Source organism: Solanum lycopersicum, chromosome 6, assembly GCF_036512215.1.
Source record: "Solanum lycopersicum chromosome 6, SLM_r2.1".
Taxonomy (NCBI): domain Eukaryota; kingdom Viridiplantae; phylum Streptophyta; class Magnoliopsida; order Solanales; family Solanaceae; genus Solanum; species Solanum lycopersicum.
Genome location: NC_090805.1, coordinates 428,526 through 539,389, shown reverse-complemented (window position 1 = coordinate 539,389; position 110,864 = coordinate 428,526). Strand labels below are relative to the sequence as shown.

The window sequence follows — 110,864 nt, the reverse complement described above, 5'->3', positions numbered from 1 at the left end:
ACTCTTTATAAATTTCCCTAAAGATTTTAGCGATAGTAAATTTAATGATACTTAAGTAATGTCGATAAAAATTTACATTTTTTTATTAAAGTATATAGTTATGACTGCAAAAAAATTACTTTTGTTATAAGGATGGCGGCAATGACGACTTATTGTAGTGATTGGGTGTCAGTGATGGTGATTGTGATTGAGAATGGATTGGATGGTGGTTGTAGGCACGTTTCTGGCACCAAAACGGACAATTTTTGAACCCTAAACATCAAACCTCAAAAGAGACACTCTCTAAATTACATACCTAAATAGACAATTTGTTCGGTTATGTGCAAATTTTAACTATCATCTTTTAAAAATCTCCACTCCGTTAACATATTGATCCAAATATTATTAAACAAATTTTAAAGATAATTCATTTGAGGGCGAACTGCAATTTTCTTTATTAACTTTCCACTTAAATCTATATCTCTTTCAATAATAAAAAATTTTAATACACAAAATACTGAATTTTTTCACTTAATTACAAGTAGTAATCATTCAAATATAGACACAGTGATTGAAACATTAATAAAAACATAGTTAACATTTACATCTTAATAATTAATATTAGATCTAAAAAAAATCAAATGAACTTATTCACTGAAATTTATATGATTAGAATTTAACTATATGGATTAAATTAGTCATGAAAATTAACTTTATTTTCATTGTGCCCTTCCATTACAAAAAATTAGCATATTGATTTTGATCTCTCTCCATATATGTGTAATAACTATAAATTTATTCACTTTCAATAAATATTTGTGATTTTTAATATTAATCAACTTTTAATTTCCTCTTTATTGATAAAAATTTATTGTTGATCTTCTTCATAAATATGAACACAAGAAAAATAGTCAAAAATCTCATTTAAGCAAAACACATGGAGAAATGTCACATTTTTATGGATGCCACCCATTCATCATTTTTTTTAAAATAAATAATTTCATCCGTTTCAATTGATGTGATATAAATAATTTAAATTATAATTTTAAATATATTAAAAATATATATATGATTATAACTTATTTTATTATCAATAAAATAAATCATTACTTAAATATAGAAACTATATCATTCTTTCAAAATTGATTTTAAAAAATGAATTATATATAAATTAGGAGAGAGAAAAAAGGACCTTTCACTATTAATTAACAATAACATCAAAAAAATATGTATCACTTCTATTAAATCCACCGACTAGTGGATATGAATTACCCAAATTGTTATTAATGGAAAAACAAAATTAAAAAGAATGCTTAGCAATTTAGCAAAGAGTTTTAAGTCAAAAGGAAGCAATAATCAAATTTCCAATTTTCTTGGATTATAATCATATTTGGGAACCAACAAATTATTCACACCCAACCAACATTTTCTCATTTTCACACGTGCATATAATTTTTTTGGGGATATAAATAATTTTTAAAAAAGATTATTTTGATGTTCAATAAGATACTTTTAAAATATTTGTATAATAAATACTATAAAAATAAAGACGGGATGGGGTGTTGGGATAGAGAGAAAATAATCAATGTAAAATATTTTTTTTTTAAAAAAATATACTTTGTGTGCGAAATAATTAAACTAGTAATATCAGTCAAATAGTAATTACAAATAATTCTATCATAAATATGATTCTCTTCGTTACAATTTTTTCTAAAAATAATGTCATGCATTAAAATACAAAGTTAGAAAATACTAGTATTATTATTTTGCTTTTTTAATTTCAAATTTAAGCCGATCCTAAAAATTAAATGACATTCATACAAATTAAACGCAAATTAAATATGAGCCACAAAGTGTAACTAAGTACAACAAGAATGTTGATAAAAAAATTCATTATTAAATTGATACACAGTGTTTAGATTGTTAACTTTAAAATTTACATATTATATTATCGATTGACAATAACATAAATATAAATAAAGTAGTAGAAAATATTGTTTAATTCTGGAAACATCATATAAAAGTTGGTAAAAGAAAATAATTAATACCTCAATAACTATTGCTAGGGTATAGAACAATGACATTTCTTGGAATAATATCAAATCAATGGATGTGTAATTTATTTTATTAAAAAAATTAACTATATAAATTAAAATAAAGAAAATATTTTAAAAAATGACATATTTAGTTTGCTTAATGAGTTGAATTATCACAAAAAATTAATAAATCATCAATCTAATTTTTGGTCTAGATGATTTCTCTTTCATGATTACTAATCTTCTCATTTAAGAAATAAAAATCTTCCTTAATATATGAATTCACATTATATTTCATTTTTAAAAATCAATTTTTCTCAATAAATGTCTTTTTCATTCCATCTAATTGTTCAATCAGATGGAAACAAAATTTATCCATGAATAAAATAATAAGACCATTCTAATAAATAAATATTTTTTTCGGTCCATATATACGTAAGCATTAGGATAAAATAATAGATTTTTTTTTTAAAAAAAAGAAGAAGTTTGATTAAGATTTAAGTAATAATAACAAAAAAATTTAAAAATTATTAAGTATTCCTCCGTTTCATTTTATGTGGCAGTGATATTATTTTCTTTTTTGTCATTCTAAAAAAGAATGTCACATTTCTTTATATGATATGTATTTAAAGTTACAATTTATTTTTTATCCTTATTGGTTTCACTTAATTTTAAAAATAGTAATACCTAATATATTTATGAGAAAAGAGAAAAATAAATTTATTTTTTTAAGACAATTTAATAAATATTTTAAATTTTTTATTATTTCTTAAATTTAGTACATGATTAAATGTTACTATATAAAATAAAACATATCAAAAAATAAAATAAAATCGCAATTAATTTGGTATAACAAAAGTACGTACGGACAAATCGAGGCGGTAATAGTCAAAGGGTTTGCATTTATTTGTCACCTTTTGAACGAGATTGACGCTCACTATATTCAATTTAATAATTATTAATTTTTTATTTCAATTTGCGTAATATAATTAAAATTTTAAAAGTTAAATTAAGTTTGACATTTCAATTCTTTTATATAATTGTTCATAAATAATCATTTAGATGTGTATGGCATAAATTTATTTTTATTTAATAAATTTAAAAATCATATTAAATAATAAATTACATTAAATAAATTATTATGAGCTCGCCTCAGAAGATTAACCTTTATTATTACGTGTAAAAAATTCAAATTTGATAACTTTTTTATAAAAATGTATATGCTCCCCTTTAATAAAGTATGTTTTGCATGGAATGACGTAGTATTTACGTCTATTAATTATCACCAAACATTTAAATTTGAATACGAGTATGATTAATGTTTATTTTCTTCTAATTTAAAATTAAAAATATTTTCCATTATACCAACATAATTTAGTTTAAAAATTTATTATAGCATAAATTTAGTACAAATATTATTTTCTTAAATACATTCATGGTTTTTTTTTAAAAAAAATTAAATGAAAAGTTATATATACACGTGTGCTTCGAGAAAGTAGTACTATTTCTTTTTATTGGACCAAAAAAAGAAAGTAATAATATTATTGGTACCTATCAAGTTTGAAATTAATTTAATAAAACTTTAGGTTAGAAAAATATGTGACATGATATATATGTCTCTATCTTCCATCAACTTTCACAATTTTGTCTTTTTTGAAGAAAAAAACATTAGGGAAATTTCTTGTAAATTTACAAAAGGAATTCACGTGCATTTTGCATTTTTGATTCAAATTAATTGTCAATCTTTTAACTTTTTAATAAATGGTTATATTAATTATTTTAAAATTAAATTAAAAGATTATTTTAACAAGATAATCAAAATTTATAAAGATAAAGACATAATTAAAATATTTTAAGTTACATATTAAACTATGTGAGTGTTTCTGAAGTTATATTTTTGTATTATTTATACTTCTAAATTATACAAGGATTCTATTATGTCCGAAAACTGTGTGGGGATTATATGAAGTTTCTAGAGAGGCAATAGAATCTCGTATAATGCAAGTGTACAAATAATAGGGAAAAGTTTAAATTCGAAAGGGTAATAGAATTCTCAAATAATTTGTGTAATTGATATTTTTGTCATAATCTGAGATTCATTTATTTGAAGTACAAAGCATTCAGATTGATATTCTTATTCGTAAAACACTATAAATTATTATTTTTTACACGATTAAATCAATGAAAAAATATGTCACGTCATATATAAAAAAAAACATAACAAAAATAATTTAAAACGAAACTAATAATAAATTTAACCAAAGAACCTCAAAGTTTTCAAAGAAATTATGCCTTAGAATGTTCCAAAATCAGACCAAAACCAAATTGCTTGTCAACTTTGACAAACCTAAAGTTCCCCTCATGGTCCATTCACGGCTTTGCCTAATTCAATTCTAAGAATTAGAAAATTAAATATTTTAATTAATTAATAAAATTTTATAAAGAGGTTTTTGTTGAGAAAAGACTCAATCATCAAGTTTAATTCAATCTCAATCACAAACAATAATTGTTTTCCTATTGGTTTTAAGTAATTCCTTATTATATATTAATGCAAAGTATATTGCCTAAAAAGTAGCTTGAATATGTCACATAGTATAAAAGGGTAAATGTGTGGCATAATCGAAGAACGTTCTATATGACTTCCGTTTATTTATTTTGTTATATTTATTTCATTATTTATCAATTATTATTGATGTATTTATACGTTAAAAGTCAAATCTAACTAGTTAAACTAAGTTTTATATCCTTAACCTCATATAATATAACCATATTGCAAAAAGGATTATTTTTTTTAAAAAAAAAACATTATGATATATGAGAATCAACCATTATTATTTAATTTTGATCCATATTATTTTGTACTATCCATTGGCATAAATGGACACGAAAGAGTAGCAAGTTGAGTAAAATCATTTAAAGTATCCACCAACTTGCACCACAATAACTTTCCCTTTTTTTCTTTTTTTTTTTCTTTTAAAGTATTCGTGAGTTCAAGTCAGAAATAATTCAAATATTTAGGTAAAATATATCAATAACTCCTTGAATTATCAGTATATTTTACTTAAACACTTGTAATTCTAAAATGTTTCAACTTTAATTGAGCAATGTGATCTTAGACACTCTCGAATTTTGAATTTTCTTTTGCACCTATATATTCTCAAAAACTTGTTAAGGATATAACTTAATCACATAAAAATATTGTACATAGATGAAATGAATTCAATCATGAGTGAAAGGAGAAGCTAAGAGAGACCAATTTATGTGTTGTGATTGGAAAAATTGATGAGAATACAAGATAGATAAATTATATATACGACTCTGCTTTTATATTTGTAACTAATTAACTTGCCTAACTAACAATTGGATCGTGACAAAAAAAAATCAATCATATGGTATGACACGATATAAAATAAAATAATAAAAATAATCAATTTTTATATTTTATGTACCATAAAGTAAGATTAAGAAAAAAAATGTCAAAAAATTATGATGTCACTAATAATTAAGAAGAAAGAAATATAAGAATTAATAGATGGATGTTGGGAGGATCAATAAGAAGAAAGAAATATAAGAATTAATTGATTTTGCATAATTAATAAAGAGAGATTCTTAATTTCTCATTATTTCTTTTTACTATTTTCTTCATTCTCTTCTATTTATTCACAAAAAAATTTGTACTCTTTTTAAGAAATAAAAACTTGATTTTATATTTTAACTATGATATTCATAATAAATAATAATAATAATCATTTTATTTTTTGAGACGCAAAGTCACGGATATGATACACTATTTTGACAAGACAAAAGCAATTAATTTCTACTTGCAGTAGGGTGGAACTAGTATTTAAAATATGAATTTTTCCTAACTCACTAATTTAAGTTTAAATTTTAATATTTATCTAATATATATAAATATTAATTTAAAATATAAATTCATCAATCGTAGAAGATTTTGTCAAGTGGCCTATTGAATCATGTATTATGTGGGTGACATTATCATTATTTATTTATTATGATTGTGTATCCAAACCTACGAATTTTTGTGATATTTTCTCTTTATTAACTTTTGGAGACGTGTCCTTCATGATTCTAAAGATCCTAAACCCCACACAATCTTATATATTCTCATACAATCTATTTCATTATTTGATACCTAGTAGATAAATAATGCGTAAGTTATATAATATCTGATAGCTAGATAAGAAATAAGTTATTAAGCAATAAATTAATACGATATTTAATTTACAGTTTAAAAATTCGAATAACTATTATACATGTATAAGTTATGAGAAATCTATGCATGAAAAAGCTATTACATGCACATCTCTCCCAATAACTATTACCTACATAATAAAATGCATAAATTTTTGGTACCTAATCTCAACATTATTTATACATACATAATTCTAATTTGTTACCAAATTAATTTAAATACATATATAAGTATTAAATGATCTAGTATATAATAGATTGTTAATGGACATTTTGCTAACTTAACAATTATATATAAATCGAAAATGTCAAATTTTAAATGGAGATACATTTATTATAAGAATATTTGTCACTGGATGTATCATGGTATGCAACTATATATACATGATGTATAAATTATTGTCAAGGCAAAATAATATAATAGCACGTTCTTATGACAAAGATCTTGTCCATATAAAAGACATAATAGTCAAAACATGCAGAATACGTGAAAGGCTACCTAGATGCCACCCACGAAGAAAAATGGTATTTGAACGATCGAGACTTATGGTTAAAATAAAAAAATATTTATCATTTCATGCACAGTTTTTGCCGGTGAAGAAAAATGGTATTCATTGTTGAGTATTTATCTCAAAAGTGAATGTGTAAAGTATAATTTTTTTCATATATCACTTACATCTTGTTCGCGTTTTTGTCATCTTTAAGAAACTAAAGAGCCAAAAAAATATTACTCCACGAGAGATAATATTTGTAATTTAACCATCGTTCATACTTTGGGATCATCCAACCCGTTATTGTTAATAATACGTCTCGTATATTTGACTTTATTCCTGACAGAAATTCAAAAATATACCCAAGTAAATTTAATTAACTCTTTAAATTTATATAAACAATATAATTATATATTAGTCATTCGAAGAGTAAATTTGAACCGCTCTCCTTCAAGAACGTGTCTTATTATATCTTCTTTTGTGATTAGTAATAATAATAACAGCAACAATAATAATAAATAATAATACTATAATATAATATGGCATTATAATTATTTAATTTGTCTAAATATTCACTATATACTTTTAAAGACTGAAAAAGTCGTCATGATTCATGATTCATGAAGTCAAAGGGTGGTTAGATTGTATATATATAGCAATGTGCATATATTCCCATTTTATTTGGGTTTTGCTTTATTAATTAAAAAAAGAAGAAGAATATAATAAACTTGAAGTTTAAAACAAAACCTAGTGTGGGTTTGATATAGGAAAATGTTTTTCAATTTTATAATATTTAATTAAGTAATAAAAAAATTGAAAAATATATTTAACAAATAACTAAAATGACTTATCTAATAAGTGAAAACATTGGTTATCTCTTCTCACACCCCATTATATGAATATAGTTTCCTCCCACCTTCAATAAACGGATTTAAATTTTCGTCATCTGTTAATATTGTGATTTCTCGTCGATTTTTTTTCAAACGAATAAGTTAACTTTTGGTCTCTTTCACTAAGAACTAGTACGAGATTAATTAAACATGTAATATTAAAATTGTCTTAGAGTTAATGGTAAAGCTATCTTTTACTTGTCAAAAATATTTTTAGTGGTATTTAATTAAAGTCAATAGTTTAATTACCAATGACATTATATTTTAGCACCCTTTGTAAATGTTGTTAAAATTAGCCTATAAAAACATTGAATCGAATAATTGACTAATGATATTAAAGGCTTTAACACTCTTTATTTATGTGCATATTAATTATCGTTAAAAGTTATGTTTGTGATAGTGTTCGTGTGATCTATAAATCACAAGTTCCAGTCGAAAAGTAGCTATTAATATTTACATTAGGCTAGATTATCTACATTACATTCGCCAATGCATCCTTCTCCAAATTCTATGTGAAAATAATTTTTTTACATCAATCTGTCTTTTTAAGCATGTATTATCAAAGACATAAGACACTAATATATCCTTAACTTGGTCTCAACTTACATCTATATCCTCTAATTTTGGGTGTACGCAAGTAGATATTTAAATTTGTATAAAATAGGATAAAATAATAAACACATTCATTCTACAGGCACTGTAAAAAACAATCTTCAACAGCAATTAATTAATATGCACAGTCATAATGAGTGCTAAAACTTTTTACCAACATTAGTTAATTTTCATTATATCCAATGTCGTTATAGGCTTTAGGAACACTTATAAAGAGTGTCAATTACTGCTAAAAATACATATTTAAAGACAATTAAGCTATTGTCATTAATTAATTACCGCTAAAAATACTTTTGGTGTAGCAAGGTGTCCTAAATGACGTTTTTGTGTTTTACATGATGTCGAATGCGTATTATGCCATGTAGAATGTGTATATTTACTTATTTAATTTTACAATAATTTAAGTGTCTGTTTATGCATTTCAAATTGAAGAATATAAATATTAAATATAAATTAAATCCGAATAAAATAACATATTTATATATTATATCATTATTAAAATAATCCATACTTGTCTTTTACTCAAGTAAACCTATTAGCTGTCTATTTTTCCGTTCATATGCATGACACATCATTGGCTTTTTTAGACCTGAATTTCATACCAAAACACATTGTTAATCACATTTAAGAATTGAAAAATAAATTATATATACGAATTGCAAAGGATTGGATGGAAAATTGTATATAATAACAAATTAATAAATTAAATTAATTGCTATAATTATTTTTTGATTTAATTATGCCTCGTAGCAAACTATTTGTCAGCCACCTCTCTCCCTCAAACTCTCGCTCGCCAATCTCCTCTCTCGCTCCATCTCCCGCTCGCTTTCTCTCACTTTTATACAAACACAAGTGTATAAAATTTGTTTATATTTGTATAAAGTAGAGAAAATTGTATAAATACATGTATTTTTGTTCTTCTCTCTCCCCTCTCCCAGATCTCGCTTGCCACCCTCGCCTCTCTCGTTTATACAAACAGAAGCGAAATGTATAAATTGCGTTTCTGTTTGCATAAGCTGAGATAAATTTGTATATACACATGCAAATACATGTATTTTCGTCCTATACACTTATAGTTTTGAAATAAAAATAGTCTCCTTCCCAATTTCTTTTGTCCTTCTCTCTTTCTCATTTTATATAAATTCAAATTGTATATAATTTCTCTCTTTCTCGTTTATACAGTTCGATTCAATTGTATATTCCCTGCCAAGTCTCTTTTGTCTTTCTCTCTTTCTCATTTTATACAAATTCAAATTGTATATAATCGTTCTATACACTTATAATTATACAATTCGTTTTATACAATTCTCTGTTCAAGTCTCTTTCTCTTTCTTATTTTATACACTTCGTTTTATACAATTCGCTTCAATTGTATATGTATAGCGAATTATACATTTATATGTTTATTATGAAATACAATTATGTAAATTTTGTTATAGTATATAAATATAAATTATATATTTATTATATGTGAAAGTTGCCCAAAAAGAATACATTTGCCAATTAAGATGCTTGTGGCAAGTTGGTGAATACTTTTTACATGATTTTACTCAACTTTTGCCTGTCCTTTATGCGTATGAACATAACAAAATAAAAAATTGCACCAAATCACAAATTGAGAAAAAGCGTACTATATTAAATTAGTTTAGTTTTATTTTAAAAAATTAGATTTGAGATCAAATCAATCCAACATATTATATATATAAAGTCGGTACAACAATATTTTTTTGAGCATAATTCCGTGAGACAATGATTATTATCAAATTCACCAATCTTTTATTCCTTTTTTTTCTTCAAAATTTTAGCTAACACAGCTGATTCAAGCTATTTTTTTTATTAAAAGTCACTCGATTTTTTTATATATCAATTTGACTTTTGTAAACTTTAAAAAATAATAATTCATAACACCGTAACATATAAGTCAATAATGGACCCAAAATAAAACATTTAAGTCAATAGGAGATAATATTCTCTATCCACTACTAGTAATAACAGATCACGAGGACCATTATTGTCCATCTACAAGTATTACTCCTTCCCTAAAAATGACGCGTTATGTTATTTTAGTCTGTTTCAAAAAGAATATCATTTTATTATAATTAAAAAAATTACAAATATTTAAGAATATTAGTTTAAACCAAAAGTAATGGAGGAAGGAAGAGGGAAAGGGTGACGGACATCAAATGGATTAGAGTTTTCGAAAAACTAGAAGAGGTTCAATTCCTCTTGTTTCAATAACCTTCCTTTTTCTTAAAAAAAAATTGTGTCATATCAAACAATACCATATAAAATAAAATCGGTGAAATAGTCTTATTTTAAAGGAGAAAAAAGAGAAAGAAACACTAGGATAATAACTTCTTACATCAATGTGTTTTCTCAAGTTGACTTGTTAGTTGGACTAAATAATAACATTAGGCCCAATTCAAATAATTGAGACCTTATGTACTCCTAATATTATTTTTTGGGAATTAAAAATAGAAAATATATGCAACATTTTTATATATCAAATTTATGACACAAGCTTAAATCCAAGAGAAAAAATAATAATCATTTTTTTGTGTTTTACAAACCATAAATTTGTTTAGTGAAGTTTTTTCCCTTTAAACTAAAAAAAAGTTGTCAAAAGTTTAATGCCACTTATAAGGTAACCAATATAGATGGATGTTGGGGAGACCAAGAAATAAATTCTAAAGTTCTAATCATGCAAAAATATTAGTGGACAATTTAATGTTTTTTTTTAGGAATGAAAAAGCACCCTAGTATATATAAATATAAGAGTGATGAGTTGGGAACCTTTAAAGCTCACACAAGCAAAAATTGTGTTTCATGTATCGAAAAATCTTTGATATTAAAGTCATTATTTTACGTCCAGTTAGCACTAAAAAGTATTATTACTTGTATTTTTCAAGTATTTTAACTGAAATGTTTACATTATATATTTTCTATTTCTTATACTAATTCATAGTCTGATTCGATCGATCCAATTATAATATTATAATAAGAGATTATTTTTTGCAAAAAAAATAAATTACATTTACACTCTTTAGGAAGAAATAGAAAGAGATTTTGTTTTTCTCCATATTCGATAATTCCAACTATAAATATTTTTAAATATTAAAAATTGTTGAAAATGGAGTAGTGTATATGTCAACTAGAAAAAATAGGAGGATATGCTTTTGGCTTTATATGCCTTTAAGACTTTCCCAAGTCATCTCATGAGTCATGTGTTCTGCCAAGTTGACTTGTTTGATGAAAATCCTCTTATAAAACCAAAAAAAGAAATGAATCCACATCTCGAAATGTGATATATTATCTAATATCAATTTTTAAATAAGTTTATTTGAGTGTGGAAATCATGATTTTGGAAATTATCTTGTTTGAAAATTAGTTAGTGAGACTTAATAATTTTAATAGGTCTCATTTGAAAATAAAAATAAAAATAGCACAACACCTATGGATTATGGTTCTCCCAAAATTGACATGAGTACAATATAGATGTATGTAATAAATATTGGATCATCTTCTTATTTATTTATTCATATTTTAAACTCTTTTAATAAAAATTTTGAAACTATAATAACTCGAAAGACCTTTGTAAATCGTCCTAATAAGTCACGTCAAGTGGAGTGACATTATTATTTTGTAACTTTTGGAGACATGTACTTCATGATTCAAAGGATCATCAATTCCGGACAATCTCATAATCTCATATCTAGTGGCAGGTTCTTAATAATATATTAAGATATGGATTAAAATTAAGATATTTAAATTTATCTGCATATGTATATGTAAATTTAAAGATTAAGAGATTTCTATTATGATTAAGATATTTAAATCTGAAGATGTATATCTGAATGTTTATACATTATGACTAAGACATTTGAATTTGAATATTAAAATTTTATATATAAAAAAATAAGTAAATTTAAATATTATTTTATCGAAGCATATATAAAGAATCAAAAGTATTTTAATAAAGTAAAAGAATTAAAAGATATATATATATATATATATATATATATATATATATAAATATTATTTTTATTTTATTATTATTATTATTTTAAAAAGAAAAAAGTCGTCATGAAGCAATGAAGTCAAAGGGTGGCTAGATTGTACGGCCATGTGCAAATATTTTTTTTTTCAAATTTTTAATATTTTTATTGAAGTCTAATTAAACAGTAAGAAATTATTTTAAAAAATAACATATCAATAAAATTTATTTTATGTTTAAAATAATTTGATACATCTGATTAAAATTTCATTGTAGTCCATGTTATTTAGTACAACTATTGCTAAATAATTTAATTAGTTTTGCCAGCTTTATAAGTAGACCAGTAGTCATACTTTATGAATTAAAAAAAAGGAATATAATAGACTTGACGATAATAATTTTGACTATTGAATTTCAACTATGCAGCTCATAGTTTGACTAATCTTTTGTTTGGATATGATTAAAATGGTACCATCTAATAACAGTTATCTACTGTATTATTTTGAGAATTTTAATAATAGTTATTTATTTTATAAAATCATTAAATAATTTTATACATAATTTCTAATATACATTTATCATTTAATTATTATATTTTTTAAAAACATTGTAATTTATTATACGTATTTTTTTATATTCAAGAAATAATATAATAAAATTATCAAGTCAATAATAAATAATTATTATTAAACAAACGAAAGTAATAATTCTACCTAACTAGTAGGTCTGCCATTACTAGATGAGCGAAATAGATAATAGCTAATAAATAAGATAGAAGACTTCAATAAAACAAAATGACTTTCACTTTTTTAAATTAAATTAAGAAAGTCAACTTTGAATTAAAAAAAAAGAAGTAAAAGAATAAATTCATCACTATATATATTCGATGTAATTCTATATAAAGTGAGATGAAAAGAAAAGAAAATGTACAAAAAAATTTATTCTTATATTTGTGGGCTAAATAAATTTGTTTCTAATAAATTCTAGCTTGAAAAAGGTGAAATCAAATAAAGAAATGTGTCAACTAAATGTAAACAAAATCCGATATGGAATGATTTTATTTAGATTAAAAACCTTATATGAATAATATATATTTTCTTAGTTTCAATAGTGCTACTATTTTTTTTTAGTCTATACAAAAGAGAATGACATTTTGTTATATTTAGAAATAGTTTAGTTTTGAATTTTTAATCTACTCTTAGTACATAATTGATAGCCAAATAAACTTTTCATGCATTTTTTTTTAAAAAAAATCTCTTTTTTATATTTTTCAATCCCTGTATTTAACGAAACATCAATAAGAGTACAACACATGATGAGAGTTAAAGTGCACTAAATGAGTCAAATCATGCAATGGACTAAACTTCTAATGTCGAAGTAGAGAAAAGGTAGAGGGGCAGACCCACCATCCATCGACTTTCAAGTCTTGTCTTCGGGGACTTTACGGTTATAAAGGAAAAAGAAGACATGTTAGGTTACAACTCATGATTGTGATTTGTGACGATGATTTCTCCACTTTCCAGTAAGCTGAAATAAAATAGTTGGATGAATAGACAAAGATTGAACATCAAGCAAATTAATGTAGGCATGCTGCAAACATCACCTTCTTTATTTTAAATAAAACCCTTGTGCCTAACATGTATTATTGAAGTTGATTTACAATAAACATACAAAAGAGTCAGAGAAAAGATGGTTCCTTGTAGCAACACTTATTCCGACTTAGCGGTTGTTTTCACAGTTGCGGACTTGATGATATCAATAAATTCAGGCTGTGATGTAATAGCGATTTAAAGGTCAGATACTAAACAAGTCTATACCAAAATCAATGACACATAAATACTGAAACAAACCTTCAGTGAAGCACCACCAACCAAAAAACCATCTACATCAGGTTGTGCTGCCAACTCTTTGCAGTTAGCTCCATTTACAGAACCTGCAAATTGTTTTAGTAAAGCTTCAGGACATAATATGCAAATCAACATGTGTTTCACAACTTTACCTATTATTTTAACTGAACTAGAAAATCATAGATTTCTGATTATTCAGGAGCTAAACAGCGACGATTCACATCCAAATGTGATAAAGTTCCCCAAAACAGACACAACCAGTTGCTTGCCCCATCGTAATTCAACTTTGACTAAATCCAGTTAAAAAAGGTTGAGCACAAATACAACTACCTCCATTCTGACACTTTCTGGCACAAATGGCACTTTCCGGCGTAAATACAGAACTGTTATTACAAGAAATCGTACTTCACTTCTAAAATTAACAGGACAAAAAACAAAGATAATGTGGTCCTACTTCACATTCTGCATTTATATTGAGGCAACAGGTATGATTCTACATACCACCATAGATGATTCTAGTTGAAGCAGCAACTTCTGCACCAACATTCACATGAAGCCATTTCCTTAATTCAAAATGAACCTGGCAGAGAGATAAAAATTTATGTGGTTAAACATGTTCCGTAGAATTACAAACCAATTAACTTAAGAACCCATCAAAGTTTCTAACATAGAATGCTAAACCTATGGAAAAAGACGGAAGCAAGCGACACGTCATGTGCTGTGCATCTTGTCACATAGGTGACCAAGTTTTATTGAATACACATATTGAGAAATAAGGCCCCTAGACATGAACTTCAAGATGGCCTCTAGTTGGCAGGACTAGGGCAGGCAGAGGCTTGACACGCGGTAACTATGAGATATCCAGCAAAATACCGTGTATGCAGCTTCCAATATAGTCCAAGGAGCATGACATGAGGAACAATAAAAGTCCGATGTAAAGAAGTATTTTCTGTCTTTGGAAGTTGAAGATGTGAAGATATATTTGCTGATTATACTGTAATTGTGGAGAAATTCCACTAAACACGTCGTCTTTACTTTAACCACAATTACAAATACATTAAAATATGCATCATCAGTAAATGAATAGCTAAGAAGCTAAGAGATATTCAACGTACTTGTTGAGCTTGAGCTGGAGTAGCAACCTTTCCTGTTCCAATGGCCCATACTGGTTCATAAGCCAAAACAATATTGGACCAGTGTGTGACTTGTTCTGCAGAAAAGATGGTCAACATCATCATTCATTTTTTTTCATTCTTTTTGTATATTTCTATAAATGATGATGCAACAGTACATTGGTGTACTTGCACCATGTTTACATTAAAAGACTCTAAGAAGCTGGAGCTATTCCAGTCTTTGAGAGGGAGTCTAATACATCTAGAATTTCAACAGTTTCTACCTAGTCAGACTGTCTACATCAAAGCAGAAGATCAAAATACAGTTCTTCTTGATCTGTTAGATAGAATTGCTCCTATTTTCAAAACTCCTAGAATTCCTCGCTTTCCATATTGTCCAACCATATACAAGCTAATCAAACTTTCCAGACACTTTCAAAGGCTTTCATTTGACTTGTTGTGCCTATATCTATTTCCAGCTTAGAGGTAGTTGAGAAGTTTCTGGTTTCTAGCTTTGGGACAATCTGATAAGATAACAGCAGACTTTGCACTGGAGCACAGCTTTACGATATTGCCACAGAAGCAGCATGCAGTGAGTGGTCTATAGGTTGAGTAGAACACTACAACAATGCTCCAATCACAAACTCATTACATAAGTTATTTCTAATGATACAACAATAATGTTCACACATAGATACTCCAAGTATTATGCATCTGAAGTTCAAATCATACTTATATATGAGTCTCATTCACACAGTAAAGTGGTATGGGCAAGACTCAGATCAGGGTGGCTATGTCATCCAGTTCCCAACAACCAATATTTCTTGGATATTACATAGGTAAAAGCTTTTTAGTTGACATTTCAGAGGGACTATTCAAAGACATACCTGCAATTGCTTTTGTTTGCGCTGCAACTACAACCATTGTAGATCCTGATTCTCGCTGCTCAAGAGTCTCCCCAACACAAGCAATCACTTTTAGGCCTTGTGAAAGTGCATATGCAACTTTACCAGCCACGAACTGCAGCAAACAGGAAAAAAGGCTATAATATGAGCAAGAACATAGGAAGCTAGTGCATATCCATCAATTACGAAGATGCAAAGAAAATATCACATGTTTCCATATCATAACTTACGTCATTTGATTCATTCAATAAAAGCCTTCTCTCAGAGTGACCAAGGATGACCCAGGGAATGCCCAAATTGACCAGCATCTCAGCACTATAGGCGCAGAGAATAGAATTAGTAAAGTGCTATATTAATTGAAATAACAACCATCAACTAAGTAAATAAAAATAACTTAAAAGTTGACCAGATCGAGTATACTCAATAATAAAGCATTCCGTAAATCAACCACGAAAGATATACTAGTAAAAAAACAAGAACCAAAATCTTCTGATATGTGTGTGCCTGTGTGCCCTATTTTTTGAGAAAATAGTTCTAGTATATGTTTTACAAAAAACATAACAATCAACAGATGTTACTTTTTTGTACAAAGAAAGAAACCTAAAAACAGACCAAAATAGATGACTAAAAGGGTATATTACAAACAGAAAGATCAAGTTACACCGCCGTCTCAAGCTGTATACCCAACAATTGGTTACAGAGACATCTTCTCAGCATGCTTGCTTAAATTTCAAGATGCAGCTTTATCAGATATAGCAAAAGAAATCAAAAGGCAAATATGAGCATACCTAACCTCCCCAGTAAATGCACCTCCTTTCCTTACCCAGCAGTTTTGTGCAGCAATGGAGAAATCACGACGCAATAAGGTTTTGACCAAGGGAAGAAATACAAATGGAGGACTAATGACAACCTCTGTTAGAAAAGTAATCCAAATAAAGCAATAGTGTAAGACTTGGAAAAACCTAAAAAGGAAAAAGAAAAACTAGTGGATAAACTTCCGACTACGACAACCAATAAAAGGTATAAAAAAAATCACTATTCATACTGCAGATAGGTACAAATCACTTCATTGAAAATGATAAGACATTAATTTTAAAAGCCAAATCAAATGCAAACATAGAGAATGACAAAACTTGAAATACAAGAAGAAGTCCCAACATAAAGAAAGGTAAATTGTAGATTGGTCCAAAGTTAATCATATGGGTAACTTGATCTGAACATTCTATGCGTGCAGAAATGAGTTGGGAGAGAACTTCAATATCATTTTAGAATTACAACTTCATAAGCAATAAAACTATCTCCATAACTGAACTCTTCTTTTTCCTTCTCAAATTTTTTGAAGCTTAGGATCATATACATACCAACAACATCCTCAGATGGAACTTCCGCCTTACTCAATGTGGTCACAATTTTTTTCACTTCCTCCACGGTTCCATTCTGCACAAGTATTTCAATTTAAACAGCAAGATTCACAAATAAAGATCTAAGGAAGAGGTCATATCCTCAATTGCTAAGTAACAACTTAAATTAAATAATCATAGATTATAAATGTAAATCAGCACACCAAACTCTACGGAAAAAGACATGGGCATCACACATATAAAAGTCCAAGAACTCTAATCCATCTCAAACGTACTCAGCTAAGCATGCATTAGTTCTACATGGTACATAATAGTCTAGATAACAATTTAGAATTTCATAACTAACACTTACACTATATCAAGTGATCTACTAAATTTGATGCCTACAATTTGATGTGATTAGATAGACATGAAACACAAACACCAACTTCAAGTGTTATATCGAGTCACTGGAATCCAACCAATTAAAACATACTTGAAATAGTGTTGTATGCATATCCTACTTCATCATTTCAACTTTTTTCTATTAAGTTAGACGATTGCTTCACCAATTTGGGCACCAACGTAACCATTACATTCTTCAGACATTAATTCCTTACTTTTCTTCCTTTGAGGCAAATACATAATTTTTTAAAAATATATTGGTTGTCAAAAATTTATTCAATTAGTCCTAAAAATAATTTAAAGAGTAACACTGCACTACATTTTTTTAGTAAGGGTCTTTGTACACTTTTTGTAGCAGACCTAATCCTGATACTATCTCGATTATTGCCTGTAACATTAAAAAATACTGATAGCCTTTTTTTAGGGAGACTAAAGTTATACACTTTATTGTCACAATTTTAGAATTATTGATTGTCTGAATGACTGTGCATGTGTCAAAGCTACTTATAGAGATATATGTTTCGACATATATGAAGATTAACAAACACATCTCCAGTGGACTATAACTAAGTGTTGTAAAGATAACCATGTTTAATTCAGCTTTGTTACTTGTGATTTTATTTTTATTTTTGTTATTATTCCATAGATTTACCTTTTACCAAGCAGTACTATTACATATTGCAACGAATATTACCATTTTACTAAATAGATTTTTTTCCTTTTTAAGAATATGGTGAACCCTAACCACTCCTTATCAAGTAGCCTAATAGTGAATTTTCCTTTTGTGCTCGCCAATCAGCTCCAATGCCTATCATAATGTTTGGAGGTGGAGAGCCCTTTCCTCTAGGATATCCTTCCTTGTCAATTCAATGGATTTAACAAGAAGTAATTGTAGATAAATACTACAAAATAACCTATATCTCAGAACTCAACATATCCTGGAGATGCAAATAGTGGAATGAGGATGTTGAGATGGATGTGTGGATATCCTAGGAGAGATAGGATCAGAAACAAATCTATCTACGCCAAAGTGAGAATGTGCCTCCGTGGTGGAGAAGATGAGGAAGGTGAGGCTGATGGTTCAAGCATGTGAGGAGAAGATAATTGCATGTCCCATTGAGAAGATGTGAGAGACTGGTTATAGTGGATATAAAGGAGATGCATAGGTAAGCCGAAAAAAGTCCCAGAGAGACACTCCTGTAGCTTACTAAGGACATGACAGAATTATGAGGGTCGAGGAGTAGGATAAAAAGTTAGTAGGTAATCCAACATATTTTCCTTTAAAGTTTTATTAGTATTACTCTCTTGCTATCCTATCGTTTAATTTTAAAATTCCCTGTTGTTTTCTCTTGCTTTAGTAATCGCATTATTTGTTGTTGTTGTTTTGTTCCACGTTGTTTCACTTTACATACTTGTTGGCACCTAACACTACAAGATTAAACCCCTTGCAAGTTAAATTTTTGGTTCAACAAACAACTTCAGCACATAGAAGTTCTGAAAGCGGCCTTCAACGATCTAAAGTGCAGTGAATTAAGTCCTCATTTGAAACTTCTATTACAACTTTAAGCATATAAGAGATCCGAAAGCTATCTTCAAAGATCAAAATCCACTAATTTTAGACAAAATTTATCATATACTAAACAAAATTTATTGATCTCAAACTTTGTCAAATAAGTTACCTATAATTTTGATACAAAATATATAAAATCATTTCACTAATGTTTTATCAGCATTCAACCTAAAACATTATCCAGACTACATACATTAGAAATCTTCTCAATAGCTCCAACATCTGCAGTTCTCCTATATAACAATTATGATACTATTTCATCTTATAAGTAAGAACACTACTTTCAAGTATCCACCTATATTATCAACTGCAATAACAATAATTTAAATCAACACTAGAAGCAAATGAACACAAAACACGTAATTTTCAATTCTAGGTTTAAATCAGTATAAATACCGCCACTAGGGTTTAACCAGCTGTGATATAGGTCTAAAATTCCGGTGTGGCCGAGTGATTAATGAAGCTAGAATGAACGAAGATGATAAGATATTGGAATTGAAATCTCAACGTAGTCAATAAGCATGATTCACAGTTGTTGATTAATAGAAGCTAAAAGGAAGCAAAAAAAGACATACGCATTTCCAGTTGCCGCCGACGAAGAACTTTCTGGCCATTGTTTTCTTTGAGTTGGGCTGAGAAGAATGTGGAAAGGTGTGTTGTTGCTGTAAGAATGCACTAGAACAATTGCGCTTCAAGAGTTGTGTAAAAATAGCTAAAGACCAGAGAAAATTAAATAAAATGTGTCAAATAAGTTTTGGTTAGATTTGTAGTGATAGATTAACCAAGAGTCCGTTAAATTTATTTGAGATTAATTTGATATTTTTTTATCTTTGATAAAATTAAAAAAGAATAATTCATTTTTTTACTTTTATAATTCTATTCAAACTATTTTTAAAAAAAATACTCAAAATAGGATTTTCCCTTGTGCTTCCCCAATGTTTTCCTTATCTTATTTTCTTTCTCATCTTCAACTGTTTCTGAACTAAATATTGTGTTCGACTTAAAATCGATAAGTCATTTTTTAAAGACAATTTTTGAACAATATTAAATTTATTTCTTGAGTTAATGAAGAAAAAATCATTCTATAAATGTGAAAAATGAATAATGGAGTATGATACCTATTATTTATTATTTTTGAAAGAAAGTGAACCAATCCAAAAAGCTCTAATTTTGAGAAAATGTATACATGTTAACATTCAGTGAAAAATTCTTTTTTTTTTGCTGCTCTTTGTTGTTTTTTTTGTGACCATTTTGTTCATATGATTTTGGAAATATAGTTTTATTTAGTTGTCCAACATATATTTGAAGTGTAGGAGGTTAAAAAAAATTATTTCTCAATTACTATCTATAATAAGTGAGAAAAAAAACAATGATTACTAGTCCATAATCACACTCAAACCCAAAAAGCAATGTGAACAAGAAGGAGAAGGAGAATGAGAAGGACCTAGAGAAAGAGAAGAGAAGGAGAAGAAGCAGAAAGTGAAAAGAAAACGAAAGAGAAAGAGAAAAAAGTCAAAGTCGTCAATTGTGATGTGAAGCAACAATATTCACCATTGATTAAATTGATAGTTATAAATACCATTGTGAATTACCTTTTTGTTGATAAGTTGTATAAAACAATTGGTTAATATTCGTTTTTGCTGACAATATTAATAATTTTCTTTTTATTGTTGGAACAAATGTCAATTATGATGGAAAAGAAGAAATGTGGTGTTTGTGGCAACATATATAACCTATGTTGTAAAAAACATCACATAATTATTTGCATGTGCCCCAACAGAAAGGATATGTGTGGCAACATATATCACCAAAAGAAGATATGTGGTAACATATGTCACGAAAATGAGATATGTGGCAACATTATATTGTCCTACGTGACAATATCTTGTAGGGCCAACATGTGTTGACAATTTTTTTCAAACTAGTGCCACGTAGGCCTAAAAGGAGTAGAAAATTATTTATAAAATAAGTTCAGGGGTAATAGGACCTTAATATAGTATAAGTGTGTCTCTGAGATTTCAGGTATAAGTTGAGGGGGTACTTATGCATTTTCTTAACTAATTAACTAGTATATGTTTGCTTATACATGTAATTTTTCCTAATTATTTCTACAATCGTAAAATTTACCAATTCATATAATTTTTTCTATCATAAAAAATAATATAGTTTAAATTATAGCTACGGTCTGTAAATATGTAAAATATAGTCATGAAAGCATAATTAAACTTATCATAATGGCTATTTGTGATTATTTGTAATTTAGCCTCTTTGAATTCGCTTGCTTCAATGTATGCATAATTTTTGTTGTTTTAGTATATCATTAAGTTCTGAATGAGAGTACTCTTCTATAGAAAAATTAACAAGGAACCTAATTATAGGCTCATTATTTTTGTATCAATGAGTGGCTTACTATCTATTTAATAGTTGATTGTTATGTTGCACTGTTGATAATCTGTGTATGGAGCTGTAAAATTAAATGGTCTAAATGTTCATGCTTCCTGCATAAATTTATGAACTTTTTGTCTGTCACACTGCTAGTAATTTTGGTGAATATGAAAATTATTTCCTTTTGATATTTAAGTCACATATAATATTTATAACTTAAGAAATGTTGATGATAGTGATACCAAAATAAGTATTTGTGATGTCTTTCGGAAATAATTTATTTATCTATGAGGTAGTGATAAGGTTAATTCTGCACTAAAATTGATAGTTTTTGAGCGCTAGATACCATAATAAATGTATCAAAACGAACAATTAACTCATTTATGGTTGAATTACAACTATTTGGAGAAAATGTGGAGTGAATAACCTAAGTTATTGTTGAAGAAAGAGATATATATAGCATTACACGAGGAAGAAAGAAGAAAGAGATATAGATTCAAGTGAGCGGGGGTCAATAAAAAAAATCATAGTTCGCCCATTTGTGGTGTACTATTTTAAGATTTGTGTAATATTGGTTTGAATGAATTTGGAGTTAACAGATACTACGACGTTAAAAGATAGTAGTTGTAGTTCGTCCATATATGAACGAACTGTCTGTCTTGGTGTGTATTTTTAGAGAGAGTTCCTTTTGGTGTTTAGGGTTTAGAAAGTGTTCGTTATAGCGTTGGATTCTGGTAAAAATTTTCAAATCGAGATTAACTTCTCCCCAATGCAGACAAAAAATTACACCATCAATTCATTTTAGAAATATGTATTTCTTTTAATTTAATTGTTATAATTTTATATTTAAAAATTAATCATTTTTCAACTTTTCTTTTTTCTTTTTTATTTTTTAAAACAAGTTTTACACATCTAAAATTTAGTTTTTTTAAAGAACTTTTAAATATTTTTGATATTATCGACATTGAGTATCATTTAAATAAATTGGAGTGCATATGATAATATATGAATGAGATTACAGTTTATTTTCAATTAATTTTTGTATTGTTGATTAAATGAACTAACAAGAGAAAATATAATATAAAGCAACAAAAGACTTAATAAGCTATGAATAATTATTTTATGAGATTAATTAATCTAGATTTTAAAAAGAAGAAAAAAATAGTAAAAAGTTACTCGAAGATTGTCTCAAATTGCTTTGATGATGTTGATGAAGAACTATGTGAAATAATTAAGATAAAAAAGCGTGAAATAATCGACAACCAAATAAAAAATCAAAACAAACTTCTATAATTAATTTAGAGTTTAAGTTAGAATATAATATTTTTTCTTATTTTTATTTAAATATTAATAATATTTTATCATATTAAAAGAAATAAATATTTAGAATATTAAATGAACTTTTTGAAAGTTGTCAAGGGAAGAGACAGGTAGCTTCTCGTGAGTTCTTCTACACGCCAAAGATGACCAAGTCAACGTCAATGCAAAGATTGCTTAACAAGTTATTCGAAAAATTTTAGTAGTTGAGTTGATTGATTTTAAAAAATATCGAAATTAGTAATAGAAAATTTTGTAGTTAAATAATAACTTTTTTTGTTAGTTTTATTTAGTGATGAATTAGCGATAATTTTTTGTTGGTCACGAAGAAAAATAACAATGAATTAGAAACGAAGTTTGTAGCAAATTTAAGTTTTATAATAGTGAAGAAAAATATTTTTGAAAATTTTTTCTTCAATACATAAGAAAAAAAATATTATTTTAAAAGTATTTATATATAATCTAGATAAATATTATGTAAGATAAAGAGTGTAAAGATAGGGGTGCGGGACGACGAAAATAAAAAAAATCATTTTCTTAATTTTTCAAAAACTTATTTTTCATAAATATATGGATACATAAAATTCAATATACTAGCTAGTAACTACCAAATGTTGCATTGGCCATATATGATATGATGATTATTCTTTTTATTGATAATCAAACACTATATTATCTTATACTATCTGTTATGGTAAAATTATTCATCCACTATATATTATCAACCAAATGACCCCAAAATAATATTGTTAAGGTATGTCAAATATTTTTTATTTGAACAATCTTTCGTAACATAGTTAAGAATATTATTATTATAATTATTATTTTTAATTAATAGAGGGAGTTGCATGTCCATAATAACATATGAAAGTGACTATCATCTGATACGATATCGTGAATGTAGTTGTTCATTCTTCAATTAAAAAATTTAATTTTGAGTATTATGAATTTTTTAATAGAGAATATTAATTTAATATCAAATATATTTCAATATTAATATAAATTAATCGAATTTTAATATAAATATCAAACATAAATTTTTAAAAAAAAGATATTGAGTGAAAGCCACCGGTTTGGGGAGCTGGAGTTAGGCATTACGCGTATTGTTGTTTGTTTATTCTTTCAAAAATAATATTTTTGTTATGAAACTATATAAAATTAGAAGAAGAAAAAAGTAGGGAGAAGAGAAAAGACTTCGTATTCCTCTTGAAGTATATTCATGATTCATAGATCTTTCACCAATCTTGTTTACAATGAAGGAAAACCCTTTATTTATAGGGAAAACCTTACTTGGTCCCCAAGTAGGATTCCTAACCATATCCTACAAGGACTCCACATAATTAGACATTCACTATAACACAAATATGTTTATAACACTCCCCCTTGAATGTCGGTAGATTATGTGCCTCGTTAAAACCTTACTAGATAAAATCCAGTGGGAAAAAAAATCTAGTGAAGGAAAAAGAGTACACATATCTAATAATACGCATTATGGATGCCTCATTAAAAACCTTACAAGGAAAACCCAGTGGGACAAAACCTTATGAGGAAAAAAGAGTACATCGCGTATTAACTCCCCCTAATGACAACATCAATTCAGAGACTAGAATCTTGGTTTTCTCAGCTTGTGCATCATCTTCTTGAAAGTTGTAGTTGATAGAGACTTGGTGAATAAATCAACAAAAATGTTATTTGAACATACCTCTTGCATGTTGATATCACCATTCTTGGGAGCTTATGAGTGTAGAAAAACCTTGACGAAATATGTTTTCTTCTATCTACTTTTATGAATCTTTCTTTCAAGATCAAAGATTTCTGCAAGTTCCTTACTTTAACTTCTTTAAGCAAATAATCTATTGCCTTTTGAAAACTCTTCAAGAGTTTCAATTCTAGTTATCAACTTGCACAACAATATTTGTATATGCTTCATGCATTTTGAATCGATTTAATCTTTATGAAGATGATAAACAAGTTTTCCAAAAACTTGTATATGCTTTAGATTTTGGACCCATTGGATATTTAATTTTGTCAAGTAACAACATTCAATATTAGATGTATGACATCTTCTAGTGCCTAGATTGCAAGTCAAATAAGCTTTACGCTTACCAAGATGCACCATTCCACTTTTTACTTGATAATTATTTCTACACAAGTATGCTTTAATATATGTAGAATTCATATCCTCATAATCTTTTACAATATTGCGCGCTATTGTATCAAAGATGTCGTCAACGATATACCATTTTGTATCGATTCACGATACGACAAAACTTATTGAGATCTCATCACTTCATTATTTTTAGGTAGCTACCCCTCTCATGAGGTTTCATAAAGTGTTATGTCGTAGGCTCTCCAAGAGCACATTGTCTCCTTATTATGATCATTTTGATTCTTTGATCTTCCCCCTTTTTCAAGGATTATTTTATTTAGAATTGATTAGTCTATCATGCTTCATGCATGTCATAGACTTTATCCTTAAGGGACATTCAATAGGAGTATTTACAACTTTTGTGTTGCTTCTAATCTCCCCCTTATGTTAGACAACCTAACATATATCTCAATCTTTTGGAGAATCTATCTTTATGCATCATAGTATATTCATTAATCATATATTGCACATCAAAATTATCAGATGAAAACTATTGGTCCCTGACCATAAACCAATTAACAGAAAAATTGATCATAACTTATTGGTTTGATTCATACAATTATGTTTGTATGTAATATCATATTTCAGATCAACATATGAAACTTTATTTTCATAAGCAATGATTCACTATGTGAGATATTTAATGTCACATCATCTTATATATTTATCAATATTATCAAGATGAATTATCTTGATTTCATATTCTGAAAGTTGTGCTTTTAGCTCAATTATCTTGGACAAACAATTTTGTGAATGTCAAACTGCAAGTTGACAACAAACACACATGTGATTATTTTATTGATGCATCTTTTTATCATATCACATGATAGGTGAACAGGCCCATATTCACCTTTTATACTTTTCAGAATTTAGGGATTTAGTCCCAACTTTAGTTGATCCAATCAACTTTATCACGATAGCAAACAACGTAAAGAATTCTTGAAGAATCTTCTAGTTTTTCAATGTATGTCCATTACTCAGTATGCACATCTTTGGATGACCAAATTATTCATGTCAACTAATAAAATTATTAGTACTCGTAAACTCCAAGTTTACTACGTCATGTGCCTTTTGCTTTAGTAAATTTCTGATTTACTATTATATGAGTAAATTTCAATTTTATTAATCCAAGAGTAATTTTCAGATTTCTTTCTTCTCAATTACTTCACCCTTTAGGTGAGTCATGATCTCATCATTGAATGAACTAATCTGAAAAAAATTGTGCATGTAACATATTATTTGTGCCAACATTTTTGCAAACATCAAGTTGCGAGATAATAATAGACACATATGAGACCATATGGAAGAAACATTTATTAGGACCATCATATGTCTAAACAATCCACTAGGTGGATGACTAGGTCCACAAATATTTGTATACGTTCATAGAACGCAGAGAATTCAATCTCAACTTTCGTTTATGATGGTCTCACAATTAGCTTGCTTTGCTAACAATCATTACAAGAAAATTCACGTCTAGCATGGTGTCTAATCACCTCATTCACTCTAAAGAATGAATCTGTATTTTTACCATTTATCATAGGCTCTCATTCTTCATGAATGGAACACACTCATCTAAGTACATCAAATTTTGATAACTTAGTATCTCATTCCATATTCATGTGCATCATTTAATCAATTGTCTTCTTTTAGACATTTATGCACTGCTACATTCACTTTGGGGAATGGATCTGCTTCAACGAAATATATTTCATGACTAATTTTATCAAAACTCATTATTTCCCTTAGTCATCATAATATCATCAATATGGTGCATTGAGACTCAAACTCAACGTCTTATACCATAAATCAATGAGAGACTTGAATCCAACATCTTTCATCACAAAGTATCAAGACTTCTGATGTCTTATCCTCTTGGTGCGATTGGACGTAAATCCATTGGTTTATCTATATAAAGACATCTTAGGTCACAAATCGATGAGACTTGAATCTAACATCTTTATCTTGATGTCTTATCCCTTTTGATGTGATTAAACATAAATCCATCATCTTATAAAAATATTATATCATTGCAATAAATCAAAAAGGCTACAATTTAATTATAACTACTGTTACCCATATAAAAGTATTATACCAATAGCATGATAGATATTTGAAACATATAAATTTTGCACTTTGCAACCATATCTATATATTGTTTTCTTTGTATAATTTTCCTTTTAACAAATACTTGGATGATTGTGTCTTCTAACCACACTACTCAAGACCATATTTCATATTTGAAAGTAATCAATTTTTTTTTGTTATTTCTAAAGATTTAAAGGTGAGCCAGTAAACAGAACATAGCATCAATGCAAAAGACAATATTTGGAACATGTTACCTGGACTAAAGGAACGTAGCATCGTGTGAATTTCATCTCAAATAAAAAAAATTGATGGTAGAGTTTCGTGCTGATAACGTGTTATGAAACTATATGAAATTAGAAGAAAAAGAAAGTAGGGAGAAGAGAAAAGACTTCGTATTCCTCTTGAAGTATATTCATGATTCATAGATCTTTCACCAATCTTGTTTACAATGAAGGAAAACCCTTTATTTATAGGGAAAATCTTACTTGGTCCCCAAGTAGGATTCCTAACCATATCCTACAAGGACTCCACATAATTAGACATTTACTATAACACAAATATGTTTATAACAATTTTAATTTTCTCTTTCTTTGTTTCATTCTTTACAAACATTTTTCTTTTTTAAAGTCTTCAAATATGTTGCAAATTGAACTAAACTTCATTAACAGAACTTTATAATATATCAAGTTGTTTGATATAATGAATTCAACAAGTTAATTGAACTCGTGTATATATACAATTACTAAAAAATATTATTAATCTTTCTATAGGAGGCTCCATATATATATATATATATATATAGATATATAACTCTCGTAATCTTTTAATCTGAATAACTAAAATGAAATATATATTATTTATATAAGAAACACATAAGATGAAACGATAAGGTATAAAATACTACTCCCATTGTCACATATTGATTTGTCTAATTATTCATATCTATATTAATTATTATATTTTATCTTTTACGTGTTTTTTAAAAAATTGTATAAAAATACTCTACTTTTAAGTACTAGTTTTTTTTTTTAATAAAAAAAAAAACTCTTTCATATACTCGTTTTTGTTTACTTTTAAAATAAACAATTATATATAAAGAGAAAAATGGGGAAAAAGGTAATAATTCTAACAAATAATCAACTTAATGTGGGTGATTATTGGTGGGCTACTAGTCTAGCTCAATTATTGATGTGTTTATTATTAAGTAATTTTTTAAAAATTTTGTTAATGATTTTAAACAATAATGCAATCACTATTAAAATATTTCTATATCCTTCAAAAGAATGATTGTGAAGGTAATGCATCTAATTTTCGGTTACATGCATTTGTTAATTTAAAAACTAAGGATAAATGATCATTTTATAGTCAATCTTGAGGGCGATATTATTTGATTAGAATATAAATTATTTTATAATTAATTATATAAATATAAATTATTTTGAATTATATTTTTTGATAATTTGATTTGTTATATTAAAAAATGATAATTTTTATGAAAAAATAGTTGCTTATAAAATATTTTCAACCTTATTTAGTATTGAAAAAGACTCGAGGAAAATATTTTATTATTTTCATTATTTATTATGCAAAAACTAATTCTAATATTACTATTTCACTCTCAAATAAATTTTTTTTATTCCAATATTATTATTTCATTCTTTGAGACTCTCACACATATCCTATCCTTGTATGAATTTCTAATATTAATATAATTTATACCAAAATTTAATGATAAATAAATAATAAAACAATATTAAATATTATTCCAAAACTATCTATTATTACCCATCATATCAAAAAACAACCCCCAAAAGTACATATAAAAAACTTGTTAAAATAATATTCCTTCGTTTTTTTTAAAAAATAGTTTAGTTCTTGGAATGGAGTATAGAAAAATAATTTTTTTTTAATCTTGTCAAATCTATCAAAATGCTTTATAATTTTGTAATCTTAAACATGTCATGTGGAAAGTTAAAGTTAATGTATTGTCTAAAAGAAAAAGTTATTCTTTTTTTAAGTAAACTAAAAAGAAAATATGATTATTTTTTTAAATAAACTAAAAAAAATAACATTATTCTTTTTCAAATGGAGAGAATATTATTTTAACTATTCAATATGAGAAAAAGAAAAATATGAATAACAATTTCAATTTCTAAAGAATAAGAAATAAACAATTTTTTTTCGATACTAGTAAGTATTAATTTTAATATAATCGTCTGATAATTAAACAAATAATAAGTTTTTTAACGCAAAACTACCTTATCATTATCCATATTACCAAACAATAAAGTATCTCTAAAGAGTTACTAAAATAATTTTTTTTTTTTTGACTATTCAACATGAAGAAAAATAAAACCGCCACTTCAATTTCAATTAATAATAATAATTAAAAAAAATACCAACAATCTTTTTGGAAGGACCATAATATTTGAAACTTGTTGGTTACTCAATGGATATAAGATTATCGAATCGCAATATAACAGTGCGATTGTTTTACTTTTTATATAAGGTGTCAGATTTAAATTTTAGGTATGAAATTTTTATAATCTAAAATTTAAATTTTAGATATAATTTTTTTTTAAAAATATCACTCTTTAAAGAACGGTACAAATTATAATTTGAATTTAATTAACACTTTAATGTGAATTTCAAACGGAAAAATTTAATATATATTTTGTATGTTCAATGCTTTATATATAATAGTAATATTCGCTGTACTTATTTTAATATTATTATTTTTTTCTTTCTCTTTAAGAAGAGTCGAGATCATAATAAAGAGTTGAACGGAAAAAAGAGAAGATAAAGAACGAGTCCTTCTATATTCTCGCTCGCCTTTATTGACGCCTTCCCTCTTTTTTTTTTTCGAAAAAAATCTAATTGGCCGGAGATGAGGAGCAACGAACGTCGTTTTCCGGTGGTCGTCAATGGTGGTGGCGGAGGAGGAAATTGGCTGAATAGAGGCGACGGTGTTGGAAGCGGCGGCTGTTATAGTCATGAGAGCGAACCTGACTTGGCTGCTATGGTCAGTGACTTTCTGGAAAGTAGTAGCGCCGGTGCTGAGTCAAGGTGTAGCAGTGATAATGATTCCGGTTACTCCGATCTCGCTCTTCTTGCTGATACGATTTCGGTGAGTATTCTGTACGTGTTGTTATTATCGTCCTTTTGATTTATTTGTTTTTGATGAAATTGTTGAGTTGGAATAGTTTAATTTGGAGCAATTAATGTTTGAATTGGAGTAATTCTTATTTCTGTGAATAGATATGTTTATGTTCGTTAGTCTAGGTACATAAAGGAAGCTTGAATAGAACAGGTAACGGTTTTTCTGCAGAGTGATTATTGTTGGAAATGGAATTATCCGCGTCTCTGTGTATAGAAATGTTTATCGTCGTCGGAATTTTAGTTTTGTAGGTTGTACAGAGGTGTTAGGTGTGAAATTTGTTCTAGTGTTTTGGTACTCTTGGTGTATATGTAGCGAGCTTGAGTAGAGTAGATACAGGTTCTATCCAGGAACAATTGAAGCTTGAAATGTTGTAATCCTTGTTTATTTTTTGTTCATATTTGTGCTCATTGGATTCTTAGTTTTGGATGCCATATGGAATTGTTCAAGTATTTTTGTGTAGGTATATGCAAAGCTAAATTGTATAATAGTAGAGGTGTACACAAGTTGGCCGAGACACTTACAATATCAACAAATTAAGAAATAATAGTATAGCACAAATGACGGTTTCTCCGGAGGATTAAAATTCGAGATGGAATAATTAGAGTGAGTTCATTCACCTGTGCATTACACGAGTCACTGTTGAATCCATCAAACATTTTGACATTGATATTGATGTATTTGAAAGACAGGAAGTAGGAGGTGTAAGTGCTTGATCGGAATTCTCAATCGATGCATAATATAAATTTTGGAAGCAACAGCTTTTCAGAGCTTGTGGTTAGTTTGTTGGACTAGAAATAGGAGATAATGAGGAGAAAGTCAATGGATTGAGTCATTGAGAATCAGTTTCCGTGGAGTAGAGAAAAGCCAAACAAGCTCAGGAGCTTATTAGGTTCAAAAACTTGCACCAACAATAAGTACGTAAACAGACAGGGAAATAATGCAGTTACGCAAGAGACGTGAAAGAAAAATACTGATATTGTGCTTCACAGCGGAGGTTAATTTTGATAATAGTGTATCACAGAAGGGTAGTCAATGTAGAAGCATGATTGCAGTGTGCTTGCTCAATTCACCTGCATTAACTTCAACTCAGTTTTGGTGATTGTTCTAATTAGACAATGTTTTTGGTTTGAAATTGCAGTCTGTAGGTAGATACACAATTTAATTTATTCTATGTTAGTATAATCTTCTGGAAATGCAAAAATGGGCAACCCACTGCCACAAGCAAACTTACTATCCTGTACCAAATTCAGGGGTGAGCAATAATACTCCCCTTTCTTTTGGACACATAAACTTGCCCTGCTGACGCCTTTCTGGGTATACAGGGCATGACTGTCAGCAGCAGGTTCCTGGGAGATTGTTTTCCTTTTCCAGTAACTAGGGAAACACAATGACTGGGAATGAATAAACTGTTGTAATAGATATCTAAAGCAACTGATTGCAGTAGGTCCTGGTAATATCTTTTCCCTCCTCTCTGCTTACCGGTGAAGCAGACTTCTTTCTTTATTACCATGTGGTGTGTTTTAAGTAGCTCCCTCGGTGATCAAACTTGTCTAGGTACACGATAAGCTTGAACAGCACAGATTAAGATTTAATCTGGAGGAATTAATGTTTGAGTTGGAGCAATCCTCATTTCAGTGAATAGACATGTTTACGCTTGTTGGTCTAGGTGCATCTCGACAAGTTCAAACATAACAGATAATAAATTTTTGTAGAGCGATTAATGTTTGAAATGGGGTTATCCTTGTCTCTAATACACATGTATATCGTCATGGAATTTTGGTTTCGCATATGGTACAGAGGTCAGTGTTGTCAAAGGTGCGCTTTTTAAGCGCCCTTGACCCTGAAGCGAGGCTTAGAACATGTTGAGCGCTTCACCTCACTTTATGTTCGCTTTAGTGTCGTCATCAAGGTTCTAAGGCAAACGTTTCCTTACCAATGAGCCTCTTATGAAGAAGTGAAACTAAATAATTGATAGTTCACTTTTATCATAACGTTTTTTCAATTTCTTTGGTCATATATTTGTCATTCATGTTTATAATTATTAGTCTTGGACTAAATATATATATTTGTATTCTGTTCTCCCTTTGAGCCTTTTTTTTATTAAAGCCCACACTGCATTTGTGCTTAAAGCCCCCAGACGTTAGAGCTCTTTTGTGCTTTTCGTCTGTGAAACTTGTTCTAGTGTTTCAGTGTAGGTGTATACTAGCGAGCTTGAATAGACACATAAGGATTTTATCCAGGAACGATTAGAGCTTGAACTGGAGTAATCCTTGTTTTTACATATGCATGTTAGTGGTCATTGAATTTTAGTTTTGCATGGGGTTAACAATGAAATTATTCAAGTATTATTTTTAAGTATACAAAGTGGGGTCATGTAATAGTGAACACGTATATAAAATAGCATGGACAAATTGAAAATTGTGATAGTATAACCCTTGCGATGTGCTCTCCTGAGGATTAAAATTGGATTAATTAGAGTATATTTAATAACCTGTGCATATTTAGCGTCAGTCTGATGTATCTATGGAACTTGTCCGAAGGTGAGAACAATGTCTTAGATAAATAGAGAATAGGAGTCAGGAGTGCTTTGAGCCTTTACAGGCTAGGAAAGAATGATTTGTATCATCATCTTTGAATTACTGTTCCTCCTTGTGAAATAGAAGATAAGTCAAATGAAACGAATTTCTAAATGACAGAGTTACGGGCATAAGACAACTGAAATTCTAGCTTCCACATGCTGGTCTGTTGCTCATAACTAACTCCTTTAGTGTATCTTCATTTGTCAACAAGAGGAAAAAATCTTAATGATGGAACTTTATGGCAAATTGCATTATTTTGCAGCTGTACAAGAACTCAGTGGATCGGTATGAAAGTGATCTAACAATGGTGGTCCATTCCCTTATTCTTTCAATGACCGAATCTTTTCATAATGGCAAGCCCGAAACATGCAATGCAAGCTGCATCAGATCTTATCTAGTGAAGCTCCTCCAGTCTTGCGGTTTTAATGCAGATATGTGTGCAATCAAGTGGCAAGGTTGTGGAAAAATTCCTGGAGGTATGCTTTTTTCTAAATTCATTTCTTGCCTGTGTACTATATTAAGAGGTCTAACTATGAAACATTATTTAGCTCAAGTATGAAAGCCTTCAACTGAACAAATGTTATAGTCTGAACCACTGAGAATGTATCCCGTTGTAGCCTCTGAATGGCGTGGTGGCATTGTGCACCATGTGTATTAATAGTAGTTTCAACTAGATAATGTGTTCATGTCGTTGTATCTTGTGATTAAAATATTTAAATTTGCACTGTCAAGCATCCTTGTGAGCTAGAATTCTGGTTGACATTGTGCTACATTTCCTATCTGTCATGTAGGTGAACACGAGTACATTGAGGTGATCTCCCATGGAAATGATGGATGCTCCGAAAGGTATATCATTGATCTTGACTTTCGGAGCCACTTTGAAATTGCAAGAGCAGTCAAATCCTACAATGTGGTCTTGAGTTGTCTTCCACCAGTTTATGTTGGCACAGTAACAAAACTTAAGCTGTATCTTCAGGCTATGGTAGAAGCAGCTAAATGTTCACTCAAACAGAATTCCATGCCTCTTCCTCCATGGCGATCCCTTGCCTATTTAGAAGCCAAGTGGGAATCCAGTCACAAAGTAGCCAATGTTCAGGTTCAGAGTAGCGTCAGCTCCTCTAATTCCTCTCATCGGCATTGTACTGAGCTGTTGTGGAGGATAAAATCCTGCATTGGATCTGAAATTAAAGCCAAAGGATTCGTGGTACTTAAGAACTGTAGAAAGAGGCAGGGACTAAAGATCGAATCAAGTCATTCTTCCCCAGTGACTCCATGATCTTGCATTGGAAAAACACAATTTTGTTCGACATCAACTTTTTGAGGGTTTTTGTTTCTCTCTTCATTTCCACTTCCATTTTCGACATTCAACAAATTACAGAAAGCTTCAAGATGAGGTAAAATTACTGCGGATTTAGTTTGTTCTTTTTGTATCATAATAACACTGACTGAGGAGGATCTTATTCGTGTGCTACCGCGATCAAGATTTTGCAGTCTAATTGCGTTGCATCTGTTTTTGTTTTAGCATCTTGCTACCATAATATAGATCATATCAAATTTTGCAAAGGGTTTCCCAATTTTTGTACCTTCTTGGTCTAAAGATCAGATTCTATTCGATTTATATTTTATTTCTTGATTCAATTTTGACACTTGGATAATTGAATATTTCACGGAATTTGTGGGGGAAAAAAAAGAAGATTTTTAGTAGGTACTTAGATGTGTAAGTGATGTATTTTTTTTATATTTTTGGTCTGTTTATTGGTCTTGTGCAACCTTTTGATGTGTTACTTCTTGCTATTCATTATGAATGTTTGATATTTAGTGTAGCTTAATGTATTGTGATTTATGGAATTTGATTAGATCTTTTTTAGTGCTTCTTATTAATTTCTTTTTCATAATGCCTCTCAAATCTATCCGATAGAGATCGTTGGAAAAGAAAAGGATTAAAACCATATATTTTAGCTTTTCGTAAAGTCATAAAAAGTATATATTGAACATATTATATATCTCATTGATACATGAATATAGATTGATTATACGTATGGTTCAAAACTTAATAATGGATATGTTATGCGCCGTTAGTGTCAATTGTCAACTATTATGATAGTAACATGTGATCCTTGATGATGGATGTGTTTACGATATTTAATGCAAACACATGGCAAATAATTATATGCTACATTGTTAAGTGCATTTCTTCCGTTAAAATGTGTCCCAATTAGAAGAGTTTAAGTTGTATGAGACAATTTTATTGCTGGTATAAGTTCGAATAATATTTATGTAATTTTATATATATAGTGTAAAAATTAGTATAAACATCTCAAGAATATTATAGTCCACTTTATATGAAGTTGATACATTGCTATTTTGCAAACGTATAATGTTGAAGAATATCAGAGGTATAAATAGCTTTTTAAATTTTTTTGGGTGTATATTTATATTTTAGAGTCGATTAAAATTGACATTTGATATTTGAAATAATGGTGTATTAGGTATATATATATATATATATATATATATATATATATATATATAACCCATAGTCTTAACATTTTATGTATGCACATCCGTTTATTAATAATATAAATATATATTAAGTAAATAATTTTTAAAATAAATAGTTTCTTAATTTAAAAAATGAACTCATCTATTCATTTACATATTCATAGTTCATATCATACCCAATGAAAAATATTGAATCCAATTTTATCGTGTTAAGAAACTTGGTAATAGCTAATTGCATACTACTTCAATTTTTTTTTAAAAAAAAAATTTACAAAAATTTCTTAAATTTGACGGAATTTGAATACATCCAAAATATTCATGTATCCCACATTTCGATTTCAAATATATTATTTAACTTCTTGATATATTGCATTTTGATTTCGAATATATCATTATACATCACATAAAATGGCGTATTCGAAAATAAAAAAGAACATAAATTTTTATAACTTTTCAAATAAATTGTATGTTTCAAGTAATTTTTCCTAAGTCATACAATAGATTTACATAACAACAAAATAAAAGGGAGACAATTTTTTTTAAAAAATTTAATTAATAAAAATCATTATAATTATGCATACTATTTTTATTTAGACAAATTATTGGTATTTGTATTCATCGAAATTCGAAAAAAGGGGAAAGAAACAGAAAACTGATAAAAAAGAAAAATCGGAGTGAGTGTAGAAAATAAGAAGAAGCAAAAAAAAAATAAAAATGGCTCGTAGTCGATTTTCAGGATCATTGATTTCTCCTAAAGTGGATCTACGCATTGATTTGGGAAACCCTTTTCTAAATCACACTGTTGATGCTTTCTTGAAGATCGGCACTGTAAATTTTCATTTTCATTTTTTTGTTTTCGATCTCGTGAAGATGGGTTTGCTTTATTTTTTTCCTAATTTTAGGTTGCTGCTACCAAAACTGTTGCTGAAGAAACTTATGGGATAGTGACTAGAGGTTTGCTTCTAATTCCATTTCTTGAATATCCAATTTCAAATTAATCATTCATCTTTAATTAGTACTTCATCCGTCCCTAATTACCTGTCCACCTTTTGGATTGCAACACTTATTTATCACTTGCTTAAGATTTTCAAAAAGTTTTATCCAAATAAAAGTAAAGTAGACGAATAACTAGGAACAGAGGAAAGTGGACCAGTAATTAGGAATAAGGGAAAGTGGACGAGGAAACTAGTAAGATTGTCGTGTCATTTCGTGCACAACATGTATTTGAAAATTGAAAATAAAAAATCAACTCTTAGATATTGTTTTTTACTTTTTAATATTAAAAAAAAGTAGATATCATTAAAACATTATTCTATTAGTACAATATTTTATCCCTCGTACTATTACAATATGTCACTTTATATCTAGTCATATATTTGAAAATGTACTTGAAAAATATTTTCCCTTCTCGACGATAACATATTTTAGTCACCTTTGATGTAATAGGTTGTTGTGGTCTAGTAATTTTTGATGTTTTTAATTGGCTTTAGACATCTCGAATAAGCTAGTGCTCACGTGTTCAAATGTTAAATAAAAAAATAGAAACTTTGCACTCGAGTTTAAATAAATTTTTTTTTTATGGAGGTGCCTTTATTATATTAACGAAAATTACTACACCATAATGGTTTGCCACTCCTTAATTGATTTAAGTAAATTTCTTTACGCTATTTGTATATAATTAACCTTTTTGTAATATATGCAACGGAAATGACCGGTTTCAATTTATTAAAGCCCTAAATAACACTAAGAAATTAAATATCCCTTCAATATATATATATATATATATAAGTGGTTTATTTGCGAAACTATATATATAATATTAAAAAATAGCCACTAGACTGTAAAGTGTTGTAGCTTCTTGTGGAAAATCAAAGTTAATTTTCCAGAGGTACAAAAATATCTTGGATATTCAGTAGAACTTCTAGAATTTTATAGAGTAATTATATTTGATAATTTACTTAAGAAAAATTTAGATGTTGTAAATAATTAAATATTTATAGTAAAATATAGAAATATCTAGATTCTTGTTACATAGTTAGAAGATAAGGATATTTAGATATTTTTTTGTAGATGTAATCTAGAATAATTTCTAGCAGCATCCCTATAAAAGTATAAATAGGTGTGAACTTAGTCATTTGTAAGCAACCAAGAACAACTCAAATCAAATAGTCTTTTTCTATAATCAAGTTCTTTTATACAAAATATTATTTCTCCCTTCTAACTTGTTGTTCTTTAGTTGCGTCTTCCGATCTTAATTAACGGTCTTGAGCTAGCAAAAAATCTCCCTAATTATACTTTTCTTTTGCTATTCTCTGCGCTTCTATCAAAGATAAGTTTAGGACAAGTTGGGTTCTAACTAATTATACCTATTGCTTTTCCATTAGAATTATTTATTCTAGATTTTGATTTCATCAATATTAAAAGGAACAAATCACAAATTACGTAAAAAAAATAGTAACAAAAAATTTAAGATAAAGTAAGTTCTCCGAATCATATATATTTTTAAAACAACAATTATATAGACGCATACAATACCTGAACGTACTAATTCTAAATTCTGAATTTACATAACATCAAGATACATAATACTTTTAAAAAAGGAACAAATGTTAGAATGAAGGAGATAAACTTATATATATTGCACATCAATAAGGTTTATGTTATAGCTCAGATAATAAGCCTCCTTCAAACAAACATCAAATTAAATAACCAAAACACAAAAGCCATGAGAGTATAGTGTATAGTAGCATCCCACACTATTAATTACATGACTATAGTCTTATTCAAATTATTATACAACACAATATTACATAACACACTTGATAATAAATACATAAAAACACAATTTATTTATTTTCATGTCCATATAGTGGAAGCACTTCAACAGTTGCAAGGGTCACACTTGCAGCTTGAGCCACACTTGCACCCATTCCCCCCTTCTGTAGCTTTCTCAATTGATCCTTCAACCATTCCCTTGCTGCAAAATATTTATTCATATAAAACCATTAATTTTACCACCGATAAATCTCTTGGATAACACTGATCAACTCCAAAAGATAGCTCATGAGGAGGTTACATTATCCAACGCATATAAGGAGAGACCAAGTAACCATTAATCCACGAATGTGAACTCAATACTCATCACATCTAGGACTGAACATCTGAAGCATGGATAATATAAGACGGGGGTTCAACATTAGATGAAATAATGAATTGGATTAGATCTGACCCTAATATCATATAAAGAAGAAATAAATCTTGAACTTAATAACTCGACCATAAAAGTCAGGTCATAAGTATAAAAATTTTCAAGACCATATATAAGAAAGATCCATTAACCCTTAACCCATCGATGTGAGACTCAACGAAGGTAAAAGGGACATTATAATTGATAGTGAAAAATTCTTTCACAATCGATTGATATTATATCTAATTGAAACTCTTGGTAAATGTCTGTAAAGTCTATATCTACCTTGATTCTAATGATGATTAAATAATGTTGGTAAGGACTTTAATACTCTTTGTTATTATGCATAATATTTATCTGCTAAAAGTTATTCTTTATTATAGCGTAAACTCATCAATTACTTTATAAGTCATGTTAATATTTTGTAGACCTTATATAAATGCATAAAACTAAAAACTCATAACAAAAATAAAGTATTACTTACTTGTTCATAGGTGCAACTCCCTCGATGATGGTAAGGGTAGTTGACTTCTCCAAATCAGGGTACATGTTGCACCTACAACACATTTGACATCGTATAATTATCGTATAAGTCATATTTATTATTTTCGATTTTGAACTATAGAAGTGTATATTATTATATATATATACTCGATACTTTTTTATATGTACCATCAAATTTATTTCTATATCAAACCCTAAAAGAAAATATTTAAATCTGAAGTCGAAAAGAGTATTTAAGAGTTGATCACGATATTCTTTTAATAAAATATGAATTTTAATCGTTCAGTTGATTGGCTTACCCTCCGCCCTTGCCGCAACTGCAGCTAGAACCACAATTACAGCTTCCTCCACAGCCAGACATTATAATATTTGAACTTGAAAGACTTAATAATAATGAAAGTACTTCAGAAAATTAATTAAGCAACTAATTGATGTTTTGTGAAATCAACAAAAAAAGTTTGGGCATTTTATAGGAAAAGGGAAGAGGGAATAAGTCATTGTCTTCTTGACACGTGGACCAATAATATGGTTTAGAAAATAACGTGTTATCAAAGTATACTATTGTTTTATTTTGTTGAGATAAGAAGGCATTATACTTGCTTCTATAAAGATTGACTAAGCATATTATTAATAGAATAATATTAAAAACATTTTAAGAGATAATTATGTGACGGTGCAATTGAATATGATGTTTAAGATTTTAGTAACATAAATTCTTGCAACTTAAAAAGTCTTATTAGTAATTAAATAATATCAAAACATTTTGAGGTATCCCAAAGTTGAAAAAAAATCATATAGATTTTTAAAATGTGACACTAATTTATTAAAAAAAAAGTAATGTGACTTTCAAGATGATGACAAAATCAATCCACCGATATATTCAGATAACTATAAGATCTAGGGGTAGAGTAAATATTCGCTGATTCGGTCAAATTTAATAATTTTAAATTTTTAGTAAAAAAATTCTTTGAATATATACAAATTATTCATTTGAAAACTCAGAAATAATTCTAAATCAATCTATTTCAAATTTTAATTTTACCTTTAAATTAAAATTCTCAAATAGCCATTTTGACTAATGATCAAAAATCATTTCCATCATAATTTATCTGTATCTTAAAAGAGAATCAATTAGGAGTTCTTCAAAAGTCAATGATGAAAATAAGAGAAAGAGATTAAATTTGCTAAACTATTTTTCTTATGTTACAAAATATGTAGTTATGTGTGGAAACATTCTATGATGACATGTTTGGGTTGGCTATCAATCTTCATTATATTAATGTCAAAAGTATAATTAATTGGTGTCATAACTTTATTTATCAAAAGTGATCTTACCTATATGAATTTTAATCGAAATTATTGTAATTAAATTTCTTTTCAAAAACTATTTCTTTCCAAAAACTAATTAAATTTCTAATATAAAAAAAGTATACAAGATTGCAATATTAGGCAATAGCGGGCTTTTTATTATCTAGTAGCAATTTAGACTGTCATAAAAAAATAAATTTCAAGTGTGATATATTTTTGTAAAATTATTACTTGAAAATGTGAATTTTTCTGCACTTGTGAAATTAAAGAATTCTTTTACATGTGAACTTTTTCTCCACTTTTTAAAATCAATTAGATTCTTTCAGCATAAGATAAAAATGAAAATTCATGTAATTTATTATTGTTAGCAACTTAATGTGAATAATTTCATAAGCAAAATCTGCTAAAGAATCACGTTAACTCCGATGATTTTTGTTTTTTCTTTGTGTGTTAAAAAATGGCTCAAAATATTTAAATTTGTGCAGAACAAAAATTTAGATGAGTTTCTAGACATTGGATGAAAATTTATAAGTTTAGGAGTTAAAGAATTGGCCTTCGGTTAACAATTAATAAAGATGACTTTTAAACGATATTTTGATGGTTCCAACTAGTTAAGAATATCATTTCCAATAATTTGTAAATGTAAAACATGTACAAGTTGACTAATCATCCCACTGTTTATAATAATTTTTTGTAATTAATTTTGAATATGTTCCATAAGAAATCCTTTTAGAAAAAAAGAGAGAGAGACTGAATTCCAAAAGTAAATGTTTAACATTCAATAATCATTTATTTAGAGATAATAAATTAGAGATAACTAAATTTTGAGCATTGATGATATCTTTTGCTTTTCATCCCCTCTTCTCATTTTAAGTTGGGTAGGGTCTGTTTGGAAAGCCATCTACCAATTGAAAATTAGTGTTATTATTAGGATATAAATTATCAGTTTAGTATTGCACAGTTTAGTAATTATATTGACATGTTTGATCGTCATAGTGTAATTTCATTATAATTATAACTGTCGGTTGTCATATTTGGATGTCACGTTGTAATTACATATACTACATTTGAATATATAATTGCAATCATAAGATTTTATTAAATTCTAAAAATAAAAATTAACTATTTAATATGTATACTACACAAATAAATTTTATAAATAATATAAAATTAAATATTTAAGATGTATGTTTTTTTTAAAAATATATTATTTAATAAACACATGTTCTTAACTAATATTATGAAAAAGTTATTGATTTATATTTTTTTCAAATTAATAAATTTCAATTGACTTGATCATAAAAACTAAAAGTATGAAATTTCTATGAACGTCGTGAAATGCATGTTTAATAAAAAAAATTAATATACAAATAATATGTCATAAATTATTAAATATTCGACAAAAAAGATCATCTATCAAGTCTAATTAAAAAATGACTTGCAATGTGAATTCAATATTACTAAAACAAATGAAACTGAAAATATAACACAAGTTATAAATTCAAAACAAAAAAATTAACATAATACTCTTATAGCAAATTTCAACATAACATACATAAATAATAATTAAAAAAAACTTAAGTCTATAACCTTATTTAACAATAATTTATATCTTAATTTAAAAATTAAAATACTAATAAAATTATATTAATGAGAAAATAAGCATGACATAAATAAACAGATAATATGAAAAAATTGCATAGAATCACGTGAAGTAAGATTGAGACTTGAGAACGAAAAAAAAATGAAATATAGTAGTATAAAATATAAAATAAATTTCTAGAATCTTTTAGAATAATTAAAAATAAAAATATAACTTAAAAAATAGAAGTGAAAAAAATTAAAAAATATAGAAATCAAAAATAAATAAATAAAAAGTAATTAGTTGGTAATTACACCATGTAATGACTAGTAATTCACAATCTATACTTGTAAATTGAAAAGTGTAATTACCCTTTCGATTACACTAATTATCTGTTGACCAAGTAATTATACTGTCCAATCAAACAAGAACAAACAATGTAATTATATCAATTACACACAAGCATCAAGATTGAATAATTGTTTAAAATAATTTACCGAATCTCAAAACTATCTGAACATATAAATTTTAAATAACACATTTCAAGAAATCGATGTTGGCAACAACTATTATTTTGACCAAAGAGAATATTGATTTATAAGTTCATTAAAAAGATATTGACACCCATTTAATATCATAATATGGATAATAATGTGAATATATTTCTCTTTTGAGACACTAGAGTTATTTTTTCAACATTATTACATACTATTTTTCTACCAATGTTGAATTAGATAGAACATCTGCAGCAGCCACAATAATACTACCAAAATTCACCATCCTCTCATTGTTTTTTGTAAGAGTAGAGGCATAAACATAACCTATGATTCTTTGAAACTCATTTTCACAATAAAAGTTAGCTTTTTGGGCAAAATTTCCAGCAACATACACACTATTATATCGTAAGCCATCCTTTCGAAAATTCTCCTTTGCACCTCTTAGGGCATTAATGGCATTACGGTAATAATCCGAACAATAGTTATATATCGTTTTCAAGTTATTATCGTTTGTCTCATAGTAAAACATGGCAATCTTATTGGCTATCGCATACGCGTTTCTCAATGCTAAGTTGATGGCCTCTTGTGTCAACTCATAAGGACTTCTATGAGGATTTGGGCCAAAGACTCGCAAGCAAAATTTTGGACTCTTTGATTTGATGCACACATCAGATAAGTAGTTACTTCTGATTGGTGTTATTAAGGAAGCAACAATTAGACATAAGACGAATGTTGAGTCAAATGGAGAGAAAGAAGAAGAAAATGTGAACATTGTCTTGTTTTTTGCTAATTTTCCCTTTTTTGATTGTTAAATTTGAAGTTATTTTATAGGAGTGAGTATATAATATGATTGTGTGTAGTAATGTATGATTTAATTATCATTAATTTGATTAAATTTCTATATATGTTTAATTTTTATGCACTTTCCATGTTACTTCCCAAGATTTTATGGTGTATTTATTTCACTAATCTATGGAGATTGAATAATTTCCTTCTACCAAATAAGTTATATGTAATCAAATTGAGGAAAAATGAGGTAAAACGTTAATTAAATAATAGTTTTGCAATCCTAAAACATTGTATATTTTAATGAAAAATATCAGAGAAGATAAGAAGGAATTCAACATAGTTTAATTTTTCTTTTGCCTTTAATGAACATAAATTTTTTCTTTTGAATCCCTTCTTATCTCCTATGATATTTTTTTAAATATAAATATACTTCTTATTTTTATTTATAATGAAAAAATATATACAATTTGACCAATATAGCCTTCTTTTAGTAATATACTTGTATTGGATCAATCTAAAGAATTCAAAATCGAAAAAAATAAACACACAAATTAATCGAAGGAAATTCAATATCTACATATAAATATAAAATGTAATTTTAATTATACATAAATAATATAAAAAAAATGATTCAAATAAACCTCGAACCATAAACTGGCTATATCCCTGGATCGCATCGATTGATTAATAAAGAATAGAAAATTACTATAGATAATCGAAGGAAATTAAAAGAACAACATTAAAACATTTAAATTAGGGGAAAAACTAGTGTAACAAATCATCTTCCTTTTATTTGAATTCTTTTTCATAAAAAATTACTTTTATTATGTATTATTATTTCTTTGTCAATCAATCTCCTCCAACAGACAATAATGGGTTCTAACCTGACTACAATTATTCAGTTTATCGTTCTAGTTGTATAGAATCTTGTCACGATCCAAAAATGGACGTGATGACACTCGTCTTATCCCACCAAGACAAGTCAGCCTAAAACTCAACCATTATATTAAGTGCGGAAATAAAATATAAGTAACTTAATAAAAACCCCAAAACCTGATAGTCACGTGTACAAGCCTCTAAAATATTACAATTAATTAAAATGAAAACTCAAGTCTCAAATGAACTTGTTTCTAGAATAGAACAAGATCATAATTAAGGAGAAGAAAGTCTTCTGAGATGAAAACAGCTACCTCACAAATCTCCAAGAAGCCTCGGAAAAGAAGAGAATGACAAGTACAACAAAAATCCAGGCTCATAACCTACAAAAATTTGTAGTAGCAAGGGGTGAGTACCAAACCATACGGTACTCAGCAAGTAAACCTCTAAACACAAGCTAAGAGGATGAAATACGGGTACTCCTACCACCCCCAACCGAACCTCCACAACTACAACCTGTAGTAAATTCAACCCAACCTAACAGCTCACAGTTTACATAGCACGTAGCTCAACAACAACACTTAGACAAATTACATACCCTCAACAATAACACTTTAACAAATTACATATCCTCAACAACAATACTTCAACAAATTATATATCCGCAATAACAAGCTCAATATTGATCAATCACAAGTTCCGCAGAAAGGCAATCAGAAGACCAACAAAACACGATATCAAGTTCACTAATGATAAGTATGTGCAATGCAATGGAATGCAATGTCAAGTATAATGATGCATGTCTGACCTAGTGATACACACCCGCTGTCTCTCAGTCCGGGACCCATGGGGGACATATCTGTCCATGCATCTGTCGCGGCGCACGACACGACCCTCGATAACAGTAACCATCGCGGCGCGCGATACGTCCCTCGAAATATAGTATCCATCGCGGCGCGCGATACGTCCCTCGAAATATAGTATCCATCGCGGCGAGCGATACGTCCCTCGAAATGGTACATCCTCTTTAAGTTATCATTCTTTCTCAATGCACATAACACTTTCACAACTATGTCTCAGAATAATGCAATGACATGTTCACACAAATAATGAGGAGATGACCATTTTCATAACATTGCACAGTTCACAACCACACAAGCATGAAATCACATCAACAATGGTTCAACAAGCCATCAAACTTTTCTCAACACATCACACATAAATAATTAATCACATCGCCTTTTGTTATCCCTTTTATTTCATCATTAGAATTAATCAATGTGGACAAGTCAACCCATCACCAATCCCGTTACTCCCAAACATATATCACAAGGACATACACGCATTCCATACACTTAACAAGAGTTTAGAAATCCACTTGCCTCAATTTATCGAACAATCACTTCGGGACTTTAGCCTTCCTCCTTTGTTGTACTTTCAAATCAATACAATCTATTCAAATCAATAACCACAATAAGAGTTCAACTTTGACCCAACAATTTATCCAAATTTATAATAAAGTTTCTACTTCTTGATTCTAACTAATAAGTCAAATCTCATATTTCTTAAATTTCAAGTCAAGAGTTAAGTCATAATTTCTCCAAACACTACAACCCTAATAGTTTCCATATAATATAATTGTCCAATTATTATCCCAAAATGGCTATTGACGGCATATCAATATTCCATTGGAAATCTTGACATACTTTCAAAGGGAACACCATCAATAATTTCTAAAAAAAGCCAACTACATATCTATAACTAGTTATGACACTATCACTTTGACAAATTTCATAATAATTATAAGAAAGATTTAAAGAAAATTAAACCCCAACAAATTTTCAGAATCTATATGTCACACATTAAATTCCTATATATTTAGTACCCACCCATTACCATTAACTTTCAAAACAAACTCACAAATCCTTTTTTCTTTACAAACCTACAGTAACCCACTTCAATTTCCTATCTAACTCTTAATGAATTAAAAGTATTAATCAACATAAAACTTATCTTTTATACATGTATTGTTTCATCCACCAACAATAATAATTCATTTAATACCCTCTAGTCCATAAATATATATAAATAACATGTGCATACATGTACACGAAATCAAAAAAACTAGTTTCACATATTAGTGTAAATTATACACGTTTTAACTTAAAAATCTACTCCTAATTACATTAAAAACTTAATAGAAAGGATGAAAATAATTACCTTGACGCCTTGAGATGAAAATATTGATTTTTCTCCTCCTTTTCCCTTTTCTTTTCTCCCTTTCTTTTCTTTTCTTCTCTGCCTTTTCTTTCTTTTTCAAATCGTTTTTTTTTTTCCTCAAATAAGCCGTCACAGGCTTTTGACAATTTAGGGCACTTTGCCCCCCTTTTTTTATTTTTTTTATTTTATTCATTTATTTAATTAATTCCTTTTCTATTTTTTTTCCCATTATTATTAGCAACAAAATAATCTTTTATTAAATCTAAAAATCATGTCACTCATTCTTATAAGTCATATAAATTAAATATAAAATCTACTAAAAAGGTTAATATAAAAATAATAGTTGAAATTTCTAAAACGACTAAGAGGGTCGTTACATTATCCACTACTAAAAATCATGTTCGTCCTTGAACATAAAATAGGAGAAGGAAGAATTATTAACGTTATAAAAATCTAATGTATGATCTTCCAGAGTCGTTGTTCATCTCTCCATGAAAGCTTATCTTTAACACCATTCTATCAAGACCAACTACCAAGAACTGAACTATAGAGAATTTGACAGATCAACATATCAGAAGTGATTGTCAAGCTACATACTAACCCATGAACCGAATCTAAACTGAAACCCCTTGGACCATACCACAATAATCATGACAAATCCTTTCTCACATAGCAAAGATAACGTTCTATTGATACTAGCTACAACCAGAAGTGAACCTGAACCAATCATCACATACTCATAGTGCACAAACCAACACACATCTTATAACGATTCCCTTTTCACAACACAATCTTTTTACAAGTTTAAGTTATAAAAATCTGATCTTTAGACTTCGGGTATCCATCAAGGGAGAATCAAAACATACATAATCCAAATAAGAACAAGATAAAGTAAGCACCCAACAAGTGGTACACTCTAGGATGCAAAACCATTAACAACACTGTCAGATAACTGTAACTCTTCATGTAAGCTCTTCTATAAAAAAAATTTCATACGCAATGGCGTGCATGTAGAACCAATAGTATACTTCTACTTTCTCAAACAATACCAAATATGCCATGACTGAAATGATCAAGTCTGCCCAAGGATGTCATCCTACTAGGAGAAAAATCTAACGATCGGTACACCCGATCCACCACTAAGAATTCACCCATAGAAGCAAAAACACACACGAACGTAGAATCAGAATCATACTCTAAACCATGTCCAGAATGAAGTAGTTGGTCACATAAAAATATATAGAAGCAAGGTTGAATAAAACAAGATGTTCCTCCATAGGAACCTTATAAGTTAAATCCCACTTATCTGACTCCATCTCTTGATTTTTAACCACCCACAATCAACCAGTCTGATCTTTGTTGAGAAAAGTTTGATGGCTCGTTGAATCATTGTTGATGTGATTTCATGCTTTTGTGGTTGTGAACTGTGCACTGTTATGAAAATGGTCATCTCCTCATTATTTGTGTGAACATGTCATTGCATTATTCTGAGACATAGTTGTGAAAGTGTTATGTGCATTGAGAAAGAATGATAACTTAAAGAGGATGTACCATTTCGAGGGACGTATCGCTCGCCGCGATGGATACTATATTTCGAGGGACGTATCGCTCGCCGCGATGGATACTATATTTCGAGGGACGTATCGCGCGCCGTGATGGTTACTGTTATCGAGGGTCGTGTCGTGCGCCGCTACAGATGCATGGACAGATATGTCCCCCATGGGTCCCGGACTGAGAGACAGCGGGTGTGTATCACTAGGTCAGACATGCATCATTATACTTGACATTGCATTCCATTGCATTACACATACTTATCATTAGTGAACTTAATATCGTGTTTTGCTGGTCTTCTGATTGCCTTTCTGCGGAACTTGTGATTGATCAATATTGAGCTTGTTATTGCGGATATATAATTTGTTGAAGTATTATTGTTGAGGATATGTAATTTGTTAAAGTGTTATTGTTGAGGATATGTAATTTGTCTAAGTGTTGTTGTTGAGCTACGTGCTATGTAAACTGTGAGCTGTTAGGTTGGGTTGAATTTACTACAGGTTGTAGTTGTGGAGGTTCGGTTGGGGGTGGTAGGAGTACCCTTATTTCATCCTCTTAGCTTGTGTTTAGAGGTTTACTTGTTGAGTACCGTGTGGTTTGGTACTCACCCCTTGCTACTACAAATTTTTGTAGGTTATGAGCCTGAATTTTTGTTGTACTTGTCATTCTCTTCTTTTCCGAGGCTTCTTGGAGATTTGTGAGATAGTTATTTTCATCTCAGCAGACTTTCTTCTCCTTAATTATGATCTTGTTCTATTCTAGAAACAAGCTCATTTGAGACTTGAGTTTTCATTTTAATCAATTGTAATATTTTAGAGGCTTGTACACGTGACTACCAGGTTTTGGGGTTTTTATTAAGTTACTTATATTTTATTTCCGCACTTAATGTAATGGTTGAGTTTTAGGCTGACTTGTCTTGGTGGGATAAGACGAGTGTCATCACGTCCATTTTTGGGTCGTGACAAAATGGTATCAGAGCCCCAGGTTCATAGGTCTCACGTGTGTACAAGTCGAGTCTAAATAGAGTCTCGATGATCGGTACGGAGACGTTTGTACCTATCTTCGAGAGGCTGTAGTGACTTTTAGGAAATATCTTCACTTCTTAGATCTCTATTGTGTGTACTTGGTCCCATTTTGATTCTTATCGCTTCACTCCATTCGCTCTCATTTATGTGATGACTCGTGCATAGTTTCTTTTGTGAATCATTGGCATGTCGTGTATTAGTTTGATGTTAAATCTGGTATTAAGGTGGAACTGATATACTTATGAAACGAATGCGTGATCATATTTGAAAGAGTTGAGTAAGGTTAGTTATCATTGAAAAATAATAATAATAAATATAGTACTTATCTGGTATAAGCAAAATATGGAGTGGTTCGACAATTAGAAGTTAAATGTTTAAAGAATTGACTAGATAATAAATAGTGTAATACAATTGATATAGTTTTCATACCATTAATGGGTTGCTTAGCAAATGAAGTTGCACCAATTCAGGTCAGAATCCCTTCTGTGGTTTCACAGATTGAGTGTATACCAAAGAAGGTCATGATACGACTATTGCAATGGTACTGATGGGTACTTGGTTAGAATTATGGAGTGTGTTACTTTTGATATTGACCTTTCTTATGAAAGAATACATATGGCTTGAGTTAGATACAAAACTAATCTGGTAATATTTTACAGTTATTTGATGGATAAAGTGTGTGACCTATTTGGAAATGATCTTCTCAATATATATGATATGTTCTAGTGGTGGATGTAATAAATTTTCACGATGTATTACTAGTGGTACATGAAAACGGACATGTTGATTGTTAAGTGCAAATATTAACTACTTAAGGAGTTATCTATGGTATACATGCTCATATGATAAGATTTGGTGTTGAACTCATATTTGAGAACCCAACTAGCTTGTTGGTATGGGTGGATGTGTTAAACATTATTTATAAGGAAGCTTTTAGTAGTGGATCTTTGGTATGATATTGATATGTTGAGATTGTGAAATGTATTTTATGAATTTTTAAATGAATGGTGATTTTGTCGTAATGTACAAGAAATTGGATCAATATCGAATGACAAACATATGGGTAAAGAAAGTCCTAAAGAGTATACTTATGTGAAGACAATTAAGAGTTTTAGTAAGGAAGTGCGGATAAAAGTGGGTTAGTTCTTTGGATTGGATTGGTATAACTGGGTTTAAGGATTCATGTTGATGAAACAGTTCGACTCGAGTGTAGTGATAAGTTCTTTTATAGTTTCGAATTTGGTAACGGGTACCATTGGATTTTTAAGGAAGGGTATGACAAGGTCGATGGATAGGCGATCAATAATAAGCTAAGATGTCCAAATATGTAAATATTTTCTATGTATGAGCTAATTTCAATAGATAAAAGGATTGGGTTACATAATTGAATTCAAAATTCAAGTTTTTCATTGTGAGTTTAGATTTGTGGTAGTGTATTTTATCAAGGTATGAATTGGTAAGGGGTAAGAAATGATTGATCACATTGAGTATGAAGCATTTGAAGGACTTAAAAATAATTTGAGTAGTAAATTTGGTTACTTTTGATTGTTATTACCTAAATGGGATTTCATGTAATGTTTTTATTTCAAGGATAAGATAAAATTACCATAGGTTGTTGGTCAAAGGATAAGATTGGTAAGCAAGTCAGCGTAGAGAAAAAGAGTTTGGTGTATTGAATAGTTCAAGGTATTTAAAATTTGTGCCATAAGAAGAATTTAAGCGAAACGAAAGAATAAGATTTTTCATATAGAATCTTGGTTTGAAGTTGAACGACGTATGAATTATCATATATAATATCTAATATAACTATGGATGTGAATTTGTTTGGTATAGACTTACTAGGAATTTATCAGCAATTTTTATGAAGATTGAGTGTTGATTTGGGTAAAACCCGTGAGATGTGTAAGAGTATGTGTTATTATGTGGAGCTAAACGGTTCAGATTTTGTTAAGTGACCTATGGATACGTAACAATATGGACCTATAGTTAAACAGGGTTATTAAGGATTTTGAGGGGATTGAGATTACTATTTTTATGAGACAACATAGATTGTCATGCTATGTTACATAGACATTTGACGGTGATTAGAGGTTAGAGCTTATAGTATACAGAATTATTGGAGTGACCACGGATTTCGTTGAGTTTTGGCATGAGGTACATGATGGTATAAATAGTAGTGGGAATGTATGTAAAATTATGTGCGAAGTTGACATTGGATGTGATTCAATTAGCTTACTTCGATGGAAAAGTATTTTGAAAATAGTGCTATCAATATTAGGTGTGACTCATATATGTCATGTAATGCTTAAATGGAAAAAGAGAGAGAGAGAGCCAGATTTTGAAATTTGTAGAGGCTACAATGTATTTTATATGGAGATTTTGATACTAGGGACAGTTTCAGAGTAAGGTGAATGGTTGGTGTAGTTATGATTTTTGTTTGTTTTTAGAGTGTTGGCTTCAATGGAGTACTTGAAAAAGTATGTGAAATTTGATTAATCAAGCATTTATTATTTTGTGATGGGAGATCAGACTGGTTGATTGTGGGTGGTTAAAAATCAAGAGATGGAGTCAGATAAGTGGGATTTAACTTATAAGGTTCCTATGGAGGAACATCTTGTTTTATTCAACCTTGCTTCTATATATTTTTATGTGACCAACTACTTCATTCTGGACATGGTTTAGAGTATGATTCTGATTCTACGTTCGTGTGTGTTTTTGCTTCTATGGGTGAATTCTTAGTGGTGGATCGGGTGTACCGATCGTTAGATTTTTCTCCTAGTAGGATGACATCCTTGGGCAGACTTGATCATTTCAGTCATGGCATATTTGGTATTGTTTGAGAAAGTAGAAGTATACTATTGGTTCTACATGCACGCCATTGCGTATGAAATTTTTTTTATAGAAGAGCTTACATGAAGAGTTACAGTTATCTGACAGTGTTGTTAATGGTTTTGCATCCTAGAGTGTACCACTTGTTGGGTGCTTACTTTATCTTGTTCTTATTTGGATTATGTATGTTTTGATTCTCCCTTGATGGATACCCGAAGTCTAAAGATCAGATTTTTATAACTTAAACTTGTAAAAAGATTGTGTTGTGAAAAGGGAATCGTTATAAGATGTGTGTTGGTTTGTGCACTATGAGTATGTGATGATTGGTTCAGGTTCACTTCTGGTTGTAGCTAGTATCAATAGAACGTTATCTTTGCTATGTGAGAAAGGATTTGTCATGATTATTGTGGTATGGTCCAAGGGGTTTCAGTTTAGATTCGGTTCATGGGTTAGTATGTAGCTTGACAATCACTTCTGATATGTTGATCTGTCAAATTCTCTATAGTTCAGTTCTTGGTAGTTGGTCTTGATAGAATGGTGTTAAAGATAAGCTTTCATGGAGAGATGAACAACGACTCTGGAAGATCATACATTAGATTTTTATAACGTTAATAATTCTTCCTTCTCCTATTTTATGTTCAAGGACGAACATGATTTTTAGTAGTGGATAATGTAACGACCCTCTTAGTCGTTTTAGAAATTTCAACTATTATTTTTATATTAACCTTTTTAGTAGATTTTATATTTAATTTATATGACTTATAAGAATGAGTGACATGATTTTTAGATTTAATAAAAGATTATTTTGTTGCTAATAATAATGGGAAAAAAAATAGAAAAGGAATTAATTAAATAAATGAATAAAATAAAAAAAATAAAAAAAGGGGGGCAAAGTGCCCTAAATTGTCAAAAGCCTGTGACGGCTTATTTGAGGAAAAAAAAAACGATTTGAAAAAGAAAGAAAAGGCAGAGAAGAAAAGAAAAGAAAGGGAGAAAAGAAAAGGGAAAAGGAGGAGAAAAATCAATATTTTCATCTCAAGGCGTCAAGGTAATTATTTTCATCCTTTCTATTAAGTTTTTAATGTAATTAGGAGTAGATTTTTAAGTTAAAACGTGTATAATTTACACTAATATGTGAAACTAGTTTTTTTGATTTCGTGTACATGTATGCACATGTTATTTATATATATTTATGGACTAGAGGGTATTAAATGAATTATTATTGTTGGTGGATGAAACAATACATGTATAAAAGATAAGTTTTATGTTGATTAATACTTTTAATTCATTAAGAGTTAGATAGGAAATTGAAGTGGGTTACTGTAGGTTTGTAAAGAAAAAAGGATTTGTGAGTTTGTTTTGAAAGTTAATGGTAATGGGTGGGTACTAAATATATAGGAATTTAATGTGTGACATATAGATTCTGAAAATTTGTTGGGGTTTAATTTTCTTTAAATCTTTCTTATAATTATTATGAAATTTGTCAAAGTGATAGTGTCATAACTAGTTATAGATATGTAGTTGGCTTTTTTTAGAAATTATTGATGGTGTTCCCTTTGAAAGTATGTCAAAATTTCAAATGGAATATTGATATGCCGTCAATATTTCGAGGGACGTATCGTGCGCCGCGATGGTTACTGTTATCGAGGGTCGTGTCGTGCGCCGCGACAGATGCATGGACAGATATGTCCCCCATGGGTCCCGGACTGAGAGACAGCGGGTGTGTATCACTAGGTCAGACATGCATCATTATACTTGACATTGCATTCCATTGCATTGCACATACTTATCATTAGTGAACTTGATATTGTGTTTTGCTGGTCTTCTGATTGCCTTTCTGCGGAACTTGTGATTGATCAATATTGAGCTTGTTATTGCGGATATATAATTTGTTGAAGTATTGTTGTTGAGGATATGTAATTTGTTAAAGTGTTATTGTTGAGGATATGTAATTTGTCTAAGTGTTGTTGTTGAGCTACGTGCTATGTAAACTGTGAGCTGTTAGGTTGGGTTGAATTTACTGCAGGTTGTAGTTGTGGAGGTTCGGTTGGGGGTGGTAGGAGTACCTGTATTTCATCCTCTTAGCTTGTGTTTAGAGGTTTACTTGATGAGTACCGTGTGGTTTGGTACTCACCCCTTGCTACTACAAATTTTTGTAGGTTATGAGCCTGGTACTTGTCATTCTCTTCTTTTCCGAGGCTTCTTGGAGATTTGTGAGGTAGTTGTTTTCATCTCAGCAGACTTTCTTCTCCTTAATTATGATCTTGTTCTATTCTAGAAACAAGTTCATTTGAGACTTGAGTTTTCATTTTAATCAATTGTAATATTTTAGAGGCTTGTACACGTGACTACCAGATTTTGGGGTTTTTATTAAGTTACTTATATTTTATTTCCGCACTTCATGTAATGGTTGAGTTTTAGGCTGACTTGTCTTGGTGGGATAAGACGAGTGTCATCACGTCCATTTTTGGGTCGTGACAAATCTAAGATGTCGAATTAGTTAGAATATCTGCCGCAGACATAATAATACTACCAAAAATCCACAAAGTCTTGTTGTCATTGGTAAGAGTTGAAACATAAACATGATTGGGAATTTGTCGAAACTTATTCTCACAATACAAACCAACTTCTTTTACAAAATTTCCAATATGGCTCAAAGTATCATATTTACCATTCTTTAACAAGTACTCCTCCACACCTCTTAAAAGCTCAATAGAAGATTCATAATAATCCAAACAATAATCATATATCTCTTTCAAATTTTCGTCGTTTGTCTGATCTAGAAAGGTGTGAATCTTTTTTGTTGTCTTGGTGGCGTTTGTAAATGTTAAATTGACTGCCTCAAGTGTCAACGCGTAAGGTCTTCTATGAGGATTTGTGCTATTAAGGAAACAAAAATTAGATATAAGATTAGTATCGAGCCAAAGGAAAAAGAAGAATGTGTTGCCATTGTCTTGTTTTCCCCTTTTGATTCCTTTATTTGTAGTAATAAAATTTTATAATAATGTAATTTCAAGATGATTGAGTGCAATATAATATTAATGTATGAGAGAATATTGTTCACTATTTTTATTAATTTCTTGCCTTCTTTAATTTCTTTCTTTCTTTATTATTATTCTATGTTTTTTTTTACTAGTCAGATTTTGACTTGACTATTTATTAAGAAAATAATTTAGATAGTGAATTTACCATTTTATCTTATATTAATTAAAGTATTTCGGATATATTTCTTCACAATATCTTTTAAAGATATTAATTTAATATTAATAATCGAGAATATAATAGAAAAAAAATTATCCTTTCTTGATTTATCTAAAATAACAAATAAATATAAAAAGGTGTTGGAGAAAAATAATGTTAATATTTTTTAAAAAAAGTGTTCATATAATATTATTTATATTCATACTATTAAATGAGTTTTAATTATTTTCTTATCCTCTAAATTGTGATTAAAGTTGGTTAAATAGATAGTTGTTTGGAATGTCTGACCAAAATTAATTGTCTTCAATTACCCAAAATAAATTGTCTTCAATGTATTTGATGTCATTAAATAATCCTTATACTTTAGATTGTTGCTCCTGAGACGTTATATTAGTAATGTGTTCTTGTGTAGAGTGGATGGAAAAAACAATGAGGAAATCCTATTTCCGTTCGACCTTAATTATTTATTTATTTTTAAATTAACATATCTATTAAAAAAGTAATTGTTAACCTAGTAAATTTATTTTATCACTATCAATTATGAGATAAACGAATTGAAACCTTAAAATTTTCAAGAAGTTCTATAATTTTCAAAGTAAATAATTGGGAGGATAATAGGTAAAATATATTTTGTCTTTTCTTAATTTGTCAAAATGTACGAGTAATTAGGGACAACTAAAAAAGAAAATATCGACAAGTAATTAGAGACATGATTATTTAATTTTTTTTTACATTATGACTCTAATTTTATACTAGAAGAGTTTGTTGAATCTTGAGAGATATACTTATATCGGGTGAAATATCCTTAAGGGCTGTGTCTGACACGCTTCAAGCCAAACTTTGGTGATTTTTTAATACAAGTTTTCGTAAAAAAAAGAATTGACTTACAAACACAAGTTTCATAGACACAAACGAGTTACCGATTGATTTATTCAAATCGCCGGTATTTATACAAATCAGATGCTCCATACCAAACATAATTTGTCTTTGGAGCGCAAATAACAAAATTATATATTAGAGCGTTAATATAACTTTTATCTTTGCTATTTATAAAACTTACTCTAAATACAGTATATTTTATTTATTTTTTTGTAATATTTTAAAGCTATAACTATTTTTCATAAATAAGCTCCTAATTGTGACTAATTTGATAATTTGTCCTAAATAATTAGCCGGGAACATTCTCTCCGTTTTTGTGATTCACACATATATTTTTTTGGCAAATAGTATATCCTTTTAAAAATATTATTAAATATAAAGAAATATAATTTCACGATTCAAATGGGCGTGATTATATTCGTCTATTATCATCAAGACAAATCAGTCTTAACCTAACGAAATGAAAAAAAAAGTGAAAAGATAAAACACAACAAGATAAAAGCGGAAAATTTCTTAATTCTATTAACACCCGAAAAATTTAATCGTCATGTGTGCACGTCACTAATACATTAAGTGCAAAATTGAAATAATTACAAATTTCAATTTTTCTATCAAAAAAAGCAAAACATAAGGAAAAGAAAAAAATATGTTGAGATGACGAACAACTATCTCTCACTAGTCCTTTGATATGCCTTGTTAAGTAGGAGAACAAGAAGGACGATCACACATAACCAAGTTCGGTACCTTTATAAGTGTAGAAGCAAGGGGTGAGTATCGATAATACGGTACCCAACAAGCAACCTACTAAACAAAGCAATTAGCTAGAATGGAGTACTCCTTTCATTTCAATCGAAACTTCTCAAACTACAACTTGCACAAATATCAGTTCAATCTAAAAATTCTACAATGCGTAACTCCATAAGGCTCAATAATCACAATTCAATAATCGAACGAATTAAGTAATCAATGTCTTTTTTGTATCCATTATGTTAAAAATAATTGTCCAACAATACTTGTTTAATTTAAAAAAACAAAAGAGACAATTTACCTTTTGTGTCTTTTTTATTTTTACTATTAAATATTATTTATTATCAAATACATTTTTTTAATATTGAATTTAATAAAATAAAAAAAATAGCAATATGAACTCTATTATTTATAATTTCTTTAGTGTGTCATATCAATAACAGACCATTATTATTTGGAAAAGCGAATATTGATAGAACAAAGTCAAAGACAATGAAAAGAGATAAATGGTTCTCAGACTTTATATTTGTAAAATTTATTTAACACTATGTAATACATATTTATTTAACTACAATTAATCAAAGAAAAGAGCTAGAAATGGAAGATCTTAAGAAATTTTGAATTGATCAAATTGATTGTCAAATTTAATAAGTGATCGATTTATTATTAGATCTGAATCTCTTGCTAATATATATTTTAGAAAAATATTTACTTACTAATTTAAATTTATTTTTCAAAACTAATTTATTTTGCCATATTAGATGTTCTTTTATTGATAAATTTGACTGAGTGATTTTATATGACAGAATTTTTAATGATAAATTGACTTACTAATTTTGTATGATAAAAAGTTTTTAGTGATAAATGTTTTTAATAATAAATTTGACTAAGCGATTTATATGATAAAAAGTCTTAAATTATATGTAAATTTAATTTATTTTGCCGCATCAGATATTTTTAATGATAAATTTGACTGAGTACTTTTATATGATAAATAGTCTTTAATGATAAATTTGACCAAGTAATTTTGTATAATGAAAAAGCTTTTAATGATAAATTTGACTGGACAATTTTGTAGGATAAAAAGTCTAAAATTATATGATTTTTTTATTAATATAAAATAAATTTTAATGACTTTATTATATAAGTTTTTATAGTTATATGACCTTTTAACATATTTACTCTTCATTTTACTCGTAGAATTCTCATAAGAAAATAACATGTTCTTTCTAATCCTCATTAATCTTCCACCATTATGAGATGTTCTAATTTTTTTTCCATTTAATTTAGATTGGAACATATTCTAAAATTAAGACAAGAGAAACAAACTTTGACTTATTTTTTAAAAAAATTAATTTATTCAGATTGGAACATATTCTAATTTTTTTTTCATTTAATTTATTTGACAAAGAGTTTTTAATGATAATTTGACTCACTAATTTTGTATGATAAAAAGTTTTTAATGATAAATTGACTAGGAGAGTATGTATGGTAAAAAGTATTTAATAATAAATTTGACTTAGCAACTTTATATGATAAAAAGTCTTAAATTATCTGTGAAATTAAATTTAATGACTTTTTACCCAAAATTTCATAATCAAATAATCTTTTAACATATTAACTCTTCGTTCGTGTAAGCCATGAGCAAATTAAATAACATTTTCTTTCTAATCTTCCATTATTATGAGATGTTTTATTTTTTTTTAAATTTAATTTAGATTGGAATATACTTTAAAATTAGGACAAGAAAATACATCTTCTGATCTTTTCTATAGTTTTGATTAAAATATTTCCCAATATATTACAAAATCCTCATAAGAAAATATCTCTAGATATTAATTTTGAAGTCATACCTTTTCTCCTACATTATTTTCATTCTTTTTTTCCTAATTAAGTTTGCTTACAGATAAATTCAGTACTATATTTATAAGAAAGTTATAAAATAATAAATGAAATATATAAATCGCGATTCGTGGTTACATATACTAGTTTTAAGGTAAAAAAAGAACATCTCGAAAAGAGAATGCAAATCTTAACTTATTTATAAATAAAAATTCTTTTGATAGCATCAATATAATAATATTCCATGACTTTTATTACATACTATTTTCTAAATTACGAAGAATTAAATAGAAGATTTACCGCGGATACAATAATAGTCCCAAAATTTTCTAAGCTATCATTGTCCTTTGTAAGAGTAGAGGCATAAGCATAACCTGGTATTGTTTGAAATCCATTTTCACAATAAAAAGAAGATATTTGAATTAATTTTCCTATTGAGTGCACATTACTATATTGACCTTCCTTCAGATAGTACTCCTCAGCGTGTGTTAAAACATCAATAGCGGATTGGTAATAATCCAAACATAAATTGTAAATCGTTTTCAAGTTATCATCGTCTGTCTGGTCTAAAAAGGCGTGAATTTTTGTTTTTGTTTGGGTGGCATTTGTGAATGCTAAGTTGATAGCCTCTCTTGTTAACTCATAAGGCCTCCTATGAGGATTTAGGCCAAATACTTCTAAGCAAAATTTTGGATTTTTTGATTTGGTGCACATATCAGACAAATAATTACTTGTGCTTGGTGTTATTAAAGAAGTAATAATTAGGCATAACATTAGTATTGAGCCCAAGGAGGAAGAAGAACATGTTGTCATTTTCTTTTTCTCTTTAGATTGATGGATTTGTGATAATATTATAAGGGTGAAATTGATTCTTATGTATGGTATATACTAATTATTTTAGCTTTCACTTACAATATATAAAGTAAAAAGTTAATATATTACCAAATATGCATAAGATTTGGTTGTGTGTGTATATAGCTGTCTATTTAATATATATATATATATATATATATATATATATATAATCATATAAAGGTATCAACCAAATTTGAGGAGTAATTTTTTTAGATAGGCAGTCATTTATATTTGAAAAATTATTTAAAAATATCATTTATCTTTGTTTTAGAATTACAATATCATTCAACTTAGCCTATTTTCCTTAAATTATATTGGACACAAAAAATACATTATCTCTCTCCTATTAGGATGTCATGTCACATTATTTATTTTTTTATTATTAAAAAATTATGCTTTAGACCTATTTAAACGTTAGGTTGCAATATATTTTTAAAAAAATATTGTTTTCTATTTATGCTTTTTAAAAATGTTTTTTTTTTAGATATATAAAGAAAATTTTAAAAAGTGAATGAAAAGAAATACTCCATTTCTACAACTAACTACTAATTGATTCTTTTAACTATTTTTTAAAAATAAGTTTTTAAATTTTTTAAAGATAATTATTATTTTTTACTATAATATTTAAATTAATTTTGTAAATAATAATTATAGTTTTTGTATGATGCACTTTTCCTTCTCCTATTTAGATAGATATTTTTATATTCCATTTTGTTGGAGCATTCTCTAAAATCACTTAAAGTCTGATAAATATAAATAGACATTACAGTTTTGTTTTATAAAATAATTCATTTTTCATTGTTTAACCTTAAAAATTAAAATTTGAAGCATTTAAAGATTTTTTTTTTTCGAGTAATTGTCATTACTGTTTTTATATGGCTGTCTATTAAATATATATAATCATTTAATATATCAACCAAATTTGAGGAGTAATTTTCCTAGATAGTCAGTCACCCATATTTAGAAAATTACCTAGGAATATATATAAAAATTTATGTTGATGGACTGATTTTAATTTTATCGCTTATAGCAATTTGTTTAAGTTTCTACACGTCCATTAATTATTATTTTTTTATCTAGAGTTGTTAGAAACATAAACGAAAATAAAAAAATTAAGATAAAACGAAATAAATCATTCTTTTGCAAACACAAACATGACAAATCATATTTCGATTGTTGGCATACGTGCCTTAGTATTACACACTATTTTTGTAATGACGAAGAATTAAATAGAAGATTTACAGCAGACACGATAATATTACCATACATTTCTAAATATTCATTATCCTTAGTAAGAGTGGATCGATAAACATAACCTAATCTTCCTTTAAATGCACTTTCACAATAAAAACCAGCATCTTGAGCAAAGTTTCCAGCTGCATTCACACTACTATATAAACCTTTTATCATATACTCTTCTACTGAGAGTTTAAATTCATCATTCGTAGATCGATAATAATTCAAACATAAATTATATATCACTTTTAAGTTATCGTTGTTCGTATGATTGAGAAATGCTTGAATTTTTCTTATTGATTTGGAAACAATTGGCAATGATACGTAGATCGCTTCCGCGGTTAATTGAGAAGGACTCCTATGAGGATTTAAGCCATAACTTTCTAAGCAAAATTTTGGATACTTGGATTTCATGCACACTTGAGACAAGTAGTTACTTGTACTTGGTGTTATTAAAAAAGCAACAATTAAATATAAGACTAATGTTGATGATGATAATGATATTGCCATTGTTTTGTTTTTGATTGATTGGTTTGTGGTAATTTTGTAAGGATCAAACCATATATAAAGATGACTAAATCTAGAGATGATTGTGTGTGAAATCTAAATTTATTAAAAATTTAATGGAAGTTCTATATATGTACATGGTTAATTTTTAGAGATTTATTATATTATAGGGTGACTCATAAAGTTATTATTTTCCATAATTTAATGAGTGAGAAATATTTTTTTCTTGCAATTTTGGTTTAAAAAATCAAACTTCCCTCTCAATTTTGAAAAATAATCACTTCTCTCCATTTATGGTTATGCGAAACTTATTTACCCTTGTTATTTATAATCTTCTATTTATGGAACAATTTTTATTTTTTATTTTGTTCATATTTTTCGTTATAGAATGACATTAACTCATACGCTGATCAATATTAAACTAATTTATTTTGTTATGTTAGATATTCTTTTATTGATAAATTTGACTCAGTGATTTTATATGACAGAGAATTTTTAATGATAAATTGACTCACTTATTTTGTATGATAAAAAGTTCTTAATGATAAATTGACAAAGAGTTTATGTATGATAAAATGTCTTTAATAATAATTTTTTTTCATATTAATAATAACAATAATAATAATAATAATATGTAACCATGGAACCATCGCAGTCCAATTATATATATATTAAGGAAGCAATAATTAGAAATAAGATTGGTGTAGAGCCAAAGGAAAAAAAAGAAGAAGAAGATGTTATCATTGTCTTGATTTTACTTGTTTTCCCCCTTTTAATTCTTCTATTAGTAGTAATTTTATAAGGGGGAAATTCAATATAAATGAAGATATATCTCTAGATAGTTATGTGAGAGAATATTGTTCATTAAATAGATAAGTAATTTGATATTGTTGTTAATTAAAAAGGGAAAATTCAATTTAATTTCTATATACAATATATTTGTTTACATGCCATGTTTAGTTAATTTTTGTTCTAAAATTGAAAAGATTTATGTATATTTCACAGCATTTTGATCTTGAATAATTTCCTTCCATAAATGTCTTATATTTAAAATTTGTGATAAAGTGGGGAGTATCATATCAAAATTTATGTCTTATATTTAATTTTTATTTTTCTTTATAGTTTTTCTATTTTTGAGAAAACAAAACGATTTTGGTGTATTTAACTCTATTTGTCATCTGAATTCTTCTAGATATTACTTTGTCTATTAAACATTTAATGGTTATTAAAATATATAATTTAATTTTCTTTAATTATTGACCAAATTTATCAGACATTTATTCGACGAAAGAAAAAATGAAGATGAGATAAGAAAAGGCTTAAAAGAGAAGAAAATGAAAGTTTTCAAATTTCAAAAATTTAAAAAAAAATTCTCTACCATTTTATATTTCGAATTTGAAATTTCCTCCCTTTTTTCCATCTTTCTTTCTCTCTTCAGATTTTCTCTCCATATCTCCATCTTTATTCTCTCTCTCCTCTATCATATTCTTCTTTTTTGTCGTCATCACCATTGTCATTATCGTTGCTGTTGATGTTCATTTTATTATCGCATTCTGTTTTTTACAAATGAGTCAAAATTGTTGAATTGATTGATTAAATGTGTAACTTTTACTATACATACATCTCGATAACACATGATTATTTTTTAAAAAAATAAATTACTTTCGATAAACAATAAAAAGGCGAAATAACACTAATAAGTCGTTATAATTCATGGAAAGCTAATGTAACAAATTGTTCTCATTAATGAATTTTACTATGTATTAGTTTTTTTTAATGTTGAATTATATAGAACATTTGTAGCAGACACAACAATACTACCAAAAATACTCAACTTTTTATTTTCCTTTGTAAGAGTAGAGTCATAAATATAACCCCATTTTCTTTGAAACTCTTTCTCACATCGATAAGCATTTACTTGGGCTGTCATTCCTGCATCGTTCACATCAATACATTGTTTTTCCTTCAAAAATCGCTCTCCCGTGCTTCGTAAATAATCAATTACAAATTGATAAAAATCCAAACAATAATTATATATATCTTTTAAATGCTCGTCTTCTGTCTGATCTATTAATATCTCAATCTTTTTTGTGGTCTCGGTGGCGTTAGCCAATGTTAAGTTGATTGCCTCTATTGTCAACTCATAAGGACTATCATAAGTATTGAGAGCAAACACTTCCAAGCAAAACCTTGGATTCTTGGAGTTGATACACACTTGGGCCAAGGGATTACTTGTACTTGGTGTTATGAAGAAAACAATGATTAGAGATAAGATTAGTGTAGGGACAAAAGAATATGGTGTCATTGTTTATAAGGTTGGTAGATTTATTGTAAATGTGGCTATTTATCAAGATGAGAGATTAAAATTATTTATTAAATATGTTATGTAAATTATGAATTATCATTAATGTTATTAAATTTCTATAAATGATATGTTTACTTTTATGGCATGTTAAGATTTTTGATTTTGGTTTAACCTTTCTAGAAAATTTATGCATATTGAGAATTTTTTTATTTATTTCACAACTTAGAATAATGTCCTTCCATTATGTTTAAAATTTGAGGTAAATTGGGTATATATGAATGGACTTCAAAGTTTACCTCAGAAAATAAATAAACAAAAACAATTTTCCACTTGTTTTTAAAAAAATATATTTAACTTATTTATTTTTAAAAAAGGGATTCGATGTGATTTGCCTTTGACATTCAGAGGCTAACACGTGTTTTTTTATACTTCTCATTTTGTTTTTATGGTATTAGTCTATTTTGGTACACAAAAGGGGAAAATATAACTTATGAATGTATTGTCAAACGTCTAGTTAGACGTTTTTTGTAGTGAATCCTAGCTGATAATATTTATATGAAATGATTAGTCCCACCTAATTCTTTAGTAATGTCACTAAAGCTTATGTCGATATTAAATTAATCATTCTTTGTCAATGTGTATACTTAGTTGTTTTTAAATTGTTTAGTTATTTTTAAATTGTTTTATGTGATGAACTACTAATAATAAATGGCGGTTGGTGTGTGGTTAGTTATTGGCTTTCCCACAGATAATTTTGTGTGATTGTCAATTACTATGATTTAGATCATGCTACAATTTATAGAAGTTTAAATTTTTCTCCAGAAGAAAGTCAAATATGAAAGATTTATTTAAAGCCTTTTTCAAAAATAGTAAAAATCAATTATGAGATAGTCAAATCTAAAAGATTTATATAATCCTTTTTCAAAAATATCAAAAAATCAATTATTGTAAGTGGTAAAATTCGAATCAGATATACATGTATATAAGATTTAAGCTAAAATTGTTAACTGATTGATTGAATTTGTAACTTTTATCATACATTCACCCCAATCTCATATAATTATCTTTTTAAAAAAAATACTATAAAATATTAACAAAAAATAATAATAATTATGCACTATTATTTTATTAATGTCGAATTATATAGAAGATTTACCGCAGACACACCAATACTACCAAAATTAGCTAAGATTTTGGTATCCTTTATAAGAGGGGAGTCATAAATATAGCCAATATTCCTTTGAAATGTAATCTCACATTGATAAGAATGTACTTGGGCTATGTTTCCTGCAGCGCTCACATCAAAATTTGGACCTACCTTCAAAAAAATGCTATTCCACATCTTTTAAATTACGAATGATACCTTGATAAAAATCCAAACAATATTCATATATCTTTTTTAAATTTTCATCGTTTGTCTGATTAATAAAGGTGTGAATCTTTTCTGTTGTCTTCAAGGCATTAGCTAATGTTAAGTTGATGGCCTCTCGAGTCTAACTCATAAGTACTCCTATGAGGATTTAGGCCAAGGACTTGCAAGCAAAATTTTGGACTCTTTGATTTGATGCACACATCAGATAAGTGGTTACTTGTACTTGGTGTCATGAAGGACGAAATAATTAGGCATAAGACTAATGTTGAGCCAAATGGAGAATAAGAAAATGTGAACATTGTCTTGTTTTTGCTTGTTTTCCCCTTTAGATTTGTAGTAATTTTATGAGGTAGAAATTCAATGTAAATGTGTAGCTATATATCAAGAAGATTGTGTGCAATAAAGTTTGAGAGAATCTTGTTCATTAAGTAGATGATGTAAATTCTAAATTATCATTGATTTAATTAAATTTCTATACATATTCATTTTTATGCCATGTTTAGATTTTCTTTTTTCCTTTAATTAACTTTATAAAAAAATTTATGAATATTGAGAAATTTATTTATTTCACAACCTTTTAATCTTGAATAATTTCCTTCCATAAAAAAAATCTTAACATTTCAAAATTTAGGGTAAAGTGGGGTGTATCATATCAATATTCAATTAGACTTCAAAATTTACCTCTTTTAGCTTTTTTTTTTCTTTTTCATGTTGACTAAAGAGAAGTTACTTTATAAAATTCCATTTTTTTTTGGGGGGGGGGGGTGCATGGGGGGGGGGGGTGGAGAAGGGAGTAAATGTTGTTGCCTTTACCATTAAGAAGTTACATTTTAGTTTTTTTGTTAGTTGTCTGTTGTGGTACATTAAAGGGAAAATATAATTCATGAAGACTTTTGGTACTTGTCCTAATTGACAAAAGTTTAATTACGTTGAACAAAAATATTAATTCTCCATAAAATTTATGAGATGTAGAGGTGTCACATTGTCAAGAAAAATACAATAATAATTAAAAAAAAAAAAGAACCAATTGTTTTCTTATCATTGATATTCTTGATCTAACACATGAATTTATAATTAAGTATCATATAGAAGATCAACAGCAGCCACAATAATACTACCAAAAATCTCCATATTCTCATTATCCTTTTTAAGAGTGGAGTCATAAGCATATCCTATTTTCCCTTGAAATGATTTCTCACATAGAAAAGCATTTACTTGGGCTCTATTTCCTATAGCATTCACAGCACTATATAAACCCTCCTTCATAAAGTGTCCAACAGCATCTTCTAAACCATCAATGACAGATTGGTAATAGTGCAAACATTGTTTATATATCACTCTTAAGTCATGATGTTTTGTCTGATCTAAAAAGATGTGAATCTTATTTTTTGTCTCATAAGCATTTGTCAATGCTAAGTTGAGAGCCTCTTGTGTCAACTCATAAGGACTCCTATGAGGATTTAGGCCAAAGACTTGTAAGCAAAATCTTGGATTTTTTGATTTGATGCACACGTCAGACAAATAGTTACTTCTAATTGGTGTTATTAAGGAAGCAACAATTAGACATAAGACGAATGTTGAGCCGAATGGAGAAGAAGAAGAAGAAAATGTGAACATTGTCTTGTTTTTGCTCATTTTTTTTTTTATTTTGATTGATGAATTTGAAGTAATCTTATATAAGGGTGAAATTTAATGTAATCTCAAAATGATTGTGTGTAATAATGTGTGAGAGAATTTATATCTAAATTATCATCAACTTGACTAAATTTCTGTATATGTAATTCTTATGTGATATTAGGCTTGTCTAATTTAAATATCTAAATTATTTATGATATTCACTTACTTTGTTGTGTCAAAGAACATTTCTATTATATAGAAGAGTCAAGTTGAAGACGACCAAGGATAAATTTGTCAATTCATAAAGATTCTATTATTTCTGTATCTATATTATGACATCAAGAAATAGATAGGTAATGACCAAACAACCAAATATATTTTCCTAAATGTCATGTTTATCCTAATGATGTGATATTTAATATGGATCCACATTTACAATCACACTTTTTTCTTAATTTTTTGAATATAGACTAATAATTAATCTATTTTAATGAGATATTACACTTCTTATAGATTTATTTTCTATTTAGTATAAAATTTTAAACCAAAATATCTATTAAGCAAATGTAGGATAAATTTTTGTTTTTACAACATACTAATGATTTTTATAGGTCTAAAGGTAATCTAAATTAATGATTTGTAAGACCTAGAAAATTGATTTTAAGTGATATTTTTCTAAAAAAAATTATATCAATATATTACAACTAATATGGTTAATTGACTTGATACTTATTTGAAGTAATATTCCTCTATATTATAAAGTAAAGAACTACTTACTATGAGGACATATAAAAATCTTCATACCAATTTTTCATAAAACATCACATTTGTAAATTTTCATAATAAAATAAATTACATATTAAAATAAGTAAATAAATTTATAGTGTAAAATTTCTTTACACTAATATGTATATGACATAAACATATTTAAATATATAATTTGTTCTTCATTTTTCATAAGTAATTTTCAATTGTAAATAAATTATCTCTTATAACTTTCATATTGTTTCATTATGACAATTAACATATGACATATCTCTAACGAGTGACAATTAACTCATAATGACTTTCATATAATAGTGAGTTACACTTTTTAATTTTGATTTCTACTTCTTACAATCTTGAATTATGATAAATTAGTGTCATTCATCAAGAGTAAGGAGCTTATTGAATATTAGATTATGAATGCTTTACAACTTAAAAATAAATATTTTCTCAATTGATATCAATACTTGAATTTCAAAATTAAGTTACTTTATTACCTTATTTTTATTAAAATTTTGATATTATTGACAAAATATTGATAAAAAAAATTACTATAAAAAGGATTGTGAAAAAACCTTAGTATTTTCATTTTAAATTTTGTTAAAAGGCAAAATAGTTACAAAAACATAAATTTCATAAATATAAAATTGATCTAAAGTTTTTACTCACTCCATTTTGATTTATGTAATGTTTATTTGACTTAACATGAAGTATTTTTTTGCGATAATGCCCAAGTACCCCCTCAACCTATGCCCGAAATTTCAGAGACACACTTATACTATACTAAGGTCCTATTACCCCCCTGAATTTATTTTATTAATAATTTTTTACCCCTTTTCGGCCTACGTGGCACTATCTTGTGGGCCCAACGATGGTTGACTTTTTTTCCAAACCAGTGCCACGTAGGCTAAAAAAGGGTAGAAAATTACTTATAAAATAAGTTCAGGGGGGTAATAGGACCTTAGTATAGTATAAGTGTGTCTCTGGGATTTCAGGCATAGGTTGAGGGGGTACTTGTGCATTATCCCTATTTTTTTTAAAAAAAAACACTTTTAGAACTCGTGGTTTAAAAGAAATCATAGATGTTCATATGGTTATAAATCATCTTACTATGAATAAAATGAATATTTTTCATGTCAAAATGTTATTAAATATATTTATACATCGTTCTTTTGAAATTGACTACAAAGAAAAATATGTCACATAATTTTCTTATGTCACATAAATTTTCTTGGTGTTATATCCGTACTTCCTTTTTTAAATTAAAAAAATTTCATAAATTCATCAGCAGAAATGCATAAACATCAGTCGTGATACTACTCAGAAAACTTGCAGACACATATCTCACGGATGAATCTGAGAGGGGAGAAATGTATTCGAGATGGAATATAGGTGTATCTGAAATGAGAGGTGTATCCAATAGAGGATAGAGATGTATCCAAGAGAGGATAGAGATGTATTCAAGAGGGGATAAAGATGTATTCGAGAGAGGATAGAGATGTATCTGAGAGGAAATAGTAATGTATACATAAGATAGGAAGGTAGCTGAGAGAGAATTTTTGTAATTTTTTTAAATGATAGGAAATTTTATAAACTATAATAAAATTAGATATAAATTTAGATAATTCTTTTAAACTGAAATTGAAAAGATAATTGATTATGTTGGACCCGTGAAATGGCCTTCAATTATCTAGTGTATATTTATAGTTCTTAGAGTCGTCAATATGGGCTATGCCCGTTGGGCCGGTCTGTTATAATCCGGAGTTTGATAAAATTGGGCTAAGCTTTTTTGAGCTCATTTAAGAAAAGGATTTTTTATTCCGACCTGAATAAGTCCGCTGATTTGTGAGGCTTGAGAAATATCGGTAGGGCCGGCCCGTTGGCCAATTAAAATTATCAAAAAATATAGGGAAAATACATAAGTACCCCCCTCAACCTATGCCTGAAATCTCAAAGACACACTAATACTATACTAAGGTCCTATTGCCCCTATAAACTTATTTTATTAATAATTTTCTACCCCTTTTCGACCTACATGACACTAGTTTGAAAAAAAAATATGTCAACACACGTTGGGCCCACAAGATAGTGTCACGTAGGTTGAAAAGGGGTAGACAATTATTTATAAAATAAGTTCAGGGAGGTAATAGAACCTTACTATAGTATACGTGTGTCTCTGAGATTTCGGGCATAGGTTGAAAAGGTAGTTGTGCATTATCCCAAAAACATAATATAGTATTAAAATTTAAAATTAACGAGAGTCCAAACTCAAAACAATTAGGTTAATATTTCTATTTATATATTTATACTTTTACTTGAGAAAAGAACTTAGTAAATATTATAAAAATAATTTTATTTGTGAATTTCATTAACAAGTAGGAATCCGACCAGTATAAAAGTATAAACGTGTAAATAAGTCCATAAAACAAAAATTCAAGAAAGTAGTACTATATAGTTTTAGTGGCGGACCCATGAATTCTAACACCACTTTTTAGCATGTTTTATTAAAAAATTTGAAAGAAAAAAACGTGAAAACCTTGACTAGGAAAAAAAAAGGAAAACTGAAACTAAGAAAGTAAAAAATTAAAAGGCTACCTACCAGGGATTTGAACCCTCAACTTCACATTTAATTTTGAAGGAAAATGACATTAAGATATCACTTTCACCTATTATTTAAAGTGTTCAAAATATATATATATATCTACATAAATCCAGAAAATATATCTTATATATATATTGTAATTTTTTATTGAGGGGGTCTGGACGATACGTGGCTCCGCCCCTGAATCCGAATCCTCTCCATTTTCCTTCTCTCTATTTTTTTAAGTTCTTGCTTAGATGTGAGATACATGACATAGATAAAAATTAATGTCTAAAATTTAATTAATTAAAATAAGTAAATAATTATGATTTAGATAATGAATGTTTCATAAGAAAAATAATAATACCATATCATAACACATAACAATATAATATCTTATCTATAAATATATTATAAAAACTTTTCACTTTTCAAAAAAAAAAAATCCAGCGAGTATTTATCTTTAGTTTGTATTTTTTTTTTAAAAAAAATAGAGTCAGTCATAGATAGCAGGAAAAAAAAATAGAAAACGAGAAATGATTTTGATGATGTATTTATGGATAAAAACAGAAGATAATATTACTACTAAAAAATATTCTTTTTAATAATATATTTATGACAAGATAATATATTTTTATGATTGTGATTTTTTTATGAAATATTAATTATCTAAATTATAATTAAAACCTTTATTTTTTTCAATTAAATCTTAACGGTTAATTTTTATCTATGTCATGTGTCTCACATCCAAGAAAGAACTCGGGGAAAATTGATTTACCTATTTTTGGATTCCATTAACAAATAGTAACATTAACGTCATGTAATATTGTTTTGTCGATATTTATGATCATATTTTTAAATTGTAATTTATAACTTAAGTTAATAATTATAAAAAAAATATAATTTTAAAAAAAGTGAGTTGGCCCGGCAAGCATGTAGCCCACATACTTATTGGTTGGGCCAACCATTTTTTGGCTCACACAAAAAAGAGGTTAGCCCAGCCTGACCTGTAAAATGTCAAAGTCTGTATAGATTAGTCTGGATGGGGTGGGCTAACCCATTTTGATAATTCTAATAGTTCTCATTGCTAGTAAGGAAAAAACGATTAAACATGAGATTAGGGTTGCGCAAAAGAAAAAAGAGGAAGAAGAAGCTATCAATATGAGGTAATTTTATGGCATGCTATTTATAATTGTCATAATGATGAAATGCAATGTGAATATACCGTATGCGTTTTTATTATTTTTTAGTTAATTTAACATTGGGCATGACCCATTTATTCCTTAAAATGAAATAGTACAGGAATAACCCAGGCCCAAAAGTGACCTAGGTTTATCTACTAATAAGAAAAAAATAAAAGCTAAAAGGGGAAAGTTATCAAACGCCGTTGTCCAAGAGCATTTCTCCATTTAGAATGCTTATTTATCTATGTTCCTCCAAAATGGCCCCAAATTCTTTGAATTATTGTTGAGCTTGAGTGAATTCCATATATACGCTTAATATCTCACGAGTGTTATGGAATCGATCTCCTGGAAGACTTCTTCAACTCAAAAAGGGTTCCAACAACAGATCTAGGAGCTTGTAGCCTCAACCCGACAATCTTCGTTAAGAATCAGCCTTGTTGATAATTCCTCTTGAATCTTTTCTTCTACGCAGAATGAGCTCCAAAGAACTGATACCACTGTGAAGAGGTCCATCTCCAAGAGGTATTTTCGACTCAAGTAATCCCAATTTGTTACCAACAATCGATATGTGAAACTGACTTCGATGTTACTATATCTCTTTTATTTGCATCTGATGTTCATTTTCCATTGACTTCTCATTGTAATTCTTAATTCCTTAGTTATGTGCTGAAACCCTTGTTTTGCATCTTCTTAATCCATATATGTGGAATTTTTCTTTGTTTCCTCACTAGCGCTCCCTTCTCTCTTGGAATTCCATAGGAATTTTGCAAAAATATTATTTATATCTTGTATAACAACTTTTGGTAGAAATATAACACAGAGAAATTATGTAGGAATGCTTTGCAATACATGATTAATCAATACTGCTTTTCCTCCAAAAGATAACAACTTCCCCTTCCACACCTGCAATTTGCTTTGGATCTTATAGATTAGTTCTGAGTAATGGACCATCTACTTATCAGCATGTCCAATGGGACAACCAAGATAAGTCAATGGAAAACTTCTTCTCATAAATCCAGTAATATCCTTCACTTCTTAAACTCTGATTTGTGCAGTTTTGTTGAACATGTAAAGTAGTCTCTTTCCTTTATTATAAGTTGGTTTGTTTGAGCTTCATACAACGGAAGAGGTTTCATTATTAATAACATAGATTTTTTTGTTAGCAAATGTGAATATGGTGGTATCATCTGCATAAGCAAGATGATTTAGCTGATCAGTATACTTGGATAAACCAAAGCTCTTAAACTCATTGTTGTAAAATAGATGGTTGAGAGCCCTAGTTAATACTTCAGTTGATAATATAAAATGTGCTAAAGATAAAGAATCTCTTTGTTTAACCTCTCTCATGGAGTGAAAGAAGCCATTAGACTCCCATTAACAAGTACAAAGTACCAATTACTTGCAACCGACCTCCAAATTATATCCAACATCCTATTATCAAAACTCATTATCTCCAATACACTAATTAGAAACTTTCAGTCCACACTATCGTAAGCTTTAGGTATGTCTAACTTGATGACCACATTATCAGGCTTCCATCTTTTTTTATCTATGAGATTATTTCTTGTACCAACAACATGTTTTCAGTGATAGTTCTCCCTTTAACAAATTTTGATTGGTTAGGAGATATCAGTTTTGACAGTATCCCTTCCAACCTATCATGTATAAGTCTGGAAATGATTTCATTAAGAAAATTTCTCAAACTAATTGGGTAGCACTATATATATCTAATCCTCTTGCTGCAAAAATCATAAGAAGAAGTCTAAATCTAAAAGAGATCTTTAACATGTAGAAGCAAAACAATCGTGATATTTTTAGGGGCATTTTCCTTCCTAATCTCAACAAATTCTTATTATCATGGGAAGTCATGACTTTTCTGGCTAATTTACTCAATCTCCAAGGGTTCCCTCAAACAAATTCGACACTAAATGAAGATTTTGTGCTTAACAAATTAAAATATCTACGAATTGTACGAACACGTCTCTAAGAAAGAGATTTCTCGTCATGTTATATGATAATACATGAAAATCATGTATTTCTATAAGTTTCTAATATCTTGATGAAGAAGATATTATGTTATGTAATTCAAAGGATAAAATCAATAAGACAATGGACTAATAACATAACATATACAATTAAAATTATTGGTGAACATTACATAATGAACAAAACACTTAGTACTAACTTCGACTGAATCATAATTGATAAACATTACATGATGAACACAACATTTAAATATTATATCATGGTTCATTTGAGTTATCCTAAATGTTGTCTTCATCATGAAATGTTCATTAGTTAAGATTCAGTCGAAGTCAGTAGTACTAAATGTTCTATTCATGATGTAATGCTCACTAGTAATTAAAATTATATATGTTATGTTATAAGTTCGTTGTCATGTTGATTTATCCATTGAATCGCATAGCATAATCTTTTTAATCAAGATACAACAAAATTGTAGAAAAAAAATGTGTTATGCTTATCATATATCACGTTGGGAAATCTTCCCCTTGCAGATGTACTTGTACAACTCGTAGATATTTTAATTTGTGAAACACAACATCTTCATTTAGTGTCCAATTTGTTTGAGGGATCCCTACGAGATTGGGTAAATTAGCCAGCAAAGTCATGTCGTTTGAAGTACTTGTTCCACATGAAGTTAGACCATAATGTGTTGGTAGTTCTAAAATTTCACCATAATTCAGCAAAGAGCACCTTTGAAAAATCATATAGAGATCTAAAACCAAGTCCCCTCATCCTTTGGTAAATATATATCGTTCCAAGCAATCCAGTGTTTAGCGCTTTCTTCTTCCTTGGAATTACATAGGAATTTTGCAAAAATATTATGTATATGTTATATAACACATTTTTGTGGAAAAATAGCAGATAGCAAGTATGTAGGAATGTCTTGCAATACATTATTAATCAACACTTCTTTTCCTCCAAAAGATAACAACCTCGCCTTCCACACCTACAATTTTCTTTGGATCTTCTTGATTGGTTCTAAGTAATGGACCTTTTTCTAATTAACATGTCCAATAGGAATACCAAGATAAGTCAATGGAAAGTTTCCTTTCATAAATTCACTTGTATCCTTCACTTCTAGAACTATGACTCATACAGTTTTGTTGAACGTGTAAAATAGACTATTTCATTTATTAATAAGTTGGTCTGATTAAGCTTCAAACAACGGAAGAGTTTTCAGGATTAATTGTATTTTTTTTGTCAGCAGATGTGAATATGATGGTATCAGCTGCTCAAGCAAGATGATTTAGTTGATCACTCCATTTGGGTACACTGAAGCTCTTAAACTCAATGTTGTAAAATAAATGTATTAGATCCCTAGATAATACTTCAGATGATACTATAAAATGTGCTAAAGATAAAGAATCTCCTTGTTTTACCCCTCTGATTGAGTGAAAGAAGTCATTAGATTCCCCATTAACAAGTACAAAGTACCAATTATTTGATACCAACCTCCAAATTATATCCAACATCATATTATCAAAACTCATTATCTCCAATACACTAATTAGAAACTTTCAGTCCACACTATCATAAGTTTTAGCTATGTCTAACTTGATGACCACATTAGCAGGCTTCCATCTTTTTTTATCTATGAGATTATTTCTTGTATCAACAACACTTTTTTTAGTGATATTTCTTCCTTTAAAAAATCATGATTGGTTAGAATATATCAGCTTTGGCAGTTTCCCTTCCAACCTATCATGTATAAGTCTGGAAATGATTTTGTTAACAAAATTACTCAAACTAATTAAATTGCCACAATATATATATCTAATTCTCTTGATGCTAAAATCATAAAAAGAATTCTAAATCTAAAAGAGTTCTTCTACATGTAGAAGCAAAACAATCATGATTTTCTCTAGGGACATTTTCCTTCCTAATCTCAAGGAATTCTAACTACCTTGGGAAGTCATAACTTTACTAGCAAATTTACTTAATCTCCAAGGGTTCCTCGAACAGTTTGGTCACTAAATGAAGATGTTGTGACTCAAAAATCAAAATATCTACGAATTGTACAAGTCGTCTTCAAGAAGGAGATATCCCAACGTGATATATGAAAATACATGTAAAACACTTTTTTTTACAAGTTTCTAATATATTGATGAAGAATATAATATGATATGTAATTCAAAGGATAAAATTGACATGACAATGGATTAATAACATAGCATATATAATTAAAATTATTGGTGAACATTGCATGATGAACAAAACACTTTGTACTGACTTCGAATGAATTATAAGTGATGAACATTACATGATGGACACAACACTTAAATATTATATTAAATGTCATGGTTCATTTAAGTTATCTTAAGTGTTGTGTTCATTATGAAATGTTCAATAGTTAAGATTCGATCGAAGTCGGTACTAAGTGTTCTGTTCATCATGTAATTTTCGCTAGTAATTTTAATAATATATGTTATATTATTAGTCCGTTTTCATGTTGATTTTATCCATTGAATGGCATCACACAATTTTTTTATCAAGATATTACAAACTTGTAGAAAAAATGTGGTATGCTTTATTATCATACATCACAATGGGGAATCTTCTCCTTGCAGATGTACTTGTTAAATTCGTACATATTTTAGTTTGTGAAACACAATATCTTCATTTACTGTCCAATCTGTTTGAGGATCCCTTGGAGATTGAGTAAATTAGTCAACAAAGTCATGTCTTTTGCAGTGCTTGTTTCATATGAAGTTAGACCATAATGTATTGATTGTTCAAAAATTTCACCATAATCAGCAAATAGCGCCTTTGAAACATCATATAGAGATCTAAAACCAAGTTCCTTTTCATCCTTTGGTAAATATATATCGTTCCAAGTAATCTAGTGTTTAGCCCACCCTTCTTTCTTGGAATTCCATAGGAATTTTGCAAAAATATTATGTATATCTTTTATAACAAATTTCAGTGGGAAAATAGCATATAGCAACTATGTAGGAATGCTTTGCAATACATTGATTAATCAACACTTCTTTTCCTCCAAAAGATAAAAACCTACCTTTCCACACCTACATTTTGCTTCAAATCTTCTTGATTAGTTCTGAGTAATGGACCTTTTTCTTATTAGAATGTCCAACGGGACAATCAGGATAAGTCAATGGAAAGATTTCTCTCATAAATCTAGTAATATCCTTCACTTTCTTAACGATGACGTGCAGTTTTGCTGAACTTGAAAATAAACTCTTTCCTTTATTAATAAATTGGTCTGATTGAGCTTCATACAACGGAAGAGTTTTCATGATAAATTGCATAGATTTTTTTGTCAGCAAATGTGAATATGATGGTATCATTTGCATAAGCAAGATGATTTAGTTGATCACTCCATTTGGATAAACCGAAGCTCTTAAACTCATTGTTGTAAAATAGATGGTTTAGAACCCTAGTTCAAGATATCTCAAGAATGGTTTTCTTAATTTTTCTACTTCAAGTTAGGGTTTCAAGGCTTTTAATAAAGTTCTTCACTATTATTTAAGATTCTTCAAGAACCTTGTTCTTTCATGTATGTAATATGGCTATTATAGTGTTGGACTAGTTCGTCATCACACCCTACATCTATTTTCGTGGCACTAAAAGAGTAAGCAAGGATTCTTTCCCTATATTTGAGTATTATTAAGATAAGTTGATTTTGAGTTTTTGAATTCTTGATTCTTTTGAAATTCTATTCTCAAGTATGGAGTTTCTATATTTTTATTGAGATTGGTTAGGTTATTTGTTCATGTCTATTATCCAACATGAACCCTATTTTGAGATATAAATCTTGAGAATTTTTTCAAAGTCAACTCTTACGTTTTATACTAGGTTTTTGAGGAAGTAAAGATGAGTTTCGAGAAAAAGTTTAAAAGTTCTATTTCATAAGTACTTAACAGCTTCTAATGTTATTTTATTTATATATATACATATACATATGTACCTATGTGAATTATTCGACTTGAAAGATAAGTTCATCAGTGCATGTTTTTAAGAAGGTAAACATGTCTCATGTTTTGAAAAGTATTTCAAATAATGTAAAAAAATTCATTCTTTGTAATGAGCAAATTGTGCACATAGTTATATTAATTATTTTGGTAGTAGTATCGAACATCGAATTGGGTTAAAGTCTTTTATGATTGGAAAGTCCTGTATATGGTTTTGACAGAGGCGAATTAGAGCATGTCCTATCAAAATTTTCACCAAAATCATTGGTAAAGTTAAATCATTACTTCCGTATCTTGTAAATAGATTCTTAAACTTCATAATCTAGGATATTACTTTTCAGGATTTTGACTTGATTTAATAGTGAGAAAAGTCCTGAATTGGATAGAACGAGATTTTGGCCTAGAGTTGGGATTTGATTATGATCCAGGTATAATTAAACCAGTTTTGATTAGACCAAGAACAAGTCAATGCACTTCAATAAAGAAAAGTTTGGATTCTTAAGACCATTCAGGCTTGATTCGAAGTAGGTGCAGTGGCGGATCTAGGAGTTTAAGGTTGTGGGTGCTCTAAAGTGAAAATATAAAAAATATGTGTTAACATTGAGATTTGAACCTTGGTACAACAACACTAAAAAAGTCTTAAGTACCCATCCAGGAGCCATTGGGCCAACTAAATCATTTGTTCATTGGGTGCTCTATGTTAATTTTATACAAATACCTATCAATTTCTACATAGATATATATATTCCGTAACGAAGTTAATGGGTGCTCAAGCACCCGGCGGACACCATGCGGGTCCGCCTCTGGGTAGGTGATGGTTGTATGTATGTTTGTATACATGTTTACTACTTCATAGTACCACTAATACAATGCATGTTGGGGAAAACACAGGGAAACATATGAAATGATATCTTGTAAATTATCTCATGCAATGGACCTTTTAATTTAACTTGTGGTTTCAAGTGTTATTCTTCATTGTGATTGTAATTATGATTGTACATGTCGTATGTGATGGTTGATTGGCTTAGGTACCACACTGGTATAGAAATACTAGCCGTCAGCTTGGATATCACGCTTGATATAAATACTATCCCTGATTAGCTCAGATGCCGCGCTGATACACTAACAATTTGTGTGTGGATTCTGTGAGCGGATCGAGTATGTATAGTTATGATTCCATGAGTGAAGCAGGTTTTGTAATTCATGTGGGATGTGTTTCAAGTATTGGTTGATTCAGGATATTGTGATTAGGAGCTTATGTATTTAGATGTGTTGGCAAGTGTTTATTGTGATGTGCTTATCTGTTTACATTCATGATTTACACTTGATCGTGTGATCCTACCAATAAATTGTGATTGTGTATTGAAACTACACTTTTGTTTTTTCTTGTGTAGTACATGTCATCTTCCAATGGTTGATACGACCTCAGCTAAGAGACGCTTGACTTCGAATTTAAAGGTGAACTACTCTTTCGGGAAGTCATTAGTTCCTTCAAATCTTCTTTTCCATCTTTTCAGACAAAGACATTTTAGATTGTTTTGTTTATGTTTTAGTTCCGAGATTGCATTCTAGTTTCGACTATTAATTGTAGTTTTAATATGATGACTTTCGGATTCTAAGGGTTAAATTTCACAATTGTTATGATGATTTAGTTGAATTTATGGGAATTCAATCTTTTATTTGTGTTGGACTATTTTTCCTAGTGTTTATGTAGTGAGTTGTTTAGTATAATATGTTTGAAGGTAGTTTTGAGTTGGGTTAGTAATTCGTTCTCCCATTGATGGATTAGTGTGGGTGTCACCACGACAGACCCCACGGTCTTGACATTAAGACCAAGATATTTGAATTTGAATGTACATATATATGATTAAGATGTTATTCTAGATTTTAACACAAAATAATTAAGATTGTTTTGTTTTTCAATAGACGAATGTGTATAATTTTTTGTTTGTAAACATGATAAATATATAATTCAAATAGAAAAATAATTCAATATTAAGAATATAAATATAACAAATTAAAATCATAATTTGATTTAAAATATCTATATTTATATTCAAAGAAATGGATGATAGTTTCGTGAAAAACTCAAGGAAACAATCATGTGTTGAATTGAAGAGTTGAAAATATACGACACAAAAAAATCAATGACTTTGATTTAAAGAGGGATTCTAAAGCGGCAAGAAGTTTGATTTGAAGTAGAACTTTAAGTCAAGAAAGTTCGAGCGAATATGAAGTGTGAATTGAAGAACAACTCTCTAAAAGTTGTTCTTAAATAGAAGTGAAGTCATTCAGAATACTTGTCCACTTGCAGAGAAAAAAAGGCAATTGAAAAATTAACTTTGCAAGGGCTACCAAAAGATTGAAGGAATACATTGAAGAACCAAGTCCTATTATATAGTTTATGTATTAGGAGTTTTTCTTTGAGTGGTAATGTTGATGTAATCCTTGTTTAGTGAGTTCTAAACTAAATTAGGGGTGTTATCTTTAAGTTGGAATAACTTGAAGGCTTGGGAACACATATCTCGATAGATTTTGTGTAGAAGTTCAAGAATTATAGTTAGTTTCTAGGACTGGAAGAGTTTTAATTTAACTCATAACTTAAAGTTTAGGAATTAGAGTTAGTTCATAAGATTGCAAAAGTTGTATTCTGAATTATATTGGTATAGGTCGTAATTTTTTACATCTTTTGGAGTTCTCCGCGAAAAATTATTGTGGTCTTTACTTATTGCTCTTCAATGCTTCGTTAGAACATATTAGACAACTTGTTTCACTCGTAGATTAATATAAGCATGTGAAGTATAAGCGTAAGATTTCAATCATACAGATTAAAACTTTGATCAAGTGCAAACAAATTAGGTGGAACTGACTTATATTTAAAGCAACTGATTTACTGTAACTTGCCATTAGCAGCTCGAAATTGATGGTGCAGAAGAATGAAGAATGAACATTACCAGTTTGAAAAATTAAAAAAAAAAAAAACAAATAAACCTACCTACCTACCTATGTTAAACTACACTAATAGAAAGAAAAAGATAAATTCTATATATCACTTAATCCATCTCCTCAATCTTGGGACCTTAACCACTACCACCAGCCATAGGTGCACCTTGGCAATAATGGATTGCATATGCCTTCAACCTCCATCTTATCCTCAAAACTCATCAGCTTCTGCAAGTTGGTTGCTTTCAAGCCAACTCGCCCTCTACTTTTTCTTGTGTTCTTTATCATCTGCCTTGTACTTCTCAGCCTCCTGGACCATCTTCTCAATCTCTTCCTTCGACAGCCTACCTTTGTCATTCGTAATTGTAATTTTTTTCCTCTGTCCGGTCGTCTTGTCCTCGGCGGAAACATTTAAGATGCCATTGGCATCAATGTCAAAGCGGGCAGTTATCTGAAGAATACCCTTTGGTGCAGGATGTAGACCAGAGAGCTCGAATTTACCCAACAAGTTGTTGTCTTTTATCCTTGCTCTCTCTCCCTCGTAAACCTGAATTAACTCTCTAGTTTGGTTATCAGAATAATTTGAGAATATCCTCTCTTTCTTTGCAGGAATGGTAGTGTTCCTTGGAATCAGGACGGTCATAAGTCCTCTGGCAGTTTCGAGTCCTACAGATAAAGAGGTGATATCCAAAAGGCGCAAATCTTTAACCTTCTCATTACCCTCTCCACTAAGAATGGCTGCTTGCACAGCAGCTCCGTAAGCAACAGCTTCGTCGGGGTTGATGCTCTTGCAAAGCTCCTTCCCATTAAAGAAGTTCTGCAACAGCTCTTGCACCTTGGGAATTCTAGTTGATCCACCAACAAGAACAATTTCATGGACACTGTCCTTGTCCACTCTAGCATCCCTCAAACATATCTCAATTGGATCCACACACTTCTTGAAGAGTTCCATGTTCAGCTCCTCAAATTTGGCACGCGTGATGCTGGATTTGAAGTCAATTCCCTCGTATAGTGAATCAATTTCAACAGTTGCCTGTTCGGCTGAAGAAAGAGTTCTCTTCGCCCTCTCACAAGCTGTCCTCAATCTTCTTAAAGATTTAGGATTACTCGTTAAGTCCTTCCTATGCTTTCTCTTGAAATCCAGGACCGACCAATTTCTGGTCAAAATCTTCTCCTCCAAGATGAGTATCTCCCGTTGTAGATTTGACCTCAAAAATTCCCTCTTCAATAGTGAGAAGGGAGACATCAAAAGTACCACCACCAAGATCGAAGATAAGCACATTCTTCTTACCTACACTGCTAGCTTTTTTATCCAGGCCATAAGCAATGGCAGCAGCCGTAGGCTCATTGATAATACGTATGACATTTAGACCAGCAATGACGCCAGCATCCTTAGTAGCCTGACGATGCGAGTCATTGAAGTATGCAGGTACGGTTACCACAGCATTCTTTACAGTTGATCCAAGGAAAGCCTCAGCAATTTCCTTCATCTTTATAAGCACCATAGATGAGATTTCTTCAGGAGCAAAGTTCTTCTCTTCACCCTTAAAGTTCACACCAATCATTGGCTTGTCATCAGGTCCAGTAATAACTTTAAATGGCCACAATTTCATGTCACTCTGTACAGTGGGATCAGTAATCCTCCTCCCGATAAGGCGCTTCACATCTGCCAATGTGCCAGGTGCAATTAGCTCTATTTTATCCACAAACTAATCTCTTTCCAAAATAAATCATATGACTAATATTTTTGTAATGTTTCTGTCATTCAGCTTTAATAAACTTATTATATTCGAAAACCAGGCAAAATAAAGACCTGCGACAACACAAAATCTCTAATTACGATCTGAAACGGAAACTGATGTTATACTATTAAATTAACTGTAAGTTAAGCACAACAGACAGTATTGCTATATATCATTCCAAACTTGTTTAGCACATCTAACTTATTGAGAACAGTTTGGATGAAATTTTTCGATTTACCATTTAGATATTCAAAAATTACACGAAAAACTAGTATAGTTTACAATTTACAAACTAATCCCTTGAAGATACGATCTAAGACAAAACTGATTTCATACTCATACTACATGCTAAGTATACAAACTAATCCCTCTGTGGAAAGTTGCGATTTACCGAAAATCAATTTGATTAATCTTTGAAGCTAAATTTAACTAGATTATTCATTTTTGTTCTATATGAAATGATCTAATGTCAAAACTGATACACACACTCGTCTTGCATGGGCAGTAATTTCAGCACAAAAATCGTCATGATTCTGCAAATATATATATATATATATATAAATGCATTCAACAAATTCACCATAAAATTGAGATTGATAGGTGAGAGCTTACTGAAAACAGTGTTTATAGCATTTTCGCCGGCCTGATTCATAGCGGAGTCACCAATGAGACGCTCGGTGTCGGTGAAAGCAACGAAAGACGGCGTCGTACGATTGCCTTGGTCATTTGCGATGATCTCTACATGATCATCCTGCCAAACACCGACGCAGGAGTACGATGTTCCGAGATCGATCCCGATCGCCGGACCTTCTTCTTTTCCGGCCATTACTTTTTTACTTCCGGCGAAACAGAAACAAAAATCTCATTAACGATTTTGGTAATTGGGCTTAATATATAATGGGTTTGGGCCTAAGCTAAAATACCCGTGTTTATTGGATCTTTGGTTTGATTTTCATTCTATAACATTTAATATATCAACTTATAGCATTTCTTTAAATTAAAATATTGTAAATATTTATTCTAAATAGGACGAAAAATAAAATTAAAAAATGAATAATTAAAATTGGATAATTTCCTTGAATGTAGTTACTGTTATTAACTGATAACAAAATGTGCACCTTTTAAGGGATTTTAAAATATATTAATTATAGATTTGCACCTTAATTATCTCAATCCGTTTTTAATGATAATTATTTTTGATTTTTTATCCTTAAAAAATTGTATTTTGTTATCTTTCTTCACATAAACGTGTATCTTTTTTTTTTTCAAAAATTGAATTATATTCATATATTCGAATTCTGTCATATTTTATCATTTTTTTTTTTTGGAAAAACAATTAAAATTGAAGGTTGAAAAAGTTTAGATTTGATTTGATGGAGAAAATTGTGTCAATTTTAATTAAACATGGTGGCAAATGGAATTCATCAGGTTAGTTTTTTTTAATATTTTATTAATGTGTCGTATTTTTTTCCCCATGTTATATTGCATATGTTAAATTAATATCCCAGTAATATAATTAATATCCCTTTCTGTTTGTATTTGAAAATGTATAGTATTCATGCAAAACAAATTTATGGAATAATTTTAACATTACTATATACTATATATCAAATTTTAATATGACATTCATAATTCATATGATTTTCATACATGATTCGTACAGTGTTCATATATGTTAAAGTGAGACACATTTAGTAATAATCAGTAGTAATTTATATAAAACCATCAGAGTAGTCATAATAAAAAAACTGGAAAAATACATAAATTGTTCATAAGTTAAAAAAAAAACAAACAAGTCATTCAAATAAATGTACATTGTGCCATGAAGATTTCTACTTCCTGATACGGAATTTTGGAGTAGGATAATTGGTGGTGTCCATAACTTGTTCTTTATGAGTTTGAGGTCCACCCTTCTTACTAGCAATTGTTCCTGTAACTTCACTTTCACTGATTGCGCCTTCATCATTCTTTGATTTTCCATAATGCCAAAGTCATCCCTAACATTTTCATTCCCCATTATAAATAAGTGTCTCAACAATTGACATTGGATTTTAATGTGATGCGAATTATAAAAAAATCCAAAAGGTGTTTCATCTAGGAATTGTTGAAACTTATCTTGACCTAAAAAGATCAACAAATCCGCAAAACACATTCATGTTAATACATGAAGACAAATGTGTTTGTGTCTTCTTCTCCTAAAAAATTGTAAAAATTAAATACATTAATCATACACATATTCATACACATGTAATACAAAACTAATACAGTGAATCATACGCAACTCAAACAAACTTACAAAATAATATTGAAAAATACATAATTCATACACATAGTATACAAAACATAATACAATATAATCATACACATTTCAAACAAACTTATAACATTCTTTCATACACAATATATTCAACACCAAAATATACAAATCAAAACATAAAGTATAACTAATTATGGATATTACTATTCAACAGTATCAAAAAACTTGATACAAAAAAAATTATACACACTTCATACACATTTCATACACATTTTATATACACCGTGAATCATACAGTGAATCATATAAAATTCATACAGTGAATCATACACAATTCATACAGTTAATCATACACAATTCATACAGTTAATCATACACAATTCATACAGTGAATCATACATAAAAAATACATGTTTCAGCAATTGATATTGTAATATGAAGAGATCTGTAATTTCATACAATGAATCATACACAATTCATACATTATTTATTTACACAAAATTTATATTTTAACTATTTTATACCCGAATAACTGAAAATAAAAATAACAGAACATAAAAAAATTTTAAAAAATTAACTCTTACTAACCTTTGAACTTTTTTTGGGTTTAACTGTTTCTTTTTCTTCTTGTAAATGTGAAGTATCGACTTCAGATGCTCTTGCTTTTTTGAATTTTGATTTTATCAACTCTTCCACAAAATCAGATTCAGAATCTAATGATTCCTCGATTTCTTTTCCTTTCCTCTTATTTTCTCTTTCTTTCGTCCTTTTCTCATATTCATCTACATTTTTCTTTTCTTTCCCTTTTCTCTTCTTCTCGTTTTCCTTTGGATGTTTTTTTTTTCTATCGTTGATTTGAATGCAAATATTTGAGAATTCTTGAAGAAGACTGTTAAGAGAGGAATGATTTTCAGAAAAAATTTGGTGAAAATAAATTAGGCGTGCGAATTATGGTGAAAAATTTTGATAGGCGTGCAGAGGTAATGATTTTGAAAAAGAGTTGGGGAAGAAAAAAAATTTGGAGAATATAATTTTTTTAGATAAAGTTTTACATTTTTAAAAATAAAAATGTAACTGTTTTAGAAATAAAATCCCTATTATTTTGTGGTTATCTTAAAAAAGGTAACTATATAACATTTAATTTAAATTACATTAATTAAGAGTTTGTTTAAAAAAGGTAACTTAAAATAATAAATTTAATTAACTACATTGGTTTAAATAAGGTAATTGATTATTTAAATAAGTTAATTATTATTTTAAAAAATTAATGAGAATAATATATTATTTCTTGATATGCTATAACTTGATAATAATATGCTATAAGTAGTTTATTATTAAAAAGTTTGTTTATAACTTGATATTTAACATCTTAAATGTGTGTGTAGTGTTATTTTTATATTTGATATTTATTATTTGTATAATTTATAAAATTTATTTCTTCTGCCTCAATTTGTGACACTTTTTACTTTTCAAAAATCAAAACAGTTTAAGTTTGATTGAAAATTTGCTTGTGGAATCTTTAATTATTTTGAAATGAAATTTATATATTTGTGAACTAAGTAAAAAAGTATTATAAGTCACAATAATTGACAATTAAAAATAATTAAAAGATATATGAAAAAATTACAATCAAAGATAGGCTTGTTTAAATCTTGAAATCTGAAAAGTGCAATATAAATTGGGACGGAGGGAGTACCTAGTATCATCTCAAGGTTTTTTTTTTTGTTTTGTTTTTCATTCGGTGTTAGGTATTAATATTGGAGCTCGACTAAATTTAAATTCACATAAAAAAAGTCCTATATTAAGGGCATGCTTTCTAACAAAGCCAATTCTATACCCGGATGGACTTGAACCCGAAACTCTAATTATGAATAAAGGATTAAACCCCAATTGTCTCACATTCATCTTCTTTTTCTTTTTTTGTAAAGAAAATATAGATATAAATAAATAATAAGCAGAACAACGAGTAAAAGAAAATTCACTATAAAATTTTACATCTTTTAATAATGCACTCGCCTTTTTGAAAAATTTGATTTGTCATTGGTTGATTTACGCAAATATTGATATTTTAGGTCACGATTTAGATTTTATTCATAATTTTAAAATTTGTGCAAATAATATGAGCCTTAAAAAATTACTCTCCTATAGACTAATGTTTGTTCATATGTTTTTAAGCTTTTCAAATTAAACATTCGATTCGAATAACTTACCAAATTCTAGATTCGTGTGATTTCGTAATGTTTCTTTTTTTTGTATTTTCTAGATAGTTTGGAAAAAAAAAAGTTTGGTTATTTTAATTGCATATATTAGCAAAAGTTTATCTAGAGACAAAAAAAATTAGAAACATGGGTTTTATTTGCTCGATACAATTATAATAATTAAAAGAATAGGCTTTTATTAATTTTATTTGGTATTCAAGAACAATAAATAAAATAACTTCTTTATATGAATGAATTGAGTTATAATTTATTTTGCAATCTAAATTAATTTCAATTCATTTTAATTCGTCTAAATTTAATTCAACCAATTTATTTGATAATTTAATGACAGGCTTAATCTACCTAAATCGTCTAAATTGTCCATCATGTGACTGGCTATATAAGTTTTAGGTTGTGTTAAGGGTGCGTTTATCACTCTTAAAAATAATTTGGGGGGAGGGGGGGACTAGTACTTAAAAATAAATTGAAATTTATGATATAAAATAAGTGATAGGTATTTGAATAATTATAAATTATTTATTAACGCTAAAATAAATATTTTAAAATTAAATTATTATTTATTATAGAAATGTGTTAATTTTTTTATGACTAACTTAAAGGCAATTGAGTCATATAAACATGAAACATAGAAAATAATTTTTTCAAAAAATATTTAAAAAAAAATATTTTTCTTAGTACCAAACACACCCGTGATTTTTGTTTTTTCTTACTTTTATGAGAAATTTTGTCCATCTACCCCTAACCAAAATGACTACCAGTTGTCCTGTTATATTTCATTTTATATCCTTTTGTCTCAATGTAGATGATACATTTTGTTTATCAATATCAATATTATTAATTTTTTAAATTAAATTGAATTAGATTCATTTGATATTTTAAAATTAGATATTTAAAATTTATGTGAAAAAGTTCATTAATTATGATTATTTCATTGTAATATAATTTTAAAATGCATTATAAAATATTAACTAAAATTCATATATAATTTGTATATCGAAAAATAAAAAATACTACATAGAGGAGTAACATTTTCAAGAAGTACAAAAAGTTGCAGCCTCCCGGAAGAGTCATTGAAATATGTCTCATCCTAAGTTTGCATCCTTTCAGTATAATCATCAAAAAATATAAATAGTGGGAAACTTAAATAAAATAAACGAAAAATTGTCAAAAATATTCTTAAAGTATTGATAATAATATACAATTACCTACATTCATCTATTGACCCCCAAATATCCTTTTCATCCATATTTGTGTCCAAATTTACCCTTTTCATTAACAGAAAATCATTTTAAATATTTAAACAATACTTTTAATTATACGGCACTCAATTATTATTTGTAATTTAATTATTCAATATAATTTTTAAAATTCATTGCCCATTCATTTTTTAAAAAAAACATCCAATTAAACAATTTTAAAATTTTATCCTCAAATAAGACGAAAAAGCTGTTTTTTAATAAATTAAATCGCGCAGGTGCGATTTTGGGTTGGGTCTTGACCACTTATTATTAAGACTACATCTCCAAGTTGCAATGATACTTTGAGTGTGTAAATAAAATTCGTAATATCATATAAAATAAGAATCCAAAAATTTCACCAGCAAATTGAATATATTTTCAACTACCAGAATTAAAGTTCATACAAAAGTAGATTTTTCTAACTCTTGGTTATAATATTGATCATTTTCACCACTCGAACCTACGATCTACTGGTTGTTGAATTTGATGATTTTTTTCTCTTCTCAGCTTCTTCAATTAATCTCTTCATAAGTTTCTCCTCAGCATCTCTCAAAAACTTAAACTTTGGTGGTGGTGAAGATTTCATACTCTTAATTTCAGATTCAAATAAAGGATTGAAACTGAATTCTTGAGATTTAACAGATGGTGAAGACAGAGGAGTAAGAACTAGTGTAATATCACTAAAACTTTTACTTTTTGAACATTTTCTACTTCCATCCTCAGATTCCAAATCCTCTTTAGTTTCCTCTTTAATTGTTGATAGGAATCGAAGGTTATGTAACCTCATAAATTCCGATTCTTCGTTATCTTCTCTGCATACTTCCAATTTTATTGATGACGATGACGATGATGATGTTGATGCACCAAACTTCAAATCTTGATTTGTTGCGACTTCTCGAGTAGTTTTTGAAAATATTTTTCTTATACATAACAAATAGTACAATTCTGCAACAAATACCATAACTATGCAACCAAAAAGGAAACTTAAACCAATGACTAAACCACTAAAAGATTTCATTTTTTTTTCTTAGATCTAAAATAAACAATTAAAAAGTAGTAAAAGAAAATTTTAAAAGTAAAAAACCCATTGAAGATTTTCTTCAAATTAGCTAAAAAAAGAGCAAGCAATTATGATAAAATTGACAGCAAATTTATTGGTCTAAGGTTTTGGAGACATTTGGAGAAAACTAAAGGATGGATAATTAATACTTTAGTTGGGCTATTTTCTACTACTTCTTTTTTTTACATAGATACTATCGATATTTAATGAGTTAAGAAAAAAGGGAAAAAAAATTGAAGATGGTTTTGAATATATATTTTATTTTATTTTTGAAAAAATAATTTTGAATTATTAATTGGCTTGTTTGGTGATGTATTTGATTTTTAAATTTGAAGGTTTGATTAGAGATTTGTGCTTGCTTATTACATTTGATGAACAAACTTTAACTTTAATTTGAAACTTTAAATTCATATAATGGTAGAAATTCAATTACATGTTTTTGTAATTTCAATTTAAAAACAAAACTTGATATCATAATATTCTCTTCTTCTTCTTTTTTGCAAAAAAATAAAAACACATAATTTGAAATTTTATAAAAACAATAATAATAATAATAATAATTCCTCTCTATCTTCTCCCCACCTCATGCCCCTAAAGAAGAGGGCAAAATTAAAGCTTTAATTTGCTTCTTTTGGGACCCATGGATGCTAAAGTTAAATGCTATGAAAAATATGTGATGAAATTAATATCAAAGGGTGATAAGGGTAAATATAGTCAGATTGTTATAAAGAATATTAAAGATTTTACAATGTCTTTAAAAAGAAATTATTGTTATAAATCTATTGTGTTACGTGGATGATCCATTAGCGTTATCCAATAATTAATTAAATTCATGTATTAGTGTTTCCAATGTCATAAGATTTTAAGGTGATATGAACCTTGATAATAACTATGTATAATTCCAAAGTGATCTTTGACTATGATATGTCAACACTATAAATAGAGATATCATTCATAGTTATATATACTTGAATATGAAGAAAATCCTCTTCTTCTATCTACTTCTCTTGTCTTCTTCTCTTTGTGATTATATTTTTATGAGCTTGATTTTATAGTATTTACTGATTTTTAGTAAAATAAGTGAAATATAATATGAATAAAAAATATATTATTTTAATTTTTTTTTAATTTTTAAAAATAAAAAATCATATAATTTAAGATAGAAAGAAAATCATATTTTTTTAATTTTATTTATTTTATTTTTTTTAAAAAAAAATAAAAGATCATATAAATTAAGATAGAAAGAAAATCATGTTTTTTTAATTTTATTGAATTTATTTTATTTTTTTATTTTTTAAAAAATCAAAAATCATATAAATTAACATAGAAATAAAATCATATTTATTTTATTTTATTTTTTATTTTTTAAAATAAAAATTATATAAATTAAAATAGAAAGAATAATATATTGTGAAAAATCATGAAAAATATTAAAAATACGACGAGCAAAATAAATCTTAGAAAATAAAATGATATTAGAAAGTATATATTACTTTTTAAGATTTGAACTCTTAAATTCACTTTCTGTAACTAATTATTGTTGGACATCTCAGTATAATATATTACTGGACATGAGAAAGTATTATAGTTCAATTATTTTTAAAAAGGAATGACATGTAAAAATAATATATTTGATTTTTAAATATTTTTAACTAAATAATATTGTATTAAGCAAATGGAATCACTAACTAGAATTAAATCCCTTTGCTACCTTTTTCTGTTCCACCAAACCAATTTAGATTAAGAATTGAAAATAATTGAAGTGAGCTTATTAATTTTGGTCAAAGTTGGTGCTTCAATTTCTACTCTTTGAGTCTTTATGATGGGAGGGAGACTACTCTATTATTTATGCCTGTTTTCTTAGGTTGCTTCATTTATTGATATTTGCTAGGAAATTTAAAGTTTAAGAATGTAAAGAATATTAAATTTAGGACAAAGAATTGGCATGTTTTAATTACATTAACAAATTTGAAGTTTTAGTATTAGTTACTTTGTTCACTTTTATTTGTCACATTTTAATTTTGCATATCCATTAAGAAGATAATTATTACTACACGCATTTTACTTCATTTGAATGTACATAGATAAACATTTAAATTTGTATGAAATTGAACAAATAGACACGCATGTACTACATATCATCCAGTCGTAAAATGCGTCTCCTAAAAGAAATAAACAACAATTAAAAGTAATTAAAATTTATGTTGCTGTAGAAACACTTAAGTAGATCCAAACAAAGTCTATATTTAGATAATTCTTTTTCCATTCATAAATAAATTAAAAAAAAGAGTAGCTTATAAAAGTCTCACTAGTTTAGAGGCTTATTACTTAGATACATGTTTTTAGTTTTCAATATTACGAATTTATCAAACTTTATTTTCTCCAAATACGTCAAGATACATTTAATAATAGACAGGGTTAAAATTATGTATAATTTATTTTAGATATATTGTATAAAATTAAATTCATATGTATGTAAGTGAATTCACATGTATCTTAAATACATTGACAAATCTCCCTTATTACTCTCATATCTTGATTGTATATCTTGTCTTTCCTGTGTTCTCATTCGCCTCCATGTCTCTTTTTATTTTAGTGTATCAAATATCAAAGAATATATATTTAGGTGTATCTGACTTGAAATCTAGTAAAAAGTATTAATAAGTAATATAAAATATAATAATTATAAAATATAAAAAATTAATAAATACGATAATAATATTTGTGTAATTACGTAATTTCTCCTAGGTATATTTTTTTTCTTAAATGCTCGGTACAGCTCCAAAACTAGTGGGCGTAATTAATATAGCATGAAGCCCAAAACAAATGATAATATAAAAAAAAAGAGAAAATATCGGAATAGCACGTATAATAGACACCGTAAGACTCTATAATTATAGTTTTGAAATTACATTCCATAGCAATAGTTTAATTGTGCTATAAAGATTGCGGTTTGTATATTTTGTTGTCGATTACACAAATAGGGTAAATATACATAAATATTATATTTTATTTATTTAGTAGGCATTTGGTCATGCAATACTGCATCACGATATGAAAGTCTAAGATAAAGTTTGAGTTTGAACATTGCGTTCCAAAAATCATGATATGAGAATTTTATATCATGATTTGAAATTCTTTAAATACAAAGGTTGACTCACAAATTTATATTTTGTTAATAACCCCACATTATATCTATTATACATTTATTTCATATGTAAATAAAATTAATAATCACATCATTATTTTTATAATTTATTATTGCTTTTAATTTGTTAAAAATAAATGATAAAGTAAGAATTGATTCGACGGATATAAATACAAATGGAGGAAGTAATACTTTTTCTGTTTTCATAATAAAAAGAACTTTTCTTTCGGCTACATATGAAAATGTTTAAATTAATTTTATATAAAAAAAGTTCACTACTTTCAATATGTTTGATTTTAGCACAAAATTAATGTACAAAAAATGTGCAATTGCACTCAAGTGAAACAAGGCATGAATTATATGATATTGACAAACAAGTAAAAATTGTCATAACCTTGTACAATGTTGCATAATTATTTGCGGTAATTCCAAAGGGATAGTAGAAATATTAATGGTCTATGAGCATTAAAATATAGTTGCGAATGATATTAACTAGCAAATGACTCAGAGTAACAATGTTGGTTCGTCTTCTCAGTCAAATGATAGAGAAATGTAAATTCAACATAAGAAGATTGTTCGTAATGTTTGTGAGGATTATATTAAAGACTAGTATACTAAAATTTATGTTTTCAATTTTTTTTGAGAAAATATATAAAATCCCCCATCCTCCCCCGAACTTGGCAGCAAAACTTACTTTAACACTTTAACTTAACGGGTAACCATTTACCCCCACCCTCCCACCCCCAAGATCTTTTTAACTGAATTTAATATCACCCTAAAATTATAATACCAGTCTTACAATAGCAAGTGCATTTCACATGCGCCATAATTTTATTTTTTCTATTTCTTTTATTTATTCACATTTTAGAAAGCAAAAAAAAAAAAAAAGCAAAAGAAATCAAAAAATGAGATCCCTATTCCTCAAATCAGTCACAATTGCAATTGAACAAATTCGATCACAACTGAAAGATTGATCCAAATATCAAAATCATTCTCACAAAAATACATTCAAACTTTAAGACACGTTATTAAGATAATTAATAATGATTGAAAGTTTAATTTGAAATGAAAAAATCATAGATTTTTCATTAAAAAGAGCTTCAAGTTCATCACATTTAAAGACTACCACAAACAATAATTTTGAAGCAACAACAATTGTTGACTTTTCTATTTTTTTTCCTATTCATCACTTTTTTACGGATCAAAAGGAAATGGAGGCGGGGTGAGAACAAATCCAAAAAAAGAGAAAGAAGATGGAAAGCTCAATGAAAAAGAAGAAGAAAAGGGCAATGCAATGGTGGTTGAGGCGGCAGATTCGAAGAGAAAAAAAAAAGCGAGGCTTCTAAGAGGAGAAATAGGGTTACAATGAGGGTTTCGAAGAAGTAGTTTAAAGAGGTAGGGTGGTGAATGAGGGCTAGAGGGGTGGTGGACTGTGAGGAAGATAAAGGAAAAAATTAAAGTTCGACGAAACAATTACTTTGTGGAGAACAAATACCTTTGTAATAATGTCCACACAAAACTTCGAATTCATCCCATGATTTCATATTATGGTATCATGACATAATTGCATATCGAATGACCAAACAAGCCACTAGTAATGTTTTAGGACTTTGTTTATCTATTTCGCTTATTTTATATACCAATAAATTAATTTATTTTAAATATTTATAAATCTTATACAAATAATTAAGGTATATAGACAAATTCTAATTTCATACAATTAGGAATTTAGTTATACAAATTAAATTATAATATCTAGTTTAGGCTTAGTATTTGTTATTCTGCATATACTTTCCCTAAAAGATAGTCCAAAATGAAAATATGAAGAAAATAAAAAATAATAATTTGAAGTTGTGTAGTTGTTGGTTCAAGCCCAGATCTCCATGGCCATAATGTTTGGATTTTGGAAAACTTACATAAATATATTATAGTAAAATAATATTTACTATTTATAGTCATAATATTTTTTTTTACTTATTTATTTTTAATTCATTTATAATACCAGTTTAATAAATATTATAAATAATAATTTATTATTCACATATAATTCAAGTTTTAATGATAGATAATATATTTATCAAAAATTTTAATACACTTATAATACAATATGATAATTTTTATCCAAACAAACATAATATATTTCAAAAACAATTATAATTCAAATATATTGCATACATAATTCACTTTTAATAAATATTACAAATTTATCACAATATTACTATTAATGGTAATAAATAAAAAATATTGCTAAAATCAGTAATTATTTTTTAAAATATATTAATTTATGTAATTTTTCGGTAAAGTCATGTAATTCCAATAAAGTTTAGGACAATATGATAGTGTCATTCGTTTGCTGATGTGCTTGTGCTTTTAGTTTTAGGATTGCTAATCTTTTCTATAATTAAATTCTCCGTTATAGATTAATATGAGTTTTAGAGTAATGTTAAATTATTTTCAAGTGATTTAAAATTTATGAGGTTAAATTGTGAAAATGGTCATTTTTACTTGAATTAAAATAAATTGTCCATATCATATCTCGTTACGTACAACTCTTCTTAAACCCTACATAAATACATGCTTTATACCCTAAACTGTCCCAATATTTTTTATGAAATACAAATAATCAAAACTGATATTTTATAAATATTAGACCTTAATATAATATCTTTAAAAATAATAATTTAATGTCTGAATAGGCCAATACAAATTATAACAGGCTTTAAATTAAAAATATTTAGAAATAGATTCCCTTGACAAAACAAAAAAAAAACACAATCCGCACCCATCACAAGACAATCACTGTCCACCGTTGATTTCCATTCAAGCAACGGCTCAAATACAGTTTCGACTCTCACACGGATCGATACTAATATCCGTCCGATCATCACTTTAAGCTCCAACACACCAACGGCCAGGATTGAAATCATCAGCTATATATTCACCCCGAACTCTTCAAGCCCCAATCATCACAAATCCAAATTAAAAGCATTTCTTCTCTAAAATTTCTTCAGAAAAATGTCAGGCAGAGGTAAGGGAGGCAAAGGATTGGGCAAAGGAGGAGCCAAGAGGCACAGGAAAGTGTTGAGAGACAATATTCAAGGAATTACAAAGCCAGCTATTCGAAGACTCGCTCGTAGAGGTGGTGTGAAGCGTATATCTGGGTTGATTTACGAAGAAACTCGTGGGGTTTTGAAGATCTTTTTGGAAAATGTGATTCGTGATTCCGTTACTTACACAGAGCACGCTAGGAGAAAGACGGTTACTGCTATGGATGTTGTTTATGCACTTAAGAGACAAGGAAGGACCCTTTACGGATTTGGGGGTTAAGTTTTTTTTTTTTTTTGAGCTTTAATGGTGTAATTCTCTGTTACATATCATGGAATAGAAATCTGATTTAGTTATTAACTTTGATTCTCTACCTCTTCTACACTCTTTATCTATTCAATTTCCCCTTTTTCAGCTTTTTCGAAGTTGGGATAATATAAATGGTAATTTAAGCTATTCAGATCTAAATATTCATTATAGGAAGGATTGTTTGAATAGTAATTGCTGTTTTCGCAAGTTCTGCATAAATTTCATATTATATGAGAGATCTGTTTATAAATTTAACAATTTTGAAATATGAAAAGAATTGAGCAATTTAAGGGTAATGTGCCTTTTGGAACATATTAAGGGTTTGGTTGGATTGATTAATTTTGAAGTTAAATTAGCTTTTAAACCTACTTTAAATGGTTTGATATGTTTAAAAGTGATTGTAAATAGATTAAATCCTTTACTAAAATGATGTACCTATTTTATATTAAATCAATTACTTGGTTTTTCTTGTATCACTCAAAATTATTGAATTAGTCAAATTCAAAATGATATCTGATTTTTTTTTCATATTGCTATTTTTCTTTGATGTACCTTGATATTATTTAGGAGGTAAATTGTTATAAATATTTATGATTCACAGAGGGCAATATTAGAAGATATGATTTAAATTATGTTTTTATTAATAACTATTTATTGCCTCAATAAACAAAAAATAAGTTATTTTTTTAATAATATTTGTCATTTTATAAAAATAAATAATTAATGCATAAATTTTATTTTCTTAATAAACTAGTAAATTAGTCTTGAAAATATATATTTTGATCAATTTAGAAAAACTAACCGTTATTAATAGATTGATTAATTGTTATTAAATTGATTAATTGTTATTGAAGAAAATCTCAATAAACAAATTAAAAATAAAAGATGGAAAAAAATAAAAAATAATCTTAAAAGTTAAAGCTTCTAACAATGTGTTTTTTTTTAATTAATCGGTGAAAAGATTTGTGGCTCCAAAATAAATTTAAAAATTTAAATAATTATTCAAATGCATTTTAATATTTTTATGTTTGTTATTTATTGAGAAGTAAACTTAAAGAAATATCAAACAAGAATAGAAGGATAAAATTATTTAATTTTTTAATATAAAAATAATTTAAAAATATGACATTAAAAGAAACGAAAAAAGAAAAAAAAGGAGGAAGCAAAAGTTCATCCAAACATGCTTTAAGAAAATGTCTTATATAAGACCTACTTAACTTTTCGGACCACAAGATTAAAATGATATTTTGATATAGCTTAATTTTTAAATTTTTAGAATTAATCTAAATTATTTTTTTGAAATAGAGAGAGTATATCATTTTAATTTTTTATTCGTTTCTTTTTATTAATTTATTTTGACAAATTATAAAATCTAATTTTTTAATTATTTACTAAATAATTAAAAAATTATAAAATAATCAACTAACCCCATATAAATCATTATTTTTTTAATACTTAAGTGACCAAGCGAACAACGTCATTAACCAAAAAAAGCACAATCCGCACACTATCACAAAACAATCATTCCTCACCATAGATCTCCATAAAATCAACGGCTCACCTACACTATTCGCCTCTCACGCGGATCTACCCTCATACCCGTCCGATCATCATCTTCATCTCCAACACACCAACGGCCACGATTTAAACCCCCAAACAAATCATCAGCTATATATAACCACCAAAATCACAAAGCCCCAATCATCAAAAATCCAAATCTACATCTCTTCTCTATAATTTCATCAGAAAAATGTCAGGCAGAGGTAAGGGAGGCAAAGGATTGGGCAAAGGAGGAGCCAAGAGGCACAGGAAAGTGTTGAGAGACAACATTCAAGGAATTACAAAGCCAGCTATTCGAAGACTCGCTCGTAGAGGTGGTGTGAAGCGTATTTCTGGGTTGATTTACGAAGAGACTCGTGGTGTTCTGAAGATCTTTTTGGAAAATGTAATTCGTGATTCCGTGACATACACAGAGCACGCTAGGAGAAAGACGGTTACTGCTATGGATGTTGTTTATGCGCTTAAGAGGCAAGGAAGGACCCTTTACGGATTTGGGGGTTAGGGTTTGCCTTAGGATTGTTAATTTTATTCTCATCTTTGATGGTGTAATTCTCTGTTATACTAATTCAAAGAATAGAGTTTTTCTTATTCTCTCCAATTATCTATACTCTTTGCTTATTTAATTTCCTCTTGTTATCATCTGGGGATGTTATTAAAATTGTTCCTATCAACTTCGTTCACTTTTTTTCTTCTTGGTGATTGCTGGTAAAATGGCAGAATCTTTATGGATAAGGTTGTCGATCGATATATTTTGTTTGGTGTTGTCATTTCTTTAATTAACTATGAAAATAGTTAAGATTATAATAATTCACAATCTTAGTCATTCATTATTATTATGATAAATATATTTTTCTATTAAACGAATTTATATTTTATAAATAAATTTTTTATTTATGAATATATAATAAATCATATCATTGTTCAATTTTTATGTGTATTTATATTTCGATTTATATTAAAATGTTCACTCTACCATTCAATCACACATTTTTTATTAAATAGTTTGTTACTGTCATCTATAATTAAAACTTAGATAACTTTAATAATAAATTTTCTTTTACTTAATTAACTTACAATGAAAGTTTTTTTTTTAGAACTAAATAAGGGAGTTTTATTTTTAATTAAATAAGGTGAAATTTTTATTTTTAAGTTAAATAAGATGAAGTTTTATTTTTAAGTTAAGTAAGCTTATATTTTTAAAACATACGACACAATCGTAAAAATGCACACAAAAATATTTAATAAAAATAAGATGGAAATTCTATTTTTAAGAATGAAATAACTAAATCTTGCAAAGAAAATATAAAAAAAGAACTAAATAAGGTGAGAGTATTTTTGTAAACAAACAATTTATTTTTAAAAAATTTACAATGAATAATAGTTTGAATATGTCAAACCAAACAAACAGTAAAAACTAATTTCAAAATAACTTATTCGAGTATATATTTTTCAATATAACTAATCTCTGTATAACTTGTATTCAAATCAAACGATCAGTAAGAAATGTGTTACTAATACTGCTGAGATTACTCGTTTTATTTTATCAAATATGGGTCAAATAAAATATTTTAAGGGAACTTTCACATATGACTACTCAAATATAGCCTAATTACTTTCTATTACTATAATTTGATAATTACAATTCGTAGCTACATGTCATAGGGAGGGGAGAGGCGAGCGATACTGAAAGAGAGGCGAGAGAGAGGGGGCAAAAAGTGGGAGAGAGGTGAATTGTATACGTATATCGGTTATATAAATGTATGTTATACAAATGTATCTATATATATGACAAGCGAGATTGGTAGAGGGAGGAGAGATGCGAGCGAGAATGGTAGAGAGAAGACTGATGCGAGCAAGATTAGCAAAGGGAGGAGAAAGGGCAGAGAGGTGAATTGTATATGTATATGTGTTAGACAATTGTATATTTATATATACTCATTTTATTGTATCAAATATGGGTCAAATAAAATATTTAAGGGAACTTTCACATATGACCACTCAAATATAACCTAATTACTCTTCATAACTATAGTTGATAACTACAATTTGTAGCTACATGTCATAGGGAGGAGAGAAGCGAGCGAGACTAGGAGAGAGATGAAAGAGGGCAAAAAGTGGGAGAGAGATGAATTGTATACATATATTGGTTAGATAATTGTATATTATACAAATGTATCAGTATATATGACAAGCGAGATTGGTAGAGGGAGGAGAGATGCAAGCGATATTAACAAAGGGAGGAGAGAGGCGAGCAAGAGAGAGCAGAGAGGTGAATTGTATATGTATATCTGTTAGATAATTATATACTATACATATAAATTTGTATATATGACAATCGAGATTGGAAGATGGAGGAGAGAGGTGAGCGAAAGAGCAGAGAGTGGGAGTGAGATGAATTATATATATAATAATTGTTATTATACATATGTATTTATATATTCTGGCGAATCTACAAACTCAAAATTAACCCAAATTAAATAATATAAATTTAATTAACCGTCTAATTTTCTGGATATTTTAACCTTTGACTCATATCCTATTGGACCTGTCCCTTTATCAGCCCTGTTAAAAGTGTTTATCTTTTGTGGTTTATCCTAAGAAAATCTACCTTCCAATTCTTTCTTACTTTTTATTTTTTTTTACCAAATTGACTAAAATCATCCTTCCATTTATTCTTGGATCTAATCACATCTTTTGATACATGTATAAATCTATTTATTGAAGAAGAATCATGTAGATCTGAAGCAATTGAAGAGTCAGGGTTTCTTTGTCAAGAAAAACATGCTTTTCATAGTTAAAATTGTTGATCCAAGCACAATTTAAAGCAGATCGATTTGCTTAATTTCTAGGATGTTCATCTTTCTTCTCAACTACTGTGAAAGCAAATTGGGTCCATCTTTTGGTGAAGCTTTAGGTATACCATTATTTGGGGCTCACAAGTGAATGTTGATGCTGATGGGTATGATTCCCTTCTTTCTAATATCTAATTTGTTAACCCAACTCATAAATTGTTCTAAACTTTTTCTAGATACTTAGTTCATTATTATTATTGTAGGCATGAAACCAAAATTGTAGAGAATATTATAAAACAAGTCGTACAAGAGGTCAACCACACACCTCTAGATGTTGGAGATACTCATGTCAAAGATATAGAGTTGTTATTGCGAAATGATTTTGACATGGTTGGCATTGGTGGAATAGGAAAAACAAATTTGGCATCAAGGTATCTACGACCTAATATTATGATATTAGATCAAAACCGGAAGCTTATAATGCTCTAGTCAAGCTACAAGAGAAACTTCTTCATCAAATTCTCAAGACGTAAGATAATTTAATTATTCTTGATGACGTGGATCATCTAAGCCGATTAGAGTCCTTAACAAGAGAAAGAAGTTGGTTTGGTTCGGGTTGTTTAATCATCATTACAATCCAACACAAACATTTGATATGTGGCCTTAGAGCAAAGACTAATTGGTTGCTAGATATTCTAAAGATTTCAAGAAATCTTGTATTTTAAAGAAAGAAGAGTTGATATTGGGAGAAGTAGTGATGAAGCAGAATGAAAACTCTGACAATAAGGAGACGATTGCAACTTCTTGCCATAGCTATAAGAGGCAAGTTCTCCATTTCTCTACTTAGCTTAAACATGAAAGTATTAGGCATATACATTTTGTCAGTTATTGATCAATTTATATCGCATTATTTTCTAAAAGATTTGATAGAGCATGGTTAGGGGGGCTTTGAACATCCCTTCAAGAAATGCTAAGCTAGTTATAAAGCATGTCATATAAAGACGGGTGCAACAAGTTGTTATTGTTATACCAACTAAAATCACAAGACTTTTGGTGTAAAATTGATGCTAATGCCTTTTAAATAAATCATGCTGCTGATTGATATATTGCTGCATTTTAAAATAGTTACTAATGTTTAGCTGCCCAATTTGTGTTGAGAAAGAATTGCGAAAAGGCTCATTCCAAAGAGTGAAAAAGATCTGCCTTGCTTAGCAAACAAAGGATTAAAAATAACTATTTGCAAAGTTTACCCTATATGATAAAAGTATAGCAGTGTAGCCAAGCCCAAAAATATAAATGAAAAATGTGAGTACAAATGAGGAGATATGTAGCATTGACTTAAGAAATATCTTGGTGTAGGATTGCAAATGACTTGACACAAAATGAAGTCTCCTTGATGAAGTCACAAGTCACTGTGTTCATTTATTTAAGGAGAGTCATCTACATCCTAGTTTTCTTTCGGTTAACAAATTGACTAAAAATGATCCAATCGTTCTTCTTTCATTCTTGCATCCATGGACACTATTTATTCAAGGAGAATCATCTACATCTTCTCACTTCTCTAATGATGTATTTACGAGTTTCAGAGGTAAGACAAAGTGGGAAAGCAATGTTGACTTCGAGTAAGGCCTCCCAACACACTTGCAGCCAATGGTAGACCTTGACACATTTCAACAGTTCTATTTCCCAGGCTTACTAATTCTTGTGGAACTTCTCCATCAATAAATGCTCTTTGTTTGAAAATGGACCAACAATGATCTTCTGAGGATGTTATCCATTTCATACGAGTTGTCACGAGAATGTAGTTTCCTCGGGATGTATTTATTCCTTTCAATGATCAGTTCAAGAAAGCTCTTAGTCTTTGACATTTCAGGTAGACAAAAAAAAAAACTCTCTTTTCAAAGTGCTTCTTGATCTGTTCATCATTGAAAATTCTCTTAGCTATGAGAATGGTGCAATCTGGATGCTTTGGTGAAGCTTTGTCTTTACACAAGGAAATATGATCTGGAGCTCAAAAAATGGAGAAACGGAACTACACTCAGAGAACCTCCAAATTTATCTGGATGGGATTTGCGAAATGTTTTAGTAGGTATGATTTCTCAAGTCTTTTTTACTTTGTGAAGCAAACTCACAAAAAAGTTACTCTAAATGAATATTCTATAGCTTCAATGTGCATTTTGAACTATTAAAATGCTTAAATTCAATCACAACAAGCCTGATAAACTAAAGTGTTGGCTTTTATTGTTACTATTTTTGTTTTTGTTATTAATTATTATTCCTTTTTTCCCTAACAATTTGTAGGTGTGAATTTAAATTTATGGAGAATATCATAAAACAAGTCCTAGAAGAGGCCAACCAGACACCTCTAGATGTTGCTTGAAAAACACGCTCGTATCAATGACATGGTTGGTATATATGGCATTGGTGGAATAGGAAAAACAACTTTGACAAAAGGGACTATAACCAAATATTTTAGCAATTTGGTTGTAGTCTGCTTCATTTCAAATATTGGATCCTGAAGCATTTAATGGACAAATTTTCAAAAGTAAAGACTACAAAGTTAACAGTGTTACTGAAGGCTCAATGTTAGATGCACAAGAACATTTTATTACATAGAAAATGACGAGAGTATATTATTATATTTTCCCCTAATTTGTTGATGGAATTTGTTCAAATTACCCTAAATCGATTGGCCATATCCAATACACATCTTAAACCCACATCCACAACCATAACAGTGCACGAGCAAAGGCGGCGTCAGAGTTGCCCTCTTTTGATCATGCCTATCAAGATTCTTTCGATCCAATCGAACTTACTTCGATGTAAGATGGAGTTGAAGTCTCTGTACGGATATCAACAGTTTCTGTCCTTAGGCAAACTCCTGCATCTCTAGGGATAAAGGTAATTTTTTTCCTGCCTTCTCCTTTCGCTTACCACTTATTATTGATTGAAGGAGATATTTAGTCCCTTCGAGCTTCTTGCTGAGGCAGGCTAAGGGTTGCAAGCCCATCCAATTCAATTACACAAAAAGAGAAACCTATGTTCATTAAGAATTGAAAGTCGTCATTCGTTAGACAAGGCCTACGTGCTGTACAGAACACCACAAAAGCGAAGAATCCGATAAACATAGTTTTCATCTAATGAAATGTTAAAAGTATCCAAAACTTACACAAGTAAGGGAAAACACTTTTTTTTTTAAATCAATGTAGTCCACTTCGCTCTTCCTACTCATTTTTCTCTCTATTTTTTTGCTTGTCATTTGTCTTTCTTCTTTAAAATATTTATTTAAGCTTAATTAGAAAAAAAAATTTCCACTAAACTCAATAAGTTCGAAGCTCCTTTTTGAGAGAAATATTTTTAGAACTCATCAAAATAACGCCTAATGCAAAATGGAACAAAGAATAATCTTTTAGTGTTAAACTAGTGGTCAATCCCTCAATTGAGAAGTGCAATGAGTGAAATTTGACAACAATTGACATTACTTTTATTATTACATATAAGAAAAAATTCTAATTAAAAAGGGATCGACTAAAATCATGTCAAAGTCGTATTATATTGTCGATGAATAATTTTATTCTTTAGATCGAATGAGATTACCTTTCATTGTAAAAATAGGTTTATTGGAGAAAATTCCAAAATTATACACATAACTAGATTTTCTTGAAACTGTAGCATTCGGGCTAGTTTGCATGAACTTCGACTAATTTTTTAGGAAATCTATACTCCCCAATAATGTAAAAATCACATAATTCCATCTACCAAATCTTGAATAAAAGAGATAAAATCATTATATTTTTTCTGTGGCGCTTAAATTTGGACACGAGACTTCATAACTTTCTAACTCACTAAATTGATCAATGAATCCATCATCAACCGTCAATGAGAAAATGGGAACAAACCACATATAACAAACATTTTTATTTGATAAAAAGTTGAAGGATACATATAACTCGACTTAAATAAAATACCCTTGGTTAACTATTTAAATGACAACTATAACATAAATAGATGAACAATGAGCGACAATCTAATAACTAGGAATCGCTACAGACAAAATAATGACAGAAGAATATAAAAGTACGACATGATCAGTCGATATCCTAAGGATTTCCACCATTTTCTTCTCCAACATTGCTCTCTTTAGCATCAGTTTGATTTAAATCACTCCCATCTACATCATGTTCATTGAGTTTTGTCTTCCTCTCGTTAAGTTTAGTCTTGTGCGCGTCAAATAGCTTTAACAAACCTTTAATTTCTCTAGCATCTAATTCATGGATGCTTTTCCCCATAACAAGTTGGTTGAATAGGTTCTCCATTTCCTTCTCTTCAGCTATTTGCTCTATTTTTCGAATATATTCTTCCCGAGCATCGATTTTTCGTTGAAGATATGTTACTTGTGTGAACAACTTATGTTGTTTTTGGGTCTCATCGCAAGCTAAATACTCATTCATTGTGGCATTAGCTTGGGTTAAACAAGGCCAAGCAAAAGCTTTGGTTTCCCCAGGACGAAAAGCAACCACACCGACTTTTACATCACACAGAATAGACAGTTCTTCTGCTTGCTTACAAAGTGATGCTAATTTTTTTTCTACAACGACTTTTCTCGCTCTCTCATCGAGATTCATAGTATTCTTACACCTTTTTTTACTCATATTTTTGGTACAAGTAAAAAGAAGCAAAGTAGAGAATATATATAGAGAGAAGTGAGTACCTAGCTATATGAGAATATAAAATAAGTGTTTGACTTTCTAATAGGACTGCATAATGTTGACTGAGATAAATTTGAGCAAATATAGAAATATTTTGATTGTTTTATGGTATTTATTTAATTATTTTCTTAAGTAGACGTTAACATCCCAATAGGCTATCTTGAAGATTGTGAAATAATCATATTTCCATAAAAGAAAAGGATAAAATTGTACTTCTACTTTTCACGAGGGGTAATTTTTTCCTCCGTTAATAAGTTGTGATTTTACAATGTACGTGACTATTGCAAATTATATAAGAGGTTATGATAGGTTTATCGCGTTTTATTACCCCTTACTACAACATAAATGATCATTAGCGGCATTTAATTCTTAATTGTCGTTAAATATGTATTTTTAGCGGCAATTGTCATTCTTTGTATATGTTCCTAAAGCCTTTAACGACGTTGGTTACAATGACACTTAACTAATGCCGGTAAAGACTTTAGAACTCTTTATTAGTGTCAATATTTAATGACGCTAAAAGTTTTTTTTGTTGTAGTGCCTGTTGCTCTGTCGTTGAGAAATTAACCATACAGTTAGTGTCAATATTTAACCATACACATTTTGTTTTTATTTCTGGTGATACAATGTGAAGTTCGCATATTTCATATGTGGGTAATTTCATAGACATTATTCGAAAAAGAATAACAGAAACATATTTGAAGACATTATTCAATAATTTGAACAATATAAGTTTATTTTTAAGAGTTGTGACTGTCATATATTGGATCAATATTTCTTTTTGATTGTCTAGAATTAAAGAGGTATATTCTATTTTATGGATAAATAGTAATATATATTTTTTCCCCATCAGCGAAACTTATTCTTATTATGAAGCTCTCTTTTGCGAACATGTTTATTGGATTTTTATATATACATTTTATTGATAATGTAGTTGATATTATTAATGGCGGTTAAATAATTACCGTTAAACGTTATGATATTTAGTGGCAATTCAATGGAAATTATTCGCCATAAATAAAATGAACATTTAGCAGCCAACATATTTGTAGCAAACAATCGCCATTACAACTACTATATTTTAGCGACTATTTATTTAGATTTATCGACTAAATAAATGAAAGCTAATAGGCCATAGTTAGCCGAATGAATTACCTTTAGAAGACAAGACAATTGGCGCAAACAATCGACACTAAAAGTACTATCTTCTAGCGGCTATTTTATTTAGATTTTTATCGACTAAATCAATGGACGGTAAAGACAATACTTAGACGGTATGAATTACCTTTAACAACCAACATAATTGCCACAATCAATTGCCATAAAAGCTAATTGTTTGTAGCATCAATTCATGCTACTCTTTACTAGCATTTCCCACAATGGCCATAAAAGCCTTTGTCGACCCAACATTGCCAGCTAAAGTTCATTGGTCGGTATAGAGTATTGTGACAAATGTTATTGCTGCTAAAGCCATATTTTATCGCCTTCTTTTGTAGTTGTATAATGTAATGATTGGTCGGTCATTTTAATCTCTTTCGTGAAAATTATCATTTTGCCCTTCTGATAGTGACCCCGGTGATCCATGATTGAGTTTGAAAAGTTTGTTTTGAACTTAGAGTTAAAACTTGAGAATTTTGGTAAGTTCGATTTTGAAAGGCTAAATTGTTAAGAAAAAGATTTTCAGTGTCTTTTGGAGTTTCAAGTGTTGAAATGAAATTATATCAATTCCATCCGTCATAAAATTTTAATTCTGATTCAAGAAAATTGTCGATTTTATTTCTAATATTATTTTAAGAATTTGAGGTCCTAAGTTGTGAATTCGTGGACATTTAGCCTTTAAATTGACTTTGATCAATATTCAAGGTTTGGATGCTCGGATAAGAATTTTGAGAATTTCGTTGAATGCAGGGGGGGAGGGGTGGTGATTTTAAGCCTTGTTGAGATCTCCTTGAATCGACATTCATAAAAACTATAAGGGGTAGAAGATTATTCACATAGGTTGGGAGGTACTTATGTTAGTAAGGTCTCGGTTTACTCATGCATCATTTTTATTATGGATGTTGTCTTTGTTTTCAATTAATTAGTGAAGAAATAAATCACAGTATTATGAAAATATTGAACTATCCTTTTAATGATGCAACATTCAAATCTCAGGGTTATTGAGTAAGCATTCTTCTTGCCCTGGTCAAAGATAAAATCACGAGTATTGCTTAATCATGCTGTTGAGTTATGATATTTTTTATTTCAATTAATCTACGTAAAGATTATTTTTTATTTTATTTCTTATAATAAAGTATTTATTTGAATAAATTATTGTGTTAATAATTACTTATATATTAGACAATTTTTGTGAACGGAGTTATCTAACTCATGCACGAATAATTCAAATAGTCGGTTTTAATAAGTTATACATTAATGTTCATAATTAAATATGAAGTAGGAAAACCATCTTGATGACTGCAGAACAAGATTAAATATAATTTGATCTAAAATTATGGGATTGACCATATTCCAAATTCTTGTACTAGTACATTCCATATATATGTTCATGAACAAGCCTCCGTAGAGTCATTTAGTTCAACATCGAGATTATTTCCAGCATAAATAAAATATACACTTGTTTGTGCATAAATTGGAAGACCACCATTAACATCATAGATATCATCATGAGACTTAGAGATGATAGTGGTGTTAATTTTAGTGACAGAATCAAAATTTGGAATACTCAATTTCACTTGAAGTAGAGTACATGAACATGTATTTGAAACAGTTGCATTCCATACTTGTTGTCCTTGACTCATTCCTAATTTTACTTGGTTAATTTCAATTCCAGGATTGCATATGGAACTCTCAATGCCTGAAAAAGGAAGAAAACAAGATTTTATATTAGTAATTCATTTCTTGTAGATCTTGTAATTAAGGTGAATATATATATATAATATATATATATATATATCAAGTCAATTAAAAAGTGCAAAAAGTATGATACAATATCTCTTATTTTGTCACATCTCTTTTCAATGGAGTAGCAAAATAAGATCATTTTGTTTCATTTTTAGTAAAATAGTGAAGGAAATTTTATCAATAACGATAACATGGGTAGAGGGGATTTGTATATGTTGTTTGATTTTATTAAAAAGTGCAAAAACGTAAAATAAAATATCACATAATGTACTTGATTAAAAAAATAGATCATGTTCATGTAAAAATATCTATTCATTATAGAATTTGAGGCATCAAAGTGTGGGTTTCATGATTTTTTTTTAAAAAAGGATGAGGTTAAATAGTACCTTCATACATAAAAGCAAGGGAGAGAACTAAACAAAATATTTTGATGAATGTTGTCATTGAGAATTCTTTGGTAAAATATTGTGTTAATTTTTCCCTATCAAGTTTTCATTTATAGATGTTTCATGGGAGGCTGATTTAGTAAATTAATTTAAGGGAGGTTCTATTATAGGTAACTTAGATTTAATTCTCTAAAGAGGGAATAATAAAATGAGTATTTACCATATTTGTCAATTAATTGTTTTTTTCTAAAACTGCATAAAGAGAGAGGTTTGGTCAAACTAGATTAGAAAACATGAATGAGTTTTACCATTTTGTCTTCTCTTGGTTGACATACATATTTTAAAAAATGAATTTTGTCATTAATTTAATTGCTTCTTTTCTTGAACGACAGTGTGTTTGGTATGAAACGAATGTTTACATCCCTACTCTTTTGAAATAGGGCGAAACGTCGCGTCAACTCAAAAAATAATTAATTGATTCAATTTTAACAAAGTTAAAAAATAAATGAGTTTTAAAAAAAAAGAGTTGCCACCTAATTTTAGGAAAACTAGGAAACCGATTATTAATCTACGAAATCAAATTGATTCTAGGTAAGGGGTTTAAGTTATTCCGAAGGGAAGGGGTTAGGCACCCTTCAGAATCCACAATTGTGGTTCCCGACTGAATTCATTTTTTTCAAATTGAGGAAGAATATAAAATAATGTACAAGTATAATAAACATTTAATATGCACAATAAAATAAAATAATATTATCGACCTAAGGTTTGCCTAACGTCAATATTTACAATAATGAAATAAAAGGAAAAGCACCTCCGCGTACCTGTAAACACACTTAGTAAGAGTGTTAGTAAAGAATAAATATGATTAAAATTGAATAAACCAAATAATAATTAAAAATAAAAATCCGTCTTATTAACATGGGAGGTCTTGAAAATCGACGGTAATTTCTTTATCGACCAATTCCAACAACTAAAATTATATATGAACTTTAAATTAGATTTCCGTCTTTTAAAATGGGAAGGCCTCTAAACCCGACAGATAGATTTTTCATTGGTCATTTTAACATATAAAAGATATAAACTTGAATTAAAATTCCGTCTTTTAAAATGGAAAGGCCTCTAAACCCGACGGATAGATTTTTCATTGGCCCATTTAACAAGTAAACATATAAACTTGAATTAAAATTCCGTCTTTTAAAATGGAAAGGCCTCTAAACCCGACAGATAGATTTTTCATTGGCCCTTTAACAAATATATTTAATATAACCTGAACATAACAAAATATAACAAACTTATCCCAAGAGAATATGGAAAACAACAACCAAACTAAAATAACATAATTAGAAATGGAAACAACAATAACGTAATATATAAAAATTAAAAATAACATTAAAATAGAATAATAACTAAACCCTGAAAAGTTATGATAGCAAATAATTGACTAACAATTTTAAAATAATAGTAATAATAAATAAATAAACATCAAATCGTAAAATAATGCTAATATTAAAACTACAATAAACACAAATATTAATTAACTTTTAGAACTACATTAAACTAAAAAACAAAACAAGCTACTTATAATAAACAGAAAACATAAAAGAACTGGGAATTAAATAAAACAAGGCTAAGTAAAAAAAATTTACCTGGTTCTGGGCGGCGAACCGGAACTACGAGTTTGAAAGAGACGACTCCACCCCCTCAACTCGAAAAACCACAAAAACACTTTAAAATTTTTGAACTATGGGAACCAAGAATTCTCAAAATTTTATGAGTATTCTTTTGTTTTCCCCTCTAAATCCTCTTAAAAATAGTGAATGAAGTGGGCTTATATAGAAACCCAAAAATCCTCAAAAAGGATGAAATACCGATGTGGGACTATTGTAAAATTGAAAAATTGTTTGAGAGACAATGTGGGAAAGGCATTTTTTATTTTATTTTTTGTATTTGACTCAAAATGTATGAATTTTAAAATCATCGGACAAAAATTTGCTATTAAATAAACAAAGCTTCAAAATCACGAATTTTTAAAATGTTAGGCCAAAATTGGGTGTCAACAGCTGTCCCTTTCGTTGTGTATGATTGATGAAAGAAATCGTGGACAACGAAAATTGACAATCCCAATTTTGACCGAACACATGACCTTTGTAGAGAAGTGCGGTTGCATTTGGTGGAAGTCAATCCCAGACCTGTCTCCAAAAGGTTCCATGATGTGTTGCGTCCTTGTTGAAGTAGTTTGCACCTGTTTTTCTTTTTTCTTTTTTTTTTAAATTTTTTTTTTGATTTTTTTTGATTTTTTTTCTTTTTTTTTATTTAAAGGAATTCATCCTTTCAAATGCTCTTGACAAAGATTGAGATAAAACCCGTCAGCTTAAAATGCAATTTAAGTGGAAGACAGTGTCTTCCACCGTGTCGACACTCAATTTCTCTCCTCGGCATTAACGTCAATTGACGTTGAGGGATAAATATTTCCTTTGAGATGCACAATTCTTTTTCTGGCAGTGCATGATTGCTTGCAGGGCTTGAATATCTTCCCGCGATGCGCCAATTTTGCGAGGGATGGAATCTTCTCGCGATGCATAAAATTTTGCGAGGGATAGGATCTTCTCACGATGCATGAATTTTCTGCGAGGTATGGAATCTTCTCGCAATGCATGAATTATCTGTGAGGTATGAAATCTTCTCGCGATGCAGGAATATTGACTCGCAATGCATGAATATTAACTCGCAATGCATGAATTAACTCTCGATGCATGAGTTGACTCTCAATGCATGAATATGAACTCGCGATGCATGAATTTTCTGCGAGGTATGGAATCTTCTCGCGATGCATCAATTTTTTGCGAGGTATGGAATCTTCTCGCGATGCCTGAATTATCTGCGAGGTATGAAATCTTCTCGCGATGCATGAATTTTCTGCGAGGTATGAAATCTTCTCGCGATGCATGGATTTTCTGCGAGGTATGAAATCTTCTTGCGATGCAGGAATATTGACTCGCAATGCATGAATATTAACTCGTAATGCATGAATTAACTCTCGATGCATGAATTGACTCTCGATGCATGAATATTAACTATCGATGCATGAATATTAACTCGCGATGCATGAATTGACTAGTGATGCATGAATTTTCTGCGAGGTATGAAATCTTCTCGCGATGCATGGATTTTCTGCGAGGTATGAAATCTTCTCGCGATGCAGAAATATTGACTCGCAATGCATGAATATTAACTCTCGATGCATGAATTTTCTGCGAGGTATGAAATCTTCTCGCGATGCATGAATTTTTTGCGAGGTATGAAATCTTCTCGCGATGCATGAATTATCTGCGAGGTATGAAATCCTCTCGCGATGCAGAAATATTGACTTGCAATGCATGAATATTAACTCTCAATGCATGAATTAACTCTCGATGCATGAATTGACTCTCGATGCATGAATATGAACTCGCAATGCATGAAATTTTTGCGAGGCATGAAATCTTCTTGCGATGCATGAATTTTCTGCGAGGTATGGAATCTTCTCGCGATGCATGAATTATCTGCGAGGTATGAAATCTTCTCGC

The 110,864-nt window shown here is 28.7% G+C and overlaps 8 protein-coding genes, 3 long non-coding RNA genes and 1 pseudogene across 15 annotated transcripts; 6 read left to right on the top strand and 6 right to left on the bottom strand.

Moving 5' to 3' along the window:
* Nucleotides 1–13,774: 13,774 nt before the first annotated feature.
* On the bottom strand, nucleotides 13,775–20,187 carry LOC101253902 (triosephosphate isomerase, cytosolic). 2 transcript variants are annotated; one of them, XR_002028033.3, is made up of 10 exons: nucleotides 19,969–20,187; nucleotides 17,440–17,515; nucleotides 16,867–16,990; nucleotides 16,309–16,393; nucleotides 16,061–16,193; nucleotides 15,177–15,271; nucleotides 14,563–14,641; nucleotides 14,392–14,444; nucleotides 14,065–14,147; nucleotides 13,775–13,983 (listed from the first exon to the last, which is right to left on the bottom strand). XR_002028033.3 is itself a non-coding variant. In XM_004240313.5 (9 exons), the coding sequence occupies exons 1-9, from the start codon at nucleotides 20,005–20,007 to the stop codon at nucleotides 13,924–13,926; spliced, it is 774 nt and encodes a 257-aa protein (XP_004240361.1). In that variant the 5' UTR covers nucleotides 20,008–20,187; the 3' UTR covers nucleotides 13,775–13,923. The 2 variants fall into 2 exon arrangements, 1 of the variants encoding a protein (XP_004240361.1); XM_004240313.5 differs by lacking the exon at nucleotides 14,392–14,444.
* Nucleotides 20,188–29,816: 9,629 nt separating this feature from the next.
* LOC101253593 (uncharacterized) lies at nucleotides 29,817–34,709 on the top strand. 2 transcript variants are annotated; one of them, XM_010323417.4, is made up of 4 exons: nucleotides 30,093–30,459; nucleotides 33,334–33,547; nucleotides 33,863–33,917; nucleotides 34,048–34,709. In XM_010323417.4, the coding sequence occupies exons 1-4, from the start codon at nucleotides 30,220–30,222 to the stop codon at nucleotides 34,055–34,057; spliced, it is 519 nt and encodes a 172-aa protein (XP_010321719.1). In that variant the 5' UTR covers nucleotides 30,093–30,219; the 3' UTR covers nucleotides 34,058–34,709. The 2 variants fall into 2 exon arrangements, with proteins under 2 accessions (XP_004240360.1, XP_010321719.1); XM_004240312.4 differs by having other exon boundaries at nucleotides 29,817–30,459; nucleotides 33,863–34,709.
* A 1,481-nt stretch (nucleotides 34,710–36,190) lies between these two features.
* On the top strand, nucleotides 36,191–54,330 carry LOC101254598 (outer envelope pore protein 16, chloroplastic-like). The gene is made up of 3 exons (XM_069298938.1): nucleotides 36,191–36,401; nucleotides 36,476–36,527; nucleotides 54,101–54,330. Exons 1-3 carry the CDS (start codon nucleotides 36,288–36,290, stop codon nucleotides 54,217–54,219), a joined length of 285 nt encoding a protein of 94 aa, XP_069155039.1. The 5' UTR covers nucleotides 36,191–36,287; the 3' UTR covers nucleotides 54,220–54,330.
* On the bottom strand, nucleotides 38,183–39,703 carry MT2 (type 2 metallothionein MT2). The gene is made up of 3 exons (NM_001247121.2): nucleotides 39,564–39,703; nucleotides 39,245–39,316; nucleotides 38,183–38,550 (listed from the first exon to the last, which is right to left on the bottom strand). Exons 1-3 carry the CDS (start codon nucleotides 39,623–39,625, stop codon nucleotides 38,454–38,456), a joined length of 231 nt encoding a protein of 76 aa, NP_001234050.2. The 5' UTR covers nucleotides 39,626–39,703; the 3' UTR covers nucleotides 38,183–38,453.
* A 16,846-nt stretch (nucleotides 54,331–71,176) lies between the features above and the next one.
* LOC101253290 (uncharacterized) lies at nucleotides 71,177–81,758 on the top strand. Of its 2 annotated transcripts, XR_002027964.3 has the most exons (4): nucleotides 71,177–71,554; nucleotides 74,265–74,324; nucleotides 78,381–78,444; nucleotides 80,539–81,758. It is a non-coding gene; the product is annotated as an uncharacterized lncRNA (long non-coding RNA). The 2 variants fall into 2 exon arrangements; XR_182799.5 differs by lacking the exon at nucleotides 80,539–81,758 and having other exon boundaries at nucleotides 78,381–78,717.
* LOC101254302 (heat shock cognate 70 kDa protein 2-like) lies at nucleotides 79,876–82,700 on the bottom strand (annotated as a pseudogene).
* A 5,145-nt stretch (nucleotides 82,701–87,845) lies between these two features.
* LOC104647798 (uncharacterized) lies at nucleotides 87,846–88,346 on the bottom strand. The gene has a single exon (XM_010323606.3). It carries the CDS (start codon nucleotides 88,344–88,346, stop codon nucleotides 87,846–87,848), a length of 501 nt encoding a protein of 166 aa, XP_010321908.3.
* A 6,204-nt stretch (nucleotides 88,347–94,550) lies between these two features.
* LOC138349082 (histone H4) lies at nucleotides 94,551–97,105 on the top strand. Its single transcript, XM_069298937.1, has one exon. The coding sequence runs from the start codon at nucleotides 94,609–94,611 to the stop codon at nucleotides 94,918–94,920; it is 312 nt and encodes a 103-aa protein (XP_069155038.1). The 5' UTR covers nucleotides 94,551–94,608; the 3' UTR covers nucleotides 94,921–97,105.
* On the top strand, nucleotides 96,698–97,105 carry LOC101252991 (histone H4). The gene has a single exon (XM_026031354.2). It carries the CDS (start codon nucleotides 96,698–96,700, stop codon nucleotides 97,007–97,009), a length of 312 nt encoding a protein of 103 aa, XP_025887139.2. The 3' UTR covers nucleotides 97,010–97,105.
* A 3,022-nt stretch (nucleotides 97,106–100,127) lies between these two features.
* Nucleotides 100,128–101,951, top strand: LOC138349083 (uncharacterized). Its single transcript, XR_011221596.1, has 2 exons — nucleotides 100,128–101,388; nucleotides 101,601–101,951. It is a non-coding gene; the product is annotated as an uncharacterized lncRNA (long non-coding RNA).
* Nucleotides 101,952–103,399: 1,448 nt separating this feature from the next.
* LOC101254000 (agamous-like MADS-box protein AGL92) lies at nucleotides 103,400–103,924 on the bottom strand. Its single transcript, XM_004240559.3, has one exon. It carries the CDS (start codon nucleotides 103,922–103,924, stop codon nucleotides 103,400–103,402), a length of 525 nt encoding a protein of 174 aa, XP_004240607.3.
* Nucleotides 103,925–106,488: 2,564 nt separating this feature from the next.
* LOC104647750 (uncharacterized) lies at nucleotides 106,489–109,895 on the bottom strand. Of its 2 annotated transcripts, none has more exons than XR_011221595.1 (2): nucleotides 107,299–109,895; nucleotides 106,489–106,865 (listed from the first exon to the last, which is right to left on the bottom strand). It is a non-coding gene; the product is annotated as an uncharacterized lncRNA (long non-coding RNA). The 2 variants fall into 2 exon arrangements; XR_011221594.1 differs by having other exon boundaries at nucleotides 108,945–109,895.
* Nucleotides 109,896–110,864: the final 969 nt, after the last annotated feature.

Coding starts and splice junctions, on each gene's coding strand:
- LOC101253902 (XM_004240313.5), bottom strand. CDS start 20,007: ATGGCCAGAAAGTTCTTCGTCGGCGGCAACTGGAAATGC. Junction 16,991..17,439: donor TCCATCTGAGGATGTTGTTG/GTATGTATATGA, acceptor CTTTTCTAACAG/AGGTTGTCATTAGTCCTCCA. Junction 13,984..14,064: donor TTGGTGGTGCTTCACTGAAG/GTTTGTTTCAGT, acceptor ATTACATCACAG/CCTGAATTTATTGATATCAT.
- LOC101253593 (XM_004240312.4), top strand. CDS start 30,220: ATGAGGAGCAACGAACGTCGTTTTCCGGTGGTCGTCAATGGTGGTGGC. Junction 30,460..33,333: donor TTCTTGCTGATACGATTTCG/GTGAGTATTCTG, acceptor ATTATTTTGCAG/CTGTACAAGAACTCAGTGGA. Junction 33,548..33,862: donor TTGTGGAAAAATTCCTGGAG/GTATGCTTTTTT, acceptor TCTGTCATGTAG/GTGAACACGAGTACATTGAG.
- LOC101254598 (XM_069298938.1), top strand. CDS start 36,288: ATGGCTCGTAGTCGATTTTCAGGATCATTGATTTCTCCTAAAGTGGAT. Junction 36,402..36,475: donor CTTTCTTGAAGATCGGCACT/GTAAATTTTCAT, acceptor TCCTAATTTTAG/GTTGCTGCTACCAAAACTGT. Junction 36,528..54,100: donor TTATGGGATAGTGACTAGAG/GTTTGCTTCTAA, acceptor AAATTTTTGTAG/GTTATGAGCCTGGTACTTGT.
- MT2 (NM_001247121.2), bottom strand. CDS start 39,625: ATGTCTGGCTGTGGAGGAAGCTGTAATTGTGGTTCTAGCTGCAGTTGC. Junction 39,317..39,563: donor AGTTGCGGCAAGGGCGGAGG/GTAAGCCAATCA, acceptor AATGTGTTGTAG/GTGCAACATGTACCCTGATT. Junction 38,551..39,244: donor GGAGTTGCACCTATGAACAA/GTAAGTAATACT, acceptor AATATTTTGCAG/CAAGGGAATGGTTGAAGGAT.
- LOC104647798 (XM_010323606.3), bottom strand. CDS start 88,346: ATGGTATTTGTTGCAGAATTGTACTATTTGTTATGTATAAGAAAAATA.
- LOC138349082 (XM_069298937.1), top strand. CDS start 94,609: ATGTCAGGCAGAGGTAAGGGAGGCAAAGGATTGGGCAAAGGAGGAGCC.
- LOC101252991 (XM_026031354.2), top strand. CDS start 96,698: ATGTCAGGCAGAGGTAAGGGAGGCAAAGGATTGGGCAAAGGAGGAGCC.
- LOC101254000 (XM_004240559.3), bottom strand. CDS start 103,924: ATGAATCTCGATGAGAGAGCGAGAAAAGTCGTTGTAGAAAAAAAATTA.